Consider the following 144179-nt stretch of genomic DNA (forward strand, 5'->3'; position numbering starts at 1 on the left):
GGACTACGCGTTAATGAATTACAACTCAGTATACATTTTAACTTTCATCCCCTCTCCTACGGGAACCATGCTGAATTTCGGGATAAAAAGTATCCTATATTCTTCCTCATAGTATGACCTCAAATCGTACCAAGTTTCATTGGAATCCATTCAGTAGTTTCAGCGTGATGCGCGGCCGTGATACAGACAGACAGACAGACAGACAGACAGACAGACAGATAGACAGACAGACAGACAAAAATGAAAAAAATTACAGTTTTGTGTTCAGTATCGATTATAGAGTGCCCTCGAAAAAAAATTTTCATTGTAAAATATTAAATAAAAATAATGACGTATGCTGAAAAAAATATTAAAATCCAACAAAGATGTACAAAGTTACAGGCATTTTAATTTTGGAGTGGGAGGTTCTTCTATTCCTTTCTTGCAAAACGAAAATTTATATGAAACCGCACGAAACTACTATGGGATTAGTAAGGTGTGACGTCAAAATGCTATATCGCTATCTTTGTCTAATCAGAAATATCTAAATGCTTACAACTTTTTTGTTACTTGATCGATTTAATTAGTTTTTTCAATTTACGTCATTATTTTTATCCTAGTTTATAATAAAGTAATAAAAAAATTGGAGTCAAATACCCAATTCTTCAAAGTTATTTATTATATTACAATTTACAATATGATACAGGCGTATTGATGTGATGCAGTAATAAAAAAGTACTCGATGGAGACGGACGTGCTCATCAAACTCCCGTGTCCAGCTGACAGCTGCAGCAACTGGGTATTCGGAAGAACCTCTGGACCATTTGTCGGTCGTTCAAAGCAAACATATTTCTTAATATAAATTTTTGTTCACATTTCGCCGTGTGTCCACCTTGGAAGTACAACAGCGATGAACACGGATCTGATTCAGCACTAAAAATAAATCATAATAAGTATTTTATTGTACAGTAGGTATCAGTGGCGTGCACAGGAGTTCAAGCCAGGGTATGCATTTAGGTCTGAACTTATTACACGGCAGGTTAAAATGAAAAATAAGCATTGATTTCTTACAATGAGGGTAAGTAGTGCGTTTATGCCTCTATGAGCTGCACGCCACTGGTAGGTATCTATCACATCGCACTAATATTATAAAGACACAAGTTTGTGTGTATGTGTTAATCCTAATCCTAATAATAATATTATTAATGTGAAAGTGATGATGTTTGGATGTTTGTTACTCAATCACGCAATAACGGCTGAACGGAATTGGATGAAATTTGAAATGGAGATAGATTATACCCTGGATTAAGACATAGGCTACTTTTTATTCCTTTTATTCCGGAAAATCAAAGAGTTCCCGCGGGATTTTGCAAAATGTAAATCCACGCGGACGAAGTCGCGGGCATCGCAATACCGCGAAATCTACATATTTTCTTTAAACTAAAATAACAACTGTCTCGGATTAGTCGGACGTGGCACGGCTCGGGCCCGGCACGGTCTAGCATAAATCATCCCTTAACTTACTTGCACGTTTCAACCCGAAATGTTTGCAGAGGCTTGTCTTTGTCGTTAAGTATCACATGCCACTCCATATTAGTGTCTTGGGCTGCCATCGGGACGAATAACTGAAATAGAGACCAAACGAATTCTTTAAACCTAAATCTAATCTAAATATTATTATATAATATCTAAATATATAAAAGAGAAATACCACTCACTCACTGACTGACTGACTGACTGACTGACTGACTGACTGACTGACTGACTGACTGACTAATCACGAAATCTCAGAAACTATAAAGCCTACAAACTTGAAATTTGGAAGGTAGGTTTTTTCTTGGACGTAGGTGTCAGCTAAGAAACGGTTTTGAAAAATTCCCCCCTTAAGGTTGTGAAAGGGGGGTCGAAGGTTGTATGAAAGTCCTATGTTTTTGGAGTTAGAGACGTGAAAATCGACATTTAGGTTATTAGGTTTAAATAATAAAAATCTGTATAATTCAATTTGGGAAATTCCCCCCCCCTGGGTGGTAAAATAGGGGGTGAAAGTTTTTATAGAAAAGTTTTAACTATTGTTATTTTTACTTGTAATTTGGAAGATAGGTTCTTTCTAGGGGGTAGGTATCAGATAAGAAAGGATATACCTAAATTCCCCCCCCCTAAGGGGGTGCAAGGGGTGTCGAAGGTTGTATGGAAGTCCTATGTTTTTAAAGTTAGAGACGTGAAGAAATGTCGATTACATTTAGTTTGAGTTTCTGAAAATCGGTAGGGTGCAAAATCTTAAGAAGTAAATTGATGTTAGGTCAGGTGCTATTTGCAAAAGAAGTAAAAAAGTGTATCCTGTGTTTGTTGAGTGAAAAAAGTTTTATTACCCTCTCGGACGATTCACAAAGGTCAATATTATCTTCATTAGCTCGCCTTTGAGGAGTTTCCAGCACATCCTGGTTGAACGTTACGTTGTGGCTTTGGAGCTGCAATATTCAAAATAAAAAAATAAGTATTAAGTAGGTACTAGATGCTGCCCGCGACTTGGTCAGCGTGGATTTAGATTGTATAAAAATACTGTGGGAACTCTTTAATTTCTCGGGATAATCTAAGGCTGATTTTAGTCTCACGCTCACCGTCAGCAGTGCGTACTGCGTAATTCGTCAGCGCTGAGGCTCAGCGTGGCTCGTTTCAGTATCGTACTGAACGCCTTACTGTACAGACGACGACCAAAATGCGGAGTGTATTAATTATTGCTGCTTTATACTACCTATCCCAAAGAAATAGGAACCGGCGACGACGAAGGCTACATGTTCTTCCATTGATTGAGCGATTCGAATAATGTGTCGACAATATCCTCCCAGGCTTTGTTTCTTGCATCTTTATTTTTGTACAGTGGATCGGATGCATCCCACAATTTCTTCCTCAGGCGTACCTCATCGATAACTCGACCTGTATCCACTTCGCGATTCGCCATGACTGTACACGCTGACTACGTCCGTTCCGCTCGACACTAGAACCTTAGTATATTATCTATGACTAGAACGCTCACTTAAGGCAGAGGCGCTCGTGCAATGGTCAGCGCCGACCACGCGTGCGGCCGCGTAGCTGACCACGGTGCGCGCTGATAGCTACGCGTCTTTCAAAAACGCTTCCTAGAAGTTTGTATATCTCGGCCATCAGCGCCGACGACGGTGCGCGTGCGATCAGCGTGAGACTAAAATCAGCCTAACTCTGTACCTGTGTGAAGTCCACGCGGACGAAGTCGCGGGCATTATCTAGTAAAATATATAGTGATGTTGTATAGAAGCAGGCGTTACTTTGCGGAACTCCATGATATTATAAGTACAATGAACCAAAAGCTTAATTTGCTACAATCCGCAGGTCAAATCTTACATTATAAGGTCTACATCTCCTGAGGATGGTCCGGTGTCGGGGCGAAACGTGCGTCGAGTGTGTTTTGGGATCTGTGTGGTGCTGCGTGGTAGTGCGTATTGCTTGCCTGGTGGCTGCTTTTTCCTGCATGGTTAGCAGTGGGAGGGCGGGCGGTGTATTTCGCATGCTGCATGTTGCATCATACAGATTCGACCTGTTTCAGCGGATTGTAGCAAATTAAGCTTTTGCGGTTCATTGTGTATTATAGTGATTTTTAGGGTTCCGTACCTCAAAAGGAAAAACGGAACCCTTATAGGATCACTTTGTTGTCTGTCTGTCTGTCTGTCCGTCTGTCTGTCAAGAAACCTACAGGGTACTTCCCGTTGACCTAGAATCATGAAATTTGGCAGGTAGGTAGATCTTATAGCTGACATTTGGGGAAAAATCTGAAAACCGTGAATTTAGGGTTAGAAGATCACACAAAAAAAAATTGTGGTCATGAACTAATAATTAGTAGTTTCAACTTTCGAAGTGAGTGACTATATCAAGTGGGGTATCATATGAAAGGTCTTCACCTGTACATTCTAAAACAGATTTTTATTTATTTTTATGCATCATAGTTTTTGAATTATCGTGCAAAATGTCGAAAAAATACGACTAGTACGGAAACCTCATTGTTCGAGCCTGACTCGCACTTGGCCGGTTTTTTTTAGCCAGTAGGAGTCCAGCACTATCCGATTCGGATGTCTATGATGACATTCCCCTCCTACGCGAAGGATAAGTACCTACCTACTCACCTCAGTAATCATCTGTTTAACGAATGCTTCCGGATAATTGGGAATTTCTTCGCAAACCCCGATTTCCATGCATTCTTCAGGAATTATCAGGTTCTCCTGGTTGTCGCCGCGATGCAAGACAGCTGTATGTGTATAATAATATGTATATTTTTTTAACATCTACGTTTAAGTTTATTGTGAAAGTTTAATGAGAGGAAGTTTCAGAGCGAACGTTCCTTAAAAATTTTATAAATGGCTCTGTATACTGCACCCACTAAAAACAAAAAATAATACCTATATCTATATGATTTAGCCAAAATGTCAGCATTTTCGTTGCCAACTATTCCAGCATGCTCTGGTACCTAGCGTAGAACCACCCGGTATTGGGCCAGGGTGTCTCTGCAGTTTTCAACCAGTCTTGAGTTAACAACCTCAGAGGACAGAGCTGAAAGAGCTGCCTGGCTGTCCGTATGTTTTATTGACGTTGTTGTCTTGCAGGATGTTTTACGTACCAATTATTATAGCGTACCTATACCTTCGCTCGGAAATTATTTTTCGTTTTTAATGGGTGCAGTAAACAGCGCCATGTATGAAAATTTTATGGAACGAAGTTAATTGGTAAACTTAAGATCTATGAGGAGGGCAGCACTGTTGTAACGTGCTGCCCCCCCATTTGTCCCCACCAAAATTAGTGTAGGTTGTTTGTCACCAAAAAGCGATAGTGGCGCAGGCCGAGACGATATAATAACTTTTAGAAGTCAGCTAGTCAGTGATCCCCGTGCTCGGCTTCCGCCCCGTGCGGACGTTTGCTGATGCGCTCCGTTTCTCGGTACCGGTTTGAACTCTCTCGCGCGAGTTCGCCAGTGTCAGTGCAAGTGCCCTGGATTGCCAGTGCTTCGATTGTTCCTGCGTTGTGTATAGTGTAGTGTAGTTCTAGAGCCTAGGTTCCGTGAGTACACTAGTCTAAGCGCAGCATAGGTTCACACCCCCGTCACCCAAGGGCGGGGACACATATCAGGGCCACACCGTAGGTACTCACCCCCCTGTCTAGGCAGGGGGGACCTATTCGAGCCACCGGGTCCACTATGGGCCCTCAACAACCCGACCAACCTACTTCCGGGCCCCATCAGGGCCCGGAGCTGCCCCAAACCATTTGGCAAGACCTGGACATGACTGCACTAATCGCCGACCTCAAAAACCGAAACCCCATCTACCTTAATAAATTTAAGGTAGACCCCACTAGACAGCCTGCGCGCTTTGACCAACCCCCGGCATCTCCTCCCTCGGCCATGGCCATGGAGGACGATACCCCGTTAGTGACACCGACAGACAATAGGGAGCCTCACTCCAAAACCCCAGCTGGGCCCTCAGCCCAAACACCGATCCCGCCTAAGGAGCCACACTCCGAGACGTCCCCAGCCTCCTCTGAAACAGAGGAATTTACGACTGTACAGACGAAGGCCCAGAAGCGAAAGCTGAAGGCCTCCAAGTCCCACGCAAACCCACCTAAAAAGGTGGGCGTTGCAGCCCCTTCAGGGCCCGGTACTCAACCCACAACCTCCCAGGCAACCCCCGAGGAGGAGTCGGAAGACTCCCCCATGGAGGATTCGCCAAGGGAAAAGGTCCCTCCCCTTTTTATTAGGGAAAAACTCAGCTGGCAGCGCATCTTGCCACTGTTAGACCAGCGGGGCATCTCGTTCACGAGTGCCCGCTCGACCGCCATTGGAATCAAAGTCCAATGTCCGACTTCAGGCGACCATCGCCTCCTCACCAAGACTCTCCGTCAAGAGAATGTAGGGTTCCATACCTACGCTCTTCCCGACGAACGCGTTCTACGCGTAGTCATTCGCGGCCTTCCGAAGGAGCTGAACACCGACCACATAAAGACAGACCTCCTTTCCCAGGAGCTGCCAGTACTAGAGGTTCACAGGATGTACCATCCTAGAACCAAAGCCCCCTACGAGATGGTGCTCGTAACCCTCGAACTTACCCCCGCGGGTAAGAAAATCAATAACATCACATCGGTGTGTCGCCTCACGGGTCTTAAAATAGAGCCCCCCCGTAACCGCGGCAGGATGGGCCAGTGCCATCGCTGCCAGATGTACGGCCATTCCGCAAGGAATTGTTTCGCCCACCCCAGGTGCGTTAAGTGCCTAGGGGACCACGGCACCTCCGACTGCCCCAGGAAGCAACCTACCGAGGAACCCCCGAGCTGTGTTCTTTGCAGGTCTCAAGGGCACACCGCGAATTATCGCGGATGCCCTAAAGCCCCCAAGGAGCAAAAGCGAAGGGTCAAACCGGCCGGCCGCAAACCTGCTGCAGCTCCCCAACCCGCCCAGAAATTCGTCCCTGCGCCGGCTCCGGCCACCAACGCATGGGAAAAACCCCTTCCCAGGGCTAACCCCCCTGCGCCAAAGCCCGCCCAACCAGCCCCGGCCAAGCCCGCCCAATCAGCCCCGGTAAAGGCTTCCGCGCCTACGCCCCAGCCCCAAGCAGAGCCTTCTCTCCATTCATCCGCGGCGACTAACGCTGCGGATAATCTCCACTTAATCGAAACTGTCCTCGCCTCTATTGATATAGTGGAGATGGAAGTTTTCGCCCGGACCTTCAGGAAGGATCCCAAATTAGCTATTACCCAACACTTGGGTCTGCTCATCTCCATTAATAACCTTAAAGCAACCCATAATGGATAGTACGACCAAAGGTAGATTAAAACCCCACTCCTTAGTAGTCGCGTTCTACAACGCGAACGGCCTTATCGACCAAATGGACGAAGTCCGCGAATTTGTATGTGCACATCAAACCGACATTCTTCTAGTGCAAGAGACCTTCTTGAAACCTAGTAGAAGTAATCCCAGAATTGCTAATTTTAATATAGTCAGAAACGACAGGGCCACTGCTAAGGGTGGCACTGCCATATACTACAGAAGGGCTCTTCACTGCACTCCTCTCGATCCTCCACAACTAACCAACATGGAAGCTTCCATATGTCAGGTGAGTATGACTGGCCATCCGTCGGTCATACTAGCATCCGTTTATCTCTCTCCCTCGAAAGATCTGTTAGAAAGTGACATCCGCGCACTTCTCTCATTAGGAGACTCCGTTATCGTGGCCGGAGACCTTAACGCCAAACATCAAAGTTGGAATTGCCGCTCCCCGAACTCACGAGGACGCCAACTCGAAAGACTGACGCACCGCCCCGATCTTAACTTCATAGTTATAGCCCCTGACACACCGACTCGTTATCCAATGACCGACAATTCAACAGACAGACCGGACATACTCGATATAGCTCTTCTAAAGAACATCGCCCTTCAGGTGAGTCCTTTGGAGGTGCTGTCCGAGCTAGGCTCAGACCACCGTCCCGTCCTATTGCGGCTAGGACCCCCGCCCACCGCGGCCCCCCCGACCAAAACAGTCATTGACTTCAAGAAGCTCTCAGAGCATCTTAAGTCTATAGACTCAGTGCACATCTCTCAAATTCCTGACATTATAGGTAGTCTAGATGAAGCGCATGCAGCCTCACTGCACCTTACTAATCATATCCGCGATGCTCTAAGCGCCTGCTCCCGACAGATGCCGAACGGTTTCACCCGTCGACAGTTGCCGGACGACGCCAGAGAACTCATCACCATCAAAAACGCTAAACGTAGAGCCCATGACGCATGTCCAAACGCCGACAACCGGAGAGAACTCTGGAGAGCCCAGAGGGAGTTAAAGGCTCGCCTTGCCGAACTCCGCGACGAACAATGGGACAGGAAGCTGAGTGAGCTCAAGCCATCGCATGTAGCCTACTACAGCCTGGCGAGAGCTCTCAAAGCCGACCCTGTCTCGGCCACTCCTCCGCTTTTACGTCCCAATCAACCGCCCGCCTTTGAAGATGTCGATAAGGCCGAATGCTTGGCCGATAGCTTAGAAGCCCAATGCTCCCCGAGCACCATCTCTGTAGACAAGTCCCACATAGAACTAGTTGAAAACAAACTAGCATCTATCTTCTCTTCCGCCCCAGGTGGCGATCCAATCCTCCCGACAAATAGCGGCGAAGTTCGTCAAATTATCAAAGAATTTCACGCCAAAAAAGCCCCAGGCCCCGACTCTATTAATAACAAAACTCTAAAGTTACTCCCTGACGTATTAATCAACCTCCTGGTTGTAATTTTTAACACCCTCATGGCAGGATGCTCCTTCCCCGACAGGTGGAAAGAAGCTACCGTTATAGGCATCCCCAAGCCAGGGAAACCTAGGAACCTCCCTACTAGCTACCGCCCCATTAGTTTGCTCAACACCCTTGGCAAGGTGTATGAGAAAGTTATCCTTAATCGACTTAGGTCCGTCGTAGAGGAGAAAAACCTCCTCAACGACGAGCAATTTGGCTTTCGAACCAGACACTCATGTGTTCATCAAGTGCACCGCCTCACGGAGCACATCCTTCTCGGCTTCAACCGATTCAAAACGAGAGGTATCCCAACGGGAGCCCTCTTCTTCGATGTAGCCAAAGCCTTCGACAAGGTGTGGCACGCCGGCTTGATCTACAAGCTTTACCATCTAGGCGTGCCCGAAAGACTCGTACGTTTACTACGAGAATTTCTCACCAATCGAACTTTTCGCTACCGTCTGGATGGGACCCTATCCTCCCCAAGACCTCTCCGAGCAGGAGTCCCTCAGGGCTCCCTGCTCTCGCCACTTTTGTACGCGCTGTACACCAGCGACATTCCCAGATCCCCTCATGTTCATATAGCCCAGTTCGCGGATGACACCGCTCTATATAACTCCGACTTAAACTACCGGAACGTTAAAGCTCGACTCCAAAAGGCAGTCAGTAGCCTAGGCCACTGGTTCCGCCTTTGGAGGATAGAGGTTAACCCGGAGAAAAGCGCAGCAGTGCTCTTTCAAAAGTCCAAAAGGAAATCACAATACAAACTTCGACAGACTGAAATAACTCTTTACGACCGCCCCATTCCCTGGCAAACTAATACCAAGTACTTGGGTGTAACCTTTGATGACAAGATGAGCTTCGCCGCGCACATTCGTAGAGTCCGCAAGAACGCAGCGTATGTGCTCTCCCGTCTTTACCCCATGATTTGCGCAAAGAGCAAAATGTCACTTCGACACAAAGTCACGCTATACAAAACGTGCATCCGCCCAATAATGTCTTATGCCTGTGTTGCATTTGCACACCTGCCGCCCTCCTCTCTCAAACCTCTCCAAGTCCTACAGAATAAGTTTATGCGTACGGCCACTGGCTCCCCGTGGTACATGCGCAACGTGGACCTCCACAGAGACCTCCAACTCCCGACAATAGCTCATTACTTTAAACAGCTTTCCAAAATTATTTTGAGAAAGCCATTAGACACCCCAACCCCCTAATAGTTGAGGCAGCGACTTACACCCCTGACCGAAACGACCCCCCAGATAAAAGACGCCCTAAGCACGTCCTTAATGACCCCGACGATCAAATCATGACCGACAATGCACCCTATCTCGTAGGGCTACACAATTCAACCTCATCACAGCGTCTTCGCCGGCGAAGACGAGGTCCCCGATTTCTAACGTCACCCGGACGTGGGCTCACGCCACGGCCTCGGGGGCGTACGGACTAACCAACAAAACCGACAACTCAACCCATCCCAACGTCATCCTAAGCCGTGGTCCGAGCCTCACAGGAGGCGCCCTTAGGAGGACGTTGCCCCCCGACCTCTCGTATTATTTCTTCGAGCCCTAGGGCTCACCCCCAGGCGGAGCTTCGCGCTCGCCAACCCCCCCGGTGACGCTGTAGCGGCCAGTAGGGCCTACGCAGCATAGTCAATCCGAAACAACACACACAAAAAAAAAAAACAGCTAGTCAGTGATTGTTAATCCGGATTCTGATACTCTTGGGGGAACACGAACCTGTCCTCAACTGAAATATAATAAACTAGATGATGATGATTCATCCACGTGGATTTAGGTTTTTTTTTAAATACTGCGGGAGCTCTTTGATTTTCCGGGATGTAAGCTAACTCTGTGCCAAATTTCGTCAAAATCGGTTTAACTATTGGGCTGTGAAAAGCTAGCAGACATACAGACAGACACACTTTTGCATTTATAATATTAGTATGGATATTATAATAAAGCTTTGAGCAACCACAACAAATGAACTAAATAATTATTTTAAGCTTATGTCGTGGTTTAATGACATATTTTCATATTTTAATGTAGATAACGGGACTCCGAGTGGACTACGTACGCAACGTTCGTTGACCTCTAACGTCAGTCAGATGTATTTGCAATATAATGTGAACTTTTACAAAATATAGGATATTTTATCGTACTTTTAGCGAACTTCGTACCGCCTAACAGTCGATTGTTTGTCAGGCAATTTTTTAAATTTTTCTCTCCGTAAGAACCATCCTCGTACTTCAAGGAATATTATAAACAGCAACACATTTAGCGACTCATTTTTATATAATAGAAAAGAAATCACGTTTATTTTGTGGTAGCATATATATCAGTAATCATCACTACTATCACATGTCTTCGTTTTTGCTAGCGTTCTGGTTACACCCTGTATTTTATCGCCTACATTATAAACAACTTACTTACACATAAAAATCAAAACTAATATCAAAATTGAGGAATACATCTTCTAACACGTCTTTCTTATTCTAATGTCACTTATAATATTATTATGAAAAGAAAATTATCGCTTTGGTACTTTATAAATAGGTACCTAGTTCCGATCAAATTCCGTTTTATACAACTTTGGACTTTATGATGATGAAGGGAAGGTATGAAATTACTTCTTATTGAATAAAAAGTTTTTAATGCTTATAAAACGGTTGATTACACATTTAAAAAACCGGCCAAGTGAGTATTGGGCCACGCGCAGTGTAGGGTTCCGTAGTCACAATCCTCGAAAAACAGACGTAACTCCTTAACCTGTGAACCCTACTTAGCCGTAAGCCATGATAGTTTTCCTTTAAAATTGATTATAATATACTACTTCTGTGAATTATTTCACGTTTCTATATACTACCATTTGGCTGATAGAGGGTGGGGGGGGGACACTTGACTCTAATAAAAATTAGCACTTTAAAACATCATATTTTACAAACGAATCTAGAAATCGAAAAATGATGTTTACACACCCACAGTATTTTTAAAAGACCTATTCCTACTATTATATATACCTAGAAAAAAAAATTCATCCCCACTTTACATGTAGGGGAGGTACCCTAAAAAAATATATATCAAAATTTTATTTCACCACTTTGTCGGCGTGATTAATATTTATACCCATGCCAAATTACAGATTTCTAGCACTAATAGTCTCCGAGATTAACCGAGGACGGACGGACAGACAGACAGACAGACGGACGGACATGGCGAAACTATAAGGGTTCCTTGTTTACTACGGAACCCTAAAAACCATGTTTGCCATAATAATTTAATAATTTTTACTTTTTTTGTAAGTAGTAGAGAAAGAGACCGTGAGAGCCTGACCTTCGTTATTTTGTAAAAGCTGAAAGTTTATCTGCGCATTGTCCCCAACACAGGGAGGAACGGTTAGGGTGGTTTATATGACATTTTTGATTTGTAATTTTCATATTTAAGTATCTATATAAAATTAAAAAAAAAAAAAAACTAATATTACCTACTTAGTAAGTAGAGTATTACGTTATATACTTATATAAAACATAATATTATTGCTATTTTTTTTTTTAAATATCCATTTTATTCTATGACCAATCATTCAATTTATTTTGCCATACAAACCATTTAAAATATAATAATATATCAAAATTGATTTTGTCTAACCTTTAGCCACTATAGTACGCGACAGGTCGAGATAACAATCGGGGTGAAGATGCCCCACACACCCACACAGCCTCCACGGTAACCCGGTGCGGGATAACGCGGGTGACGTGCAGGTGTGCGGGGCGTCCCGCCGCCTCATACCCCGATTGCCATCTCGACCTGTCACGTACTTGGCAAATAATTTCGAAAAACGTTTAAAAATTATGTACCCGAAGGGTGCCGATGGGACCCGATTACTAGATGTGCCTAAATTAGCCTATGTCGGTCTCGGGATACAGGTTATCTAGGTAACTGACAGAATATAGACTGACAGACACATTTCACATTTATAATATTAGTATGGATGAATTATAATGCAGTCGGTCCTTCGAACCGGATCCCGCAACTTGTTGCCAACGTCACAACTGTGTAGCAAATGAGTTATAGTCCGCGACAGGTTGAGATGGCAATCAGGGTATGTGGTGGGGGGAAGTCCCGCACACCCACACGTTAGCCGCGCTCGCCTGCACCGGGTTAGCGCGAGAGCTGTACCCGTAGTACAAGATTTTACGTCTCACCAAACCAAACCAAATTCGAGAGTCGAAAAATTTCCGCGTTACAGTAAACTGGATCTTAAATGCCTTGTTTTAAAGCTCAAGTTTGTTTACACTTCTACAGCCAGCGCTCCAAGCGGAAACATTGCGAAATTAAAATCAGTGGCATTGAATATTTGACTTCAATTCAAGGCTGTTTAGGTCCATTTTACTGTAAAGCGGTAGTATTTCGACTCTCGAATTTGGTTTGGTTTGGTGAGACGTAAAATCTTGTACTACGGGTACTGTACGGGTGTGCGGAGTGTTCCCTCCCCGATTGATCTCGACTTGTCGCGTACTATACAAACTTGAGGCGCTTTCAATTCTTTTTAGATTTTTTAATGAAATATTTTTTAGCCTCATTTGTTAACAGAAGGACTGGCTCATTTTTTGCGCAACGCATCAGCCTGGCTGCCCAGCGCGGAAATGTCCACGTCCATGATTTGTACAGTAATTAGATAAGGCTAGCTGTAGCTTAAAGTTTTATTGTAATACTAGCTGATGCCCACGACTTCATCCGCGAGGACTTCATCCGCGAGGACTTCATCCGCGAGGACTTCATCCGCGAGGACTTCATCCGCGAGGACTTCATCCGCGAGGACTTCAACCCGCGAGGAATTAGGTTTTTAAAAATCCCATGGGAATTCTTTGATTTTCTGGAATAAAGAGTAGCCTATGTCAGTCTCCATGTCTTTATTTACACCCATGCAAAAAAAATCACGTCAATCCGTTGCACCGTTGCGACGTGATTGAAGGACAAACCAACAAACAAACACACTTTCGCATTTATAATAAGGGTACTGATTTTTATAAAAAAAAGTATAATAACGTTATTTATTATATTACAAATACAATATGATACAGAGTTGGTTGTTGCCCCGTCACGTCTGTCTGGCGATGCAGGAACAGCAGCTGGGCACTTGGAACGCCTTCTCCACCACTGTTTGCTGGTCGTTAATAGCTAACATATTTCTTAACATAAATTTTTGGACGCATCTCGCCTTGTATCCATTCTGGAAGTACGCTATTGATGAGCACGCTGATTCTTTGGCCCTGAAAATAAAATATAATCATTTGTTAAGAATTTTATCCCTCAGGGAAACTCCTAACTCTAGGTAGCTCTTTAACCGACTTCAAAAAAAGGAGGAGGTTCTCAATTCGTCGGAATCTTTTTTTTTTTTTTTTTTTTATTTTTTTTTTTTATGTATGTTCCCCGATTACTCGAAAACGCCTGGACCGATTTTGAAAAATTTTTTTTTGTTTGAAAGGGTATACTTCAAAGTTGGTCCCATTTCAATTTGGTGAAGATCTGATGAACATCTTCGAAGATAGATACTGGAACTCCTCAACGGATAAGAGTAAATTGCTCGCGATCAGTGTAATAGCTTAGTAAACAGTAGATTTTTAACCAGTCATAGCATAATTCCATGGGGCCACTAAAAATTGTGAAATAAAAATTTTTTACAAAAAAAATAAAAACCGACTTCGTTACACAAACACTAAAAATTGAAAAATAATTTAATTTATTACCGAATATATTCTGTATACAAGAGTTAATATAGTTCCATAATAATATTTTTTGGGGTCGGTGCCAATGAGGTGCCATTGTGGAGTCCCATAAAAATATGAAGTCTAGACGATTCGCGCAGCTAAAGCTAATTGGCACCGGCACCAAAAAGTATTATTATGGAACTATATTAACTCTTGTATACAGAATATATTCGGTAGTAAATTAAATTATTTTTCAATTTTTAGTGTTTGTGTAACGAAGTCGGTTTTTATTTTTTTTTAGCGTTTAAACTACCGTGAGTGATTTCCATTCTAAATAATATATGTCCCGGCTGTACTCACGTGTTTAGTCAACGTTAGCCCGACTAGTTTCGAACCCATCCGGGGTCCTTTTTCAAGGGAGTCCGTTCGCGCGTTCGTCGACTAAACACGTGAGTACAGCCGGGACAGATATTATTTAGAATAGGTAGCTCTCTCCATATTACCATATAATATTATTATTTATTACTATTAACAAGCTGAAGTGTCAGTGGGCAGGTCATGCCTGTCGTAAAGGCGATGGCCACTGGAGCCAGGAGACCGCGTTTAAGCAAGCGTAGTGTGGGACGCCCTCCAGTACGATGGACCGACCATATTATAAAGAGGCTAGCGGGAAGTGGCTGGAGGAGGAAGGCTGAGGACCGGGTGTGGTGGCGCTCTTTAGGAAAGGCCTATGTCCAACAGTGGACATTCACAGGCTGATGATGATGATGATGATGATGATGATGATGATGATGATGATGATGATGATGATGATGATGATGGTGATGATGATGATTTGTGAAGAGCTTCTGGGACGGTCCAGCGGTTTCACGTCAAGCACGTAGATATTTTTTGTTTGAGTCAAGCATTATGATTTATGACCATTTACAAAGTTTACTTGATGTTGAGTCAAGCATTTACGTGCTTGACGCGTGATTGATGTGATTTTATATTTTTGCTTGACGCGACGACGCGGTTCGGACAGGGAATGTGTATGAGAAAAGTGTATGTATGTGTATGATGTATGAGAAAAGTGCCGTTTGCTTGATCAAGCCGCTTGACGAGCTCATGTAATGTGCCGGCGATTTATTGATCACGATAATGATGACTGAAATTTAACTTACTTGCATATTTCAACTCGAAACGTTTGCTGAGGCTTCTTCTTGTCATTGACTATGACATGCCACTCCATGTTACTGTCTTGCGCTGCCCGCGGGGCATACAACTGGATCAAGAACAAATTAATTCTTTAAATTATAATAATATGGTCACGTATAATAACTCCAAGCATCTAGCTCTCTCCAGGGGAGTCAGGTCATAGAGGCATAAATGCACTGCTTACCCCAGTACTGTTGTAATAGCTGAATGCATATTTTCATTATGACCTGCCAATAAACAGGTTCCTAGCTAAATAATGCCTACCCTAGCTTCAAACCTGTGCATGCCACTAGCTCTCTCCATCGCTCGCTAAGTGACTCGGAGCTTTATGATTCTTTCTTATTTCTTGTTTTTTAGGGTTCCGTACCTCAAAAGGAAAAACGGAACCCTTATAGGATCACATTGTTTGTCTGTCTGTCTGTCGGTCTGTCAAGAAACCTCCAGGATACTTCCCGTTGACCTAGAATCATGAAGGCAGGTAGGTAGGTCTTATAGCAGACATTCGGGGAAAAATCAATAAATTTGTGGTTACATCACACAAAAAAAAATTGTTGTCATGAACTAATAATTAGTAAGTTTTCAATTTTCGAAGTAAGATAACTAAATCAAGTAGGGTATCATATGAAAGGTCTTCACCTGTGCATTCTAAAATAGATTTTTATTTATTTTTATGAATCATAGTTTGGAATTATCGTGCAAAATGTCGAAAAAATACGACTGTAGTAGGTACGGAACCCTCGTTGCGCGAGCCTGACTCGCACATGGCCAGTTTTTTTACCATAGGTGTATAATATTATGTAGTGACATACACGGTTTTTTATCCCAGAAAAATAGTGTAGGTATGTCACTCGGGGCCAATATATTTTGCTCTCGGGCTGCATGATATATTAAATTCCTCGCTACGCTCAGGATTCCAATGAAATAAAAATAAAAATAAAAATAAAATATCACTTTGACCCCTTGTAAGATAAATAACTATTATTACCTTCTCCACCGTGTCACAAAGTTCAATGTTATCATCCTCGGGTCCTATCCGTTGAGCGATTTGAGGAACTTCCAACATGTCCTTGTTGAACCTCGTCCTGTTCTGCCTCATGAGCTGCAATGTTACAATAAAAAACATTCATTATTGACTAGATGATGATGATGATGATGATGATGATGGATGATGATGATGATTGATTGATGATGATGCGGATGATGGATGCTTCGTCCGCGTGGATTTAGGTTTTTCAAAAGTCCCATGGGAACTCTTTAACTTTCCGGGATTAAAAGAAGCATATGTCCTTCCCCGAGATGTAAGGTGACTCTGTACCAAATTTCATCAAAATCGGTTAAACTGTTGGGCCGTGAAAAGCTAGCAGACAGACAGACAGACACACTTTCGAATTTATAATATTAGTATGGATTATGGTCTTCCAAAATACGTAAATACACGTCTTTTGCTAGTTTTATATGTGATAACCATTTTAAATTATCGATTAAACTAAAAAAAACCGGCCAGACAGACTCGCGCACCTAGGGTTTCGTAGTAACGTATTTTCTTCGACATTTTGCACGATAAATTAAAAACTATTATGCATAAAAATAAATAAAAATCTGTTGTACTTACAATGTTTAGGTAAAGCCCTTTCATATGATACCCCACGTGGTATAGTAATCTTACTTTGAAAGTTGAAAATAGCAATATTTGTTCATGACCACAATTTAATTTTTTTTTTCTGTGATGTACCTAACCACAAATTCACGGTTTTCAGATTTTTCCCCGAATGTCTGCTATAAGACCTACCTACCTGCCAAATTTCATGATTCTAGGTCAACGGGAAGTACCCTGTAGGTTTCTTGACAGACCGACAGACAGACAGACAACAAAGTGATCCCATAAGGGTTCCGTTTTTCTTTTTGAGGTACGGAACCCTAAAAACTCCGAAAGACGTATCAGTACACCAGAGAGGTTTTTAAACTGTGGTAGCAGACATTCCTTACCTCATGAATCAAGTTATCAACGAGTTCTTCGGGATAGTTGGGGATGTCTTCGCAAATGCCGATTTCCTTGCATTCGTCAGGAATCACTGGCTTCTCGAACACCTCAGGTTTCTGGTACTCCCCTGGAAACACGAACCTGTCCTCCACTGAAAAAAAATTAATAAAACTTTGAGCAGTCACAACAAAATGAAGATGTTTAAACTGTCGTGAGTGATTTCAATTATACATAACTAGCTGATGCCCGCAACTTCGTCCGCGTGGATTTAGGCTTTAAAAAGTGGTGTGTATTGCTTGCTTTTTGTACTACTTTAGTAATAGGGGAGAATAGGGGGTTCACGTTGTACCTACCATAAACAGATTTGTCTGTTTTGGCGGATTATAACAAATTAAGCTTGTGATTCTTTAAAAGGTAACTTTTAGTCATCAGTTCGTGTCTAGAACGTCCGGGTTGATATGACTGGAGTCATTGTTTCGAGCGAGCTCAGAAAATTTATGTTTACATTAATTGCTCATGCCAGATCATAATAACCAAGATAAGTTTAAAATAGCAATGAAGTAACAATGGAACATAAAGAACTCCGGTAAACTATGAACTTTTGGTTGGACAAATTATTTATTTAGTTGGTTGCTCATAATTTTATGACGACTACGGTAATCATAATATTATTGTCGGCAGTTAGACATTTGCGAAGGAGGTCCTGAATGAAGCGAGTGAAGCTGAATGAAGGAACAATGAAGTGACTCTTCTGGTGTAGTCCATACAGAAAATAATGTCTAAACAAATTATCTTAGTTACTACCAAAAAAAATAAAAATAAAAAAAATTGATTTGCTTAGGGAAATGATCATCTTGAATTGTCATAATAGCATGAATTGATCAAATCACTTCTTCTTCTTCTTATTTTGCTTTATGGCTTTCAGTATCAAATCACACAACTACGGTGCGACAAGGCTCTTTTGGCACTTGAATGACATTGACAGGGGGGGGGGGCGCTGTTGGAGAACAAAGGCAGACTATGCAAACAAGAACCAAAGGGGACACTTGACGGCAACGTTTAGTTCCGATTTTCGCCACGCGCCAAGATAGCCTTGTCGCACTGTAGCTCACGTTCTTTTTGTCTGTTTGTAATTTAAGGTAACTAAGTATAGGTGTTAGATAAATAGCCGAGATATACTGCCATAGTCATAATAAACCTACCTACTGCGCATGCGAGTTAAAATATTCTGTTCCCACGTCATTATCGGCAGGTACCTATTACAACTCAGTATATAACTGCCCAGTACAAATTGGTCTTTGAGCAATTTAAATCAAATCATAAATTTTATTGCCTTTAAGTTGCTGAGTGCTGACATAAATTATATAAGGAACACAGAAAAATATTAATAATACAGATTAATAACAATTAAGTAGACCTAGGTCTAGGTCTAGGACTAGGACTAGGCCTGACTTGTTAGTCATCACCTGACTAGGCTTGTTTAAACTATTTCAACTATTTCTTGTTTAACTTATTTAAACGTTTTTATGTTGTGCAGGGGTTTCACGAGCTGGAATTGTTCTGAATGGTTCTGGTTTATAAAAATCCAGCACTTGTATCTGTTTTCGATAGTTTATGCCCGAAATGCCTGATTTCTTAGGGTGCATCATCATCACTGGTTTCTTGCTGGTTCTTCTCGGTAGGAACGGCATTCCGAACCAGTGGTAAATTAAACTACCTGACGACTCAAAAGCACTTGTAAAAGTTTACTTGAGTAAAAATATATTCTATTCTATTCTATTCATCATCATCATGATCGACCCATCGCCGACTCACTACAAAGCACATGTCTCATTTCATTTATGATGATTTAACAATTTGGAACTCGATTTTGAGAATGAAAGGACCAACATTCGCTTTTAAATAACACTTCTATAACAGCATTCACTGAATGCGAGCATATTTAGGTATTATAGTTTGTTACCGCTTGTACTTAATTTATAAATTACTAGCTCATGCCCGCGAATTCGTTCGCGTGGAATTAGGTTTTTAAAAAACCCGTGGGAACTCTTTGATTTTCCGGGATAAAAAGTAGCCTATGTCACTCTCCAGGTCTTTATCTACACCCATTCATAAAAATCACGTCAATCCGTTGCATCGTTGCGACGTGATTAAAGGAACAAACCAACAAACCAATAAACCAACAAACCAACAAACAAACACACTTACGCATTTATAATAAGGGTACTGATTTAAGGTATTACTAGAGTGCGCAATGTATGACGTAGGTACCTACTCTCCGATTTAACGCATGAATTCCAGCTGTTACAAGAGAATGCACCTGGTGCAGGTAGTAGGTACGCACCCTTAACTTCTGAATTGAGCCTCAATAGCTCAACCGCTAAAGGAGTGGACTGAAAACCGAAAGGTCGACGGTTTAAACCCTAGCCCGTTGCACTATTGTCGTACCTACTCCTAGCACAAGCCTGACACTTAGTTGGAGAGGAAAGGGGAATATTAGTCATTTAACATGGCAAATATTCTTTAAAAAAAAAATTAATAAAATTTAATAGCCTTTATAGCCTCTGTATATAGGACTGAATTCCGAACTGTCAGCGGTTCAAACCCCACCCGTTGCACTATTGTCCTACCTACTATTAGCATAAGCTTTATGCTTAGACTAGCTTATGCTCGTGACTTCGTCCGCGTGGACCACACGAATTTCAAACCCCTATTTCACCCCCTTAGGGGTTGAATGTTCAAAAATCCTTTCTTAGCGGATGCCTACCTCATTATATAGCTATCTGCATGCCAAATTTCAGCCCGATCCGTTCAGTAGTTTAAGCTGTGCGTTGATAGATCAGTCAGTCAGTCAGTCAGTCAGTCACCTTTTCCTTTTATATATTTAGATGGAGGGGAAAGGGGAATATTAGGTATGATAAAATAAAATAAATGAACAAAATCTTTAAAGTCGATCCCAAATATTATAACTAATCTTTGTCAAAGCTTCAGATTTTGCGGTAAGCAGTTTTTATCGCGGAACTCTAATGGTAAAGAAAAACGTTTTACAAAATACGTTATAAAAACAAAAACCGGACAGTTATATACCGGTGAAACGACATAATTGTAGGTTAGTTATTATTTTGTTATTTTACGGTTAATTTTTATATTTAAGTATTATAATAGGTTATTGCGTATTATTAGGTTAATATTAATAATGTTAGTGAACATTTTGGCCCCGTTGGCAGGGTTCTCGTCCAATACGAACCTCGTTTACTGACAAAAGGCTTCACAAGTCTATTCAGGATTTTGTACGAACCGTTGGACTTCTGGTTGGCGGCCCTCTCGCCCTCCCGCACCGACCTGCCCTCCGGTATCTCAGTCGCATGTATCGATAACTGAAACTGAGAATAAAGGTAATCAGTACCCTTATTATAAACTAGCTGATGCCCGCGACTTCGTACGCGTGGATTTAGGTTTTTAAAAATCCCGTGGGAACTTTTTGATTTCCTGGGATAAAAAGTAGCCTATGTCCTATGTTCTTCGGCCGTGGCTAGTTACCACCCTACCGGCAAAGCCGTGCCGCCAAGCAATTTAGCGTTCCGGTAAACCAAAGGTATGGGTTTAATAAAAAACCGGCCAAGTGCGAGTCAGGCTCGCGCAATGAGGGCTCCGTACTACAGTCGTATTTTTTCGACATTTTGCACGATAATTCAAAAACTATGATGCATAAAAATAAATAAAAATCTGTTTTAGAATATACAGGTGAAGACCTTTCATATGATACCCCATTTGATATAGTCACTCACTTCGAAAGTTGAAAATACTAATTATTAGTTCATGACCACAATTTAATTTTTTTTGTGTGATATAACCCTAAATTCACGGTTTTCAGATTTTTCCCCAAATGTCAGCTATAAGATCGACCTACCTGCCAAATTTCATGATTCTAGGTCAACGGGAAGTACCCTGTAGGTTTCTTGACAGACAGACAGACAGACAGACAACAAAGTGATCCTATAAGGGTTTCGTTTTTCCTTTTGAGGTACGGAACCCTAAAAACTGCCATACTCCTTCCAGGTTAGCCCGCTCCCACCTTAGAATGCATCGTCACTTACTATCAGGTGAGATTGCAGTCAAGGGCTAACTTGTATCTGAATAAAATAATAATAAATGAATAGAAATAAGTTTACTTGTTTATTTGACCTTAGTCGTTATTCTTACTGCGAGTGACTCATTAGCGCTGGCTGGTTTTAAATCGGCGCGCGATAAGAGCCATGGCAGCCGTTAACAATTATAAGATTTACGACTTGCGGACATATACTGCGTCCAGAAATAATGTTTAAAGATAACAGTTGTTTGCGTACAGTTAAATACAAGTTTATAGTAGTAAAAAAACCGGCCAAGTGCGAGTCAGGCTCGCGCAACGAGGGTTCCGTAGTACAATCGTATTTTTTCGACATTTTGCGCGATAGTTCAAAAACTATGATGCATAAAAATAATTAAAAATCAGTTTTAGAATGCACAGGTAAAGCCCTTTTATAATATGATACCCAACTTGATATCGTTATCTTACTTAGAAAATTGAATATACTAATTATTAGTTCATGACCAGAATTAATTTTTTTTTGTGTGATGTAACCCTAAATTCGCGGTTTTCAGATTTTTCCCGAATGTCTGCTATAAGACCTACCTACCTGCGAAATTTCATGATTCTAGGTCAACAGGAGGTACCCTGTAGGTTTCTTGACAGACCGACAGACAGACAACAAAGTGATTCTATAAGGGTTCCGTTTTTCCATTTGACGTACGGAACCCTAAAAACCGGTCAAGTGCGTGTTGGACTCACACACTGTAGGTTCCGTACCTTATTTTTTTTTATTTACATGGCGGCCATTTATAATTTGTTGTGATACAGGAATAGAAATACACACTTTGTGAAAATTTCAATTCTCTACCTATTATGCGGACAGATGGACGGACAGACGAACAGACAGCGAAGGTTTAGTTATTACTCCTCGTTGGCACCATTCGGGTACGGAACCTTAAAAAATACCTAGAATAATAATATGACATATTATGTATAATAAAACGGTTTCACTATCAGTGTTGTTCGAACGATAAAAGTAAAAGTAACGAATAACTTTCTTCCTTCAAATAAGTTACGTGATCGTACCATATTGTGTGGAATCGTTAGCCGATTCATTATAATAAGTAATAATTAATTAGTAAAGCATTTTTAATTGAATAATTGTTCACAATAAACTAATAACTTTAATTAGTTGGGTACCTAGGTAGTTAGGTACCTATATATAATTTTGGTTTTGAAATTAATTAATTTATACCCAATAGGTACTCGCCTTTTTAAAAAGTACATTTGATTTTGCATTACATACCTAAGCGTTCCCTAAATACGATTTACGACGGCTCCGCCGTCCGTCTATCTGTCAGTGTGAATATAATAGAATAGAATATATTTTTATTCAAGTAGATTTATTACAAGTGCTTTTGAATCGTTAACTAGGTAGTTTAATTTACCACTGGTTCGGAATGTCATTCCTACCGAGAAGAATCAGCAAGAAACTCGGCGGTTGCTCTTTTCAAGAGATCAATTTACAATATAAATGATGTATCTCATGAGCCATAATAGAGAGTAGGTAGAGCGTTAAAATTTTCACGATAAATGAAGCTCGTGTCATAATAATACAGTGTTATCTTGGGTGAAAACCTGGTGAAAACCCGTCAACAACAAAAAAAAATATCACTACATAAATTTGTACGACCCATTGTTTTTCTGCGGTTTGATGATAATTTTATTACTCAACTCTACATTTTTTGCCGACTCTTAAGTCTTGACCGACAAAGATTCAAGATAAAAACTCTTGTTTACAAACGTAACTTGGAAAACTGACTGTAGGTATACCTAGTGCATTCAAAATAAACTGGCGTGATTCCACTTGAGACCGTCATTAGTAATAACAATAGGATTACATTCGACATGCCACGTAAACAATAGGTGTAATAAACCAAACACTCATTGAGCCCATTCATTTTTAAAGGAGCCGGTTCAACCTCATAGTGTTGATGCTTTTGAATTCACCGCCACGACTTAATCCTATTGTTACTGTTAATGACGGTCTCAAGTGGAAACACGCCAGTTTATTTTGAATGCACTATACCTACTACCTGAAGAACCTACACTATTCTATGTTTTTTTACCTACTTTTTTACTACTACTAGGTTTGCCAATATATGTAGTATTACTGTCTAAACTCTAAATTTCGTGTTTTATTAAATTCAATTTTTGTATTTTGCAGTGAACTAAAAATCAAAATTTAAAAAGTGAATACTAAAACATCATTTTAACTGACTTCAAAAAAAGAGGAGGTTCTGAATTCGACTGTAGGTATGTTTTTTTGTATGTTTATTAGGCGATTACCTACTCCGCCATTATTATGAATTGACTATAGCTTATCCCCGCGACTTCGTCTGCGTGGGCTACACAATTTTCAAACCCGTGTTTTACCCCTTTAGGGATCGAATTTTCAAAAATCCTTTCTTAACAGACGTTTACGTCACAATAGCTATCTGCATGCCAAATAGCCCGATCCTCCAGTAGTTTGAGCTGTGCATTGATAGGTCAGTCAGTCAGTCAGTCAGTCAGACAGTCAGTCAGCTTTTGCTCTTATATTACTCTTTTTTTTTTTGTTTGTAGGTCATACTTCAGAGGTGGTCTCATATAAAAAAAACCGGCCAAGTGCGAGTCAGGCTCGCGCAATGAGGGTTCCGTACTACAGTCGTATTTTTTAGACATTTTGCACGATAATTCAAAAACTATGATGCATAAAAATGAATTAAAATCTGTTTTAGAATATACAGGTGAAGACCTTTCATATGATACCCCACTTGAAATAGTAACTCACTTCGAAAGTTGAAAATACTAATTATTAGTTCATGACCACAATTTAATTTTTTTTGTATGATCTAACCCTAAATTCACGGTTTTCAGATTTTTCCCCAAATGTCAGCTATAAGATCTACCTACCTGCCAAATTTCATGATTCTAGGTCAACGGGAAGTACCCTCTAGGTTTCTTGACAGACAGCTGTCTGTCGTCTGTACGACAAAGTGATCCTATAAGGGTTCCGTTTTTCCTTTTGAGGTACGGAACCCTAGTGATGAATATCTTCGAAGATAGCTGATAACGGAACTCCTCAACAGATAAGAGTAAATTGCTCGCGATCAGTGTAATAACTTGTAAACAGTAAGTTTTTAATCAAGCATAGCATATTTTTAAATTATAATACCTTGCAATAAGTATTATTTCAAGGTTATAACTTATAACGAAATAATAAGCACCAGTCAATATAATTTTAATTAGGTAGGTTTGCTTAATCAATATGTAGAGTCATTAAAAACCACTTTTAATAAAAAGTATTTACTGTGTAACGGCTTAGAGTAGGTACCTAATTTGTACCTACGCGCGGCACATTAATATTTTATTGAACACTGATATTAATTATTAATAATTAACACGTATTTTATAAATAAATCGTAGTAATTAATAGGTATTTATCCTTGCAGAAAGCGGTCTTGCTAAAATTACTCTACTAAAAGGTACTCGTAGGTACGGTCGGCCACAGAATTTGAGTAGCAATTCCGCAACTGCATGAAAAAGCAATCGCACTTATGACCTTTTTCCATAAACACGCCTCACAGATGTGTGCACAACCGTTCCGTGCAGTGCAGATTTTGATCATTAAGGTGCTAAACGAGTTTTAGACTTTGACTGTACCTAAGTCAAAAATTGAACATTTTCGGAATTTTATTTTCAGTCTAAAATATTATTATCAGCCTAATTATAATACTTACATAATTATTGTACCAAGGTAAAGTAACTACTTATTAGTATTTTTTTCCGATTCTTAAGTGAAACTGCAAGGTTATGTCTGCTTAATTATACACTTTTCCTTTCTTACCTTAATGATCTCTATAGGTAGGTACGTACCCGATATATTAGTTCTTAATATAACGCTGGCCATACACGATCAAGTTTGCAGCGGCTGTCAGTGGTGCATGGCATCAATTTTCAATGCACACTGACATCCATACACCGCCAAGTTGAGGCATTAAGTGCCCCGTAAACGGTCAAACATATTTGTCAAATACACCGTATGTCAAAGAAAATAAACTGGAGTTCAAAAACTCGTACAGATGGAGCAGCGACTCTACTGGTGTGCATTGCTCCTAAGATTTTCCAACCCTATCGACCTTGCGTTTTCCCGGTGTGTCGGAATCAAACCAATGTCTATTAGAATAGTTATGCCAATATTTCAAAGTCATGATCATATAGAGGCTTTACACGTTCAATATTATTAACAGTCTATTAGATAATAAGTATATTGTAATATCTTTAGTGTAGACTTACAAACAAACAGGTAATAGGTACTTACCAGTGAAACCCAGAGAATGCAACGAAGAATGCAGGCCATATCTTATTGGTTTATTACCATATTCCGTCCATGTACACTTGAGTACTTCACTAATTATATTAAAATCATTATAACACTCCACTTTTGTAACTATTTACATGCTTGAGACGTAAAATGGCGTAAGTGAGACTTCAAACGACACATGCGTTTAGTACTGCCGCAATATGACAACTGGTGAAGTCGATAGCGACTATAGGTACCAAGCTGGTATAAAGGCTAAATTGTATGTCATTAAAACTGACCAGTTTACCTAGACCTGTTCTTTTGATTATGATATATCCTTCAACGTCTTCGATGGAAGGGGTTAAAAGGGGCGGGGAGGATCATTTTGTTTTGGATGTTGACATTATAATACGATTGTTTCCCGATTCTCAAGTCAATTCGGTTGGGCAATTAAAATCGATAGTTCCTTATTATTGAAACCGAATATATAGAGTTCATTAAAAAGTGCTATATTATATACTGTACTTCTGTAAGATCATAACGTGACATACATAAATATGTCGGGCCGTGATAGGTCAAAGAGCGTTCACTTTATACCTAGTATATATTGCAACCGCGTCGAAGCCTTGAGTTTTGAGTAAACAAAACTTGTTAGCTGAGGTTTTATATTGTCTCTTTTTAAATTAACGTGATTACCCATAAAATATTACTAATAACCGACTCACAGGATTAGTCAAAGGCCTGACTCTTTCGCGCCGATTCATGAGGCAGGCCCTTTGAAAAAGGACCCCGGAAGGATTCGAAAACTAGTCAGGCTTACTTCGACTAATCACGTGACTCGTGAGTCTAGTTCGTTATTAGTTATTACATAGGTATACGAATGAATTTTACCTCTAAGTAGGTAGGTACCTACCTTCTTATGATAGGTACTTGATGACAGATACTTCGACCGTCCGCTGTGCCAGATCCTTCTTTCCACGCACATGCAAACTGTGGAACCAACTCCCATCGGCGGTGTTCCCAGTAGATTACAACATGGGGTTATTCAAGGGGCGGACCAACAAATTCCTAAAAGGCCGGCAACGCATCGGCGGTTCCTCTGGTGCTGCAAATGTTCATGGGCGGCGGTAATTACTAAACATCAGGTGACCCGCCCGCTCGTTTGCTCGCTATCTCTATTTAAAAAAAAAGGTGTAATAAAGTTTAAATAGTGGTTCACCCCGTAGGTACTGACACCTCGCGGTATCCCATAATTCCCATACGATAAAACTTTTAACATTAGACGCAAAAAGACCTAAAGAGTTATTGGAGACCGGAGACGTTCGCCTGTTAAAGTGCTGAGAGCAATAACGCAAGAAGTTCTAACAGGATCTAACTGAAATTATACATAAGTTTCAGTTTATAATTTGTAAGTAGCCGTTTTTGACAAAATTTAGCGTTGAATTCAACCTCCACTATAAAACCCCCCATGTCGTACGGGGCCCCCCTCAAATAAAGCTTTTTTTATATTTTTTATGCAATATTCAGATGAAGGCCATCAGTTTACATAATATTAAATTTGGAGTAATTACGTTAAGTAATTCAGAAGTTATAAAACTCCGACAGACGGACAGACGGACAAGTGCAATTTCAGTCAAGTAGCCTCAGCGACCTCGCTTCGCTCTCGGTCAACTACTTCGTTCAGTACATTAATTACCTATATAAATTTTAAAAATTATTTAGTAATTTCCTAGATGTGTAGGTAGTTAGGTAAAACACTATCATAAAAATTATAAAAATAATTACCTATAATTGAAATTATTTATCGTACATATTAATGGATACTTAGCTAATCAATTACAGGAAAAACACAATAATTTGGTAATTATGAGGCATGTCGTAGCTCTCTACAATTTATGAAATTGAAATATTTCATCAAAACTAAAATGAAACTTTGTTAGTTTCCATTCATAGATCAAGTAGCCTCCAAACATAGTTACTTATTTGTTGAACAAGATAACAAAGTTTTTTGTTTCTCATGCTTTTGAATCCCTCACTTCACTTGTATCTTTTTTACTTATGTAATCATTCGCTCGCTCGGATTAAAAAAAAAACAGCGTTAGACACATTTTTTAATTCTGGTGGTGTTAAATTATTCACTAGATTCACTCTGTTACTTTTTGAACTTTTGCAACAATTTTCTACAAATAAAGGTACTTACTTACATATTATTATATCCACCTACTTAATCTCATCATATCGCCGACGGAACCCTGCTACACTGCGCGTTTTTTTAAATAATGACGTAGGTAAATGATGACGTACATACGTTGTACGAGTCGAATTAAAATTGTAGGTTTCAACGCTTTGGTATTTTTGCATCGTTTCGAATGTAAAGCCTTTGACGTCACCCCTACCTACTGTGGTTATTTGCTGCATTTTGCTCCTGTTTGAACTTTAAACCAATGCAACGTAGAGAAAGAGACGTGAAGGTAGGTAGGTAGGTACGTACTTATACCCATACAGGGTGTAATTAGAACAGCAAAAATTAGCACTGATAATTATGTTACCCAAACACAATCCAACACCAATAAACCTTTTACTTGTAGGTTTAGTTATTTAGTATTTTTCAAACCCGCATCCGCATCTAAAACTTGGGGTCAATTCCCCGCCTACGACGCGGCATTGACCCCGGAGCACCTATTTACCTACGCAACGTTCGTTGACCTTTAGCGTCAGTGAGGTTTTATTTGGAATACATTGCGAGCTTTTAAAAAATACAGGATATAATTTTTTCACGCTGAATTTGTGGTGAGTAGGTACCTATACCTACCTATCTATTAATCTACTTAACTAATTAGTTTAGTAATCTACTTGCTTGAACTTACTGTTTGGTACTTTATACCTACCTCATTTGTTATTATTTGGGTTCTATAAAAAATCACGTAGGAACTCTTTAATTTTCCGGGATAAAAGTAGCATATGTCCTTCCCCGGAATGTAAGCTAACTTTGTACCAAATTTCATCAAAATCGGTTGAACTGCTGGGCCGTGAAAAGCTAGCAGACAGACAGACATACTTTCGCATTTATAATATTAGTATGGATATCATAATATCCACTGTCCAGTAGCAATAGATAGTGAGAGTCAAACAGGTCGCGGACAAAGATAACATTTCGCACTTTCACGCCACGAGCGGCGCGGCGGCGAGAATAGCTCCCTGGGCACTGGTAACTTGTTTAGTTGGTGTAACTTGGCAGTTAGTAAGCCGCAATCGTTCCCACCACTACCAAAATATGATTGCCCAGCGATGGGGCCGGGGATTCATCATGCGACAAAAATATTAAAAAAAACCAACTTTACTTAAAATTAAAATTAAAATTAAAAAACCTACTTCCAAAACCACTACAAAGTAAAAAATAACTTTTATTTACTACACGTGTACGGTGTATGTACCTTTGTTGAAGTCCGGCCAGCTTCGCGATTTGATTTCAAGTTTCGTTTATTATGCGCGCCCGACTTCATACATAGGTACATACACGTGTAGAAACAAAAGTAATTTTTTACTTTTTAGTGGTTTTGGAAGTTTTTCTTTTTTTTTAGCTTTTTACCTAACCTTTGTACCTAAAATATCAATTCACCAGCAATACGCTTTATTGTTTTATTCCGATTGACTATTTCTTCTACAGATTTACATAGAATGCCAGCTGCCTGGTTTGTATCAGGAGTGTGGCGGATGCTGATATTTTGACATCCTCGGATGTCGAATGATGACGGATGCAGATGTCTGAATTAAAGCAAATGTTCCGCATTTGCGGATGTGGATATCCGTAACACCCCTGGTTTGTATCGTCAATGCGAAAGTGTGTTTGTTTGTTGGATTTTATTGATTTGTTGGTTTATCCTTTAGTAATGTCGCAACGGAGCAACGGACTGACGTGATTCTTTGCACAAGTATAGTTATAGACGTGAAGAGGGACGGTACTTATTATCCCTGGAACTCAAGAAGTTCCCACGGGATTCTAGATCCATGCGGACGAAGTCGCAAGCATGACCTAGTCAGCTCCAATCCAATCCAATCCAATCCATCAGCCTGTTTGTTAGTCAGCTCCTTCACCTATTAAGTAGTTAAATGTAAATCATACTAAATGTATCTATAACTATATAGCATATGCATGCGACTTCGTCCGCCTGGACTACACACATTTTAAATCCCTATTTTACCCCCTTAGGGGTAGAGTTTTCAAAAATCCTTTCTTAGCGGATGTCTACGTTATAATAGCAATCTGCATGCCAAACAGCTTCAAGCTGCTAAGCAGTCAGTCAGCTTTTTTTTTAACCTATTTTAGATCTTTTAGAGTAGATAGATAGTGAAACTAAAAATGATCAGGTCTACAATGGGTTTACTAATAATATGATTAATCTAGTAAGTACTTAAATCTAATCAATTTTGATTATTTAGTCAAAAATAATACAACTATTTATAGAAAATATAAAAATTCGTTTAATATAATAAACAGATGAAAATGTCTATCAGTAAGCTGGTTCCGAAATTATTTATTTTCAAAAAAACAATGACACAATAAATTATTAATTATTATTATTAAATAAATAACTTATTAACTAAATAAAACTAAGTACAAAAAGACATAATATGCAGAATAATTTAAAGGTTTTTTGTATGCGCATTTTTCGCGGCCAAAACATAACCTGTTAGGCACGTATTATATAAATTAGTGGTTTGCGTGATATTGCAGACTATTGTCCGTTCACCGTAACTTGACGCGTGAGTAATGTTGGCAGCATTGCAAATCACACAATAATAAACCCTAAGTTCTAGGGAATAAAGAAACCAAGCAATGCTGTCAACATATTATTACTCACGTGTCTACGATGAATGGACAATAGTGACCCGACCAACATCGACATCAGAAAGGAATGCTTTGAGGAAAGTATAGTACGGAAAGCATAGGCTCGTATGTGATTTGGTCAATCAAAATGGTTAATTAACACTAACTGTCATTTTTTCTTTGTCGTTTGTATGGGAGTGCGTAACAGAGAGAGCCCTATATTTAACATCTCTCCGTGGATAGAGTATAACGCGTAAAATTTAACTACTCACGCGCCATTTTAACTTTTTGTGTCAATTTTCATGACAAAAGTAACTATAATTTTAGTCCTTGTTTTAAAGGTGGCGTTCTTTTGACATGACAATTGACCCATAGAGTTAAGATGGCGCGTGAGCAGTCATTTTGTACGGACTATTTATACCTAAAGGAAGTGATTGGAATTCACAATGTGGCTATCAAAGTACGGCCGATAGGTACAATAGGTACCTACCGGCCGTACTTTGATAATTATTATGATTATGTAGGTATAGCAATAGGATAGGAATAGGATAAAATACATTCAGCAGTCTTTCTGTACGTACAAGTGTTCTTAAGTTAAGCGTTCTTAATTTAAAATCTTAAGCGATCAGTCTGAGTGACACGAAATACACAGTAGCAGTTAAACTAAATTTATAAGTCCCGCAAATTGCTAATGCGCGTGGCCGCCATTTGAATGATCTCAACACTGGACTGAAGTTTCGAGCTGATGGTATATTTTTATTTCGGCTGACGTCCAAATGACGTCATTTCGATGTTAATAAGACATGGTTCCAGCGCAATAGCAATTTGCGAGACTAAGAGCTAGCGCGCACCACGGTAAATTTCCGTACGTTTTTTCCCCCGCAAAATCTGTGAACTATAAAACTATATGAAAGCGCGCGCACTGCGGAATTAATTCCGCACCGGATTTCGATACATTTAAATTCAAATTTACGGATTTTAAAGCGCATCGCAACTCACTGCACCGTGGTGCGCGCTAGCTCTTATACTTAATACCTATAAATATAAAGCCTCTTTAGCTTACCTACATGAAATCACAGTTACAATAAGTATTTAGTTTTTATATAAGTAACGAATTGTAAAATTCGATTGTAAACTGAAACAGAATACTCAACACGCTATAATATAATCTCGAATTTATATTTGCCCACTCCACTTAAGCTTCATTTACGCCAGAGCAATATAGTGCGACATTGCAGCATGCCTTATGGCTGCATTGTACAATAATTATTTAAATAGCCAAAATCCTCAGCAGACTATATCGTTCCGTATGGTTCCGTGTAAAATCGCCCACAAGCATACGATTGCAGGATCCGGCAAAAAACGGATGCTGCTAAATTTGTTATCCGATTTTTCTACGACAAATCGATCCGGTTGTACTAAAAAATGCAGGATCCAATTTAGTGGTATGAGTCCCGCAAATGGCAATGCGCGTGGCCGCCATTTTAGTGACGTCAGCACTAGACTGAAGTTTCGAGCTGATGGTATATTTTTATTTCGGCTGACGACAAAAAGACGTCATTTCGATGTGTTCACACAAGTTCAGACGTGCGATTGCGTAAGGTTTAACTATGATGGCTATTCTAAGCCATTGGCCATAAATAGTTAAAGCGGATTCGAATTGTATAAATTATACCATCAGATGAAGACCTAATGACCTAATACCGCAAAAACCAGAACTCGTAAGTCGGACGGGTGGCATGGACGGTCGGGGAGATCACCGACACGCGCTGGATGGCCGTGTGCTTACTATCCGATTTTGCAGGATCCGATAAAAAATAAATCCGTTAAAACTTGATGCCGTGTGAGGGGGGGGGGGGGGAATACCATAGACAAAGGAATTATAAATGGTGGTACTAGGTGGCTTGGTCGGTCAGTGGTTACTGGTTACCCTTTCACGGCTGTGCAGGAGCAAGAGACGGGCAATGTCGCTTCGATGGTCTCAGTTCCGTTATCGCCCTTGTCCACGACCACTTTCCATGTGTTATAGTTCTGCTTACAGACTGCCTTGTATTCTGACGCCATGCAGAAAGACTCGAAGCAGGGTGCGTTGACATTGCTGAATAAAATTAAATAAATAGGTAAATAAACAATTTGCTTGCAATTAAACTGTAAACTAGCAATTAAACTTGTAGAAGTTAGTTATCTTCGTTTGCAATGTTTGTAAGATTTTTAATTTTCATGGCGGTTATTTTTATATTTTCTAAAATATATTTTCTAAATTCCTATAGTATGGGACAGGTCGAGATGTCAATCGGGGAGGGAACGCCCGGCACACCCGCACAGCTCCCACGGGCGAGCGCGGGTGACGTGGGCTGTGCGGGCCCGCCTCATGCCATCTCGACCTATCGCGGACTATATATAAAGTGTTGGTAGACCCCGCACTAGGTGGACAGATTACATCAAACGAGTCGCAGGATTGAGGAGGTGCAAACCGTGGCGTGTGGAAATCCCAACCATGGACCTATAATAATAATAATAATTTATTTATATATTTATTTATTTTATTTATTTTATATCTAATTAGAACGGCAGTGCCACTTACACTAACTAGATGATTAATAATAAATTTAAATACAAATAAAGGTACAAGAAAAAAGACATAAAATACAAAACGATAAAAGATCAAAGAATTTTGAATATGTACGCTGAGAACATTGAATGACATATTCATGCAATGCTCTCAGCGTACTTCAGTAACTCCCGAACCAGATTGTCGTCTTCAATTTGTAAGATAATGATTCTTCACTGCAGTTTTAAAGGAGTCTAGTGACTTTGATTTCCGTATGGTCAATGGTAGTGCATTCCAAAGTTCAACAGCTCGCACAGTGAATGAGTTGCCATAGAACTTCGTTTTTTCGTTCGTTTACCTATGTCCAACTGTGGACGTCAATCAGTTGACAATGATGACATTACCTGCAGGTTTCTAGCCGGACGCGTTGCACGTAGTCATGGCCTGGAGCCTGCACCACCGTACGCCATATCTTATCCCTCTTTTGCCTTACTTGGTACAGTGGTTCAAACTGAAAATTAAATAATGTTTATATTTGAGTTGCACTGAAAAGTGGTGATAGCCTAGTAAGTAGTTAAGATATTGGTCTCGTATTCTTTTTTTCTTAAATAAAAATAGCGAGCAAACGAGCAGGCGGATAACCTGATGTTAAGATGATTACCGCCGCCCATGAACATTTGCAGTACCAGAGGAATCACCACACCAATGCGTTGCCGGCCTTTCAGGAATTTGTTGGTCCGCCCCTTGAATAACCACATGTTGTAATCTAATGGGAACACCGCGAGAGAGAAGTATTCGAGGGGTCTGAGGTTCGATCCTGGGCACAAACCTCTAACTTTTTATAGAATATGTGCGTCACTTGCTTTTACGGTGAAGGATAACATCGTGAGGAAACCTGCATGTCTGAGAGTTCTCCATAATTTTCTCAAAGTTTAACCGTAACTATAAAGTAACTCTAACTGCCCGTTATGGAGCTGTACCTTATTTGCCTTCCTACATATAACAAAAGTTATAAGATGGTTATAAGTAGAAATGCGCGCGTCACTGTGGCAAGACGGGTGGCACGTACGAGACATCCGATCGTAAAAATGGGCATACAAGTCATCGGAAAAGAACAAATTATTCAACTTACGGTCTCTTCCGACTTGCAGTTGTCATCGTCGTCATCGCCTGCCTTGTTGGTAAATTCCACCACCAGTTCAGGTAGTTGCACGGGTTTCTAGAAAATTAAAAGCTTTTTTTTAGTCAGATGATTTAGTATGGTAAGTGATAATAATAATTATTATGAGCTGTGCAGCCCACTTAAAGCGGTGAACTTGCCGGTGTATGGCCAGAGTTAACTAGAGTGAAAGAACTCTCAGTTTAACCTGAATCGCCGATATGTAAAATATCAGGTTATAGGATTGACGCTGGTTTCCTAGGAACGGAGACGGGCGCTAATGTGGGACGCAACTTGCGTTGACACATTGGCCCCGTGTCATATCAGGGAGACAGCATCAAGACTGGGAGCCGCAGCAGAAACAGCTTAAAACGGCAAGCGGCGCAAGTATGCCTCTCTTATCGAGAGTTACATTTTTGTTCCGTTTGCCGTGGAGACCCTGAGGCCATGGAGTCTTAGTGCTAAAAAAAAAAATTACGAGACATTTCAAAGCGATTAATAACCACATCTGGTGACAGAAGGGCTGGCTCATTTTTTGCGCAACGGATCAGCCGGGCTGTCCAGCGCGGAAATGCAGCCAGTATTCTTGGCACCATTCCACGCGGGCATGATTTGTATAGTATTTTTTTTAAATTAAGAATATAGCCATGTTAAATGACTAATATTCCCCTTTCCTCTCCGACTAAGCGTGAAGCTTGTGCTAGGAGTAAGTAGTAGGTACGAAATTGGAAAAGGCTATCCAATCCATCAGCCTGTTTGTGTCCACTGCTGGACATAGGCCTTTCCAAGAGTGCGCCACCAAACACGGTCCTCAGCCTTACTCATACACCCGCTCCCCACCACCTTCTTCGGGTCATCGGTCCAGCGGGCTGGAGGTCGTCCCACAAATAAGGCTAGCTTTAAGCTTTTTTGGCTATAGGCATAGAGTTATGATAGGAGACGTCAAATCAAAGCACTGCCAAGGGTCACTGATAGAGATTTCTCATAGGGATAAATGATTCCCTGTGAACTTTTACTCTCTTTTTCTATTTACTGTAAATGTTTTTGGTACAAATAAAAAAAACAGATCTTACATGGTCTTTGAACATCTGGTTAAACTTCTCCTCAGGATAATTGGCAGGCTTGACTGTGCAGTACGTCAGGGAGCGGCAGGATGCCGGCACATGGTCGTCGTCAGCCACTTGACGCACTGGCTCCGGGAACTGGATTGGCAGGTCACCTAGAGGAATGAAGAAAGACATTATGATATTTGTCATCATCATTGCCGGTCGACTGCTGAGCACGGGGGTCCTCTTAAAATGAGAATGTTTAAGGCCATAGTCTGCCACACTGGCCCAGTGCGGATTGACAAACTTCACACACCTTTAAGAACAATATTATGATGAAATCTAGACAGACAGGTTTCTTCAAGATGTTCACCCTTAAAGCAAGTGATATTTGAGTCATGTTTAGAACGCATAAATGTAAATTAAGTGTTTTTTTTTACTTTTTATTGTTAACTAAGTTTAGCTGAAGCCTATGGCTAGTACGTAATATTAGTTTTCGTTAAAATTGGTTAAACGTATTAGCAGTAATAAAAAAGAAAACTTTTGCATTTACATGGATTATGACTTGTTTTTAGAGTTCCGTACCCGACGGGACCCTATTAGGTACTAAGTCACCCCTCATACCCGTCCGTCCGTCTGTCTGTCTGTCAGCGGGCTCTACTTCATGAACCGTAATAGGTAGTTCACATACTATGTATTTTTATTGTCGCTTTAACAACAAATAATAAAAATTTCAAAAGGGCCACTTTTATTAGTTGTACGATGGTACATAACCTTTCCTGTGCGAGTCTGACTCCCACTCGATATTTTTTTCTAAACAACAAGTAAAATAAGTAACTTACTCATCTTAGCAACGTTTGCGGCCGTGATGTTGTTGAGGTTGAGGACGATGACCTGAGAACAATAATTACCCATATTAGGTTTTCTTTTAAATTGTTAAGTAAGTAGGTACCTTACATACCCACATATGAAAAATGAATACAATAAAGGCAAGTTTAATAATTTATATGCTTACATAGCTGAATAGATCTGTCAGCTAGGGTAAGCAGTGCATTTATGCCTTTATAACCTGCACGCTACTGAGCAACACTACCACGTGATCCATTATGAAAAAGAAAAAGAAAAACGTATATAACAATCCTGTATACATATACATCTAAGTTATACTCTCGTATAAATTACATAGATAATATCACAAAACGTGACAGTTAATGATGTAGATTCCTAGGGTTGCTACCAAGTTACTATAGTCGACGTATTTTAAACTGAGTCGTCGAGTTTTCTGTCTGTTTTGCTCGCACTTACCAACGACCTGTAAGTGCGAGCGAAATAGAAAGATAACTCGACGACTCAGTTTGAAATGCGTCGACTATACCTATACACAAAGTAAAACTAACCACAGAACAGTAAAATAAACCCGGCCAGTTTTGCTGATCGGATGAGCTGTATAAGTCGAACATAAATTTAGTATAGTCCACGAGGACGAAGTCGCGAGCATAAGCTAGTCTAAATATATAAAAGGAAAAGGTGACTGACTGACTGACTGACTGATCTATCAACGCACAGCTCAAACTACTGGACGGATCGGGCTGAAATTTGGCATGCAGATAGCTATTATGACGTAGGCATCCACTAAGAAAGGATTTTTTAAAATTCAACCTCTAGGGGGGTGAAATAGGGGTTTGAAATTCGTGTAGTCCACGCGGACGAAGTCGCGAGCATACGCTAGTTTAATAATAATTTGTCATCGTTATTAATCACATTCTTAGTTTATTATAGTATGTGAGGCCTTATGAATACATAAATAAGCTATAAATTTTATTAAGATGGTATTGAATATAATACCTACCACTTAGAACTTAGAAAGATACTATATCTTTAGTGTCTTATAGGTAAACTAGCTTATGCTTGCGACTTCGTCCGCGTAAATAACACGAGCGCAGGGTCTTTGAGAGCGCCGCAGGCATCGACGCATCTTTGGAGGTGTCTCATTAGAGGGCGCTCGGCGCCCCCTTAGACCCGGCGCCCGTGTGCGCCGCACACCCTGCACCATAGGTAAAGACGCCTCTGTTAACCTACTATACTAGAAATAAGCCTAGGCTATACCTACTAGGATTATATTATTATCATCTAGTACTAGCAGGTAGTAGGTACAAATTCAGGTTAAACTAACGAGGGGACAACTTCGCTCTCCCTTTTGAGAGAAATCGCTTGCAGTATTGAGAAAGTAGATGGACATAGGTACTCTAACTTAAGGCGCATACAGAGCTGTATTGCCTTTAATTCACTTTCTAATGCATTTCCCCAATCTCTCTGGCACAGGTGAGGACTGTGGTCTTATAGTGGGAGGTACATTTGGTTTTTGATAGGGTCAATTATTTGAGAATCACGACCCATATATTTTTAAATGCGAAAGCGTGTTTGTTTGTTGATTTGTTGGTTTGTCCTTAAATCACGTCGCAATGGAGCAACGCATCGACGTGATTTTTTGCATGGTTATAGTCAAAGACCTGGAGAGTGACATAGGCTACATTTTATTCCGGAAAATTAAAGAGTTGTCACGGGATTTTCGGGTTTTTTTTAAACTCTTTTTAATATTAGTACCTACCTAAAGGCGGTATGAGTAATGAGCTGTTTTGTTAAGGTACCATAGCATAGCCCACATCACATATAGTGCATTCAAAATAAACTGGCGTGTTTCCACTTGAGACCGTCATTAGTAATAACAATAGGATTACATTCGACATGCCACGTAAACAATAGGGCTAATAAACCAAACACTCATAGAGCCCATTCATTTTTAAAGGAGCCGGTTCAACCTCATAGTGTTGATGCTTTTGAATTCACCCGCCACGACTTAATCCTATTGTTACTGTTAATGACGGTCTCAAGTGGAAACACACCAGTTTATTTTGAATGCACTATACCTACTTCGAAGTTATACTTTCATTGACAGAAAAAGCTGCCTCAACTTTCAAACAAAGGAAGTGAAAGGAAGGGAAGAAAAATAAAAATACTTACGAAGACAATAAGGCACGTCACAGGCAACATTTTGATCACTTTATTCCTTTGTTCACTTCCAAATAAAAAAAATTAATACCTAGGTAGTATTAAAATAGTTTGTATCTCTTGAATTACGAACAGAAAACTTGTTCTTAGTTGCAAATGACGCGAAAATAAAATAAATACTTGTATGCACAGCTAACTAGCTACTTGTTTATAATGTGTAGTTGTTTATACTTGATAATAATTGTTTTAATACTGGTTCTAAGTTGCGTGCGGTTGCGTTGAGACTAAAACACGAATTGTGCCGGTGAATGAAGAGCTGGCAGTATATAAATAACGCGACGCTACAATGACGAAGGAATCGCCGTTGTTATTGGCAACTACCAGTGCGCTGAAAAAACGCCGCACAACCGCCGCGCAGCCGCAGCGGCTGCCGCAGTCTGAACGCTCGGAAAATTAGTAAAATTCAGTAAGCGACCTTGAGAGTTCATGAGACGAAGTTATGATGTTATTTATTTATTGAACGCATAACAGCATAAGCGCGCTCAAAGGTTTTATTTTAACAAACCTGGTAACGATCAGGCGGGTGATTCGCTAACTCAGTGTTTGACACTGAATGATAACCACCATATTTTGACATAGAAGGAAAGAAAGAAAACTAGTTTATTCATCTTGTGCCAAAGGTACAAACAAACTTAAAATTGATGGTTAGTAAGTGGGTTATACATTGCTGCTTCATTGAAAACCTTCAATGGATTAAAAATAAATGTCAAATAAGATTGTTGGCTATGATTCAGTGTAAGACACTGAGCTAGCGAATTAGTAGGCTGATTTGGTTACAATCAACAAATCTAACGAATGTCTGAGCTATTTTACCTAAACTTAAAACATATAAAGGACTCAGCTGGCGCCATGTCCTTTTAAAATCACTTAAGAAGTCCTCAGCTCCGCCTCAGCCTTCCAATAATACTCGCTTTATTTCAGGCCTGGAATGTAATGTACTATTTTTAAGTCTTTTTTTCCAACCTTGCTTTCTTGTTTGAGTATGTTGCAGTGCGGTAAAGTAGCGCAGTGTACGTTTTCCCAACATGCCCATTTACAGTCAAACCGTGCAACGTCGTTACTTGTGACGTTGTTTCTGCTTTGGATATCGGGAGGAAAACCCTAAGCTGAATCTTAGTATGACATCTAGTAACAGTAGACTCTATGACACCCACCAGGCCTCTTTGTTTTGCAAACGTAATAGGATAATTCACAATTGCATAATTTTTTCAAATTACGAGATCCATGGGAAACCCACTCGCGGTTTCCCTAACGCATTGTAATTTATAATTTTTCCCATAATTTAATTATTGTTATTGTCTTAATTAATTAAATAAACGATAGATTAGAAAGCTTCATTCATGACATTGTACAAAATAAAATCAGAATTTCATATTTACAGGGCTCGGTACCCGAAGGGTGTCTACGGGACCTTATTACTAAGCAGTCTTCCGTCCGTCCGTCCGTCTGTCTGTCTGTAAGCGGGTTGTATCTCGTGAAGCGTAACACTTAGGTAGAGAGTTGAAATTTTCACAGAAAGTGTATTTTTATTGCCGCTAAATACCTAACAACAAATAAATTCAAATAATTTGTTCATAGTAGGTACTCTTTTTGATAGTCGGGTTATAGATGATAGTGTTGATAATTTTAATTGAGTAAACTTAAAACTAAAACTAAGAAGGTTCTAAATGCGCCCAGGTCTGAGAAGAGCCCACAGCAAACTCAGTAAATTAAAAATAATAAAAGTTTCAAAATGCCGCCAGGACAATTTTAATAATTAAAAAGTCCTATTTATTTCTTCGTATTCATTCGTATTTATTCGTATTCTTCGTACGGAACCCTTCATGTGCGAGTCCGACTCGCACTTGACCGGTTATTTTCTATTAAAAGTTAAGGCCTGCGATCTTACCTCGTGGTAAGTGACGATGCCAGTGTGGTATTTATGGTTACCCGATATATGGTAGTAGATATGGCTGAAGCCAAATCAAAGAATTTCAAATTAGAAATTACAAATTGCAAGTTAGGGGTTGAGTTTAAAAAAAACATTTCTTAATTCTTAGCGAATGTCTACGTCATAAATAATAGTTATCTGCATAGCAAACAGACCGATCCAACCAGTTGTTTGAGCTGTGCGTGATAGATCAGTCAGCCAGTCAGTCACCTTTTCCCTCCTATATTCCTATATTTCCTATGTAGAACAAAATCATTATATTCTACGCGTACCTAAATACCCGTAAATATATTTTAATATCCGTATAACATTTTTACCGGTGTAAGAACGCACTGTTTATTTATGTTCCATAAAAGGATATTTTGTAGTCAAAATTTCGTTTCAATTTTATGTTCATAGTATTTTCCCTGTCAATAAGCATGTTGTAAATATTTTCATACCTTATTTGGTCAAATTAATTCGATACTTAGTGTATAATTATTCCTTCGTAATGACATAGGTACTTAGTATAATATGAAATATTGAATTATGTGGTAAATAGTAATAATTACATTGCAAAATATTCATTAATTAGTGGGAACTCAGTGGTTTAGTAACATAGATTTTTTTATTCTATAAAAGGCACACGCCTAACCACAATTTCGCCATGATAAATCTTCTCTATATGTAAAAATTAAACGCAATCTCTATACGCAAATCTCGAGAACAGCTGAACCGATTTCGCTAATTCTTTTTTTATAATATTCCTTGAAGTACGAGGATGGTTCTTACGGAAACAAAAATTTCAAAAATATGAATCGACTGTTAGGCGGTACAAAGTTCGCCGGGGCAGCTAGTAATGAATAAATTATTCAATATAGTAATCACTCGATCATCAATCAATCGATTGATGTTGGAATCCCCCTCTTGGTACGCTTAACTATGCGTCTCCATTCCTCTCTGATGACTGCCTTCCTTGTGTGTGTGTGCTCGTGTGTGTGTTGTGTAAGGGGACTTCCTTCGCAGTCCTCAGTTAGTCTGTCCCAAAAAAGGTCCCAGCTGAGCATAAATCTGAATGCCTGTTACATACACAAGAGCATAATTTAATACCGATTTTTTAGCAATTTTTTTAAGGAAACCTAATTTTTATACTGTCCTTACCATTCAGCTAACAATTACTTACTGGTTACGCCATCCTTTAATTCTGTTTAAGGAAGGAAAACTAAGATCTTACATCACAGTTATCACAACTATAAATAGAATATAAATTTTATCCATACTAATATTATAAATGCGAAAGTGTGTCTGTCGGTCTGTCTGTCCGTTTGTCTCCTGTCTGTCTGTCTGCTAGCCTTTCGCGGCCCATCCGTTCAACTGATTTTGAGGAAATTTGGTACAGCAATAGCTTGCATTCCAGGGAAGGACCTATAGACTATTTTTTATCCCGGAAAATCAAAGAGTTCCCCCGGGGTATTTAAAAACCCAAATCCACGCGGACGAAGTTACGCTAAGTTTTTGCATGCGTTCTGGTTACACCCTGTATAGAAGACTTAACTGAAGAGAATGCCCAACATTTTGCTTTTGCGTTTGTGGACTATGATAAAGCAATAGCAAAATTGCAATCCACCTAAATACGATAGACTGCAAGTTTGCTATTGTAATAAACTATTCAACTTCTCTAAAAGTTGCCGGCCTATCGGTGTTCTACAGGATATATTTCGGAGAGTGTGCTCAGGAGCTGCTCGATCTTGTCCCTCCCTCACCTTTCTACCACCGTACCGCAAGACACCGGGCGAGTTTCCACCCCTATGTCGTCAACATTCCATCTTCGCGTATGAAACGCTTTGCGTCATCATTCCTTATACGCATGGCTAGGGTCTGGAATACTCTTCCTAGATCAGTGTTTCCTGTCAATTATCATCCGGGTATCTTTAAAACAAGAGTGAATAGGCACCTTCTAGGCAAACGCGTCCCATCTTAGGCCACATCATCACTTCCCATCAGGTGTGATCGTGGTCAAGCGAGCGCCTATAATGAATTAAAAAAAAATATATACACGGCAACTCGCCAGCTAACTATTTATAATAATCAACAAAGTTTTCTACCAACAGTTTCTAGCACGAAATTTATAATTAGAATTCATAGAGCATCTTCCGGCATAACACTAGTAGGTATATTTTATAAGTAGCTAGGTACCTATATGAAATTTCAAAATCACTTTTCTTTTTTCATTGCAACAAATTAATAAATTAATTTTTTTTTATCTTTTCCTTAAATTATTAGACGCACTTTTGTTTATTTTTAATATTACATGATGCCAGAGGTTAATTATTATAAATTAACCTCTGACCTCGTTATATCTTAGTTTATATAAAGATTAAAGAATGTAGTAGATATTTAAGATGCTTAGAGATATAGTATTTTAAGTAAGTAACTACCTATAGATTAGTCTATAATTTATTAATTGTATGTACCACAAGCGGTTAATATTATATCCATGATTTTCCTTACAATTCTGTAATGTTTACCTACATATCTACCTATATCATTCACTACATACATAATATAAGTAATCAAGCTTATCTTCTCTCAGACCTGTATAAATTATTCTTCATATTAGGTATACTGTATATCTACTAGGTACCTAACTATCAAAAACTTACCTTCTTTACGACGCTCTAATTAAATAGAGTTTCATACATATAGTATAACCTGCGTAGAATTTGTTTTCCCATCAAAAACAAAACAATTATACTTTAGTCTCCTTCGTTCATAAATAGAGTTTTAAGCGGGTTTCAATATAATAGATGAATCAGTTTTCATGGTTTTCAGTTTTTACAAAAGCAGAGCGAACTAACAAAAGACTGCTAAGACAAAAGGCATTTTCTGACAAGTTTGATTGTCAGTACCTGAACCATTGTACGGTGGACGTGCTGACTAATCAGGCATGTCATAAGAGCTTTCAAGACAGTCAAGCAGCTTGTCGTAAAGCACGTAGATTTTTGTTTGAGTCAAGCATTTTGACCGTTAAAAACTTTTCTTGATGCTCGAGTCAAGCATTTACGTGCTTGACGCGTGATTGATGCGATTTTATGTTTTTGCTTGATGCGACGTTCGGAGTGTTCGATGTATGAGAAAAGTGCCGTTGGCTTGATCAAGCCGCTTGACGGGCGCATCAAGCAGTTTGATCAAGCAAAACGAATCTACGTGCTTGATGTCAATGCCACTTGACCGTGTCGGAAGCCCTTTAGATAAGTAGCTTTATGATTCGGTAAATAGTTTTAAGCATAGATTAAATATTATTGATCTCGCTGCGTTCTGTTTTAAGATTACTAAGTATATAGATAAAAAAAAGAAAAAGTAAGTTTATTTGAATAAAAATATTTCTAATCTATCTATTTTGCATAACATATACTTTGGTATTCTTCTTTCTTAAAATTACCTATTATATTATAGATGATTCAGATTTAATAGCCTCAGCCCCCAATAGCTCAACAGTTACAGGGGTGACTATATACTAAAAGGTCAGCGGTTTAAACCCCACCCGTTGCGCTATTGTCGTACCTACTCCTAGCTCAAGTTTTACGCTTAGTATGAGGGGAAAAAGGAATTATATTGGTCATTTTTAACGTGGCGATTTTTTTTTAAAGTAAAACTTTTCACAAAAGATGACAAAAGAAAAAATTAAGATATTTGTTTTAAAATATTTTCAATTGATTATTCTATTCTAAATATTATACTTTGGTCTTCTTCATAGTTTCAAGCTGTTTTCAATATAGATGATTCAGTTTTCAAACAATGACGTCTTCCCAAGAAAAATAAGCATCATCATCCACACCAGTTAATCTAATTTATTTATTTTTAGGGTTCCGTACCTCAAAAGGAAAAAAGGAACCCTTGTAGGATCTCTTTGTTGTCTGTCTGTCTGTCTGTCTGTCAAGAAACCTACAGGGTACTTCCCGTTGACCTAGAATCATGAAATTAGGCAGGTAGGTAGGTCTTATAGCAGATATTAGGGGAAAAATCTGAAAACCGTGAATTTAGGGTTACATCACACAAAAAAATTTAACTGTGGTCCTGAACTAAAAATTAGTATACTCAATTTTCGAAATAAGATAACTATATCAAGTGGGGTATCATATGAAAGGGCTTGACCTGTGCATTCTAAAACAGATTTTTATTTATTTTTAGGCATAATAGTTTTTGATTTGAAGACATATTGGAGATGTCTCTCAACAAGTTCAAAGTTTTCATAAAACGTAAACTAATTGAAAAATCCTATTACAATGTAAAGGATTATTTAAATGATAAGCAAGCTTGGGAATGAGTTGCTTGACGACTTTGTGATAGTTCTAATAAGTTTCAATAATTTTGTAAAGTGGTGATAATAAAAAGAATACCCGGCTGAGTTTGTTGTGGGCTCTTCTCAGACCTGGAACCATCGTAGCTTTAGTTTTAAGTTTGCGTAATAATTATCACCACTATATCTTACAAATCTAACACCATACCAGACAATCAATACGAGTAATTTATTACCTATTTTGAATAAATCATTTGACTTTGACTTTGACTTTGACTTTGACTTTGATTTATCGTGCAAAATGTCGATAAAATACGATTGTAGTACGGAAGCCTCAGTGCGCGAGCCTGACTCGCACTTGGCCGGTTTTTATATAATACACCTAGGTAAATATGAGATGAATTTCCGCCATAGCCCTCTTACGCACATAAATGTGATAAATGCAATTCCCCTTTGCATAATATTTGCGCTCTGAGTTTTTATACGTAATGTTTTATTCTAATTAATAGCTAGTTTACAGGACAATAGGTATTTGTAAACAAAAACAACGTAATCAATAATGTACCTACATAACTTAGAAAAAGTGCTAGGTACCTGGTACAAAAATTAGTATGATATAAACCCGGCCACGATTTGCAATTGACTTGAATTTTGTATAATACTAGCTTATGCCCGCAGACTTCGTCCGCGTGGACTACACAAATTTTAAACCCCTATTTCACACCCTTTGGGGTTGAATTTTCAAAAATCCTTTCTTAGCGGATGCCTACGTCATATTAGCTATCAGCATGCCAAATCTCAGCCCGATACGTCCAATAGTTCGAGCTGTGCGTTGATAGAGCAGTCAGTCAGTCACTCAGTCAGTCAGTCAGTAACCTTTTCCTTTTAAGTGTATATTTAGATTATCGTGGAAAAGTCAGAAATAAGTTTTTTTAGTATGTAGGTACAGCGTACAGCGAACAAGCGATAGATAGGTATTATTAGTCTTCAAAATTACTTTATTCTGAGTTAGGTAAACTAAAAAGATAACAGGAGGTAATTCTTGGTAGACTCCCGGGACGGTAAGAATGTAAGATTGCACTATGACCCAGAAACACGTTTATCGTGCGTACAAGCGGTTTTATTGACGTAAAGCCTGTGACGTCACAGGAGGTATTGACGTCATCTACGCAACGATATCTTAAATAGACGCCTTTGCAACAATAGGGAAATCACCCTAAGAATTTACCAACAAGGTGATACTACTTAATATGTAGTTTTTAGGGTTCCGTACCTCAAAAGGGAAAACGGATCCCTTATTTATAGGATCACATTGTTGTCTGTCTGTCTCTCTGTCTTTCAAGAAACCTATAGGGTATTTTCCGTTGACCTATAATCATGAAATTTGGCAGGAAGGTAGGTCTTATAGCAGACATGAAGGGAAAAATCTGAAAACCCTGAATTTGTGGTTACATCACAAGAAAAAAATTAAAATGTGTTCATGAACAAATATTGTTATTTTCAACCTTCAAAGTAAGATTACTATACCAAGTAGGGTATTATATGAAAGGTCTTCACCTGTACATTCTAAAACAGATTTTTATTTATTTTTATGCATCATAGTTTTTGAATTATCGTGCAAAATGTCGAAAAAATACGACTGTAGAACGGAACCCTCATTGCGCGAGCCTGACTCGCACTTGGTCGGTTTTTTTTTAATTAATAGGCTTCCATAAATACTCCCACTATAGAGATTCGCAATTTGAAACACTAAAATACTTCCTTTGTTAAATAGATAGTTTTAGTACATAGCGCCTATGTAGACACTTGCTGCAAAAGATTTGGTGCCCGTTTTGAAAGGAGATTCATTTTCTCGTATTTTTTCTCCTTTCAATAATTGATTCATAAATTATATTTTGTAGGTATACATACTTGCAAGGATTCATCAATCCATGTAACATGTAAAATTCAACTGCTCACACGCTATTTAAACTTTTTGTGTTAAATTTCATTCCGAAAGTACGATTTAGGCATTATTTTAAAGGTGAACGGCTTTTTAAAATTATTATCTAATTCTAGCCCCATAAACTACCGCTATATAAAAAAATCACTTTTATTTTATTACTAGCTGACGCCCGCGACCTCATCCGCGTGGAATTAAGTTTTTAAAAATCGCGTGGGAGCGCTTTGATTTTCCGGGATAAATAAAGTAGCCTATGTCACTCTCGGTCTTATCTATGCAAAAAATCACGTCAATCCGTTCCACCGTTGTGACGCGATTGAAGGACAAACCAACAAACAAACACACTTTCGCATTTATAATAAGGGTAGGTACTGACTACCGACCAAGACCCTAATGAAGATATTAATGTAACTGCTCTACCATAACTCTATTTTTTTTACAAGGTGTATATTTCACAAATACTGCTCTTCTTCATAGTTAGTTACGTAACTAACCTACTTCTAAAACATTGGTAGTGTCGAGTGGACAATAGGAGGTTGTGACAAACTAACAATCATAAGTGGATGGATCAACGTCTTTACGTAAAGTCGTTATTACCGAATTACTTTTTCGAGTAAGTATCGGTTGAAGAGACTTTATTTTTGTCATGGCTTTTGTTCTTATTGAGTAAAATCGTTGGGGTCCCAAGGTGCTGGAATGGCGATCTCACACCGGAAGACGCAGCGTTGGAAGATCCCCCCACTAGGTGGACAGACGACATCAGACGAGTCGCAGGGAGCCGCTGGATTCAGGTGGCGCAAGAAGCGTGTGGAAGTACCTACAAGAGACCTATGTCCAGCAGTGGACGTCTATCGGTTGATAATGATGATGATGAAGAAGTAAAATCAAGCAATGATAGCCAAGCCAAAAAAACTGTGATAGCCAAGTGGTTAGGACGTCCGCCTCCTAATTGGAGGTCGGGGGTTTGATCCTGGGCATGCAACTCTTACTTTTCGGTGTTATATGTGCGTTTTAAGTACGATGATGATGATGATGATAGCAAGTGGTGATGGTGACATCGTACATCGGCATTCGAGGGATTCAGGGTTCGATCTCGGCGATGGCGTGATGAATTAGTTTTTACAAGGATTTTACAAGAAGAGGCACAGAATAGGAAATTGTGGAAAAATCGGAATGAGGCTTTTATTACAGGCAAATTTAGATTAGACTAGAATCTCGATGATACCCGCGACTTCGTTGCGTGTATTTAGGTATAAAAATCCTTTGATTTTCCGGGATAAAAAGTAGCATAATAAATGTCCTTCCCCGGGATGTAAACTAACTCTATACCAAATTTCATCAAAACGGTTCGGTTGAACGGATGGGCCGTGAAAGGCCAGCAGACAGACAGAGAGATAGAGAGACAGACAGACAGACACACTTTCGCAATAATAATATTAGTATGGATTAGATGATGTATATAGCTAATTGACCAAATAAGTAGGTACTTGGTTACAATAATTAACTAACTACGATAATAATTAACTGCCACTAATAGGAATATCAATGGCATAACACCAACACTCGTTATATGCCTGAAAATTACCCGTCGAATGCCTTAAATGCTGTCATTATGTCAAAATAAAGGCGTGTAAAGAAACAAGACGCAAAACTTCAATCATTGTTGCAAAATGTATGATGAATACAATGGAATTTCAACTTAAAAATATTTAGATAAAGTACAACTTTGAATAAATGTCGTTTGAAGAAATTTTCCGCATACGCCACGCACTGTTTCCATTAAAAATTGTCGCCATCAACACAATTGAATGTGTTATGTTTAGTAGGGGTCTCGAAGACAAAATAAAATTAAAACTTATATAATACATATCATAATCATCATCATGATCAACCCATCGCCGGCTCACTACAGAGCACAGGTCTCCTCTCCGAGAGCAGGGTTTTTGGCCATAGTCTACCATGTGCGGATTGGTAGACTTCAAACACCTTTGAGAACATTATGGAGAACTCTCAGGCATGCAGGTTTCCTCACGATGTTTTTCTTCACCGTTAGAGCAAGTGATATTTAAATACTTAAAACGCACATAACTCCGAAAAGTGCGTGCCCGAGATCGAATCTCCGACCTCCAATAAGAAGGCGGACGTTCTAACCACTAGGCTATCACAGCTTATTACATAATATATACCTACCTAAAAGCTCTTAATTCATATTAACTTAAAATTAAGTTTTATAATCATCGTCAACTCATTGCCGGCTCACTGTAACTGACCACGGGATCGGGTCGCTTCTCAGAACGAGAATGGTTTTACTAATAGTCTACCACGCTGGCCAAGTGGGGATTTGCAGACTTCACACACCAGGACATTATGAACGACTCTCTGGCATGCAGGTTTCCTCACGATGTTTGCCGACGAAGTCGTGAAAAGCTAGCAGACAGACAAACACATTTTCGCATAATATAATAAGTAAAATTAAGTATGGACGATACATAGACAAAATAATATAATATAGCATGGTGCTGATTTTCGTTTACCTTCTATCAACATCTATACCTACCTAATAATAATTATTATAAATGCAAAAGTGTGTTTGTTTGTTTGTCCTTCCTTCACGCCGTAACTATAAGCAGCCAATCGACTTGATTTTTGGCATAGAGAATAGAGATAGTTGAAAGGACGGCTACTTTTTATCCCGGAAAGTTGAAGAGTTCCCGCGGGATTTCAAAAACCTAAATCCACGCGGAAGAAATCTAGTAATGCATAAAACTTAAATACTGAACCTGCGGAACCATCCATAAGCTACCAATTTACGCACATTCTCCGGTTGACAGTCACATAATAACAATTTCATCAAAGATATTATACTCGTACGTGTTATTAAAACATTTCAAATGGGTAAGTAGGCACACATTGTGAAAAGCGCTGAAAATATGGCATTTAATGTTTGTAATAGAACGGAATTTTCATTCCTGCGGTTACTTCATCATCTCATAAAATTAAAATAAAAGTCCTGACTCACTCACTGTTTTTTAGGGTTCCGTACCTCAAAAGGAAAAAAAGGAACCCTTATAGAATCACTTCGTTATTTGTCTGTTTGTCTGTCCATCTCTCCGTATGTCCGCTTTCCGTCTGTCTGTCGTGGCTGTCAAGAAACATATAGGCATTTAGTATGCGATAGGTATTCTATGAAATAGGGTACTTCCCGTTGTCCTAGAATGGCAGGTAGGTAGGTCTTATAGTATACGAGTAAAGGAATAAATCCGAAAACAGTGGATTTGTGGTTAGATCACACCAAAATGTTAATGAAAAAATTATTAGTACTTTCAATGAGGAGGTTGCCAGGTTACGTTCGAGTATTTTTTTTATAGATGGCGCTGAAAACTTCCGCCACTAAAGATGAAAAATAATACCTATATCTATATCATCCATGCTTTAAATTTTTAAATTTAAATCGGATGCGAAATTAATTAATTACTTCTATTATAGTTCGCAGATTTTGTGGGGAAGAAACGTAAGGAAAATTGCAGTGCACGCTAGCTCTTACTCTTCATCTATGTCATTGATTGACATGACCTAAACATTAAAGCATAGATCATATAAATATAGGTATTATTTTTCATCTTTAGTGGTTGTAAAATTCAGCGCCATCCATGAAAATTTTCTCGAACGTTGCACCTCCTCATTTTCAAAGTAAGATACCTACTGGTTTTGAAAATGCTAATTTTTTTTTATTAACATTTTTTGGTGTGATGTAACCACAAATCCACAGTTTTCATCATAATATGAAAGGGCTTTACCTATATACAGGATCTTTAATTACTTAAAACGCGCATGACTCCGAAAAGTTAGAGGTGCGGAACCCCGGACCTCCGATTAGGAGGCAGACGTCCTAACCACTAGGCTATCACAGCTTATTATATTGCTATTATAGCTTAACAAGGAAATGCATATTCTAAATTTTGTTCTAGTTATTCTTAATTCTCGATAATATTGTAGTTATTTAATCAAATTTATTACTTTATGATAGTAATTTCAAAATGTTAATGCTCTTTTTCTCAAGTTGTTACGTAAATAGGTATCCTACCTACTTAATAGTAGAAAGGTTAATATAAACCTCTGAAGGAGGTCGAGGGTTCGATCCCGGGCACGTACCTCTAACTTTTCGGAGTGCGTTGTAATGAATGTGCATTTTAAGTAAATAAATATTACTTGCTTTGACAGTGAAGGAAAACATCGCGAGTAAACCTGCACACTTGAGAGTTCTCCATAATGTTCTCAAAGGTGTGTGAAGTCTGCCAATCCGCAGTTATGGTCAAACTCTTCTCATACTGAGAGGAGACCCGTGTTCAGTATTGAGTCGGCGATGGGATGATCATGATGATGATAATGATGATGATGATATTCAGACAACCACAAAACTTCACTTTTGTTGTGCAAAAGTAAATCTTTATACAAGTTAATCATACAAGTTTCCTCAGCCCCAATAATAACTGTTACAGTGAAAACACATCATCAACTCTTGCGCAGTCGGATGTAGTGAAGGATGTGGTTAGATAACCAATTCGTTTTAATGCTCCACATTTATTCAGTTAACCTAGTGATTAAATATTATTATGGTATGGTAATTACATGCACAGAAGCAAAATTGGCCAACAGAAAAAATTTAAACTAGGTATAATGTTTTCTTACCTGGAAATATTCGTTTATTATATTAAAAAACTTAAATCTAAATTAAAAGTATAATAAAACTAATTGATCAAGGTAGCTGCCAGCTCTCGGGTCCCCGGTTGACTCTTATGGTATATTTTTACTTAAATATACGTCAAAATGACGTCATTTCGATGTTAATGAGACATGGTTCCAGCGCAATAGCAATTTGATGGACTTATACCACCGAGTAGCCTACCTAACCCAGTTAAAAAATAAAAGGTTATTCAACTATTCCGATTTGACCTGTGATTTTGTTTCCGTTCTCGATTATTACCATATTTGTTGCTAAATAATTATGTAATATTCTTTCTCTCGCTATGATTCCACTCCACTATACCGTGGGATGAAATGTATAATAATATGTTTTTATAAATTACCTACCTACTGAATAGATTGACATAGATATTCGTAAGTTTTTTGATGAGAGAGGCCACACGCCAAGGTCTTGCGCCGCCTTAATCCAGCGTCTCCCTGTGACTCGTCTGATTTCATCCATCCTCCTAGTGAGGGGTGTTCCAATGCTGCGTCTTTCGGTGCGAGGTCGCCATTCCAGCACCTTGGGATTCCAACGCCTATCGGTTTTCCGAACTATGTGCCCTGCCCATTGCCACTTCAGCTTTGCAACCCGTTGAGCTACGTCGGTTACTCTAGTTCTCCTACAGATCTCCTCATTTCTGATTTGATCACGTAGAAAAACTCCAAGCATACTCTCCGTCGCCCGCTGAGTGACTCTGAGCGTTCATATAACATGTCTTGGACATACCGGTAGTCGATCCGGCATCTCTGTAAAGACCTCAACCACAGAATATATAATAGTACACAACATAGCCCAAGTTTTCACCGAATCGAAGGTTTCTCATAGTCCACAAACGCCAAGCAAAGTAGCCGATTATACTCTTCAGTCTTCTGTATAACCTGCCGCAGCGTTTGGATGTGATCTATGGTACTGAAGCCTTTTCGGAATCCGGCTTGTTCGGGAGGCTGGAAGTCGTCAAACCTACGAGCGAGATGATTCGCAATGACTCTCGAATATTATAAATAATACAAATATAAAAATTGATACAACAATAATAGCAGAGCTTTTTAGTTCCTCATTGGCCTATCGGAAACCGCTAAAGCTGGAAACGATGAAATTGAGATGGAAATTCCGTTTACCTATGATGTAAGCCATCGAAACATAATACAGTATCAAAAGACGTAAGCATTCACTGTGAGGATATTACATACTTATGCCAGCGACTTCGTCCGCGTGGTTTACACAAATATATCAACCCCCTATTTTACCCCCTAGGGAGTTGAATTTTCAAAAATCGTTTATCAGCAGATATCTACATCATATTACTCGTATCATAGCTATCAGCAGGCCGTCAGTCAGTCAGGTTTTCTTATTATGTACCTATTTAGAAGATTACCTATAGATTGTGTAAAATATTTTTTTATAATTCTGAAAAAATATCTTACTTACTAATTATTTTTTGTCGGATTAATACTTTTAAAAATAGTTTTTCTTATTCCTAAAATATATAAAATAATGAAAAAAATGTTTCTATGAGGAAGAATTGGAATATACTTACATCCTATTATTTCTAGACAGTCCCAAATGGGTAAGTGACCTACATTACAAATCCTATTATTGACCTAAATTGCATTGTTAATACGAAGCTTGAGTTTGTTAGATCGACTTGTCGGTCGTTTTTAGTTCAAAAATCAATGCCCGAAGCTATCAGATGCCCCAAATAAAGTTTGATAACAGTATTATGAGATAATGCACAATTGCAACAAGAGCGGGGATCGCTATAAATAATAAAAAGAAAAACGTTTCCAACGACCGGTGAGAGTGACTGCGACTGAGTGACGACTTACGCGTATTGCGCGCGCGAGAAAGTTCGAAATTCGAATCGAAAATTCGGCGGCAACGTACGCCATTTTGAAAAATTCGTGACCAACATTTTTAGACCGTGTATATTCGATTTTATTGATTTTTTTTAATTAATAAATAATCTGTGTGTGGATTGTGTGAATCGCTAGTGACTTTCTCGTTTAACACATGTTTTGCAGGATGACTAACACACGTAATATCAAGGTAAGGGGAAAATGCAAGTTATTATTCTGTTCACGTTTGATTGTTTATCTACGTCTCATTAAAAAAGTTAACTGTCAATGTCAATTCATGATTATTAGTCTTAGTAAAAGAGCATAACAAAATCCATCTTTACACAAATTAGAATAGATAGAATACGATTGGTTTTTAATTTTTTCATCTAGCTCCTCCTTTGGTATTAAATCTACGTATCTACCTATCATTCTAACGTATCCGACCAAAATTTTAACAGTATATACCTACATCATAATACTATTTCAACTTGTTAAGAAGTCTAATTATTTCATAGGTCTTTAACCTCAGAATAAACTAGTTCTTATTACTTACACGATCTAGAAAAACTTTCTATATCTACGGACACATTAAAAATATCCCATACCTCACTTTCTCGGGCGATTTATAGTCAAATTAAATCAATTCTAATCCGATTCAGATTTTTGTTGACATATCTAATATTCTCGATGATTGGTCGTTTGAAACGAGAAAGTGTTTTCGACACCACATCAGCTGTTAGGTTGTATATAGCTATATATATATATATATATATATATATATATATATATATATATATATATAGCTATACATACCTAGGTACTCAGGTTATGAATAGATGAGTATAAAATGATAAATCAATTTGTCGTTGCAAAAAGTTCTAATGAACAAGCTGCGTATAATGGAAATTGAATATTTAATTTTTGGCGATTAAAAAGCTGTTTTTTGGCGCGGCCAATAAAAAAGAGTAAGTAAGTAATAAGCTGTGATAGCCTAGTGGTTAGGACGCACCTCTAAATTTTACACATAGGTACATAAATATTACGCAGTAATATTTAATTAATCAAAACGCACATAAATAACTCCGAAAAGTTAGAGGTGCGTGCCCGGGATCGAACCCGCGACCTCCGATTAGAAGGTGGACGTAATAACCACTAGGCTAAGGTGATGGGTTAATTATGAGGTACCTGAAGAAGAGAAGTCAATAACTTAATTTTTTGTTGGGTATTGAAATCTCTATTTCAAAATGCATACACCTATTGCCAAACCGAAGGATTGACTAGTCAAACTTTGAAACGATGAAGTTTTATCTTTTTAGGGCTGGGTATCCAAACGAGATACCTCTGTCTCTGTCTGTCGGTCTGTCTGTCTGTCTGCTAGCTTTTTACGGCCTTTTCGTTTTTAAAAACCCAAATCCACGCGGATAAAATCACGGGCATTATTTGAAGAAAAAAACCCGGCCAAGTGCGAGTCAGACTCGCACACCAAGGGTTCCGTTCTACAGTCGTATTTTTTCGACATAAATTAAAAACTATTTGTGCATAAAAGTAAATAAAAATCTGTTTTAGAATGTACAGGTAAAGTCCTTTTATATTATGAAACCCCACTTGGTATATTATACATTTTATTATTCTTACTTTGAAAGTGTAAATACTAATTAATTGTTCATGAACAAATTTTAATTTTTTTTGTGATATAATCACAAATTCAGTGTTTTCGGATGACATTCCTTTACGTGTGCTATAAGACCTACCTACCTACCAAATTTCATGATTCTAAGTCAACGGGAAGTACCCTATAGGTTTTTTGTCAGGCACGACGAACAGACGGTCAGACAGGCAGACAACAAAGTGATCCTAAAAGGGTCCCTTTTTCGTTTTGAGGTACGGAACCCTAAAAGTAGGAAAGTTTAAGGTTTAGAACATCATAGAGACAAAAAAGAGGATTCAGAAGTCAATAAAACCTTATGGTAAGGTTTTTAATAATTATGTAGAACTTAGAAGTCATGATAATATGATAGTATGTCGTTTTCACTGCCACTAACAATAGTTCTAAAAAGATCTAAGTAAAAAGAGTGTTCTATAGTGGAGGCATTGTTGTAAACAGTTGTAGGCAGGTACACTTTTCCTAACAGTGAGAAATTGCTGAATTTCATTTATTTTATGCTCGTAGCTATATCAATAGCTAGTACTTCATAAGCGCCCAGGAACCCCTACCCATTTATAATTTAGAGCTAATAATATTCATCATCATCATGATCAACCCATCACCGGCTCACTACAGAGCACGGGTCTCCTCTCAGAGTGAGAAGGGTTCTGGCCATATAATATTATTTTGTGCAAAAAAACTTGGCTCTATTTGAAACTTTTGGTTTCTTGAAGAATTTTGATTGTAAAAAGTTTAGCATCTATTAATTCTAAACTTGGTGTGAATAGTTGGTAAATGTTGGATTGAACATTGGATTTTACGTAAGATTACCTATACATCTCCTAGATAGGTAGCAGGTATATTATGAGGTATTCTTATGTTCGCACATTACTGTTACTTTCACATATTTGACTCATCTTACATAGACTCGACTTCCGGCCCGTTCACACTGCCATATCCGATTCTTTGCGGGAACGGTTTTTTGTAGGATCCGGTTTAGTAGCAACAGTATTCCAATGCACGCGTTCACACAAGCTTATTGTGAGGATAGGTAAGGAATTCAAACTCAAACTCAAAACTCAAATTATTTATTCAGAATTGGTAAAATTTTACGCTTCCTGATTGTCATAAATTTTTATTTGTAAGATCATAATATGATATAGTGGTGATAATTAATACTAGGTACTTAAAAACTAAAGCTATGAGGGTTCCAAACGCGCCCAGGTCTGACACAGAATTGATATGACAGATGAGTTGTGAAAGTAGAAGAAAGAATAAATCAGTGCCTGATGCTCGTGTTTAATTGTCATCCCTTTACATGGCGTGGTCGTTAAATTAAAAGAAGTGGAAAAGTGGATTGCAGGATCCGGCAAGAAAACGGATCCAGCTAAATTTGTCATCTGATTTTGCGAATCATGAAATTTGGTAAGAAAGTAGGTCTTAAGCTCAAGTAAATGAAAAAATCTGAAAATCGTGAATTTGTGGTTACACCACAGAAAAAGATATTAAAATGTGTTCATAAACAAAATTAGTATTTTTAACTTACAAAGCAATATTGATATACCATAGGGTATCATTGAAAGGGCTTTACTTGTACATTCTAACATAGATTTTTATTTATTTTTATGTATAATAGTTTTGAATTAATCGTGCAAAATGTCGAAATAATACGACTGTAATACGAAAACCTCGATGCGCGAGTCTCACTCGCACTTGGCCGGTTTTTTTGTGCATTCGTGTAGAAATAAGTACAAACAAATATTAAGTGCCTACTTATCAGACCGAAATACATAAAAATAAAGTATAATAACTTACTTAAGTGTATATTTATTAGCAAATAAAGTGCGCCAACCTGATCCTATCCAAGTATCTATACATTCACATCTGACACAGTTTAGTTACACAAGAGTCCATCACGGTGAATGTTTACAGTTTTATAGGATTGCACTATTACCATTAATGGACCAACCTTCACTGATTATATTTCATAATCTAAGTGAATATGAATATTTAATGTACTAAGCTGTAATCGATTCACAAAATGTTGTAACTGAGTAATCTTCTTTCTCTTGGTTAACAAACTCTCAGTTCACGTTTATCTGGAATCTGGATATTCACTTAAAATTACTGTATTCACTTACTAGCTTATGCTCGTGACTTCGTCCACGTGGACTACACAAATTTCAAACCCCTATTTCACCCCCTTAGGGGTTGAATTTTCAAAAATCCTTTCTTAGCGGATGCCTACATCATAATAGCTATCTGCATGCCAAATTTCAGCCCAATCCGTCCAGTAGTTTGAGCTGTGCGTTGATAGATCAGTCAGTCAGTCACCTTTTCCTTTTATCATAACTTCTAAACTACTTCATCATCATCATTATCATTATCTCTGCTTATTGCCAGCCCACTACTAAATACGGGTCTCCTCTCAGAATGAGAAGGGCCACAGTCCAGTTCCACCAGGCTGGCCAAGTGCAGATCAGCAGAATCACAACACAACACAACACAACTCACAACACACAGACTCAACTCAACTTCCTTCACCATTGAACCAAGTAAAATTCATTTCATTTCTTAAAAGTTACAGCGCACATAACACATAACTGCGAAAAGTTACAGATGCGTGTACGGGATAGAACTTTACTCCTAACTAATCAACCATTAGGATATCTCCGCTTTTTTTTTGTTAAAGAATATTAGCCATGTTAATTGACTAATAGTCCCCTTTCCTCTCCAACTAAGCGTGAAGCTTGTGCTAGGAGTAGGTACGACAATAGTGCAACGGGCGGGGTTTGAACCGTCGACCTTTCGGTGTTCAGTCCACTTCTTTACCAGTTGAGCTATTGAGGCTCTATATTAACATAAGTAGGTACATACTCAATTTACTAATTAAGTATATTAAAGCATGCCGAAATAGCACGCAAAACAACACGTAATTTTCGCAAAGATTAATTTTGAACGGTGGCTAGTTAAAATCACTTATCCGACGTATAAAAAAAAATTAAAAAGTAAACCGACAAGTTCCGTTTTAACCTTTTTCGTCTAACGTAACGACTCGTCTCGCTTGTTCACAACTGACACGAGATTACGTAACGCGCTCATTACGTCCGACGAATAGTCAAGTCTCTGAAACGATTTAATCTCGCAAACTATTTTACTATTCATACTTACTTGAAACGTCTTAATCTTCTTGCTTTTCATACTATATGATATACGCAACTTTGTACGCGTGGAATAACGTTTAAAAAATCTCGTGGTGAGAACTTACTGATTTATGTCCTAAGGATGCAAGCCATCCTTGTGCCACATTTCATTAAGATCGGTTCAATGGCTGAGTCGTGAAAATGGAACAAACAGACAGACAAACAGAGTTACATTCGAATTTAGAGTTTTAAATTTATCCTAGTTGTAAATGGATTCCAACTTATTACTATAACTAAATAATTGTTTACTACCTGCTGAAATAGATAATAACGACTGCAATCTGCATCGACAGTTGTCGTTTGCCGCGCCGCTTCACGTTCGCTTCATAATCGCTCACGTTAGGATTTAGGATGTCGCGAAGTATCTAAAGGCAGAATTATTTATCTAAAGATATAAAAGGAAAAGGTGACTGACTGTGTCTGACTCACTGACTGACAGACTGACTGATATATTAACGCACAGCTGAAATTACTTGACGGATCGGACTGAAATCCATACTAATATTATAAATGCGAAAGTGTGTCTGTCTGTCTGTCTGCTAGCTTTTCACGGCTCAACCGCTTAACGGATTTTGACGAAATTTGGTACAGGGGTAGCTTGCATCCCGGGGAAGGACATAGGCTACTTTTTTCCCGGAAAATTGAAGAGTTCCCACAGGATTTTTAAAAACCTAAATCCATGCGTACGAAGTCGCGGGCATCAGCTAGTTTGGAATTAAGATAGATATTATAACGTAGGCATCCGCTAAGAAAGGATTTTTGAATTTTGGAGGGTTTGAAATTTGTGTAGTCCACGCTGGCGAAGTTGCGAGCATAAGCTAGATACTAAACTCAGGACAAATTTCGTAACTACCTTCTTTATATGCCTGTTCTGAAGGCAGAGGTATAATCTAGTCCTTTGGGAGCAGGTTCTTCCGGACAGAAACCGCTAGGACACTCAGCAGTTAGGTACCTACTCTTCGGCGAGCTGTAAAATGCTGAAACTGAGGGTGAGATCTATGAAGCGCAAAGATTCAAAGATTCTTTATTTGCGGAAACGTTTTACACTGAGATGTTATTACATATTGTCCAGTAGAAATGTTTCGCCCTCGGACGGACTTTTCTCAGACTTAAGACAAGGTTAAAACGAGACAGCGCTTATACATCCTATAGCTGGCATAAATCTGTCTCGTTTTAACAGTGACTTAAGTCTAAGCAAAGTCAAAGCACGCTCTATAGATTTCAGCCTGAGCCTTCTGCTAGTGATGGGCGTGATCGCTTTCCATCGATACCTACTAGTCAAACCAAACGTCAAACACAATAAATATGACAAATGCAGATAATTTGTGGCACAGCGGTCGTTCAGAAAGCAAAACGGACTCACTTTCGTTCATACGGTTACGTTATGAGTCGTTGGCCGCAACCTGGCCTGCGACAGGCATAATGTATCTACTTGTACATGTACGTGTTATACAAAAACCCGTTACGCGCGTCGATATCGACGCCTTGCATTTGTTCGTCTTATACAGGCTGTTCCAAATTTTACAAAAAAAAAAAAATTTTGATAGAAAATACAAGGTGTTTAAACGGTACGGTATAGAGTCAACGTATGAACTAAAAATATCGGATAAATGGCCTCCACGGCTTTGCGATGAAAACACGTTGTTCTTTCATGTAGCGCTCCATTTTTAATAACCCTGAACTGTTGTATAGAAGCAGGCGTTACTTTGCGGAAGTCCATGATATACAATGAACCAAAAGCTTAATTTGCTATAATCCGCTGAAACAGGACGAATCTGTATGGTGCAACATCGCATGCTGCATGTTGCACCATACTGATTCGACCTGTTTTTTTTTTTTTTTAATAGATATAGCGAGCAAACTAGCAGGCGGGTCACCTGATGTTAAGTGATTACCGCCGCCCATGAACATTTGCAGCGGATTTGTTTCAGCGGATTATAGCAAATTAAGCTTTTGTTTCATTGTATAACCCTGAACTGTCAGCAGTCTGACACGCAGTTATTTTGTTGGCAACGCAAATGGAGCAAAATGCAAATATTGCCTGAATTCTGGAACACGAGATTTCTGGGATCGCTCACGCACTCATCAGATCCGAATCCGTGAAAATACATAGAAAAAATATCTATATTGTCATTTAGGTACCACACAAATAGTTCTATTAACAACTTCGAAACGTATTTTCACGGACTCGGATCGAATGAGTGCGTAACTCCTGTTAGGATTTTTTTATCCCGGAAACTCATCGGCTACTAATTACAACTCATGAAGATTTGTGCACTTGATAATAATATAAACTCACTAAGTACCTATTCTAATATTACGCTATATCTATAAGCGCCTTCGTCTCGTAGCGTGACGCAGATTTAGTTATTTGTTACAAACACAAATACAAATCATTTATTTGCTGATTGTAGGTAGGTACATAAATAAGTTGTTAATTACAATTGTTTTCGTTTCGTGCTACAATCTGCCATACCATGGCGTGCAAATTTGAAATCTTAATACACAAATCAAAATTATTAATAGGCATCCTTATTATTATTGCAACACAATCATTATTATCTCATTCATCTCTATATATAAAAATGAATCGCTGAATGTGTTGCTGATCGCAAATCTCGAGAACAGCTGAACCGATTTTGCTAATTCTTATTCATAATATTCCTTGAAGTACGAGGATGGTTCTTACGGAGAGAAAATTTAAAGAAAATCCTGGAAAAGAATCGACTGTTAGGCCGTACGAAGTTCGCCGGGGCAGCTAGGTATTATGTAACTTGTATGTCCAGCCTAATATAGCGCTGTGTCCAGCTTTTGTAATTTAGGGAGTGGTAGAGAGACACACCAACCCCTCTTTATGAAAATATGGAAAGGTTAACATACCAACAAGTGACCTCAAAGCGGACTTCCCTTTTCTCGAAGATTTCTACAATACCACGCCTTTTTTCTTAACGTTTACAGTGTCAACTTGATAATCAGCAGACTTTCATTGTTGCTAATTAGGTATCTCAATTTGCAACGCAAAATATCATCGTCATCATGATCAACCCATCGCCGGCTCACTACAGAGCACGGGTCTCCTCTCATCTGTTTTCTATACATAATCTATTTGTAATCTATCGTTACTTAGCAACATTTTTGTTTATTAGAAACTGTATGGACTTTTTTGACCAAATATTATAATCAGCAGATTACAGATAGCCTGACTTTAAACTCTAAACTTAAACTCAAACTCAAATCATTTATTCAGAGTTGGTAAAATTTTACGCTTTCTGATTGTCATAAATTTTTATTTGTAAGATGATATGATATAGTGGTGATAATTAATACGTACTTAAAACTAAAGCTACGAGGGTTCCAAACGCGCCCAGATCTGAGAAGAGCCCACAACAAACTATAAGCCGGACATATTGTGTCAACAAGTTACAAAAAAATTTAATACTCGTAAGACGGTAATGTTGTCGTATTATATGCATAAATAAATAAATAAATAATTTTCTATGTTTAGATTTCTATGTTTTAGTTCTACTTAGGAAACTTTATATTATGTCAACAAACGTTAGCATTAGTAGACTTATACCATGCAATCTGATTGGTCATCCAAGCGTGTGTCACCATAACCATCTATCGTTCATTTCCTTTTAGCCATTTTTTACTCACTTCTATAATATGTAGTTAGAGGACATAAAAATTGATGGTTGTAAATCATGGTGCAATTTTAGGGTTCCGTACCCGAAGGGTGCAAACGGGGCCCTAATACTAAGCCCCCGCTGTCCGTCCGTCCGTCATGAACCGAAATATGTAGAGGGTTAAAATTTCTATTGCCGCTATAACAATAAATTATAAAAATTTCAAACTGGCTGCCATTTTTTTTTAAAGTGTTATTTCTTGTACGATGGTGCGAAACCCTTCGTGTCGGAGTCGAAGTCGGACTACCTAGTTGGTAGACCTATCGACGTGATCATTCTATTGAGCCGACATAATAATTATTGATACTATGAGGGTGCGTTTCCACTGAAGCGGCGCTGTGCGGAGAAATGTTCAATAGACCAATCAAACTATTATTAGGTGAGGGTGACATAATAATTTTACATGTCATACGAGATGATGCCCGCGACTTCGTCCACGTGGATTTACGTTTTTCAAATCCCGCGGGAACTCTTTGATTTTCCGGGATAAAAAGTAACCTTTGTCCTTCCCCGGTATGCAAGCTATCTCTGTACCAAATTTCGTCAAAATCGGTTGAACGGATGAGCCGTGAAAGGCTAGCAGACATACAGACAGACATAGAGGCACACTTTTGCATTTATAATACTAGTATGGATGGATAAAGTTTTTCTGGCGGTTGTGAAACAGGCCCTTAATGAATTACGAAAGATAATACACCTAATACATTTCTAATATCAAGGAAACAAAGGAAAGGAATTCAACGGAAGAATACAACAAAATAATCTAAAACACTGGTCTAATTACTTCTTGAAGCAAAATACAACAACCAACAACAAACCTTACTCAGAGATTCACATAAATTAGCAAGATCTAGACGTTATAGCATAATAGTTGACATTAAGAACAATCATCCTTTCTACATAATTAACCCACAAATTTTATTATTGACAACAGGAAATGATGCTCTTAGCGAATTTAAATGTATACGGCCACGAAACCACGAAATTCAACGTTTTATTTTATTTTGTGTCGCCATTCAATTATTGAAGCCAATGAAAAAAAGTCAATCTCAAAATATTAAACCTACCTTACCTACGCTTTCAATTGGTTATTTGACAACATCAAAAATAAATTATTTCTCAGTGATTATTATACCCAATTTATTTTTTATTTTTTATATATTTTTTTATTTTTTTTTATTAGGAAAAACAACAGCTTTTATTGATCTTAATAATCTTAAAATTAAGTTACTAGAAGCTAATAATAGATTTTCATAGTTTCATAGTAAGGTGAACACAGTGACAAGTAAACTATAACTAGATAAAATGACTCCTCACGCGCCATTTTAACTATATGGGTCAACCATGGACCTAGAATGGGGTCAACTCTCACGTCAAAAGGTTCACCTTTAAAACAAGGACTAAAATCGTACTTTTGACATGAAATTTGACACAAAAAGTTAAAAGGTGCGTGAGGAGTTAAATTTTACGCGTTGCAAATTTTTGACTTATCGAAAAAAAACGGTTTAGGTACCTATTCTATTATTTAAGTCGTACCTAGTTTTAACTTTTAATATGCAATTGTTTACTGGCCCAAATAAAATAAAAATAAAAATAAAATAAAATATTCGTCGCTCGCGTCGTGGCCCCACTAGAACCAGTGCCGTAAGCGGAAGCAGGCCTGTGGTAACGCCGCGCCGCCGCCTCACGTATCACTTTCGCTTTTCACTGCCAAGGCGAGTACTCGCGAGATACTCGCAGAAACCAACTGTTGGGCAAAGAAATAAAATTCATAACTAAATAATATTATGTTTTCCTGACCAAAACCTAAAAAGCAATGATAGTTTAGTGGTTCAGACGGCGACCTACTATTCGGGAGGTCTGGCGTTCGATCGTAGGCACGCACCCTTAACTTTTCAGACCTAGATATTATGATATCACTTGATTTAACGGTGAAGGAAAACCTCGTGAGGAAACCCACATAATGTTGTCAAAGGCGTGTGAAGTCAGCCAATCCATACTTGGCCAGCGTGGCGGACTATGGCCTAAACCCTTCTCATTCTGAGAGGAGATCCGTGCTCAGTAGTGGGCCGGCGATGGGTTGATTATGATAGTGACGACCTTTAGGCTACGGCAAGTTGAGATCTTCCATAAGATAATCATGTTCCATCTTAACCGGTAAAGGAGAGGACTGAAAACCGAAAGGTCGACGGTTCAAACCCCGCCCGTTGCACTATTGTCGTACCTACTCTTAGCACAAGCCTGACGCTTAATTGGAGAGGAAAGAGGAATATAAGTCATTTAACATGGCTAATATTCTTTAAAAAAAAAAAACTTTAACATGATTATCTTATAGGTACATCTTGATCATACCGAAAATTAAAGGTTAAGTTAAGACCTTAAAAGTTCAAAAGTCATTGATGGTCAAGCGCATCAACGTTAAAGAATATTATGTAAACACGTCAGACCAAAGAGTCGCTTAAAAATGATGACTAAATGTGGATAACTCATTTTCTTAACTTTCGTTTTTAGGGTTCCGTACCCGAAGGGTGCCTATTAATAACCCTCCGCTGTCCCTTCATCTGTCTGTCCGTCTATCTGTCAGCGGGCTGTATATCATGAACAGTAATAAGTAGACTGTAGAGAGTTAAAATTTTCACAGCGTATTTCTATTGGCGCTGTAACAACAAACAATAAAAAATCAAAATGGCCGCCATGAAAATTAAAATGAAATTAAATTAAAAGATATTAATTATTTGTTGTATGATGGTACGGAACCCTTCATGTGCGAGTCCGATTCGCACTTAACCAGTTTTTATTTTGTAATCGTGACTGTATGTGCGTTGAACGACTTGCAAACAACCAGAGATTGTGTACCAGAGAATCGGCCCCATTAATGCCTCTTTATTTCTGAATTTGTGGTTACTAAAATAAAAATTCCTTTTGGCTAAGTACTTAATCTATTTTACCTACTTGAAAGAGAACTATTTAGTTTTTATTAGAAAAAGTGAATTGTTAGAAACATCTCAAAGTGGGTCTTGCAGATTTTACTCGAAAATTGAACGTAAACTTATTGAAAATGATCCTATTAGAATGTTAAGGATTATTTGAATAATAAGAAAGCTTGGGAATGAGTTGCTTAACAGCTTTGTGTTAGTTCTAAGTGATTTTGTAAAGTGGTGATAATAAAAAGAATACCCGGCTGAGTTTGTTGTGGGCTCTTCTCAGACCTGGGCGCGTTTGGAACCCTCGTAGCTTTAGTTTTAAGTACGTATTAATTATCACCACTATCATATATACACCAGATATCATATTACAAATAAAAAAATTGACAATCAGGAAGCGTAAAACTTTACTTACTTATTCGGAATAAATAATTTGAGTTGGAGTTTGAGTTTACTAAAAAGGATCTAAAGAAATTCTTCTTTTAATTATTCTTCTGCCCTATCGTAGCCTAAATTACAATGAAACAGATACAACTGAAGAAATATTACTGCTGCAATGCAGAAATATTTAAACTATCGATTTAAGAACCTGTATTTTTGCTTCCCTGTCAAAATACTATATTGATGTATTGTCAATGTTCTTCCCCAGGTCTGGATCTGCATGGTCTGCATGGCTACCTCAATGGCGGCCCCAGCTCAGAGGACTATAGAGCTGGACATCATTGACATGGCCGCAATCAGCAGGATGTCACCGCAGCAGCTGGAAGTACTTGCTGAAGGCTTGGCAGCTGAAGAGATTATGAGGTAGATCATCCACTGTTTTATGATACCTAAATCAAATCAAATAATTTATTCAAACTATAGGTAACTAGCTGATGCCCGCGACTTCGTTCGCGTGGGTTTAGGTTTTTAAAAATCCCGTGGGAACTCTTTATTTTACCGTGATCAAAAGTAGCCTATGCCGTTCCCCGGGATGTAAGCTAACTCTGTACCAAATTTCATCAAAATTAGTTAACTGTTGGGCCGTGAAAAGCTAGCAGACAGACACACAGACGGACAGACAGACACACTTTGGAATTTACAATATTAGTACGGATAAATTACACTTTTTGATTGTCAGTTGTTGGCTTTGTAAGATATAGTGGTGATAATTTTTACGCAAACTTAAAACTAAAGCTACGAGGGTTACAAACGCGCCCAGGTCTGAGAAGAGCCCACAACAAACTCAGCCGGGTATTTTTTTTATCATCACCACTTTACAAAATCACTTAAACTTATTAGAACTATCATAAAGCTGTTAAGCAACTCATTCCCAAGCCTTCTTATCATTTAAATAATCCTTTACTAATAGGATTTTTCAATAAGTTTTCGATAGGTATTATTTCTTGTCCCTTGGCATATTTCTAGCATGTCATCATCTTACATCATCACTTAAACTAACTACATTATTTACTAGATGTTAGCTGATGTCATTAGATACTTAAGGTAGGTACAGCCTTCGTGGAACGGAAAGAAAGTAAACTTCCAAATTAGGAACTAATAAGTTCGTTCCCCCGTCCAGTTATCAAATAGGATTAGCGCTATTGACCTAAACAACTTTTACTAGCATTACAATTCTGCCAAGAAATAAAGAACTATTTATGCCCAGTTTCTGAATATTTTTATCGACGGTTTAACTATTCAATAGCGCTATAACGCAATGCAAGATGAACTCCGTTCATGGCCAATGTGCGCCGTTTATCGGTTCCATAAAATTATTTGACGTTTCATCTGTCAGTAGGTAGGTTTGCGTATTTTTAGATTAAAAAGTATTTTAATAGTAAATTGTTCGTTGTTTTCCAAAAACAGTGTTTAGGCACTTACTTAGCATAGAAAAAAATACTATTATTAATAAAACTAGTGTTGATGGCGAAATAAAAGAATAATATGCAGTTCAAACTCGTTTCTTGTAATAGACCCATCTAGTGACATAATAATGAACTGGTTACCGGTTGCACAGTTATTGTTGTATTCAGAAACGCATGGACAGTTAAACGACGTTTATCCTATACATAACTTTATTGAATCAATAGCTAATGAGAACATAACTGGCGAGTTCAGAAACCGGGCATTAATAATTTAAGTCTTATTTCCAACGCAACAGTGGCATCATTCATTCATTCGTCATCATAATTCATTCATTCATTGATTACCCATTAAATCTTTCATTTTCCTTTCCAACAGACCTAAAAGATCATCAGCTCAAGCGATCTCATCAGCGGTAGTATCCAAAGCATCCTCAGCATTGCAGAGTAAAGTTAGTCTTTTGGGGCAAGCGTCTGCTGGTGCCGCCTCCTTCATAGCATCGGCATCTAGCAAGAATGGTCACTCTGAACACTCTGAACACGAAACTGGATATTCTTATGAGCCGGTAAGTTTTTTTTAAATTTACAGACTAGGGCTTGACTGCAATTAGACCTGGTGGCAAGTGATGATACCGCCTAAGATAGAGCGCGCTTGCCTAGAAGATGCCTATTCACTTTTGACTTGAATGATATTAAAAGTGGAGTCGAAAACGAATGGCGGAAGGGCGTTTCACGTCATAGCGGTTCCAATTAGAAACGAGGAGGCAAATCGCTTAGTACGTGTCCATGGAATTTCAACTACATAGGTACGGGATCAGACCTTGCCGATGTTTTGTTAAAGTAATCGACCTGAACTTTGGTAATTAATAAATCTAAAAAATTCTAAAGAACATCAACTTACACTTTTTTTATTCCATTACAAAACCCCTTGACTGGGATCTCACCTGGTGGTAAGTGACGATGAAGTCTAAGATTGAACCGTGCTTACTTTGAAGGGGTTATGATAAAAATTACCAATTTTTACAGCACAGCGAAAAAGTGGACTACTGGGGTTTAAAGAAATCAATCCTGTACACACTTTTCCAAGCCGTGAAAGCCATTACTGGTGGAGTAACCATCCTGAAGGGCCAGCTCATCAAGGGAGGCGGAGCTCTAGCAGCCACATTGGGCAAGGTTATATCCTCAAAGGGTGATGCTGTCAGCAACATCGGGAAGAAGATCGTCAGCTCAGCTGCTTTGAGTCCGAAGAAACCAATATGTAAGTACCTACCTACCTTTTTTTTCTTTGAAAATCTCTATATATAAAAATGAATCGCTAAATGTGTTGCTGATCGCAAATCTCGAGAACGGCTGAACCGATTTCGCTAATTCTTTTTTTATAATATTCCTTGAAGTATGGGGATGGTTGTTACGGAGAGAAAAATTAAAAAAATTGTAAGCATAAAAAAAATAAAAAAATAAAGAATCGACTGTTAGGCGCTACGAAGTTCGCCGGGTCAGCTAGTGTTACAATAAAACTTAAAGTCAGATTACCTACTGTACAAATCATACCGGCCTGGAATGGTATATCAACAATACTGGCTACATTTTCGCGCTGAACAACCAGGCCAGCCATTGATCCTTTGCACAAGAAATGAGCCAGCCCTTCTGTCACCAGATGAGGCTATTAACCGTGGTGAAAGTATATTCCGTAATTTTTTTGCACACATGGCCCCAGGATCTTCACGGTAAACGGAACAAAAATGAGAGAAAAATTATAGTCTATACGAAATATCCAAATTAGTTTTAATAGTACGGAGATAAGTGGACAAGTCATCATTTTATTGTTTTTTTTTCAAAAAAGTTTCTGGAAACTACCAGAATCATCTACCTTAATTTATTCTGTGCCGTCTTTCTAAACACTGACTTTGACTTTCTAAGACTGCTAGTAGTTAATAATTAAGTTTATTTTTTCTCTATCTATTGGTTAATATTGTATTGAATTAGTTTTATTAGTTTTAAAACCTATTAATTATGTAGGTACCTTTAGAATGTGTAAGATCTTGGTCACCTCTGCCTTAGGAGTTCAGACCTTTAATTACGACAATAGTATTCATACTAGCATCCTTTACAAAATTACTATGACTATGATTTATGCACGCTCATGAATTTACTAAATCTTGTAACAGCCTCTATTTGGCACAGCTTTAAAGTCGTTAAAACTTTGTTACTAATTTATGTTAGAGTAGGTGCTCATCAAAATATATGGTTAAAATTTCATGACACATTTTATGTGTGAAATTTTACATACTTACATAAAATATTACGTATGAGCTCTGTAACCAATACAAATTGTAAGTAGCTGGAATAAAATACTTTAATCGTTTTTTTACAGTAGTATGTTTTATACGGTTACTACATATTTCATTGTAGGGCTCGTCAGGGACATTCATAAAGATTATAATAAGTAGGTAGGTATACTAAATTTCAAAAATATTTAATGAAAATTACGAAGTTGTAAGCTTGTTGTGTTGAGTCGTTGTCAATTCAACTAGGTGTTCAAACTTGCAGGATTTTAAAGTATTTTTTTGGTCAAAATATAACCCGTAGTAAAAAATGATTTGAGCAATTGATTCTGTTACTGATTCCGAATAAACTAGGTACTTTCAGGTTTTGCGTAGGTATACTTACTAAAACTAACGTTGTATTTTTTTTAGTGGTTGTCTTCTTAATAGTTTAATTTTTGAATCTTCCAAGTTTCTATTAACAAAATGATGTACTTAACACAAGATAACTAAACAATAATTGATAGAATTTTTTCCTCTTTCATTAGTATCGGTTTTGCTAACTATTTGCACCATATTATTTTTACGTTGTATAATGCGTTGTAGCATTAATAACTATTTTTTGTCTAATTTTAAAATATTCTCATTATAATTTCCAGCTACAGCGGTTTACGGTCCACCTCCCACACACATCGAGTATGCTCCACCGAGCTCGTACGGTGCTAGTGCGCCCGCGCATTACGGGCAGCTACACACAGGGCCTTCTGCGCCGACGGGATTCGCCGCACACAAATACCCTTCACAGTTAGATGGTATGATACCTTTTTAACATTCCTTAACCTAAATCAAGACACATGGCAATTGTTTCTTATTAGAACTTGGTTTGGACACACTCCAAGCCAAGTTCTTGTAAGAAAAAAAATTTATAAAGAACGGCGACATACGTCTTGTGGTGTGTAGGTATATTTACACGAACCATTTTAAGCTACTTATGACCCCCCGATAACTCAGAAACTATTAAACCTACACATTTACAATTTTGCATATTATCTATTAAGACCCCTTTGTACGCTTAACATTTATTAATTCTTAATTTCATTTTTGTAACTCAAAAAAATAATAAGGTCTTAAAATTAACTATACCCAAAAGGGTGGTATAATATTTTGGAAGCAATTCTATAATGGAATCTTGTGGCCAAAATCTATTTCTGTAAGCTTTAATAAGTTATTTTAAAGTGCAATCTTTTAATTCCATAAAAAATGGTAACAATGTGTATAATTATAATTTAGCTGTGAAAATTAACAGACAGTAAAATTTAAAATATAAATTATCATGATGATGAGTGTACAAGACAAGAAGGTATTTACTTAATTAATTATCACTAAGCATCATCATACAGTGAAAGTCTGAAGAAGAATAAAATTACGAAAAACGAGGTCATAAAACTTAGTGAAAACAATTATAATCTCAAAGATGCTGCAAGATAGATGAGCAACTGTCTACATTCAAAATATTATAAAGCTATTCTACCAAAGGCAAAGCTGTGAAAGCCTAGTGGTTAATACGTCGGCCTTCTAATTGGAGGTCGGGGGTTCGATCCCGGGCACGCACCTCTAACTTTTCGGAGTTATGTGTGTTTTATTTAATTAAATATCACTTGCCTTAACGGTGAAAGAAAAAATCATGAGGAACCCTGCATACCTGAGAGTTCTCCATAATGTTCTCAAAGGTGTGTGAACTCTACCAACCCGCACATAGCCAGCGTGGTAGACTATGGCCAAAACCCTTCTCACTCTGAGAGGAGACCCGTGCTTTGTAGTGAGCCGGTGATGGGTTGATCATGATGATTATGATTATTCTACCAAAATAAATGTAACTTTCACGGATATACACTACACTGCACTAGCATCGTCTTCAAGATATCATATAACATTTTTGATAGTGAATTACACAATATACAATAGATTACATTATGTGTTTCAAATATAGAACAAATTCACACTTGCGTAAGATTAGGTTAAAGTTTAACAATTCACGTAGCCGGTTAAATCAAGTTATGTAACTTTAAGCTAAATGAGACTGACTTGGACGCACTGGACTTAACTGTGGGAAACCCGTAATGTCTGGGAATGTTTGGATTTATGCAGATTCATTCAAAATCAAAATCTAATTTTTTGTTGAAATAGATAGGCAAGTAAGGTGATGGTACAATTTTAGTAAGTTACACTATTTCATGCCGTTACGTAGGTGTATAAGTTTTCGGCTTAAAAACTAGGATAAAACACATTGTTTAAAGTCTTTCTGTTTAAACTCAAGCACCTTATAAGAAATACATAAATATAATGACCTTAAATAAAGCATTAAATGTATGGAGTAATTACAAATGTCTTCATAGTCTAAGCATCATTACAAACTGGTATTTGACATGTTCACTTCGACTCTTGCAATAAACTCAGGTAAAATCTTAGCCGAAAATTGGCAAATATAGTAACTAAGCCATAAGTAATAAGTAATACCTATTAAAATTAAAGAAAAGAAACGGAAATGAAATTTAAATATTTTAACATAATCTCGGATGTTAGTTGCTGATTAGATTTATATAAGAACATTAATTTTAACCACCTTTCACATTCGTTAAACAATAAGATGTCCGAATGATCTAGGAAGTATCATTGTTACGTATACTTTGAATACATTCTTGTTCTTTCAATTATAATTTAGGCATAGACAATTATTTATTTAAAGTAGGTAAGTAATATTTAAACTACTGACCTGGAAATTATTTTAAAATCTATATATTTAAAAGCAATGAACATGAAGTTAAACTTAAAACTCATTTATAATAAAATACAATATTAGGTAGGTATTTAGCAAAATAAAAATATAGCCTATTTTTTAATTTTAGTAATGTGATTAAAGTTAAAAGATTCGTGCACAACTAAATTCAAAGTCTAAGTCAAAATCAAATAATTTATTCAAAATAGGTCATAAATTACACTTTTTGATGGTCGGTTGTTGGATTTGTATATACAATGATATAGTAATGATAATTTTAAAACGAACTTAAAACTAAAGCTACGAGGCGAGGGTTCCAAATGCACCCAGGTCTGAGAAGAGTCCACAACAAACTTAGCCGGGTTTTATAATTAGCAAGGAAGGTCCAGCTTAGTGAAACTTGTAAGTTTAAAGTTATTCAACTCATCGAAATAAACTTTTTAACATAAGTAGCTTCATTTTTGTACTTACTTATGAATGAATGTAAAATGTTATAACAGCTGTTAAAAGAACCAGAAAAAGTGACTGCTGTGAAAGCAAATGCTTATTTATTTATATGTATTGGTCGAATATCTTTACTTTTCAGAGTATATAGTGATGTCATCAGTAGTAGACGAAGACGTCATTTCAGAGCCATTCCTCTCGATACCAGAACCTTCAGCGGAGCTTCTGTATCGATATTACGATTTAGTAGATTATCTGTGGTAAGACCTTTGCTTACGGTCAAAATTTTGTTCTGTGAATTTTGCTTCCCCGGTGCTATAATTACAGAGATCTTCCTTATACATATTTATGTACATAATCATAATTGTTTTCGTCATTTTAGGTATATTGTACATACCTACTTATCTATATTTTTTATTATTCTCAAGTTTTGATCGATTTTATCAATGTATATATTTAAAAAAAGTATGCATAAGATACTTTTTGTTGCTTAGAATTGTTTATGATTAAAATGCCCCTATTTAAGCTATGGATATTTCATCTTCCTGTGAACAAAAGTTTAAGAAAATTATAACAGCCAGTTTTACTTACGTCTTCTCTTCTAAACAAACTAAGCAAAAATCATCGATATAAATGACAAGATATGCCCAAGCGGACAAAAATTTTCACGGTTGTGGAACCAAATAAATCAGCGCCACCTCTTAGATACTAATGAACGACTTGTTTGAAATCCAGACGTCATTGAGGTTGCATTGTTGCTAAAGCACCAATGAGTCGGTGCCATTTTGTTTGTTCAATGGCCCTGTCCATACGAAGTAATATATAAGTCAATGGCAAAAATATATCTCTTTATTTTGTCCAACTATAAAAACTCTCACGAACTTAGATTAGTTACTTAGTTCAATGGTTATTTTGTTTAGGTAGGTAATTAATTAACTAATTAGTTAATAACTCATTAGTAGGAAACATTTTAACCACAAATAGATGGGTTCTATTAAGTGTTGTTTAAATTAGCTTCATAAGTTAAATTAACAGTTCTGAACTTCTTGCTGTTCCAAAAACCTTACCTTATTAACATAATCGTCTACTTTCATTTTTAAACGGAAACTGGTATTCGTTAGCGTAACATTTTGTTTTGCGCCAAGTGACAACTCAAAGAAATGTCTTTAAGTTTGTCAAAATTCTGGCAATACAAATACTTCTTCAATGATGTAAGATTCCTTTGTTTTGTGTTTTGTGATCTGCAATCATTGTACCTACTTACCTATTGATATTTGGGACTAGCAAATTATTTGATTACAGTTACTTACATGTTCTCTTCTTTATACAATGAACAAAAAGCTTAATTTGCTATAATCCGCTGAAACAGGTCGAATCTGTATGTAGCACCACACAAATCCCAAACATGCTACGTGCTACGTGGTCGTGGTGCGTATTGCTTGCCTGGTGGCAGCTTCTTCCTGCATGTTTAGCAGTGGGAGGGCGGGCGGTGCATTTCGCATGCTGCATGTTGCATCATACAGATTCGACCTGTTTCAGCGGATTATAGCAAATTAAGCTTTTGGTTCATTGTATATCATGGACTTCCGCAAAGTAACGCCTGCTTCTATACAACATGTTCTCTTCTTGTAGTGAATGGTTTTAATCGACTTCAAAAAAGGAGAAGGTTTTCATTTCGTCAGAATCTTTTTTTATTTTCATTTTTTATGTATTTTTCTACAAAATTTCATTGAGTTTGTATGGAGCTAGTGACGGAGAGACCGCCTTAACAGTAAAATCAAAAGGAAATATATTCATTTCAAATAATTACAATATTGAGAAAGTTATTCAGTGCAGTTTCAACAGTAAAAAATCGTAGATTTAAAACTATATTATTATGTATTTTTGTAAATTTTATTCCCTTAATTTTAATACGATCAGTACATTTTTTAGTAATTATTGACATCTAATTAGATTGACTATCAAAATGCTCACCTTTTGAATCTAGCATACTTAAATTATTAACATCATATTTATCTAATACATTATTCAATTTATAGATATTAATTATAAGTTGTATTAAGCCATTAGGGTCGATAATTACATCAATAACATTATATAACGCAATGGAACCCAGAGGTCTAACATGACCTAGATTTATATCATTAATTGAACACCTTCCTCCTTTCACGTTAAAACTAATACCCAGGAAGACCCACAATAGTTGTACAGTAACCGAATCACTCGTGAACCCGGTGGTCTCAGTGAAAGTGAATTATGTCACCGGTCCGGTTCACCCACAATCACAACAAAGTGAATCACAAGTTAATACACGCACGCAGAGCCGTCTTTAACCTATTGGAGGCCCTAAGCACATTAGAATAACGGGGCCCCTATGATCTTGACAGAGTACGTAAAAACAAGAAGGCTCGGATATAAGTCAGTCTTGACTGGTTAACAATCTCTATGGTCCTATGTTTGAGAGGGCCTTTTTAACCGACTTCAAAAAAAGGAGGAGGTTCTCAATTCGTCGGAATCTTTTTTTTTTTTTTTTTTTTTTTTTATTTTTTATGTATGTTCCCCGATTACTCAAAAACGCTTGGACCGATTTTGAAAATTCTTTTTTTGTTTGAAAGGGTATACTTCAAAGTTGGTCCCATTTCAATTTGGTGAAGATCTGATGAACATCTTCGAAGATAGATACTGGAACTCCTCAACGGATAAGAGTAAATTGCTCGCGATCAGTGTAATAGCTTAGTAAACAGTAGATTTTTAACCAGTCATAGCATAATTCCATGGGGCCACTAAAAATTGTGAAATAAAAATTTTTTACAAAAAAATAAAAACCGACTTCGTTACATAAACACTAAAAATTGAAAAATAATTTAATTTATTACCGAATATATTATGTATACAAGAGTTAATATAGTTCCATAATAATATTTTTTGGGGTCGGTGCCAATGAGGTGCCATTGTGGAGTCCCATAAAAATATGAAGTCTAGACGATTCGCGCAGCTAAAGCTAATTGGCACCGGCACCAAAAAGTATTATTATGGAACTATAATAACTCTTGTATACATAATATATTCGGTAATAAATTAAATTATTTTTCAATTTTTAGTGTTTATGTAACGAAGTCGGTTTTTATTTTTTTTGTTGACCTTTGATTTTTTTGAAATAAATTTTAAATAGGTTTTTCGGTAATAAAGTTGCGGTCGGTCGTTTATAGTTTGGTGATTTGGTGGCTGCGACTAGTGGGCCCCTATCGATCGTGGGCCCTGGGCAGTGGGCACGTGCCCAGAGTGCCCAGTGGGAAAGAGGGCCCTGCACGCACGTAACTGTTTAAAAGACAATCTAAGTCAAATTCATAAATTTTTAAATCACAAAGTAGGTCGCGACATTTGTATTGCAATTTCAGGAGTCATTTTCAAATACATCGAGATGATTTTTTAAACAGTTTCACGGTTTAGTAAAATGCCTTAACCGCCAATCTGTAAAATCTGGAATATACTTCAATTCCTGTCAAAACATTTCTAGTTAAACGTTTAATAACTTCTAAAAGTTCATCCATCTATGAATTAAAGCTTAGAACATGAATATCATCTTAACAGTGACTAAGTAACTAAATATAAGTATGTATAAAACGAAAAATGACTGACTGACTGACGAATTCATTAACGTACAGCTCAAACTGCTGAAATTACAGCTGAAATTTGGCATGCAGATAGCTATTATGACGTATACATCCGCTAAGAAAGGATTAAAAAAAATTCAAGACCTAACGGGATGAAAATTTAAATAGGGGTATAATATTTAATTGCTTAGGACAATCTTATGAGTTATGAAACTAAAGTTAATTGCCGTGTGCCATCATAGTTAGGTACTAGAGTTACGCGTCTAATGTTAGGACCTATCTGTTTGCCTATCTCTTTAAAGACCTAAGCACCTTCCTTATATTATGATGTAACGCTGTCGTGCCAACAAATATAATGTATAACATATTTCCCTGATTTCAACAATATGGGGAGCGTTATGTCTACTACTGTAACATAATAAACTGGCAAATTAGATAAATCCTTTCACCAAAGGTTGTTCGTAAGAGATTGCTTTAGCAATGTGACTGCCTTTTCAGTTTGGTAAATCAGCGTCTTTTCTTTCTTCTTCTTCTTTCTTTCTTTTCACCCTTTTCCTTCTTATGTATCTGTATCTTGTTTTGTTTTACTATATTATTATTTTGTGTGTAAAGATATGTAAATATGTATTTTAAGTAAAATAAAAGGTTCACCGCTTTCTATAACATGTATCATCATTTTAACTTACATTTAATGATTTTGCACTTGTGGACTAGGTACTTTATTCTTTTATCATCAAAACTATCAATTGTTTTTATGATTTATCGAAAACATTTGTCTTATAAATAAAATAAAATGAAAACCGTTAATTTGGACGTTGTTGGTTCAATTGAGTCCAGACTCCAGAGCTCGTGGTTTCGATCACTAAATACATTAAACTCACTTCCAAGCAAAACAATCTAAAACTGTCCTAAAAGGTATGCAAAGTATTAACGTGATTTCGATCAAAACGGTAAAATTACCTACAGTAAAGTTTCAACAGCTTTCATTCAGTTTCTTACTTTTCCTGTAAAATTTTATTTCGCACAATTATACAGTTTTGTTCGCCAGCTGCTCAATTTTACTCAAGGCATCATGACATTATAAAACATTATAAATAGTAATTCTTTTAAAAATGTCACCACAGTCCACACAGTTTTATCAACAGTTGCGTATTACAAAACCCCATATGGAAATTCTGTTATGCCATAACCTTTTGAGTTTCGCGAATTGATACAGCGTCGAATTTGTACTCGTTTTCACAGGACATTACGTGTGTTAACAACCTGTTATTGTATAACAGGGGTTTTACGTGTTGTAAGTTCAAGTTTCTAGTCAAAAGTACTGGTCAAGTCCGAGTCGGACTCACATACGAAGGGTTCCGTTCCGTACCACTGTAGAAGAAATGACACTTTTTAATTTTTGTGTGTTGGTTGACCATCCAGTAGTTTGAGCTGTGCGTTGATAGGTCAGTCAGTCACCTTTTCGTTTTATATATTTAGATTTAGATACTTTCTCTTAATAGCTTCTTAGCGATTCGTTTCACTAAAAACCCACATTGTAGTGTATTATTTAATCTTCGACAACGATTATGTCACTGATAGCGACTGACATTGCCTATATAAATATTTATATCTGCACCAATAACCCACAAAATTCTGTTACGTATCATAATAGTATAAAATTATAGGTAGGTAGGTATTGAGGTTCGAAATTGTGCCGAGTGACACGGTCCGGTCGGTCGACGGACGCGTGTTTTGAAAAGTAGTACCGCTAGGACCGCCTTGCGTAACACCTTATTGGTCGGAAGAATTTTGTGAAAGGCGCATAAGACATCACTCTTTTATGCCTTAACCATATCTTTACTGCGAAACCATAGCAGCGAAACCGCTGACGTTTCGTCATCACTTGTAATTGAGCCGTTCACAGTAGTGCCACAGTTCATGACAGTTAGGGAACTTGTGACAAAACGCCGAGGCTTTGTTATCACTGGCTAGCTAGGTTGCCTATGAAACGCCTATTTTTAGGGTTCCGTACCTCAAAAGGAAAAAGGAGCCCTTGTAGGATCACTTCGTTGACTGTCTATCTGTCTGTCTGTTTGACTGTCTGTCTGTGGTGTCTGTCTAGTACCTAACCTATAGGGTAATTTCCTAGAATCAACCTAGAATCATGAAATTTGGCAGGTAGGTAGGCCTTATATCACACTTAATTATCGGAAACATCCGAAAAACGTGGGGTTACCTACATCACCAAAAAAACTCATGTTGATCATGATGATGATGATGATGATGATGATGATGTAAAACCTAACCTAACGTAACTGTGATCATATTGTGTCATGATAAGGCTGTGACTCATGAAAACGAGATTTTCTTGAGAAGTGGGAGGAGGAAAATCCATACTAAATACCTACCTATTATCATAAATAAAAAAGTGTGTGTCATGTGCCTGTCTGTAATTTTTCACAGCCCCTCCGCTTAACTAATTTTGACGAAACATACAAAGGTAAGGATTCTGCTTAGGCTACTTTTATCCCGGAAAATCAACGAGTTCCCCCGGGATTTTTAGTAATCATAAATCCACGGGAACGAAGTCACGGGCACCTATAACCTACCTTAGAATAATAGCACCGTCTAGTATACAATAAATATTATGTATGGCCTATTATATCTATGCTTTGGTCATAATAGGGTAGGTAGGTACAGCAATTCATCAATTATTGCACCTACTACATTTTAATTAGGGAAATGCTTAAGCACACTCACAAAAAAACTTTTGACAATGTATATACCTAGTACATATTATAATCATTTGAAATAACTAGATGATGCCCGCGACTTCGTCCGCGTGGATTTAGGTTTTTAAAAATCCCGTGGGAGCTCTTTATTTCTCCGGGATTAAAGGTAGCCTATGTCCTTCCCCGGGATGTAAGCTAACTCTGCACCAAATTTCATCAAAAATGGTGAAAATAAAATAAAATAAAATAAAACTGTTGGGCCGTGAATAGCTAGCAGACAGACAGACAGACCGACAGACACACTTTCGCATTAAAATATTAATATGGATATCATTCCGTTGTTCCACACACACTCCATGCTAATTTCTATGACAAGTTTATTTCAACGATTGACATTATTATTTCCTGTGATTATTACTTACTTCTTCATGGTTCATTAGCACCTATATTATTGTATAAGAGCGCTTTATTATGCACATTGTTACCATTTCAAATTATTGCAATTAAGTTATCTATTTGTGGTTTTTTATCCAAGTTATGTTTTCCATAAAATCATGAATAAGACTATCATGCCTACGACCAATTATTATTCGTTTTTAATGCTTTAGACTTACTCATTTTATAAGTCATCTATCCACACACCTTACGTCAGACTTTTCATAATATTTTGCAAACTTATAAAGCTACCTATATTATTTTGATCAGCCCCCCCAATTGTGTAAGAACAACGTATTCATCGTTATCGTAATCGTCAATAAATTCTGCTCTTTGATTGGTTGATTCACTGTTTACATTTTTTCACAGCCAATCAAAAAGCAGAATTTGTTGACGATTACGATAACGATGAAATCGTTATTCTTACACAATTGGGGGGCAGGATCTGAATGCCAGTAATATAACATAATTACATATAAAATTCAACTCATTAACGTCTTAGCACAGAGACGTTCCTATATTTAATGTTTATAATATAACCATCTTTATTGCATTAGAAAGTTCCTCATTTGGCATCATTATGTAACCTATGTGCCTGTACTGACCGTTGACGCAACTCGTAACGCTGACTGACATTTCTCTGAGACAGGAAGGGGCAAACTGAACGGCTTGCACGCTGGTCTGGTGATACTAACGCCTGTGGGAGACGTGGCACCCAGCGAGAGTCACCAACATTCAACGCATCAAGGATACACGCCATTAGAACCACCACCGTCAATACTAAATACAGTATTTACTGCAGTCAAAGACGTATTTTCTTCCGCCGCACCAATCCATGCAGATGAAACAACTTTGTACGACCAAATGCCTCCCCCACCGCAACCGTTCCCACCTTTCAAGCCTATGTCCTGGGGAGCTGTAAACTCTTACGGAGAACCAGCTATGGCAGATAGTTACTCAGATTACAATCCGAGAAACACGTATGATTATGCGTCGTCCAAACATTCCGTCGTCCCAACATCTCACAAACGTGAAGGCCTAACGTCAGCTAAAATCCAAAAAATTCACGCTAACATAGCAAAAGTTAACGCATATTTAAACGAAAACCAGAGGTCATCAGAAGAACATCCGAGATTCAATAACCAATATGCAGAAATGCTGAAGAAAGGCGTTATACCTTTCCTACCAACACCAGTGGTCAGTGATAATGAGATTGGCGTACTTCCCGCTGAACTACTACCAGATCCATTAACGACTACAAGCACGACTACAATTAGAACGTCTTCGACGACGACTACAATAGCCACACCAAAGAATACGACGGAAAACACAGAAAACAGTAGGCGAAAAAAGGAAGTCAAATTCATTCTTCGAGGCAACAGAATTGTTCAAGTTTGACTTTGACTGTTGACTGACTAAAGAGGTATGTTGACTTGAGACTTGACAGACTCAGCCAGAAATTAAGTAGGTACTAATAACAATGAATTAATTGAAACCGATAAATTGTACATAATTGACTGTATATAATTTAATGTGACATAACTGCATATTAACACGACAGTTAAATGACTATTAAAAACGACTTATTACAAATTACAATTACGTAGGTACTTTAAAAAACTAACAATTATTTATTGTACTGAATTTGGAATTATATATGTCACTGATATCAACTTAGCGTTAGCTAAACTCGAGATCAATAATTAATCTATGCTGTGCTAATTATATTATTACTTTAAATCTATTTAACATTTCATGTTGACACTAAACTTGTTGTTACAAAATGTTAATATCGATGTATAATTATTATCGATCGACGAATAGAAATAATATATTGCACAAAGGAAGTTCTTTCACATTCACTATACTTAGTATGTATTTATTGATAATGTTATAGGTAGGTCATACGTCAGCTTATATATTTCTAAAAATACTATATTATAGCTAATTGTAAATTTTATAAATATTTTATGAATTCGCTATTGTAACTTCTTAATAGTTGTTATGAAAAAGAAATCACTGTTAGTAATTATTGTTATAAATATTCTAAAAAAGAACTACCTAAGTATGGATAAGATTGAAAGAAACATAAATCTGAAACTGTACAACTGAACAGAAATTTGTTAATCTTTGAAAATACGTCTATTTATATTACAATAAACTAGCTAAATTTAGAAATAGATATTTGTGACAAACTCACGCTATTTTACCATTCCTGTATTATTTGTTCTGAATTTTGTGACTGCTATACCTATTAAGGTAATAAAAAGGTAATATAAGATGCTAATAGTCATTATTTCTGTTTCCAGAGGTTCCTTTCTACGGCGCCGCGATCCACGCTGAACAACTGCAACACTACCCCGTGTAGTCGTGTAAATAGGCTTTAATTTATTACTTATAGGACTCCCACAGACTACAGATTAGCTTTAGTTTGTTAGAATACCGTTGCCGTCTAATAGCGGCTGCTAAATAATGTCGATTGACGTCGTTGAAACTTCTATGACATTACAAAATAATTTTAAATACATATCAAAAATTACGTGACCGGCAGGAATCGAACCTGCATCTTCTGGGTTTTTGATATGTATTTAAAATTATTTAGAAATTTCCTTGAAGTGTAGATAAACACTAAAAAATTATAAAAAATATTCTATGACATTGTCTATTGGAACAATACGAGCTTTTAGGTTTTATGACACCGATGCTTCACGACACACCGTCCTTTGACGGCAAAGCTATCCTACGAAACGAGCATTAACGATCGGCTGATAGATAGGCAGACTTAATCTGTGTTGCAATCAGACTTCTTCGGCTTCTAACGCAGCGCTTTCCGATGCGAGATTGCCATTCCAACACTCTGGTAGTGGGACCCCAAAGTCTATCGGTTTTTCGAACTATAATTTATGCCCTGCCCGTTGCCACTTCAGCTTCGCAACCCGCTGAGCTACGAGGTTACGGATCTCCTCATTTCTGATTTGAGCACGTAGAGCAACTCCAAACATAGCTCTCCATCGCCCGCTGAGTGTCTCTGAGCTTTTTTATGAGGCCCATAAAAAACTTACTACTGTCTCGGCTCCATAATGTCATCATCGGCTTTAGAACATTGAATTTCTTAGTGTTTAACAACTTCTCAAGTAGGTATTTAGATTTCAGAAACTGTTGTACAACAAACGTCAAAATTGTAGACTCTCTAACTTATTAACAACTAGCTTATGCTTGCTTCGTCTGCGTGGACTACACAACTTTCAAACCCCTATTTCACCCCCTTAGGGGTTGAATTTTCAAAAATCCTTTCTTAGCGGATGCCTACGTCATAATAGCTATCTGCATGCCAAACAGCGCGATGCGTCTAGTAGTTTGAGCTGTGCGTTGATAGATCAGTCAGTCAGTCAATCCTTAAGAAGATTTTCAAGAGACCCGTAGACCAAGGTGTTCTTTCTACGGTTTGAGATACCATACATATTTAAAGAATATATACCTACCTAACTATTGGCCGATACTTAGTAATTTGTGGGAGCCTTAATTTGTGACCATACAGGAATGTTACTTTAGCATTCACTGTTGGTCTTTTGTAGTGTATAATAATAATTATAAATTTTAGTGTGTTCATCGATATGAAACGAAATCAGAACCAAAAATATGATAAGAACTTCGTGTTTATTAGAGAGAAAAAAATTGTGTCCACTAGTAACAAAACGTTTTGTTTAATTTTTTTACAGGATAGGTTTGCGCTTGACGAAGATCATGCCTTAAAGAAAACAATGAAATTGCGGTCTAAGTTGGAGCGCGCTTGCCTAGAAGATGCCTAAGTATTAACTCTTGCCTTGAAGGTATTTAAGTAATACCTACTAATAATACTTTCTATATACTTACTATATCTCCTACGATTTAGTTTCTAATAACTATGATCACGGTAATGTTATATGCAGTATTCCAACTTCATACAAACGGGCGAAACGCGAGCTATACCTACGCGCCTTGATCTCGCGGTGCGCTCGTGGTGCAGCCAGTCGCGACTGTGCCGCAGTGACGAACGGACGGTGTTTTGTTTTTTTAATAACCGCGCGATTTTTTTACTAAAAATAAGTTCAAGTACATATTTAATATGACTGGTACATATTTAAACACAAAGTAAGCAAATGTAATTAAAATGCCGGAGGGGGGCAGCCTTATCGCATGTTTACGTACCGCGCTGCTGTAGGTATTTATTTCAAAGATACGGCCGAGTTACAATACTGTATAGATAACATTACCGTGCTATGATGTTTGTAAAATTTGTCTTCAATCTTAAATCGAAATAAGATTGGTAAAAATAGTAATAATTAGAGTAAAATATTAACCGCATTGATTTGAATTTGACATTTAAATTATTATTTTTTAACTATTTGTTTGGCATCGTGAAAAGCCTTGACGTTATTAAATTTTAATTTTTTTTCAACTTTTAAATTTATTTTAGTAAGTATAACTGTGGTGTCTGAAAGGACTTTTACATTTATAAAAAAATGCAATAGGTGTTTAATTATTATCTACAGTCTTTAAAGGTCTAGGGTCAACAGTATTAACTACTCGTTAACCCATCATGTTAATTGTTAATCAGTTTTTAAAATTGTATAATAATAATAATTCTTACTGAAGTACCTACCTACCTATACCTACTTATCTATTATTTTTAATTACTTAGATAAATTTTAAATTTGTAAAGATTGTTCTTGTGTTGTACATAAAAATTATGCTCAGGTATTATAATTAAGTAATTGTTATTTATATTCTAACATAATAATAAATTTTACTATTTTTGTAAATAAATTAAAATTAATAAATAATGTGGGACTTGTTTTTTTTAAATCGTACCTACTAATAACTCCTAATTCTCAAATCCAAATATTTTTTCACCTTTAGCAGAGTGAACTAGAGTGAGAAAACTGGACTTCATGCTGAAATTGACATCTGACAAATAACGTTATTACAAGTTCCATCACTGTCGTGAACTGTGGCATCCTGTGGGGTCTGATGAAATTAATATGAAAACTCGAGTACCTACTTATCCTGTCATACGGACGGACACAATATACCTACCTAATATTTCATTTTCCCAGTATTTAGGTATATTCACCCTAGGATAGCTGTTTTAGGGTGGATTAACCGAAAAAGCTTATATTTCCACGTTTCCCACGGTCACGACGAGACTGGGCGTCCCGTCGTGACGACCCGTGCAATAGGGTTCAAATATCGACAAATTAAAACATCTAGGTAATTAATTGTGGTACCTATGTACCCGTTTTTTTGCATGAGTTATAGTTAAAGACCTGGAGAGTGACATAGGTAGGCTACTTTTTATCCCGGAAAATCATAGAATTCCCACAGGATTTTAAAAACCTAAATCCACGCGGATGAAGTTGCGGGCTACATCTAGTTATTCCTATAACGCCATCTATTGGTATACTTTGATACTACTTGGTAAGATGCTGTGCTGACAATATTTTGTAGACAATGAGTATGTTTAGGTACCTACTAGTACTTATAGGAGAGCAGAGATGGTAGTATCATCGTTGGCTCACTGCTGATTGGGCATGGGTCTCCCAGAATGAGAATAGTTTAGACCCTATTAGGTTCATAGCCCACCCCGCTGGCTAAGTGCGGATATGCAGACTTCACTTGTAATAATAGTTAATCAATTATGAGCGCAAACTCGCCAATAAACTGATGTGCAGTTTGGCGAGATAAAAATTGTTAAAATATTCCATAGGTACTAATATTATAAATGTAAAAGTGTGTCTGTCTGTCTGTCTGTCCGTCCGCCTGTCTGTCTGTCTGCTAGTTTTTCACGGCCCATCCGTTTAACCGATTTTGCCGAAATTTGGTACAGTGATATTAGCTTGCATCCAGGCGCCTTAAGGACATAGGCTACTTTTTATCCTGGAAAATGAAAATCATTCCCACGGGATTTTTAAAAACCTAAATCCACCCGGACGTAGTTGCGGGCATCATCTAGTATTAAATAAATAAATAAATAAAAAAACTTCACACACCGTTTTGAGATCATTATGGACTCTCAGGCATGCAAGTTTCCTCACAATGCTTTCCTTCACCGTTAAAGCAATGGACATTATTATTTAATGAGCTAAGTATTTAAAGGGTTTAGTAAAATTCCTTTTCTAAAATAGCCCGATTCCATCATAGACTGCGTGGTGGTGGTGCGTATTGCTTGCTTCGCGGCTGACTTTTCCTGCATGTTTAGCAGTGGGAGGGCGGACGGTGCATATCGCATGCTGCATGTTGCACCACAGATTTGACCTGTTTCATCGGATTATAGCACATTAAGCTCAGGTTTATTAGGTTCATTGTATAACATCATGGATTTCCGCAAAATAACGCCTGCTTCTATAAAAGACGTATCATTTATCCAAATCAGTTGAGCCGTTGACGACGACGAGCGGACGTAGAAACTGAAATACATACCTACATAAAGGCCAAACACATAACACTCTTTTTGGGCTTCGCCGCAGTTGGGTAAAAAAAGGTAGGTACCTATAGATATCGAGATCGATAATTCCGGAAGTTAAGCTCAATAAAACCTAACCGTACCCACCTGTATTACACAACCGGGCAATGGTCTGCGATATAGCCAGCTTCCTGATAGTTGGGGCCATTATACCACAGATTACACCCATTTTCCAGCATGGGGTGTAATCATGTAGCGAGCAATTGATATCGTAAGTACCTAAGTAACTGTTGCCCGACATTGAATAATATCCACGATTAGTTGACCCGCCTCGGCTTGGCCCGGACGAGCTTACCTATTCCATGTCATAATCAACAAAGAGAGCGACAAAAAAACTAACAAACAGACACAAGAAAGCAAATTAATGTTGCATTGTCATACATTTCTAATCTATATTTAAAATTTCAAGCCTCCTAGCTTATCGGCGAGAAGTCGAACAGGCAAACAAACAAAAACAGATCGACAAAAAAGCGAGTTTTATACCAATGTCCACATTAGAGGTAAAAAATCAAGTTAAAAAATGGGAACGTCTATTAGCTTGCTACATAAACTGTTCAAATAAACATGTGAAAGCAATTTCAATCAAGCATAACATTTTATTGACAAAAATACTTTGATGGCGTCTGAAAAACCATCGCTATAGTACCAACGTAACCTAAAATGAAAATAAGTAGTTTTTAGGATTCCGTACCTCAAAACGAAAAACGGAACCATTATAGAGGATCACTTTGTTGTCTGTCTGTCATGAAATCTATAGGGTACTTCCCGTTGACCTAGAATCATGAAATTTTGGCAGGAAGGTAGGTCTTATAGCAGAAATGAGGGGAAAATCTGAAAACCGTGAATTTGTGGTTACATCACAAGAAAAAAATTAAAATGTGTTCATGAACAAATATTGTTATTTTCAACTTTCAAAGTAAGATTACTATACCAAGTAGGGTATCATATGAAAGGGCTTTACTTGTAAATTCTAAAACAGAATTTTATTTATTTTTAGGCGTAATAGTTTTTGATTTATCGTGCAAAATGTCGATAAAATACGATTGTAGTAGGTACGGTACCCTCAGTGCGCGAGTCTGACTCGCACTTGGCCAGTTTTTTACTAGTTGGTACGGAAAGAAAAGTCTAAGAGTTTCAAACTTGATGTAACAACGATCGTAACCGTGCAATGAGAAAAATCAGTTAAAGTTGTTAACCGTGTGTTGTTAACAAGTTTAATGTTATCGAAGCCAACCAAGTTACCAAGTGGAGGGGTGGCATAAAATCAAATGATGACCTATTTCAGCCCACAGACCAGCTCGACTGTCCTTGAATAGTGACGTTTATGCTTGATAAAATACTTTTTTATTCTAATTTTAATTCCTTTACATAATAAAATAACTTTTTATTTAAAAAAATTGCTGGTATTTAAATAGAAACAGTTTTGTGCTCAAGTGTTCGCATTTTAACTTTTGAGAAGTGTAATTTTTTTTAATTAAAAAGCTGTGAATAATGATCATGCGGTAATCGCACGTTACATTTGAATTTTCTGGCGCCAACTGATCGCAATCAAAATGATTAAGGTAAGTTTTGGTTTTGTTAACTTAAAAATAAAACTAAGATTAGGAATGATAACAATAAGAATCGACAGAATATCTCTGATGAAGCAGTATAATGTTATACAATCTACAAAGGGACCATGAGTGGGTATTGTCACAAAGTTCAAACCTGAAATTATTAGCATTTCAAGCTTAAATTTAATTAGAAATTAAAATTTAACTACGTTTTAAATGGTTGAATTTGTTTTAGGTGTTTTTATATTTTACTTTAGGAGTAACGTAGTACGGGAAGGAGCCATTATTTAAACCACAACTCCAAAAATTTAAGGGTGCGCGCCTGGGCAAATTCTGGCCCCCGCGAGTATGGCTGACGCGACTTTTTATAAGCTTTCAACGCTCTGTGGTCTGAAATATATATATGTTTGGAATTTTATAATTTCTAAATTTCTGGTCTGGTCTGGTGGGAGGCTTTGGCAGTGGCTAGTTAGCACCCTACCGGCAAAGCTGTGCCAAACGGCACACGGCACGCCCAAACAGGTTTAATAAAAAAACTGCCATACCCTTCCAGGTTAGCCCACTTTCATCTTAGACTGCATCATCACTTACTACCAGGTGAGATTGCAATCAAGGGCTAACTTGTATCTGAGTTTAAAAAAAAGTTACGGTTGGGCGCACATTAAGTACCTGTTCAGTGTATAACGCATCTAAGTGACTACACTACACGCTTCGCGTGGTTACGGGTCAGGTCGCGTGTAAAGTGTGTTTCCGCCACCGCAATAGTTACTCTTACGGAAAAACTGTGCTATTATCTACCTATACCTAATGTAATTATATGCATAAGCTACCTACGTTATGTCATAGCTCAAGTGAAAATATTAAGTACAGAAATAGGCAGTTTTATAACGAGCAATAAAAAGTTCTAATGTAGTAATGTTATATCCACTTACGTATGTTATATAAATAGTAGGTATATATATCCGCCACTTGTCTACTACAGTATGCGGCCGAAAGTAATGTACATCGACCTTTAGAAGGAGATAGCAGATTTGTAGAACGCTGTCCCTGTCGTTGAGACCGACAAAACGTCATATAGGTATAAGTGACATAAACAATGCTCTATAAAGCCGAAATGACATTCTAAAGGCCGACGTACATGACTTTCGGCCCCGTACTGTAATTACTGTTTAATTGCTTAAAATGGACATAACTCAGAAAAGTTAAAGGTGCGTGCCCAGGATCGAGTCTCCGACCCTCTGAATATGAGAACGACGTTTTAACTACTAGGCTTTCACCGTCCCGCAGTATCTAATTAAATGAGGTCAATCTCAAGTACATCACGAGGAAATGCATTTTCTTTTAATACGGATCGTGTGTGGAGAGAAATATCATACAAACCGGTCCAGCTAGGTTTCACATCGCATTTACACTTGTCCACGCATTTATATCGTTAACTGCTAATCGACTTTAACAGTAAGCAGTACGCTAATACTTTAATACTAGTATTTATCTTACCTAGGTACAGAGTACCTTTTGGTACGTATTGCATCTACTTTAGCTGAACTAGCTTCAAAAAACCTCGGGGTGCTTAACGGTAGTTTTTCTCCAAAATCTGTCTAAGGAACCTCATATTTAATTACCACGCTTTTCATGTATCTATAGGACATTCCTCCTATCCGCACATGGCCAGCGTGGTAGACGCTGCTACTTTTTATCCCGGATAATCAATGAGTTCCCACGGGATTTTTAAAAACCTAAATCCACGCGGACGAAGTCGCCGGCGACGACGGCTAGTATACATAATATATATTGCAAGTTGCAACCCTACAGCAGCATATTTACCTAAGTATTTTGCGTGCCAACTTACGTAAATTCATATGTTTAAATGACGTAGCTAGCCTTTAGCTAGCACGTATAAAAATGGCACTTTATGGTCCATAATCACCGCAGCCAGCGCTTAGTGTGCAGAAAATTCATCTAGTCAGTAGTTTCTCTAGCGGGCCGGCAATTAGACTGAAGAAAACCGTTAGCGTTCTGCCCACAGACTATTTAGTTCTGCCTTATTTGTTGCACGTACAGAATACTGACTTGGGCTGAGCGTAAATTGACTTCCATAGCCTAACGTTTTAACGTTACATCAAAAAAGTCTGTACACGTAAGAAAGGCTACTAGGTACAAGTTAGACGATTATAACGGACGAGCTAATGCCCGCGACTTCGTCCGCGTAGATTTGATTTTCCGGTATACAAGTAGCCTATGTCGCTCTGTCGATCTCCAGAAAGTCAAGTCTTCGACGAGAATTTTGTCTCTCGTGCTGACCATGTTAGTGTAAACGAGAAAACAGTAGACATCGACAAGTTGTCTCTCTCTCTTCGCGAGATATGTCATGCGGCACATGTTAGCCCTACAGGTCTTCAACTATATCCACGCAAAAATCACGTCGATCCGTTGCGCCCCTCGCGCCTCTCTACCCGCCTTCTACACTCCTGCCCCTGCCGGACTGCCGCGGCCGTCGCCATTATTTTAATTTCATTATATTATCTCCTACGATATTATTCTAAACTAGCTGATGCCCGCGACTTCGTCCGCGTGGATTTACATCTTTCAAAATCCCGTGGGAACTCTTTGATTTTCCGAGATTAAAAGTAGCCTATGTGTTAATCCAGGGTATAATCTATCTCCATTCCAAATTTCATCCAAATCCATTCAGCCGTATTTGCGTGATTGAGTAACAAACATCCAAACATCCACATTTATAATATTAGTAGGATGAAATGATATAAAGGGCAATTATGGTCTAAATTCAATACTTGAGATGATGAACAATTTTATTTTGATACTAGCTTGTGCTCGCGACTTTGTGTCCGCGTGGACTACACAAACAAACCCCTATTTCACCCCCTTGGGGGTTGAATTTTCAAAAATCCTTTCTTAGCGGATGCCTACGTCATAATAGCTATCTGCATGCCAAATTTCAGCCCGATACGTCCAGTAGTTTGAGCTGTGCGTTGATAGATCAGTCAGTCAGTCACCTTGTCCTTTTATATATTTAGATTAGATAAGGATTAATACTATGACTACGAAAGTAAAGCTTTGTTTTCGACCACATTTCAAAATCATTGACTTAGAGCTTTTTAAGGGAAACGATTCCACCGAACATTGTTTTCATGTTGAGCGCACGCCAAAAGCTCACGGATGAGACGATTTTTTTCATATTATTGTTTTTTGATATTGATAGCGGCAACAGGTAGACGCTTGAAATATTCACAGAATATTTTGTTATAAGTATATTCAGTTTAAAATAAATAACTTAAATAAAACAAATATTTAAGGGGGCTCCCATACAAGAACGTGATTTTTTCCCAATTATTTTTAAAGTAAGTTTACTATGCCAAGTGGGGTATCATATGAAAGGGCTTTACCTGTAAACTCTAAAACAGATTTTTATTTATTTTTATACATATCTACTCGTAATACTCGATTTCAGTACGGATCCCTCGGTGCGCGAGTCTGGTTTGCACATGGCCGGTTCGTTTAAAAACCTAAAGTCTCGCGGACGACGACGATCAGCATAATTTTTAATATTTTTTTTATTCTTAGTACTGTAGTACAGCTTTAACGTAGTTAGAATATTATAAAAACATGCAATAATTTAATTAATTTAAAATTTAATTTAAAACATAATAACAAAACTGTGTATAATGGTAGGAAGTCATCGTACCTACCAGTGAAAGTAATAAGACGTTAGATAGGAACATAAATCAATTTCTAACACAAAAAGGTGAATTATATAAAATCCGAGATATGATGTTGGTACACGCTACACTAGGTAGGTACATTGCATGTTCATGAGACGTGTTTTTCAGCGTTTTACACATTTTTTCAGTATAACATACTTTTGTTACGTGATGATCAGCGTATTTTTTTTAATATTAATGAAGTTAGGTAATAGAACATTGACATAAACTTATACTTTGTTACGATCGCGTTCATACTTAGTAGGTACAGATAGGTCAGGATAGGTTTAATAATTGTTCTTGTTGTCTTTCTGCGAGCAAGTGCTCGCATTAAAGGAGGCGGCTGAACTAGAAAGAGAGCTGGATCCCAACACTCATCCCAAATCGCCGTAAACGCCAAGGGCAAAGGAGGCGCCGATATGCTCACTACCTCGGGCCGTAAACCCGAGGAGGAAGGCAGGGGCATCCTGTAGGGAAGCCCTGTGAGGTACTTATCTGTACCGCTGAGACGGCATAGTAGTATGCAAACTGCGTTCCTGTGCCACCTCATCATGGCGCTGACGGGTCCGCTGGGTTTTAGTGGGTATTCTGGGTTACAGTGAGTCCCACATACCTCCCCGGAAGAAACGTGGTTCAGCTGCGTTTCTTCCGGGGAGGATGAGTAAAAGCATTTCCCAGCGAAAAAAAAGGTTTAATAATTGTTCAGTCTCTACATACTATTTAATTGAATCCTAAATTAGGTAACTAATGAAAGCGAACATGAAACCATTAGTAGGTACTTAGGTATATGTGTGTAGTGGTGTAGTTGCGATGTACCTAGGGTACTTTATTTTTTCTCAATTTGTTTGAAGTTATGTACCTACGTGTGTTTTATGCAATTAAAAGGGAAACATCGTGAGGAAACTTCCATGCCTGAGAGTTCTTCCTAATGTTCTCACTTGTGTGTGAAGTCTGCCAATCCGCGCTTGGCCAGCATGGTAATAAGCTCTTTGCATTCTAAGAAGAGATCTTTGTTCAGTGGGGTGATCATGATGATGATGATTTTTTATTGTAGAGTACCTACAAGTGATATGTACCCTACTATAATAAGTCAATGACCTAACGTATAAGGAATTCCATCCAAGTGAAGCCGAGCGTCAATCTCCAATTTAATTTAACAGCAAAATTGATATTTTTTATTAGCAAGGAGCTGAAAATGCCACATAATAATATCTCAATCCAACCACCGTGACTCGTTTCACTGTTGTCACTAGTCTCGCATGATACAAGTCATTATCATCCGAACGGTTGGCTGCGAAAGTGAAATGGAGTGGTAATGACCTTGGACAGAATTTAAGACATTGTGATCAGATCCGTGATATCGAGAGTGATTTGGTCAACGCACCGATCTACCGAGCTGAAGTGGCAATGGGCAGGGCACATAGTTCGTACAACCGATAGAGGTTAGGGTCCCAAGGTGCTGGAATGGCGACCTCGCACCGGAAGACGCAGCGTTGGAAGACCCCCCACTAGGAGGATGGATGAAATCAGACGAGTCACAGGGAGACGCTGGATCCAGGCGGCGCAAGACCGTGGCGTGTTGAAGTCCCTACAAGAGACCTATGTCCAGCAGTGGACGTCTATTGGTTGATGATGATGACGATGACCGATCTACTTTTCGGCACCGTCGTCATATCATCACTACCCATACAGTGCGACAAGGCTCTTTTGGCACTTGAATGACATTGACAGGGGGGCGCTGTTGGCGAACAAAGGCTTAGACTTTTCAAACAATAAGAACAAAGGGGACACATTGAAGGCAACGTTAGTTCCGATTTTCGCCACGCGCCAAAAGAGCCTTTGCATTGTATTATAAATGAGAAAGTATGTTTGTTTGTTGGTTTAACGACTCATATTATAAATGCGAGTCTGTTTGTTTGTTGGTTCGTCCTTCAATCACGTCGCAACGGAGCAACGGATCGGCATGATTTTTTGCATGGGTATAGTTAAAGACTTGGAGAGTGACATAGGCTACTTTTTATCCCGGAAAATCCAAGTTGCCTCGGGAATTTTAAAAACCTATAGTATCTAGGTACGTGAACGAAGTCGCGGGCATCAGCTAGTATTAAAATAAAAGCGCGGGCGAAGCGAGCGCGAAATTTTGATATACCTACGTATCTATTTACAAAAAATTGGAAAATTTAAGAATGTGCTGATGAACAACAGTCAGTTTTTCAAAGTTAAGCTACTTATCGCTGTGCCAAATTTTAAGATCGGGGTCAGGCAGCGGTTAGACCATGAAAGGTTTTGATTGAAGATTTTTGTTTAAATCACACATTCAGGAATAGGACATAGACTGGGTTATAGCTAGACAATTCTATCATTAGAAACGAAGAATGTTCTATAAAAGTAAGGCGGTCAACAGACACCTTTTTACGCGATGCCAAGCCGGTTGTGATGTCTCCACTCGAAGTGAGAACACATTCCCGGAATCGACGCAAAAGGCTGGTTGAATCATCGGTAGTAGACATCAATGTGCATTTAAATTCAGTATTCTTGGGTATAAATCTAGGTACATATATCTGTCCATACTAATACATATATTAAATGCAAAAGTGTCGGTAGGTAAGTACTTAAATCTGTTTCATTGTGACCTTTTCACGCCCCACCCGTTTAACCGATTTTGACGAAATTTGGTACAGAGGTAGCTTGCATCGAGGTGAGGGGACTCCCCGATTATCCCATATTAACCTGTCGCGTACTATACATACCTATATATTGAAAATTCTTTTATTTATAGTTAAATAAATAAAAACTGGTATATTTTAACAATAAGTTAACTATTCGCTCTATTGATTTATTGAATAATATTATCTGTTTAGGTAAGTAGGTACCTAAGTAGGTAGGTAGATATTTTGTAAGTATTATTTTCTTCAGAAACGCAATTTTACTACCGCATTTCACTGCCACTCCATTTCCTATTAAATAAATATTACCTATAATAAATATTTTAGCATAAATGGTTAAACCAATTTATTATTCCATAGTTAAATCGTACTCAAAGGGTAAAAACGGAGCCCTATTAATGTTATTGTGCTACCTGTCCGTCCGTCCATAATTCCGTTTGTCTGTCTGTCCGCTGCCGTCATGTTATGTTGTTCATAATAATATGTACGGACTACGGAAACCTAAAAGAGAGAGGCCCGACTTGCACTTGGCCGGTTTTCTTTTTAAATAGATACTTACTTAGGTACTTAATTTCCCCCCAGATACTACTAGTTATGACAATATGGACGTTCTCCGAAGCGTCGTACCCCAGTCGGATGGCGATGAAGTTGCGAAGTCCGGTCGCGTTCCGGCCCGGCGTGATGCTGCAACGGCCATACCCGCAACGTATAGTGCCGACCGCGTCGAGGCGGGCGCCGTACATTTTATACAGAAATTTTCCCCATCATAGGTTTGTTTTATGACTTTTTTCTAATCAATTAAGTACCTACTTGAACCTACCCTCAAGAGTAAGTACCAAGTGAGAGTATGTACTACTCGGTGGCAGTGGTGTGGTCTTAGAAGACAGAGGTCTGTTTCTGGTAAGTGTGTTCCACTTTGTTCACCTGGGTGATATTACCTGGTGATTATCCTAGAAGGATAAAAAGTGGAATTATATATTACACCTGAAGATTACCTACCGAAATAGTGGAGCGACCACTATTTAATTTTTTTACAAATGGTTGGGTCTCTTAAATTTTAACGGTTTCAAGTTTCCAAATTTTGAATTTTTAGGGTTTCTCAGAACTTAAGAGCTTCTTAACATTTAAGAAACCCATACAATGACAATATAGACGTTTTCCGAAGCATCGTACCCCAGTCGGATGGCGATGAAGTTGCGGAGTCCGGTCGCGTTCCGGCCTGGCGTGATGCTGCAACGGCCGTAACCGCAACGTGTCGTGCCGGCCGCGTCCAGGCGGGCGCCATACATTTTATTGAGGAATTTTCCCCATCAGAGGTTTGGTTAACCAATTTTTTCTGATAAATTCCTTGAACTAGTGCCTACCCTTAAGGGTACCAAGAGGTTAGCTGTACTACTCGGTGGCAACGCTGTGGTCTTATAAGTTTGAGGTCCGTTTTATCGCTTTTACGGTGAACGAAAAACATCGAGAGGAAACCCACATGTCTGAGAGTTGTCTATGTTCTCAAAGGTGTATGAAGACTGCCAATCCGCACTAGGTACAACCAGCATGGTCTGTGGCTTAAATCTTTCTCATTCTGAGGGGATCCGTGCTCAGTAGTGGGCCGGCGATGGGTTGAGATGGACTGAAGTACCTACATATTATCTTGTCATCATAAAAGACTAACCATCGTTTCCAGATATGCCATGAAGCACATCAACCCTCTTCCAACGCGCAATCACATCTTCAGCCCATGGAAGACCACCAGGCTGCCGATTGCAGTAGCGACGCCAGACTACGACTTCGTACGGGCCGCATCCTCTCCGGTCATACAGGCAGATGGTACAGGTTGACTAGCTGAGATGCACTTAAGCACCTTTTATAGCACCCCTTCATCTATTTCTGTATAAGCTCAACACCAGAAAACTTTACAGTTCCTTCCAGAGAACCACTTCGTAAAGACGTTTCAATAAATAGCGACTCTTATTACGACGCAATAGAGTGCAATTCAGCATACACAAATAGAAATGAAGCATGTCTGTAAGAAAATCTACTTTTGTCCGCGAGGGACAAAAGTCGCCGAAGCGCAGTGCTCGCCGGAAACTTGCGAACTTGAAAGTTAGTTCTATTTTTCGAGGACTCCACCGTACTTTTGTGCGGCCGCGGGGTGATTACGTATCTTGCAATAGGCTTAGTAAGCCTATGGTATCTCGCGACAGGCGTAAATCTCGCGATCATTGCTGTCAAACGTCACACGTAACAGCGGCTAGAGAGAGACAGCAATAGCCACAAAGCAAAATAAGAAGAGAGACAGCAAATGAACTGTCGCATTGCTACTGCTGTCGCGTTGCTGTCGCGTTGCTGTCGCTACTGCAACGTTTTACGTAATCATCACCCCGCCCGGCGGTCTGTCGATGTCCTCGGCTAGCCCGAGGACCGTCCCTCGTCCAAGGATTACTGGAAGGCTGTTGACAAATACATGCCCTTTTATTTTTCCAAGCCAACTTACCTATTAGGTACAATTTTTTCTTCGTGCACATTGGCACTGTTGTAAAATATTGTGTTGTCCACAGCAATATTTACATCACTCGTGTTTTACAAATGATATAACATACACAAACTACACAACTACCTACGAATTCAAATAATTATTGCGCGACCACCATTAAAAATAAAGAAATTGGCGGATTAGTAGCTGGATACCTACTATAAGTTTTTGATTTTAAATTTCACTTTAAATATTTGCACACTGTCGGTGACGGCCGATTGTGACGAATTGTAGGTACACCTACTGACTTATTGTTAACTTGTTATAATATTATGTACCCACAATTTGGCAAATAAAAATTTTTATTAATTATTTAGGCCAAAATCTTAAAAGCCTTTTTATAATAACCGAGTGATGTTTTCATGCTGTGGGCAAAGACAATTCGGTTCAGGTGTTTGTGACCGCAGGTGCCATCCACACCATCCCAGCGCCCAACCTCAGCCTGTCCGAGAAGCCGATCGTCGTCATGGATTCTTCCGAAACTAGCAGCGAGAGCGAGTCTTCTGAGGCTGTGAGTTTACAGTTTTTATTAAACCCTGTGTTCTTTCTTTCGTTTGTCTACTTTCTTTTGTTTAGGAATAAAAAACCTTTTAGGATAAATGCAATACCTAGCAAATTTTGGAACCAACTCCCTTTGGCCGTGTTGCCATTGTGCTATTCAAGATTATTCATTCATTATAATTATTCAAGCAGATTCATTAACAAATACCTACCTGAAAAGCCGGCAACACATAGGCGTTCCTCTAGGGCTGCATTTGCAACCATGAACCACCGCTCATGAACATATTATTTTGTTCATGGGCGGTGGTTATTAAATTCCTACGACACCAATAGTGGTAATCAAAAACATAAAAGAAACAGGCAGATTTGTATCACCCATTACGATTAGATAGCAACCAACTAAGTATAGATTTTGACTTGTAAACTTAGTCCCAAATTATTATCAACTGGACCATCACCAAATCTTCAATTTCCAAATTAAATTATACCTAACATTTCAGCCACGACCAATGTATGAAGTATCGGAGAAATATGCAGACCAGCCGATTTATCAACCAAATCCAAAAATAGAACAACCCATCGGATTTTCAAAAGCATCCGTAAGTAACCCCATAAGTTTCACGCTAGACATACCTAGTTGGTTTCACGCAAAAAAGAGCTTTGTACGATTGTTAGATCCGATATCGACCAAAATGGAAATTTATTTAATAATAGGTATATCTACCAATCACCACCACAACCACGCACCTCTAACTTTTCGTAGTTATGTGCGTTTTAAGTAATTATCACTTGCGTTAACGGTGAAGGAAAACATCGTGAGGAAACCTGCATGCCTGAGAGTTCTCCATAATGTTCTCAAAGGTGTGTGAAGTCTACCAATCCGCACATGGCCAGCGTGGTAGACTATGGCCAAAACCTTTCTCACCTCTTCTCTGTAATGAGCCGGTGATGGTTTGATTATGATGAATATACCAATCACATTATTGATAGCTGACGTATAAAAACTAAAGTCATAAAATTAAGAACCAATAAATATACCTGCTCACACATAACCTTTTGCAGACAATATCAACAGCAGAACTGCAGGATATAATGAGGAACAACGCAGCCTTACATATAGCCTCCGAGTATGGTCTACCTATACATCTAGGAGCTCAACCCGTGTCAGAGACCTCAGTGATACCACATCAATTCTCAATGCAGGTTCGTACTTCAACTTTTATGAAAAGTTGAAGTCTCAAAATTCGAATAATGACTGATGTAGATGTATACAGGCGCGCTTGCACCCCATATAAACCCCTTCTGATATATCATAATTAAAAACAAGGTGTAAGAAAATGCTCATAATTTGTAACTAAAGAAATGACTCCTTGACGATGACTGATTGATATAATAACGACTTCCTTTATGTTCTAGGGTTTCCATGGAACTCCTCAGGACTTCAAAGCGGCGGAAGGGTTAATAATGCCACCCAACGGAATATACCAACAGTTCCCAACAATCTTCCAGCAATTCCCACCAGTTAACTTCCTCCCGTTCACACAAGACTTCTCATCACAAATCCAAGTACAAACACAAGCCCCAGATACTGAACCTCCTTTATACTTGCTACAGAACGAACAGATTACTAAACAAGCACCATCATCATTCGTTCCCAGTGATGAAAAGAATCTAGTACAAAGGGAAACACAAGAAAGCTCTGTAATAGCTTTAGCACCTCAAGCTTTTAGTGTCAAAAACGTTTCAGAAAATATCATCGATGTAGACGCTACTACAGCATCCATACCACCAAATCCAACTTCAGATTCGGTTACCACTGAAACTCAGACAACTACAGCTAAACAAGCAGAGGTGAGTACAGAAAATCAAGATGCAGCACCTGTGTATTACGCACAAATCGGTCAAAGCGTTGGTAATGTTATAGCAAATGGTTTCTACACAGCATTAAATGATGTCAGAGCCACTATGGCAAGTGAATTCGATAAAATAGGAAGCAATATTGATGCACCAAAAGATACAAAGGCTAATATAACTACGGACATTCCACCAACGACTACTCAACGGGAAACAAAAGCTTTATACAAACAAAACCAAAACGATGGTAAAAAAGACAAAGTTGATAAACTAAAAAATCTAAGAGCATCACCATTTGTAAAGGCAGCTGAATCAGTTAACGTAGCTTATACTTTACTAAGAGCAAATGAAAAACAAGCCAAAATGAATCAAGATGGAGAAGTATTTGCAGGACAACTTGTTGAAGCTAAAATAAGCGAGGATCAAGATTTTAATAAAGAAAAGGCCAATTTGGCCAGTCGTCCCCCAGTTCGCATGTTTTCCGTAACAGAGAAAAGGGTTTCGGAATCAACTCCGCAGAGATCTGTGGTCAAGGCTAAGATACCTCCGAAAAGTAAACTGACGTTTGATGATAAAACTGGCGAACCGGTTCTGAGAGTTTACGCAAGTTATGTTGATAATCCTGCACAGGTAAGCTTTTAGATAATAAATTTAATATCGTACTTAGATAAAAAATATATACTTCCTTATTGCACATAACACAAGGTAGTAAAACAACAATTGCTCTAAAATAAACATATAAATCATGACAAAATAGATTAAAAATTAGTGCTTTGTATTAGACTAGCTTATGCTCGCGACTTCATCCGCGTGGACTACAAAATTTCAATACCCTATTTCACCCCCTTAGGAGTTGAATTTTCAAAAATCCTTTCTTAGCGGATGCCTACGTCATAATAGCTATCTGCATGCCAAATTTCAGCCCAGTCGTCCAGTTGTTTGAGCTGTGCGTTGATAGATCAGTCAGTCAGTCAGTCAGTCAGTCAGTCAGTCACCTTTTCCTTTTATATATTTAGATTAAATACCTCTTGTCGTTATCAGTCCTTTAAAACAATATTATGAAAGAAAAAGTGAAAATAACAGATCTAAACACTGTCCAATTAATCGTAAAACACCATTTGGTAATAACACCTTAAATGTCGAAAAGAACATTGTAACTGTATTAATAAAAAGTTAATGAACAACGAAATATCAATGTGAATTTTAACTGTAATAAATGTTCATTTACAGAAAGAACAAGTAACAACAAAACTAGCGAACATGAAACGCAAGGACATAACAAGGAAGCAAGACACCGTTGACTGGAAAACTGACGCCGTTAAGAACCTGGACCAAGAAACTGCGAATGTCAACCACATGGCTCAATTTGGATTGAAAATCAAGTCTAGGAGTGATGACTATATGCCAATATTTGATGATTATGAGTAGGACAAAAACAGGGGGGTTACCATGAACTTAGTAATCAGAATAATTCAAGTCTTATACACCGCACCGCACGCCACCGCTAACAATTTCACCCTTACCACCTGGGTGTCTGGTGCACTTCGACCGCCCGTAGTGCCAGATCCTTTTTTTACACGCACATGCAAACTGTGGAATCAACTCCCTTCAGCGGTGTTCCCATTAGATTACAACATGGGGTTATTCAAGGGGCGGACCCACAAATTCCTGAAAGGCCGGCAACGCATTGGTGGTTCCTCTGGTAGGTACTGCAAATGTTCATGAGCGGCGGTAATCACTTAACATCAGGTGACTCGTCTGCTCGTTTGCTCGCCATTTTTAAAAATAACATTGGACTAAAACTCTCGGCGAACGCGTACCTACAGGGTTACTAAGGCTAGCCTGTGCGCTAGCCTCACTTAGGATCAGTTTTCATACAAAGGTTCGTGCGAACACGTACGAACACGCACGAACAATCCACAATCGACAGATTACAAAGACGACAGACTTTTGTCTTTCGCCGACAATAGTACCTCGTCTGTGCAGGTTCTACACTGGCTGTCCAGTTTTGATACCAACGGGAACTCTTTGAAAGATTATGGTGATCTCCTAATTGTCCAAAAAATGTGTTTCAGTTTACTTTTTCTCACGAAGTTGTGAATTTCTTGTGTTCATGTTTTTATCTCCGAGTTAAGATTTTTTAAGACAGCTATTCGTACTGATTCTGAGCACAACTAAATTTTAGAGTATTCGCATCCTTTTCTTACTAATGTAATATGAAAACGACAGACACAGTTTGACAGTTTTAAATTTAATTCAATGCTGTCAAACTGCGTGATTTTAGCGCACAGTCGCGAGCGTATTGTTTAAATTTGTAGCGTGCACTAAAATTTAGTCTTTAAGTGTAAAATTCATGTTCCGTCCCGTTTTAGCAATATTAGAAAGAAAAAGATGCAGACACTCTAAATTTAGTTTAGAGGAAGACAACAGAATCGGCTCCAATAATTAATTATTTTATCTAGTGCCTAACAATTTAAATTAAGATTATTTATGTGTAAATATATTTAAAAACTTACTAAATTATTTTTAAGTCACTTAATTATTATTTTTATTTTAAGATTCTAATTATGCATTTAGAAATGTTATTACAGTACCTACCTACCTACAATAATAATAATGTATAAAAAGCCAAATTATTTATTAATAAATAAATAAACTAACGAAATTAAATGGGAATTCATTTCAGAAAAAACTCATTTCTATTAAACTTAAATTAATTAGACTTAAAGAAACCTTTTCATAATAAAAATAAAAATTATATTGGTTAGATCCACTATAGTACAGTTTCGAATGGAGTAATTTAAAAAAAAAAACTACTTCATTCAGAGCACACAAGTGATACTTTTCTGATCCATACAAATATTATATAAATAATCCATACAATAATATTATAAATGCGAAAGTGTGTGACTGTCTGTCTGCTAGCCTTTCACGGCCTATGACGTCACAACCATATGAAGCATTTTTTTTAAAATAGGGATAACGAGCAATTTTCTGCAATACCTAACCATACCTAAAATTTCAGCAATGTTAAGCAAAAGAATTGCTCTAGATAGATCCATACGTGTTGCCGTGCAACAATTTCTTTAAAAAAAATCCATGTAAACGCGTCATAACGCTAAGTAAAACAGCGTTTTGTACTAACACGTTTAATAATATTAATGACGATTTACTAATATTAAACAAGTTCAGTATTTTCATTTTTGTATATCATAGTCTAACCGTCCTCTGAGATATTTTACAACTTTACTCATAAGTCATAACCTAGCTTTTGTCCGCGACTTGTGGAATTTTGTGGAACAAGCTTGTGGAAGGAACAGCTTGTGATAGCCTAGTGGTTAGGACGTCCACCTTCTAATCGGAGGTCGGGGTTTCCATCCCGGGCACGCACCTCTAACTTTTCGGAGTTATGTGCGTTTTTAAGTAATTAAAATATCACTTGCTTTAACGGTGAAGGAAAACATCGTGAGGAAACCTGCATGCCTGAGAGTTCTCCATAATGATCTCAAAGGTGTGTGAAGTCTACCAATCCGCACATGGCCAGCGTGGTAGACTATGGCCAAAACCTTTCTCACTCTGAGAGGAGACCCGTGCTCTGTAGTGAGCCGGCGATGGGTTGATCATGATGAAAGGAATCTTTTGTTAAAAGTAAAACAAAAGGTGGTAAAGGTGGCTGTTTTATACCATGGTACTAATTCTGATGGACACTTAATTTAAGTGTATTCGCATCTCTTTCTTACCAATGTAATAAGAAAAGGACAAACTTAATCTAAATATATAAAAGGAATAGGTGACTGACTGACTGATCTATCAACGCACAGCTCAAACTACTGGACGGATCGACCTGAAATTTGGCATGCAGATAGCCTATTATGACGTAAGCATCCGCTAAGAAAGGATTTTTGAAAATTGTACCCCTAAGGGGGTGAAATAGGGGTTTGAAATTTATGTAGTCCACGCGGACGAAGTCGCGAGCATAAGCTAGTTAAATTTAAAACTATCAATCCTCATGACTTGTCTTAGGCATAGTGTTTGTAGAGTAGCACTAAAATTTAGAAATTTAAATTTAAATTTCATCCTTATTTATTTTAGCAATACTCATCAGCGAATCGATATACACCTTACTGAAGGTTGGGATACTAAAGGTTAGAAATAATACAAAGCTGTGGAAAACATAGTGGACGTCTATCGGTTGATGATGATGATGATAATGATGATGATGATGATGATGATGAAGATGAGGATGATGACCTTTGTAAAGTATCTCAGTGGACGTAGTGTTGTATAAAAGTCTAAGCTAGCACTATTGTAGCGTTTCGAGTTGGTCCATGAACCAAGGCCGGCCGGACCCGCGCTTTGTGAGTATGTCGCAACCAGTCTCCGTTACGAGAAGAGTTTGTTCGAACTGAAACAAAAATATAAGGCTGAGTTGAGAGAATTTAATATAGGACAGTTATTAAACGTGTCTCTTATTTTATGTCTGGAACTCTACCACTGTTACGGAAAGCAGATTCTACCAAGAAGAGCCACTCACCAATAAGAAGGTCTTTCTCCATAGTCTGGAGAAAGATCTTATTGATACGGTTGGTCCCAAATCACCAGCTCCTGTACAGCAGTACTCACCTGTGCAGATCTGGAGCCGTCAGCGGTGACGGCGGTCCAGTGGTCAGGCCACTGCTCGTCGCGCCAGCCACCCTCGTTGATCATTGGCTCTATGGTGAAGCAATGGCCAGGCTTCATCACTCCTACAGCTTTATTCTCTGTGAAAATGGTTAAAATATTAGTGAAATCTCCACCATCTTGACATTTAGGCTGAGATCTATAGAGCGCACTTGACTTTGCTCAGACTTAAGATTGAGATAAAACGAGACAGATTTATGTGAAAGATATACATCTGTCTCGTTTTATATCTGTCTTAAGTCTAAGCAAAGTCGGAGTGCGCTCTTTAGATTTCACCCTGAAAGTAGCCATTATTTTTGTAATCAACACTCCAAAAACCTCAGACACCCCATATCAATAATTTAATTAATGTGATTTAACGGCCGGCGGTTTTCCTGCAACGTTATTAAAAGATTCTTTCATTAAAAAGTTTTCAAGTTACAATATTGATATTTGATAGCTGTATAGCTAAAAACTTTACCTACTTAGTTTCTTAATACACAAAATGGTAAAATTTTTATTTGAGAAAACAAACTGGTAAATACGCTTCGATAAGAAGCATCAACTGTATAACAACAATAACAGTATGCAGCAGAAAGTAATGCACATCGACCTTTAAAAGGAGATAGCAGATTTGTAGAGCATTGTCTGTCGTTGAGACAAAATGTCATATAGGTATGAGTGACAGAGACAATGCTCTACAAAGCTGAAATGTAATACTGCCAAAATTTCTACTCGGATAGCCTGTGGGTCAACTATTCGAAAAAGGCCATAGACACCTTAAGGGTGCAGTATAATAATGGGTTCAGGATGCTGTTGGGCTTGCCGCGGTTGCTGCTAACAAGGCTACGCTCAAGTACCAACCGCATCCTGAACATGTTTGCAAGCAAGATGGACTCACCAATGCTTGAACACTTTGTTCAAGTGTTGGTGAGGCCACATTTGTAAATTAAAAAACCGGCCATGTGCGAGTCAGGCTCGCACACTGAGGGTTCCGTACTACAGTCGTATTTTTTCGACATTTTGCACGATAATTCAAAAACTATGATGCATAAAAATAAATAAAAATCTGTTTTAGAATGCACAAGTAAAGCCCTTTCATATGATACCCCACTTGATATAGTTATCTTACTTCGAATATTGAAAATACTAATTATTAATTCACGGTTTTCTAAAGCCAGCTATAAGACCCACCTACCCGCCAAATTTCATGATTCTAGGTCAACGGGAAGTACCCTGTAGGTTTCTTGACAGACAGACAGACAGACAGACAACAAAGTGATCCTATAAGGGTTCCGCTTTTCCTTTCGAGGAACCCTAAAAAAAATTAAACTGTCTTTTTGCCACAATTATAGTAGTAGTTACTAACATTAGTTTTTAAATGAGTATGTCTACTAACAAATTGAGCCATAGTTGCTTGGATAAAAAATTTTTTTTTTAATTTTTTTTTAAAGGCCGATGTACATTACTTTGTGCCGCGTAATGTACTTACTTGCATAATGCGGTACATTAGGCGCCGTATGGAACAGCCTGTGTATTCCATGTCCACAATACGACCGCACCACACTCAACCCATTCGCCTGCGCGTGTTTCTGTATGACATTCCCAATTTCCCTGTACTTCTCCCCAGGTTTAACGATCTCTATAGCTTTCTGTAAGCACTCGTATGTGACTTGCACCAGTTTCCTCGAAGACTCCGGAACGTTGCCAACAAAGAAAGTCTCGTTCAAATCGCCGTGGAACTCTCTGTGGTATACCGTCACATCTACGTTGCATATGTCACCATCCTGCATAGAACAAAACAATAGTCTTGGACTGAGGTAATAAAATGAAGTGATATTTTGTATAGCGGTAATTTATGTGGCTAGAATTCAGTATAAAAGATAAGTTTAAAAAAAATCATGATTTTTATTTATTTTTACCATGAGCGTCCCACTGTACGGAAGGTGAATAATGACGTCACAATCCGTAAATGACCATTTTATTTTAAATTTTTTAACATTAAAAAAAAAAACAAAAAAAAAAACTTTTTTATTCATATAAACTTTTACAAGTACTTACGAATAGTCGGATGCATCTACTCCTGGTATAACCAATAGAGTAATTTCTGCTGGAAAATATTTTTTGTTAAGAAATTGAAAAATAATCGTCGTTTACGCCATATTATGAATCATGATATCGATATATGATTCATAATTTTTTAAATTATTCTCTTTAATAATGAATTCTAGTCCCATATACAAAAAATAAATCACTTCATTTTATTACTAGAGTCCAAGACCCTATTAATAGGTTGAGGATCGGGGATTTAGCTTTGCGAAAATACAATCCTTTTATTCCCTATCCCTTGGAAATTTCCAAAAATCTGGCCTTATTTCTTGTCGACATCATAAAGGAAACCTCTGTACAAAATTTCAACATTCTAGGTCCAAGGTCAAGGTATTGATGAGTCAGTAAATTATTGCATGGGTATAGTTAACAACCTGGAGAGTGCCATAAGTGGCCATATTTTTTGATTGTGTTGACTTAAGTTTGATTTTTTCACAGCGCCAAGGGATTGTAGACCAGAGTATTTCATATTAATTTTTATTAAATTTGATACCTTCACATGTTCCTCAGAAAAAGGATCTTGACAGACTTTGAAGTGAAGCTATGGGTTCCTTTATTCCTTTTGAGGTAAGCAACCCTAAAAGTACATAATTAAACAAGGTGTCAATTTTATAAACTTATGTGTACCTGCAGTGGACGTGAGTCAGGTATCCCGTGGCAGATGACCTCATTGACTGAAGTACAGCAGCTGTTGGGGAAGTTGTGATAGTTCAGAGGACTCGGGTAGCACTCCCGCTCAATGCAAGCTTCGTGCACCACTCGGTCTATCTCATCCGTTGTTACTCCTACGTCGCATACTCTGAAAATATAATAAACAGAATACTAAGATAAATCTATACTAATAAACGTGTAATATTATAAAGAGGTAAAGTTTATAAGTTTGTTTGTAGGAAGTAATCTCTGGAACAACTGAACCGATTTTGATAATTCTTTCACCAGTAGAAGCTACATTATTCCTGAGTGACATAGACTACATTTTATTTCCAAAAAAAAATTAGCGATCCCTACGAAATGGTAATAAGCTACTCGGGCGACGCCGGGGCAGGTCCCTAGTCTTTTTATAATATACAAGCTGATCCCCGCGGCTTCGCCCGTTTAGGTTTTAAAAGATCTCGTATAGCCTATGTCACTCAGGAATAATGTAGCTTTCTACTGGTGAAAGAATTTTTAAAATCGGTTCAGTAGTTCCAAAGATTACCCCCTACAAACAAACTTAACGACATTACCTCTTTATAATATTAGTATAGATAACACACAAAAAATATTTCTATTTGTATCTGTTATTGACTTTGCAACCATCCAACTGATGTGCCCCAAAGCAGTTTCATTAGAAAGGTAATTTTTAAAAGGTTTTAGAGCAATAAAAAATTGCATTAGGCCAATTTTCTTAGTGCTAAAAAACAATGCCCTTACTTGGCAGCTTCATCCAAAACTTCCCTCCCAAGTCTACAAGCAACTCGCATTCCTTCTATCTCTTCATCATCCAAGACCTTGATCTGTCCGGAGCCCTTAGCCGCATTCTCCGAAGCTGGGAATCCGGTCGGATGATCAGCATAGTCCGGGCGGCCTATATGTGGTGGACAACTACGCTTGGCACCTGGTGGGAAAGGTCTCAGCTTTCCCGTGAAGTTGTATGATGGCCATGGGTTGTATTCCACACCTGTTCCATCTGCGCTTTCACCTTCTACAACAAGAATTAAAATTATGGAAAATTGGTACCCGGTACTGGAAAGCTGGTACTTCAAATTGAAACAGTTAAATTTGCCATATCAAACGAGGCGGTAAAGTAGGCATAATTACACACTAATTGTATTAAAACACTAATTGTATACGTTTTTAAGCTGGTCGAAAACTTTCTGTTAGTATTTTTATAGGATTAGATCTAACGAAATACATAGAATTTAGTGTTCGCCCTCTAACTGAAACATAACCTAAAAATCACTCACTCGCTAGAGAATGGATGATTTTATGTGATTTCCACGACTTCTTGAAGCAGTCCTGGTTGCAGAAGAATGAACCTTGAATCCCGAGTTTGATACATGTCGGGCATTGGAGCTGTGCGATAGATTTACAGCCGGGAGTTTCACACATTCCAATTCCGGCCATTTTTACAATTTACTATTATTAAAAAATTCGAATTGGCCATGAATTGACAGTTTGACATTGACGTCTCATAACAGTTCTTACGGTTTTGGTTCTACGATTTACCCTGGTATTTGCAAGATTTCGCCCTAAACTACCCTAAATTTTTCTTCAAAATGTATCCTGATGTCAGATAACAATTTTATTATTTTACGTAAATATTTTTTTATTTTCCACAATACATAATGTTTTTTTTTAATTCTGCCCTTTTGAACTTAATATCTTCTTTAATAATTAATTTCAAATCTAAAAACATGTGGCTATGAAAAATAGGGTTACCACCTCACATCTGATTTTACCTCAAATCGCCCTAAATCTCAGTCAACATAAAAACTAAACTAAGTCGTACCTAATATTGGTAGTTTCACCCTAAAATAGGGTGAAATCACTAAAAGTGGAAACACTGACTGACAGTGATATAAATGCCATTTGACAGCTGGCAGTGCTAGTGATTCACAGAAAATTAAAAAAGCCATAGACAAAATATACAACAATATCGATATTACGAATTTATTAGGAAATCGATTTTAATTTTATAGATGTGATGTAATGTGATGATGCCCACGCCCGATGATGAACTAAGTACGTATTGATTACCTACTGCTTGTCAGTCCGATGGGATGGCAAACCGCCATGTATATTGTATGAAATGTATTCTGAGATGAGAGTGAAATACCGCCAACTATTCCGAGCTACTAGATAGGCAGGTACAATAGGTACAATAGATATAGCGAGCCTCAAGAGCTCGTTGGTTCAGGAGCGGACTGCATTCCGAAAGGTTGGCGGTTCGAACCCCACCCGTTGCACTAAATTGTCGTACAGACCTACACCTAGCAGAATAACGCTTGGTAGGAGGGGTAAGGGGAATATTAGTCATGATTTACAAGACTCTAAAAAAATCTTGCAATAAAATCATAGCAAATTGTCTACTTACAAAATATGATAAAATCTTGTAGGTCTACCCCTTATTACTCTGTCACGCTAACTCTATACAAATTACACGATGCCCAGCCAAAGAGCTGGTGTGTTTCAGTGCAGCGTTCGTTTGTTAATTATTAATTACGACTTAGGCCCCAAATCTCACGCTTCAAGAGCAACATAATTTTTTACTTACTGAATATGATCTGACGAAGCTGGAAGATCCATCCTTCCGAAAGATCACCGGAACGTATTAGAGAGTTTCGTGTTCTCACGTACAAAAAATTCAAAGCCGTTATCAGTTCACTGGCATTCATCGCAAAAATAACACGAAAATTGATATACCTAATAAAATAGTTAATATTTTCTGATTTAGAAATAATGTCCTTGAAACATTGGAAATAAAAATTTCAACGCGTGTTTATTGACGATTGACTTCGCGCGTTCTATTTTTGCCGCGTTTATAAGTAATTTTATTTCTTCCAGCCAATCTTGTGTTTGTGTAATTGTCCAGCTGAACTCTGGAGTGGTAGAACGTCCACTACCGACAGCGTTTGTAAGAACTTTTATTTTTCACTAAATTATGCCCGCGACTTCGTCTGCGTGGATTACATAATTAAAATCCCATGGGAACTTTTTGATTTTCCGGGATAAAAAGTAGCCTATGTCACTCTCCAGGTCTTAAATAATAGGTACCTATGACAAAATCCCGTCGATTCGTTGCTTCGTCGCGACGTGATTGAAGGACAAACCAACAAACAAAAACATTTTCGCATTAGAACCAGATGATGCCTGCGACTTCAATCGAGTGGATATAGCTTTTTTATTAATCCTATGGGAACTCTGATTTTCTGGGGTAAAATTTACCCTACCTCCGAGACACAGAATATATTATAATAGTAGGTACCTACTACGTGTATCCGAATTCCGAGATGTGATCTCATGTAGGTACTTACCCCCAATTTTATTTCTAGTGTACAGTGTAATTCTAAGTTTTTAACTGGTCAATGGGCGTGGCTATCTACACCTACTAAGCTATTTTATTTTATTACTAGATATTATGATACCCGCGATTTCATCGCCGTTGATAGGTTTCCCACGGGAACTCTTTGATCTTCCGAGATAAAACACACAAACACAAACTTTCGCCTTTCGCCGCGTATAGTGCGCATTCTTCGCAGTTCAGCTAGATGCTATTTGGTTACCATTTCTACTTTTACTAAGGAAAACTTAAGTATACCTACGCACCCCCACCACTATCATCCAGATTCCAGAGGCGTGATACGTGACAACAACTGTACCAGCACAAGCTGCGTAACTACAATGTGTTTGCACCTTTAGGCGGCTAATTATACCGACACAACCTCATATCCCGCCCAAGACAAACATCCCTGATGCTTAACAACTCGTTACGGCCGCAACACGGCAAATATTTTCTTGTAAGTCCCGCAAATTACTATTGCGCTGGAACCATGTCTCATGAACATCGAAATGACGTCATTTTGACGTCAGCCTAAATAAAAATATACCATCAGCTCGAAACTTCAGTCTAGTGCTGACATCACTAAAATGGCGGTCACGCGCATGAGCAATTTGCGGGACTTATACTACGCTGGAGTTATGTTCTTGTGCAACAAGGCATGTACAGCATAATGCTGAGCTGGGACCCGTTTTCTGGTTGTGCCACACATGACAGTTTTTCCGGCGCTTCTTTTGCTTGTTCTCGGATGGAAGAAGCGCCGGAATAACCAGCTCTTAGTTTTAAGATGTGATGTGTGGCAGAGTTTTGTAAATAAACGTCTTTTCTTTCTTTTTTTCTTTCTTTCTATAAACAATCCCGTTTGGACAACCCTCAGTTATTAATGTAGATAATATAGTACGCGACAGGTCGAGATGGCAATCGGGATATGAGGCGGGGGACGCCTCGCACAACCGCATGTCAGCCGCTCTATCCCGCACGGGTCAGCGCTGGGGCATGTGCGGGCGTGCGGTGCGTCCCGACCCTAATTACCTATTATATCAGACGTCGCGAACATCATTTGTACTAACTTAGTTTTTTAAATAAATAATAAATAAATAAATAAAAATCTTTTTTATTCAAGTAAACTTTCACAAGTGCTTTCGAATCGTCGGATGCATCTACCACTGGTTCGGAATGAATTTCCTACCGAGAAGAACCAGCAAGAAACTCGGCGGTTGCTCCTTAGGGTTCCATACCTCAAAAGGACAAACGGAACCCTTATAGGATCACTTTGTTGTCTGTCTGTCTGTCTGTCTGTCTGCCTGCCTGTCTGTTGGTCTGTCAAGAAACCTACAGTGTACCTACTTCCCGTTGACTTAGAATCATGAAATTTGGCAGGTAAGTAGGTCTTATACCAGACATAAGGGGAAAAATCTGAAAACCGTGAATTTAGGGTTACATCACACAAAAAAATTAAATTGTGGTCATGAACTAATAATTAGTATTTTCAATTAAGTAAGATGACTATATCTAGTGGGGTATCATTTATGAAAGGTGTTTACCTGTGCATTCTTAAATAGATTTTTATTTATTTTTATGCATCATAGTTTTTGAATTATCGTACAAAATGTCGAAAAAATGCGACTGTAGTACGGAATTCTCGGTGCGCGAGTCTGACTCGCACTTTGCCGGTTTTTTCCATTAATAAGTAGGTATTTAGAGAGACGGGCAACATAAAGCGAGGCTTAGACTAGCAAGAACTTCTTGCAAGTTATTCCGCAAGTACTTGCAGAATTGTTTACACTGCGAGCAATATTGTACAAGTAGACCGTACATACATTTGTGACTTGCGGCAAGTCCAGCAAGTTACAAAACTTGCGGAAGTGAGCTTGACGTAATTGTATACACGGTAGAAATAGCTTGCGGAAGTCAACTTCTGCAAGTTTTGTTGCTAATCTAAACCTCACTAAAAGGTTTCCAATGAGAGATACGGCGCTTCCTGCGCGGCGACGAGCCCACTTGGCGTCCGCAAACGGCCGCACCACTAATTTTCCGGTCTCCACCCCGATAGGGGAAATGCAAAGGCTCGTATAAAATTTTACGACATTTTAAGCTTATGAGAATGAATATCTCTACATAGTATAATATAAAGTCGCTTCCCGCTGTCTGTATGTATGAACGCGTAGATCTTTTAAACTACGCAACGGATTTTAATGCGGTTTTCATTAATAGATAGAGTGATTCAAGAGGAAGGTTTATAATAGTTTTATATTGGTTTGTGTTAATTTATTGAAATATGACGATATTTTTAAAACGCACATAACTCCGAAAAGTTAGAGGTGCGTCACGTGCTATCACGGCTTGTATAATTGCCTTAATTAGTGTGTTTTTATACAATGTTTAAAGTGATAATTATGTCATCATCATCATCATCATCAACCGATAGACGTCCACTGCTAGACATATAGGTCTCTTGTAGGGACTTCCACACGCCACGGTCTTGCGCCGCCTGAATCCAGCGCTCCCTGCGGCTCGTCTGATGTCGTCCGTCCAACTAATGGGGGGTCATCCAACGTTGCGTCTTCCGGTGCGAGGTCGCCATTCCAGCACCTTGCGACCCCAACGTTTTTACGAACTATGTGCCCTGCCTATTGCCACTTCAGCTTCGCAACCCGTTGAGCTATGTCAGTTACTCTAGTTCTCCTACGGATCTCCTCATTTCTGATTTGATCACGTAGAGAAACTCCAAGCATAGCTCTCTCTATCGCCGGCTGAGTGACTCTGAGCTTTCTTATGAGACCCATAGTTAGCGACCATGTCTAGGATCCATTATGTCATCACTGGCAACACTTTGATCTTCAAGTACTGAGGAATTTTGGTCAAGAAGAATAGAATAGAATATGTTTTTATTCAAGTAGACTTTTTACAAGCGCTTTTGAATAGTCGGGTAGTTTTAATTTACCACTGGTTCGGAGTGCCGTTCCTACCGAGAAGAACCAGCAAGAAACTCGGCGGTTGCTCTTTTTAATTTTACAATTTACAATGTTATTATACCATACTATACAAGCCATTGCAGCCCCGTGCATTGCTGAAGCGAGTCAAGACATCTCGAAGTGATAATTATGTGATAGTAGGTACCTAAAGAGGCTGCATAACCGTTCGACGTTGGATTAACTTTGACACGCAGAGCCAACGAAGGCGTGACACAATGACAGATATCTTGTTCCGAGCGACTGACCACAGCTGTTCAGGCTTTACCTCTAATCCACGTTCAAGGTACTATTTGCTTTAAACCAACTTTAAGCTCAACAAATCCTTTTTGGATGGAAGCAAAGTTTGATCAACTCTTTTGTTCGCTGTTTTAATCTTTTTAACCGATTTTAGTGCACGGAGGCTCTTTTTTAGGGTTCCGTAACAAAACAAGGAATCCATTATTATATTCGTCTAGTCTGTCTCTTAATCTGTCTGTGTGTCACAGTCATTATTATAAAACACAACCATCATAAAAACCTGTTACCGGAAGCATTAAATATTTTTTTTGAAAAAATAAATTAGGGTACCTCTACCTTATTAGTTCTCACTTATTTGAGGTAGACCTCGTGAAAATAAGTGAGAACTAAAAAAATAATTTACCATTTTGGTACGGAATCCTGAAAACAAGTAGAAAATCCCTAAATTTTGAAACGTGCTTACCTGAAATCTGAATACGCTCTGAATCGCGCAATAGATACTTACATAGGTACTTATTTCAAGGGAACCCTATTATTTGTAGAGATGGCCATTATAATTCTACTTTCAAATTATTTTGATTTGGTGAAATTATTATTTTTCAACACGGTGATTTTCACAGGTGATTTTTCGCAGAAAGTGATTTTTCACTTTTCCCACTTATCTACATTGATTTAACTAGGAAATTATGACCAAAATTGATAGCGCTGACACACGAGCGCTGATATTTCACTGAATATGACTATTCGCACTTATGATTGTTTGCGAAAATTCACTTTCCGTGAAACATATTATAGCAAACAATAATAAGATGTTCCCTTTTCTCAAACGCTATACGAGTGTTCTCGCTCGCGCGCTCTTGAGCGCGGGTCGACGACCGTGCGCGCGCGAAATTTAAGCAATAAAGCGGCATTAAATTTAAATATTATAATTTTGAAACTTTGTGAGATTTGGCTTCGTGATTTTTCACAAGCTAAGTGTTAATAAGAAGGAAGTCGGTTAAAAAAAAAGATGATACCTCTGAAATGGTCCATCTCTAATGCTAACACGTCATTTTCACTTTTCCGTATGATAATCTGATCCCCCAGTTTTCACCCCTCGGGGATGCGTCAGATCGTCCCGGGCAGCCGTGGTGAGTGGACACTTTCCACCCCGGCTTGGCTAGACGAGCTGTGGTCGCGAACTTCTATACGTACGAGTGGTGTTCGTGAAATTTTACGAATCACTGTAAGTATTAGTTATTATTATCTAACATTTTTTATCTTAGATTTTTATCACAGTTAAAAGCTTATTAGTAATAAGTTATTACTTATATAATGTTTATGTATTTTAGCTTGGTATAAATTATATTATTCTTATTGAATTTTTACAAAAAGTGAAACAAAATCGGTGTAATTTTAATAAGCATATAGGTACTATAAATCGCTGTGTAAAAATCTCACAAGTTACTTATTAAGTATTTTGTTTTTCATTGTAATTACCGACTTTGTTCTTGCCTGTAAAAGTTTGATTTATTTTAGGGTTAAAAAAGCGTTAGTTAGATCAAAAGGAAAAATATTGCATTTATGCAATATATATGCAAGATTAATATGCATTTTTAGATCGCAGTATCATCAAGAAGCGAAAAAAGCAATTAGAGAATGTCGATTGATATTTGCAATACTGTAACAAAAATCTGATACATATCCAAAAAGTACTAAAAGTTACCTATAACACCAGTAGGCCTACCTAGCGAAATAAAACCAGTCAAGTGCGAGTCGGGCCTTGCTCTTTTAGGGTTCCGTACATAATTATGAACATCATATTTTGGGTGTATGAAATGGCCTACTTCTTTTCGGAGCTCGAACATCGTAATAAACCGTGAAAGAAAAGTCCAAAAAACGTTCGTTTGTTTTGGTCACAGTTTACAAACCATATTTTTATAAATTGTTGTTTTCAGTATTTGTTGTTTAAATACAGTATGATACATAACAATATACCAAAAGTTACATATTCCTGTTATTCCTTTGTTTAGTTTTTGAAATAGCACCCGTCACAAAAATTGTCTAAAACCGACAACTTTGACGGCCCCCAGCCCGTTATTTTTAAGGTTAAAAAATCTATAAAATATCTTCGTACTCTACTCAATGATATCCCACATGCTAGGGTAAGAATTTTTTCTTTCCGCCTCCTTTTTCATGTATAAAAGGTCCCTAAAAATTATTTAATTGAATTTCCAATTCAATATTTTGGTTTTGGGTTCTACACTAAATACCAGAATTTCAGGTTTGTAACTTATTTCTTCTACGAGCTAGAGTCCTGTGACACGCGCACAGTCAGACAGCAGAGTGACATTAATAGGGCTCCGTTTTTATCCTTTGGATACGGAATCCTAAAAAAAGCACAACCAAAACGTATGTAAAACGGAATTTGTTCTAAACAGAGAGGAAAATAACTTTGGGAAAATTGTAGCTACGATCCGCCGGCATAGTTTCGTACAGCAAAATGGATTTTCCCTCAGTTTTTTACTAGGCAATTTGTTAGATTTTAGTACGTTGGTATGTTTCGAAAAGGCGACCAAGTGCGAACTCTACGTAAGATAAAGGGTTCTGTATCTTATTTAATTAAGTATTTACAAGAAATTTTTGGTGAACCATTATTATCGAAAGAAAATCTTTGGTTTTCTCCAGATATAGTATCTAGTACCTACCTATAATTATATTGTGAAAATTCATGCTGAACATGGGTTTTCTCTCAGAATGAGAAGTGTTTAGGCCATAATCTATCACGCTAGCTCAGTGCGGATTGGTAGATTTCATCCACCTTTGAGAACATTATGGAGAACTCTCGAGGATGCAGATTTGCTCACGATGTTTTCTTTCACTGTTAACAATAAGTATAGCTCCGAAAACTCAGAGGTTATCCCGGGATCGAACCCCCGACCCCCTTATTAGGAGGCCGACGTCTAAATCTAGGCTATCACCGCAGTCTGACATAGTGGGTAGGTAAATCTCTAATCAGTATAAAACATAGTTGCTATTCGTGTTTGTCTATTTATGTGCGTAAAACTACTCGACTGCGTAGCGCGCTTTTCACCATTGTTTAGAACATTTTGTGATCAAAATAATTCAAAAATATATTTACAAAAAATCGTTAAGTACAAAAAAGATCCGAGATTAAGAGTTCCTACCCTCATTTCCCATTTTCCTAGATACCTTTAAATGTATACAGATATAATATCACACAGAGCCTATATAGCCATTTTCTTTTTTCATTTTGCTCCCCGGGCCCCTAAAAGCACTTGGGACGGAAAGAAAAGTTCTGGGCAGGCTAATGCAAGAGTTTTCTGTCCATTTGAACGCACTTCAATATGTCGACAAGTGCCTTTAGGGGAGTCTAGCGTCTCGGGCCCTCAGACGTCTGCGAGTCAATATTCGATGACTCAGTATATCTCATAAAATGCTTTCTGACTGCTTTTTCGTAACGCAATTCTTGTGAGAAAATTGTATGTTTTAGTTAGAAACTAAAAAGGGGGGTTCGCAATGTTTTAGATAAATCAGAGGATCTATTTTTAGATCATATCATGTTGTTATGTAAGTTTAGATTAAAATACCTGCTGGCACGCACCTCTAATTTTTCGGAGCTAAAATATCACTTGTTTTAGTCGTAAGAATTAGGTAGGCCTATATTACCTATGTAGCTATATATAAGAGTCAAAAATAATATTCATTATGATTATGCTTACATAAATTCACGAGTTCGCGAGATAACAGATCTTTCATTTATTAGCTTTTCCACAAAGCGGTTGCCACTCCTTTTAACGCGCCGTACAATTCTCCATTTTCCTTTTGAAGAAAATTGTAACAATTAAATGGTGCCTATTTCGTACGAGACAATGCCTGCGTCTTCGTCTACGTGAACTCCTTGACTTTCGGGGATAAAAAGTAGCCTAAGTCCGTTTCCGGGATGCAAGCTATTAAGGTGGGCCGTGAAAAGGTAAAAGAGTGGCAGACAGACACACACGCAACACGACAGACAGACAGACAGGCTAGGCATTTAGAATAATATAAATTAAGTACATCTTAGTATAGATTTGGTAATTGGTATGGATTAATAAAGTTCTGTTAGTTAGAAAAAAAGTTTTAGATTTGGAAATGAATAAAGAATCTGCCAACGATCATCATCATCATCAACCAATAGACGTCCACTGCTGGACATAGGTCTCTTGTAGGGACGTCCACACGCCACAGTCTTGCGCCGCCTGCATCCAGCGGCTCCTTGCGACTCGTCTGATGTCGTCCGTCCACCTAGTGGGGGGGGTCTTCCAACGCTGCGTCTTCAGGTGCGAGGTCGCCAACGATGCTGCCAACATAATAGCACACGAGTAGATATATAATAGTATACCAACTCGTCTCTACCTACCTCAATAATTAAGCAAAAATCAACGTAGTTTTCAACGTAGTCGTTAAACACCCCCCGATGATTACCGGACTGCATTAATTTCCATTCCCAACAATTCCTGCTGCCAATTTAATCAGAGATGGGATGGCCTTTTTCTATCGCCGAGTCTACGTCTTTCTTCGAAATGCAATCTCTGTACCAAACTTCGTCAAATCGGTTGAGCTGATGGGCCGTGACAAGGTAACAGAGAGATAGACATATGCATTTATAATATAACTTATTAGTCCATCGTAGTATGTATTTAATAAATTACATTCATGTGCTGTTAATTGCAAAAAAAAAAAGTTTTAGGTATAAAAGAAAAGAATCTGCCTATACTAACTCATTTCTGCGTACCTACCTTATTTAAGCAAAAATCACCTTCAAACGATTCCCTCGATCGTTTTTAACGAAGTCGTTAAACACCCCCCGATGATTACCGGACTGTATTAATTTCCATTCCCAACAACTCCTGCTGCATATTGAATCAGAGAGCATCATCATGTTCAACCCATCGCCGGCTCACCTCTGGGTCTCCTCTCAGAATAGGTAGAGTACCCACCAAGCTGGCCAAGTGCAGATTGGTAGACTTCATACACCTTTGAGACCACTATGGAGAACTCTCAGGCAAGTAAGTCATCAACATCTCACGATGTTTTCCTTCACCGTTAAAGCATTAAGCATAAGCTCATCATCATCATCATCATCATCATGATCAACCCAGCACCGGCTCACTACAGAGCGCGGGTCTCCTCTCAGAGTGAGAAGGGTTTTGGCCATAGTCTACCACGCTGGCCATGTGCGGATTGGTAGACTTCACACACCTTTGAGAACATTATGGAGAACTCTCAGGCATGTAGATTTCCTCACGATGTTTTCCTTCACCGTTAGAGCAAGTGATATTTAATTAATTAAAACGCACATAACTCCGAAAAGTTAGAGGTGCGTGCCCGGGATCGAATCCCCGACCTCCGATTAGAAAGCGGACGTCCTAACCACTAGGCTATCACAGCCACTAGGCTATCACATCCTACACGATCTGTGAAACCCTAGTGGCATAAGCTCAATACGCTCATCATTCTGGAAAACCTTAGAAAGAAACCTATACCAACTTATGTCCAATATATCTACCTATCTCATTGAGGCAAAAAATCACCTTCAAACGATTCCCTCGATCGTTTTTAACGAAGTCGTTAAACACCCCCCGATGATTACCGGATTGTATTAATTTCCATTCCCAGCAACTCCTGCTGCAAATTGAATCAGAGATGGGATCGTCTTTTTCCATCGCTGAGTTGGTCAGACTCTGCGAGGCGGGGGATTACAATTTAATGGGAATCTTGGATTCATTTTTGTGACAGACTGAAATTTGTTAGTCCCAAGTTTATTGCTAGTTCTCCTCGTGCGTATGCCGTATGTAAATGCTGATTTAAAAAAATGGCAGTCAGTAATTTGTGTAGTCCACGCGGACGAATTCGCGAACACAAGCTAGTAAAGTAATATGCCTCCATTCCATACAATACCTTTAGGTACTCAATCCGCGTAAAGAAGTTAGTATGGCGCTCTCTCTGTTACGTAATCCCGTTCAAATGATAGAGACAAAAATCTCAGTGGGCGTGAACCATTTTGAACCACCAACCAATCACAAACATGTTTTCAAAAAACATTCGAAATTTCGCTTATATAAATGCGAAAGTGTGTTTGTTTGTTGGTTTGTCCTTCAATCACGTCGCAACCACCAACCAATCACAATCATGTTTTCAAAAAACATTTGAAATTTCGAAATTCTATTAAAAAACTTAATTTCGTTTGTAGTGGGGTTATGTATTAGTATTGAGTAGCAGTAATAAACGGGACATAGAACAACTCACAACGTGTGAGTTGTTCTATGTCCCGTTTATTACTGCTACTCAATACTAATACATAACCCCACTACACGTTTGTGATTGGTTGGTGCCTCCAAATGGTTAGCGCCCACTGAGATTTTTGTCTCTATCATTTGTATGGGGTGACGTAACAAAGAGAGCGCTATACTAACTTCTTTCCGTGGATAGTGTTGATGTTACACCCACTCTACATAAATGAAGCAATTCTGGATTAGGTTCAGTTTATAAGTGGATTTAGTGAATTCCAGGGAAAATACTAGGACGAATTTATACTGTTAACTGCAAAGAGAATTCGTTTTAGTGCCCTAACGAGGCTGTCAATTTAGCAAATGGCTGATAATTTCGAGTTTGTAAATGTCACAGAATGCTGAAGTGCCATCACACAAGCAGAGATAAATCTATAATAAAAAGACTTGTTCTGACTGACTAACTGATCTATCAACTCACAACCTTAACCACAGTTCACGACACTTAGTTAATAGTCCAGTCAATTTAGACATCCAAGGTTACAAAAAAACTTTTTCAACTTTTTGAATCGTTATAAAACTCAAATTATTTATTCAGAATAGGTTAATTATTACGCTATAGTGTTGATAATTAATAAGTACGTACTTACCTACCTAAAACTAAAGCTGCCAAACTCGCCCAGGTCTGAGAAGAGCCTACAACAAACTCAGCTATCTGACTATATCTTAAAAACGGTAGCTCTTAGGAAAAAAGTGTTTTGACTATAAGGAACTTGAAACAAAACGAGGCTTCGACGTCAATGGCAGGCGTCAAAGGTACATTTTAACGCTAGATAGGCTATGAAACAACTAAGTAATTATTCTTTGATTTTACGTCAGCACTAGTTTCTCACCTCGTTCACTCTGCCCCAACTGCTGGGATTTAGAAACTTGAAGTTTTGACTTAGGTTCTTGTTTTAGGTTCCTATAATGACGTAAGCAATCACTAAGAAACGATTTTTAATAACTCCACTTCTATAAGTGGTTAAAATAAGGGAGGAAAAATATTATATGAAGTCGGTTATATTTTTTCAAGTTATATCTATAATATAATATAGCAACGAATATTTTGTAACATAAAATATCAATTTAAAAAACGTAAACGTATATCTTCAGAAATCTGCTCTAAAATGTAGAGTTATCTATTAAATTGCCGAAAAGAGTCAGTAACTGAATTAAAAAATTGAAATGCAAAAATGTAGATTTTTTACTAAACGAAGTCAATTTGTTTAACAAGGCGCTGAAAATTAATGTGGCATACAAAAGCGAGCTTAAAATATACTGTAGAAAATTATTTTCACGCTAAGGCCGGCCGCACATGCTATGAATTTATATCGCACGTAAGATGTGAACACGATGTGAATGACTTGATTGTATTTGCGCTTGGTGCGAATGCGAATTGAATGAAAAAGCGGGTTTGGGTTGCATTTTTATTTGTTTTACTGTTTTTTAATTAAATAACTCAGACGTAGAAGTGATAAAGGAGCGTTTAGCTTTCCGGTACGATGCACCGTATAAACCGATCAGGGGTATGGGGTTGTTAAAACTGCCACACTCCTTCCAAGTTAGCCTACTTTCATCTTAGACTGCATCTTCACTTGTCATCAGATGAGATCGCACTCAAGGGCCAACTTGTATCGAAATTTAAAAAAGAGCTAATCTCCGCGTCGATGATTAGCGTGTTATTGTAAAAACTGTCGTATTTGCATATGATTATAGCTTCATTTACATTGCTTTGAATGCTACAAGGCCTAGTATCAGAAAAAGTTTGACAGTTAGTATGACAGATACAGTGTGACGATCATAGTTACCTCTGATTCACAGTTAGCTGAAACTCTCTTACTTATTGCCTGAAATGCACAGTATCCGTAAGCACCTAAAAATAAATCAACCATTTACCTACAATGATGGCGATTGCTATTGCAACTCCCGTGTTAGCCTCCCTGGTCTGAGAAGAAGCCAACAATAAAGCTTGATAGTTAGGTAGTCGACTATTGTATACCGTGGACTATTGTATATAGCTCCGCTTGCCTGGATTACGCGATGAAGATCAACAAGAACTGTCGGGAGACGATCGGCAGCTGTCACACAACGGGCTCTACGAGCAGCGGCACGCGCGGCCCGCAGTCAAAACCACGGCGCGTGCGCCAACTGACTCCCTTGAAAAAGGACCCCGGATGGGTTCGAAACTAGTCGGGCTAACGTCAACTAAACACGTGAGTACAGCCGGGACAGATATTATTTATATTGTATACCGTTTTATGCGTTTACGTAAGACTTCTACAAAAGCCCATAGCATGTGCGGCCGGCCTTATTTCACTCTAAATTCGAGAAGACTCACTCAATAAAGAGTGCTCGATCCGAAATTGAGTGTTTTGTTCTGTAAGCGAGGTCTGGGAAGCATTGCGTAGGTTCTTTTAGAGATTTCACTTTTTTTAAAGCGTTGATGTAATTGGATTTCGGTACCTAGTGGTTCACATTTCACGATGTGCAAACTTTTTATCGATTAAATCTCGTATTTAGTGATGATTGTGAACTGCTTTTAATCTAAGTATAGAAAAGGGAAAGGTGACTGACTGAATGACGACTGACTGACTGACTGATCTATCAACGCATAGCTTGAACTACTGGACGGATCGGGCTGAAATTTGGCATGCAGATAGCTATTACGACGTAGGCATCCGCTAAGAAGAATTCAACCCTTAAGGGGGTGAAATAGGCCTTTGAAATCTGTGTAAGCCACGCGTACGAAGTCACGAGTATAAGCTAGTTGAATATAAGAGCGGAACTACACTCGTTCGTTTTTTTCCTGAATGGACCTTCGTCACAGAGGATCAAGATAAACCCCAACAGTTTTTCATTTCACCAAATCGGTAGACCCTTATCAATTGTGGTTATCAATTTTGATAATTTAATTTAGTAGGTATTTTTCCGATAATGTGCCCATACACGTGTACAATGGTACCCAATTTGAATAAAACACTTTGACGATTTTAATAAAAATAAAAAATAAAAAAATAAAAATCTTTTTTATTCGAATAAACTTTTACAAGTACTTACGAATAGTCGGATGCATCTACCACTGGTTCGGAATGCCTTTCCTACCGAGAAGAACCAGCAAGAAACTCGGCGGTTGCTCTTTTCAAATATTTGATATAGGTACAAGAATGGTAATGATGTCCCTTGGCATTAAGTATTGGGTTTCAAATATTCGGACACCCGACAGGTTCTATCCGGATTCGGGCTAGACTGAACAAAAGAACAGCTAATCCGTACGATATTTACTACGAAACTCTAAAAAGCACAATATGCACGGTTTGTGAAGATTAGCCCTAAAATGACATCAAACAGTCCATTGGAGTAAAGTAATGTCCACTAATAGCAGGTCGGGGCAGGCTAGGCGTAGTTGTACCCAAATTAATGGCACGTCACTAGCACGCCGGTGCAGGGGCCAAGCTATAGCTCACGAGCTATTGACACACAAGTGATAAGCGATTTAAAAAAAACTACAGTTTTTTCACGTGCAATATGACGGAAGTATCAGATTCACTTTACACTATATAACGCCTGCGACTTCGTCCACGCTAACTTCTTTCGGCGGTGCACCGCGTTCCCACTAGAATTCAATATGGGGATATTCAAGATCAACAAATTCCTGAAAATTCGACAACGCTTTGATGGTTGTTCTGTCGCTGCAAATGTTCATGGGTGGCGGTAATCACTTAACATCAGTTAACTCACTTGCTCATTTGGGCGCTATTTATATTAAAAAGAAACATAAAGAATATGCGACTAAGTAAATAACTAAGATAATATAATAACCATGATCTGTAAACACACGTTATGTCGAAAGAAGCACTTTGTGAAGCTTAACCCTAAAATGTCATCAAACAGTCCATTGGAGTGAAGTAATATGCCCACTAATAGCAGGTCGGGGCAGGCTAGGCGTAGTTGTACCCAAATTAATGGCACGTCACTAGCACGCCGGTGCAGGGGCCATACTATAGCTCACGAGCTATTACTACACAAGTGATAAGCGATAAAATAAAATAAAACAGTTTTGCGCGTGCAATATGAAGGAAGTAAAGCAGTGATAGCAGTTAAGACCACGCAGGCCTTTTATTCGGTCGGTGGTTCGACTTTTTGGAGTTATGGGCGATTAAAGCAATTAAATATCTCTTTCTTTAACGGTGAAGGGAATATCGTGAGAAAACCTGCATGTCTAAGTGTTCTCCATAATGTTCTCAAAGGTGTATGAAGTCTGATAATCTTTACTGGCCCAGCGTGACAGACTATGGCCAAACCCCTTCTCATTCTGAGAGGAGATCCTTGCTCAGTATTGGGCTGGCCCCCCATACATCCAAATCTGTTCAGGCATTCAGAAGTTATGGTGGAATAATGAGACTCAGATACTTTACCTGAAAACATTATATTTTGGGCAGTCGTGTAAAAATTTTAAGAAAGAAGAAAGAAAGAAAAAAAATGTTTATTTTAGAAAGCTGTACCACACATTAGGTTAGGTTATTCCGGTGCCTCTAATACTTGAACATTAAAACCAAAAGACCTCAAGCAGAAGAAGCGCCGGAATAAACTGAGTCCTTGCTTTGCTTCCTTCCTTTGTACCACACGTCATCCAAAGGGTGGGCAGTGAAATATTATTGGAATTCCTCTACCAAGATAATCCGAGCCCAGTTTGTCGCGATCGAGTCGTCTGACAAATTCCGACCTTTATCCCACTCATCTGTTAGTGTAATAATAGATTGCGAATGTTATTTTACTAGACTTAGGCACGGTAATGTTATCTATACAGTAATGTAACTCGGCCGTATCTTTGAAATAAATACCTACAGCAGCGCGGTACGTAAACATGCGATAGGGCTGCCCCCCTCCGGCATTTTAATTACATTTGCTTACTTTGTGTTTAAATATGTACTTCTCATTTGCCTACTTTGTGTTTAAATATGTACTTGTCATATTAAATATGTACTTGAACTTATTTTTAGTGAAAAAATCGCGCGGTTATTAAAAAAACAAAACACCGTTTGTCACTGCGGCACAGTCGCGACTGGCTGCACCACGAGCGCACCGCGAGATCGAGGCGCGTAGGTTTAGCTCGCATTTCGCCCGTTTGTATGAAGTTGGAATACTGCATATAACATTACCGTGACTTAGGTAGGTAGTTCCAACTCGAATCATATTTTATTGAGTTAGGTTTTTCATCCGTATTTTTGTAGGATCAAAGGCTTTTCTTTTAACCAAAACATCTTACATTAGTATAAAATGGCCTATGAAATCCGTTTTCACTCATCACTACCCATAATATAAAATATAAATGCGATACTGGGGCTGATTCTGTTGTACACAATATCTAAATTTTAAACTAAATTAACAGGTCTAAATCCAGTGCTATCCTATTCCGCAAGCAACATTACGACAGGGATAGCAATAAGTAAAATAAGTAAAAAAAAATATCACGTAGGTATTGGTACGTTAGTATACTATTATATCTTCTGTGGTATTGGACAGACCGTTAAAGGTGGTTAAAGTCAAACTCGGCTATAAATAGGTAAGCACATAAATAGACCAGTTGATACTTGGTACTTGGTAGGTATTGCAGTAGGTACACTCCGCACATAAGGTAGGTAGGTATTCTTTTGTTGGCTTTCTTTTTGTTCGAGATGAATGGCATACCTCTTCGTCGGCCTACTTTTCAGCCGATAGTGCCATTTTGTCTTAGCTTAGACTGCTTTAAGACTTTTTAAAATTCAATTTTCACTTTACTTCAAAAAGTTACCGACAGGTCGACATGGCAATCCTAACCTAACCCGGTGCGGGTGTTTCTTATAAGTACGTTGGTACGGATCCTTCGTATGCGATTCCAACTCGCACTGGGCCAATTTATCTTTCTTCTTCTTTCTATATTATTTAGAGTGTAAATCTGAGCAGCAATTTACTTAACTTGTCAACAATGCAAATCAGTCAACGAACACCCTATTTTCCTTACATTTTCCTTATAATAAATTGGGCGCCAACACCTTGGCCTGACGACTTAGATTTATCAGTAAAGTAGAAAATTGCTCATTAAATATAATATTTCAATTTACTTGAGACGCGAATGCGTGAGAAGAATGATAAAGTGGCGAGGGACACAGGGACGCCGAAAATGTTTTTTTTGCAAAGGAATTTTCTTGATTTGATATTAAGGTAACAAGATACCTGAGGGAATATAAATTGTAGGTACATCTCCCTCAAGACGTCGACCTCCTATTCGGGCGGTGCGTTTTAAGAAATTTAAATATCAGTTGTAGAGAGAGAGTCAGCGTGTGCAGGACCTTCCTTATTTTATAAAAGCTCAAAGTTTCCCCAACACTGCGAGGAACGTTTGTTTGGATGTTTGTTTGGATCATGTTGGCTTTGGGAGATAAAGGTTTAAAAAATGTTACGTTAAACTCTAAAGTTTTTTTTTAAAATATTTCCTTCAAAATAGTGTTAGAAATCACGTGATGCATAACAACACTTTTTTTCATGTTGTAACCATAAATTCATGGTTTTTGGATTTTTTCCTTTTTTTGTGCTATAAGACATTGCTACCTGCCCATGATTCTAGGACAACGAGAAGTACCCTATAGGTTTTAATTCCCTTGACGGCTCTTTACAGATACGACAGACAGACAGAAAACAACGGTTCCTTTTGTCATTTGAGGCACGGAACCCATACCAAAATGTCTTTAAACTGCTGTTTCTCATAAACTAATATGAAGGGAAAAGGAAATCGATCATTGAGACATCAACTGAGACGGGAACGCTCAGTCCATTTGCTCGCGGCCCTCGAAGGGTTCAAAAGGGCCGCTGAAGGGAATTCATCATACGGGAATAATAATGTTTACTATTCGGAAAAGATTTGTTTTGTTACCTTACAAACACTAGAGGCTTTTTACTAGGGTTGCGAAGTCCAAAAAAAATTCTGAACTCTGGTGATGTAGGGTTGCAGCACTCCTAAACCATAGCTTAAAAAAAAAATAAAAAAAAAAAGGTTGATGGTGAATTGATAAATAAATAAATATTTTTTAATAGCTGATGCCCGCGACTTCGTCTGCGGGAAATTAGTTTTTTTTAAATCCCGTGGGAAATCTCCAGGTCTTTATGCAATGCACCCATGCAAAAAATCACGTCAATCCATTGCACCGTTGCGACGTGATTGAAGGACAAACCAACAAACCAACAAACAAACATACTTTCGCATTTATAATAAGGGTACCTACCCTTATTATAAATGCGAAAGTATGTTTATTCAATTAAACTTTTGAATCGTCAAATGCATCAACCAGTGGTAACTGGTTCGGAATGCCCTTCCTACCGAGAAGAACCAACAAAAAGCTCGGCGGTTGCTCTTTTCAAAAATTTGATATACAATTTATTATGCCATGTATAAAAAAATATTTGCTGTCGCGCGTTGCTGGAACGAGCTGCAGATCAAATCTACGCTCTTTTATCATTTAGATAATCATCAATTGTGTAAGATGTTTTTTCGGGAGCATTCTTTTAACAGATTTTTTGAACGTATGTAAAGGCAAGTCAGAAATAGATTGCGGAATTTTGTTATAAAAGTTTATCCATTCCCACAAATGACCTGACAATGATATTACAGGTACCAAGCAACGACTTCACTTTTAAACATCAAATCCCAACTCTTCCTTGTTTCTTTTGAACTACAGACCCCTATAAATAATAAATAAAAACTTTTTTCAGTCTTACAATCAACTCTGTCAGTGTAACCACTTGAAAGTAAATGTGAGAACGTAAATAAAACGCCGTCTCTCTCAGATAACGTTCAAGAGTCTCATTTTAACAATGCTCTCTCTTGGACGTAAAAATGTTTCATTGAGCACCCCCTATTTTATTCTTTCATAAATAAAACGTTATTCTGTGGGCACACCGGTTCTTTTTTCTAAGAAGTCGCACAATACCTGTAACCTGGCAAAATTATATTGTACTTGAGCTTTAGATTTCGTAGAGCGTTGTATCTATTAGACTTACTTTAGATTGCAATTGTGCATTGTAAGGTCTACATCTTCTGAGGATGCTCCGGTGTCGGGGCGAAACGTGCGTCGATTGTGTTTGGGATTTGTGTGGTGCTGCGTGGTGGTGGTGCGTATTGCTTGCCTGGTGGCTGCTTCTTCCTGCATGTTTAGCAATGGGAGGGTGGGCGGTGCATTTCGCATGCTGCATGTTGCACCATACAGATTCGGCCTGTTTCAGCGGATTACAGCAAATTAAGCTTTTGGTTCATTGCATATCATGGACTTCCGCAAAGTAACGCCTGCTTTTATACATAATTCAAAAGGTAACTTTTGATGTAGTGAATGTCAAAGATTGCACGAAATCGAAAATTGAATAATAGTCTTTTGATATTTTAGGCAATATGAAACAAACTATCAATAAATTGGAAAATGTTGCCTTACTTGGTAATAAAACAGAAAATTTCCTACAATGTAGTACAAATAAGTTTTTAAGTAAATGCAGGGATTTACAAAATTTAAGGGGTCAAAAATGGGCTAAAACTCCTTGTACGCTACATAACCCTATTTTACGCTCTTAAGACCGACAAAACATAAGTATGATTGACAGAGGCAAACAGTCAAACAGTTAAAAAGAGATATCACATACATAAATGTGTCCTGTTTTAACTCTAAGTAAATTCTGATCAAAACCAAACTACCGCTCTATAGATTTCGGACTCCGTGTGTCACCAACTTAACACTTAAGAGTGAAGGTCTTAGCGAAATAGCGTTAATTAAGATTTCTTTCGCTATCATTCATTTCCAGCTTAGCGCGAAACTTTACAGCGCTGTAAGGGATAAGAAGATAAGTTATACCTACTTTTACCTTAGTGGGTGAAGTATATAGCTTATTAGTCAATGACTTTATGTCTACCATAGACATGTTAGGTACGTTCATATTATATTTGACACCACCTTTGGGCTGGAGCACCCCAGTACCAACTCCTTCCATTTGATCGGATCCAAAGGCGGGCTGTTCGACTTGTGGACGATCCCAAACTAACCGGCTAGTTGGAAAGCCTGGGAGCACCGCAGAGACGTTAGCTCTCTATGCGTGTTCTATCGCCTGTATAATGGGGAGTGCTCTGAAGAGCTTTTTGACCTCATTCCACCCCCTTTTTTCTACAACCGCACCGTGCGCCACCGTAAGGAATTTCACCCTCACCATCTGGGTGTCTGGTGCACTTCGACCGTCCGCTGCGCCAGATCCTTCTTTCCACGCACGTGCAAACTGTGGAACCAACTCCCATCGGCGGTGTTCCCACTAGATTATAACATGGGGTTATTCAAGGGGCGGACCAACAAATTCCTAAAAGGCCGGCAACGCATCGGCGGCTCCTCTGGTGCTGCAAATGTTCATGGGCGGCGGAGGTGACCCGCCTGCTCGTTTGCTCGCTATATCTATTAAAAAAAAAAAAAATTACTAGCTGATGCCCGCGACTTCGTTCGCTTGGAATTAAGTTTTTAAAAGGCCGTTGGAACTCTTTGATTTTCCGGGATAAAAAGTAGCCTATGTCCTTCCCCGGGATGCAAGCTATCTCTGTACTAAATTTCGTCAAAATCGGTAGAACGGTTGAGTCGTGAAAATCTAGCAGACAGACAGACTACTATAATATTAGTATAGAAGTATGGATGGCGTACCTATAAACGTTGATAATGGTTTTAGAGCAGTGGATAAGTAGTACTATTATCCATAATTTCAATCATTTACTTTGACCCTAGTTTTAAAATAAAAAAACTGAGTCGAGAAATGATTTTTTAGGAAAATTCGCGAACCAGTAGTAGAACCCCGATTTTTTTTTAATCCAAAAAAGTTCCAAGTTTTCCAAGACAAACAATTAGAGTATTCGATAGTACCAACTTCTGTTTAAGGCGATTCGAATTTCACCATGTACTTGGGCAGTCGTATAAAAATGGCAGCCCGTTACCAGGATCGTGTTAAATAACTTTAACACTATTCTATTAGGGCTCTAGTAACCTAGAACCATAATAGAATAGAGTTTAAGATTTTTTTTTTAATTCAGATAAAAGTTAGCCCTTGACTGCAGTGTGCAACCTAACCTAGACTTGGCAGTTTTTATTAAATCCTTCGGTTTCTACATGGCATCGTACTGGAACGCTAAATCGCTTGGCAGCACGGCTTCGCCAGTAGGGTGGTAACTAACAGCCAAAGCCTCCCACCAGAGAAAATGTATAAATTACAAAATTCCAAACTTCGCCTGCCAGGAATCGAATCCGGGACCTCCCACTGAAGACCACATCGCTCACCACTGCGTTAAGCAGGTCGTCATAGTTACTAGAACCGCGAGAGGTGACCTGACGTATCTCCATTTCAGTACGAGAATGGAAACAAAACAATGAGCTGGCAATGGCTCAAACTAGTTACTTAGCTGACCTTCACCTGGCACAAAGAAACACTAAATTACGCTGCGTAATTCGCATTGATTTTTAAGTAAACTAATACAGTATTATAGTTGCTAATTTCATTACAAACGTAGACTTCGCCCCGCACAATAGGGTTGATGACTATAAGTCCCGCAAATTGCTATTGCGCTGGAACCATGTCTCATTGACATCGAAATGACGTCATTTTGACGTCAGCCGAAATAAAAACATACCATCAGCTCGAAACTTCAGTCTAGTGCTTACGTCACTAAAATGTCGGCCATGCGATTTAGCAATTTGCGGGACTTATACTAGTCAAACCAGCAACTTTTTATCAAACGTCAAAACGCTCGCTTAGTATGGGAGAGCTTGTATGAAATACATAGATGTGACGTCATAAAATTTGATGTAATTGTACTTTTTTAGTTAGATCGATAATTTAAAATGGTTAGCAAACTTAAAACTAACAGCTGAACAAGAGTTTCCTTGGAATTTTTAAAACACTCACGCGGATGAAATCGTGTGCGTCATCTAGATTCTAGATCGTTTTGCTGTCTATATAACTTCAGACAGCTCCATAAAACAGCTATTGCTACTTAAAGTTCTACTCTAAGTAGTCTTCATCGTAAAACGATTTAACTAATTCGTCATATTGATACCGTACCCGTAGTATAAGATTTTACGTCACACCAAACGTTGCTAGAATTCGAGAGTCGAAACACTTCTGCGTTATAGTAAACTGGATCTTAATGGCCTTGTTTTAAAGCTCAAGTTTGTCTACATATCTACAGCCAGTAATCCAAGCGGAAACTGCGAAATTAAAATCAGTGGCGTTGAATTTTTGACTTCAATTCAAGGCTCTTTAGGTCCATTTTACTTTGATGTTATTGTGTTTCGATACTCGAATTCTAGCAACGTTTGGTGAGACGTAAAATCTTTTACTACGGGTACTGATCCGTTTATCGCATTGGAAATTGAATTTTCCGACCGCTGTGTTCCGGTAACGGTAACTTATTATATTATCTGCTGACAATCCACACTCCGGAGAGATTTCTAGACCCTCGTCACAGAAACGAGACATGACGACTTGATGCTAACGTATTTTATAGATTTTATCCATCGATTTTATTAAATTCTGTTGAACTGGAACTGGCGTCAATTTGAATCACACCTGAAAATTCATTTTTATTTTTCTCTTTTGACTCATTTTTCATCATCATCATCATCATGATCAACCCATCGCTGGCTTACTGAAGAGCACGGAGTATCCTCTCAGAGTGAGAAGGGTTTTGATACCACGCTGGTCATGTGCGGATTGGTCGACTTCACACACCTTTAAGAACATTATGGAGAACTCTCAAGCATGCAGGTTTCCTCTCGATGTTTTCCTTCACCGTTAAAGCAAGTGATACTTAATTACTTATAAGGCACATAATTAACTGCGAAAAGTTAGAGGTGCGTGCCCGGGATCGAACCCCCGACCTCCGATTATAAGGTGGACGTCCTAGCCACTAGGGCTATCACAGAGAGAGAGAGAGATGTCTCATCTTTAGAGAGACATAATTAATAATAATTATTGAACTTTATGTCTAGAAATATCTAGAAATTTAAAGATCCCTCATCATCATCAACCCTTCCCTGGCTCACCAATGAGTACGGGTCTCCTCTCAGAATGAGAATGGATTGGCCATAGTCTACCACGGTGGCCAAGTGTGGATTGGCTGACTTCACAGTTCACACACCTTGAACATTATGGAGAATTCTCAGGAATGCTGGTTTCCTCACGATTAAAGCAAGAGATATTTATTTTCTTAAAACACTTACTTTAGGTACTTAATTTTGAAAAAATAGAGGTACGTGCGTGTGCCCGGAATTGAACTCTAGATCCTCCGAATAGGAGGCCAACATCTATGACCAAGGCTATGACCGCTGGTAATTAAAATAATTAATTATTAACGTCGTGAACGCTGTACGGAAAGCAATTAATGACGTCACATGGCGTAAATATTTTTAAATTTTTTAACATAAAAAATATTTTCCCGCAGAAACTTTATATTTATATATTTTTTAAATTGTCGTTTACGGATTGTGACGTCATTATTCACTGTCTTTACAGCGTGAAGTTCATGTTAAAAATAGATAAATAAAAAACATGATTTTTAAATCTACCGCTATACAAAAAATCACTTCATTTTATTAATACAGTCCAAGACCCTATTTAAGATGCAATTAAAATGAAGCGCGATTTTTAATTACTCAACTTTCAAAAGTTAAACTTTAGTTCCCGTCAGATATAAAAATACAGGGTCTATCCTCTAACAAGAACATAATTCTGTGAAACTTTAAAAGCAGTTGGTTTTCTTCATTTTCTTCGGAAACAACTACCGGCTCTTGGGATTAAAACTTTACGACACAAAAATGCAATTTGCTAAACCAATCATTGTGGGTTTACTTATGGACTAAGAGCCAGCGCGTGCCAGACCTTCGTTATTTTATAAATGCTGAAAGTTTCTCCGCGTATTGTCCCTAACACATGGAACGATCAGCTAATATGAAGTCTGGATCATGGTGGCTAGGGGAGATAATAGGTAATAAAGGTGTGTAAAAAAATCTTACGTCAAAGTATAGGTAAAGTCTTAAAGTCTGGTGTCTGGCAAGGGGTGACATGATACTTAAGTGTCTGGCAATGTATGACGTGATGTAATACTATTCCGAAGAAAATATAAAAAAATAGACCGGAGACCTTGGGGCCGTGGGGCCCGGGGGCTCGAGCTCTTTTTGAGGAAATTTCGAAAAGCGTTATCGAGTCAACCGGGGACTGGAGAGCTGGCAGCTGGCAGCACCTTGGTCAAAGAATTAGTTTGGCCATCCAAAGGGGTAATGTTGCCAGCATCTTGGGTACAATGCCTCGCTGCGGTGGTCTCGGTGAGGTTTTAGATTTATGTAATTCAATTTATTTTTATTTTAATTTAATGTTGTTTTTTTTAGATTAAAGTTTATAAATAAATTATCGTTTTAGTTAAAAATTTGACTTTATACTTTGATGTAAGATTTTTTACATCACTATTATCTACCTGTTATCTCCCAAAGCCACCATGATCTAAACTTCATAGTCGCGGGTCGACTCTCGTTGTCTCTGTCTTTGACACCGACAACACATCACATAGGTATGAGTAACAGAGACAGTGCTCTACAAAGCTGAAAAGTACATTATTTTTTGCCGCCATCTAATGGCGTTGTAATGTAACTTTTTGAATAAGGTAGGTACTGGTAACATAAACATGAGTAAATTTTTCAACAGCCTTCTCCTCTTAGTTGCGACGCACGTGAAATGCCATCAATGTGGAAATTTTTAATTAATACCCACACGTACACGATTAAAATACCCGCGACAGTCAACACTGTGTGTCAGTAAAGCCCAGAATACACCACACGGTTAACCGACATAGTTCAACGGGTTGCGAAACTGAAGTGGCAACGGGAAGAATACATAGTTCGATAAACCGATAGAGTCCCAAGATACTAATATGGCAACCTCGCAGCGTTGACAGATGCCCACTAGGTGGAAAAACGACGTCAAACGAGTCGCAGTGAGCCATTGGATTCAGGCGATGCAAGACCACGTTGTATGGAAGAAGTCCTTACAAGAGACCTATGCCCTACAGTGGACGTCTATCGGTTGGCGACGATGATGAACCACGTATACTCCGTATCATCATCATCATGAGCAACCCATCGCCGGCTCACTATATAGCACGGGTCTCCTCTCAGAGTGAGAAGGGGTTTGGTCATAGTCTACCACGCTGGCCAAGTGCGGATTCGCAGACTTCACACACCGTTGAGAACATTATGGAGAACTCTCAAGCATGCAGATTTCCTCACGATGTTTTCCTTCACCGTTATATTTATTTATTTAAAACGCACATAATTCCGAAAAGTTGCGTGCTAGGGATTGAACCTCCGATCAGGAGGCGGATGTCCTAACCACTAGGCTATCACAGCCTCCGCATAGTTCCGTGCAATGTCCATTCCAGTGCCCAGAGGTGATTGCGATCGTCACATGGTAGCTGACAAACTACGGCCGCAGTGTAGTTCTAATTGTGATTTACGAAGATTTGAAATGAAATACAGGACGGCGCGGCGTAAAATGTTGCAGTAGCGAAAGCAACGCGACACTTTATTTGCTGTCTCTCTTCTTCTTCTTCTTTTGCTTTATGGACATTTTGTATGATAAATCAAAAACTATTATGCATAAAAATAAATAAAAATCTGTTTTAGAATGTACAGATGAAGCCCTTACATATGATACCCCACTTGATATAGTTATCTTACTTTGAGTTTTTTTTATGATGCAACCACAAAGGTACACGACAGACGGACAGTCAGACAGACAGACAACGAAGTGATCCTATAAGCGTTCCTTTTTTCCTTTCGAGGTACGGAACCCTAAAAAAAATGTGAGTGTCGATCCAAGGATTTAGCTAGACCTAGAGTTCAGAGTTCTACGGTCGGAGACGGTCAAAACTAATTATTTATTCGGGCGCTTACAATAATCTTTGATTGGTTACAAAAGTGCAAAAATTTGATCTCAGATCTCCAAACCGTTACGTACTTAGGTACCTACTGGGATCGAGACATCTTAATTCTACTGAGTACTGACTAGGTACTCGTATCCGTTGACAAATTGAAAATTCCCTGGAACGCAGGGAAAGGAGAGGCAGACATATTTCTTACTCATCCACAGAATTCAATTGTGGCTAATGCAGCAATGATCGCGAGAATTACGCCTGTCGCGAGATACGTAATCACCCCGCCGGTGTCCGATTGCAATAACCGGACTCCAGTTGGTCCGGAGCGTGTAAGCAGAGCCTTTTGCAATGCGTAATGGGTTCTATAGCAGCTCTTATATTGCTCGTGTGGTACTATCTGCACTTGACATGGCTATATTCACTAACATGTTGTGCAAGCATTGGCGCATTATTGGATGTCGATGTCCATACATTGGAATAATTGCTTAGTCGGTGCGAAACTATTACATGAATTTAACTCACATAATATATTCATTTCATCTATACATATTAAAATTGGGGGTCCCAAGGTGCTGGAATGGCGACCTCGCACCGGAAGTCGCAGCGTTGGAAGACCCCCCACTAGGTGGACGGACGACATCAGACGAGTCGCAGGAAGCCGCTGGATCCAGGCGGCACAATACCGTGGTGTGTGGAAGTCCCAACAAGAGACCTATGTCCAGCAGTGGACGTCTATTGGTTGATGATGATGATGATGATGATGATACATATTAAAAGGATGTACTGACTGACAGTATGAATGTATAAGTAAGACCACTACGTATAGAAAATTGAAATTTTGCATAAGTCTCTGAAGAAAATTACAAATTACCTACTGTACAAATTACTCTGAAGAAACGAGTTAGTATGAAAATCACATTTAGGTACCTACTTAGATATTAACTATTAAACCCACACCTCTTTGGTTTCTAAACGGCATCGTACCAGAACGCTAATTCGCTTGGCGGCACGGTTTTGCCGGTAGGCAGTGGCGTGCAGGTAATAGAGGCATAAATGCACTGCTTACCCCAGTTGTAATATGTAGCTCAATGCATATTTTTCATTACGACCTGCCAGTAAACAGGTTCCTACCTAACTAATGCCTACCCTGGCTTCAAACACTGTGCACGCCACTGCCGGTAGGGTGATAACTAGTCACGGCCAAAGCCTCCCACCAGACTAGACCACAAATTAAGAAATTATAAAATTCCAAACCCCTGCCGGGAATCGAACCCAGCGCCTACCACTGCGCCAGGGAGGTCGTCAATAAAGGTTCCACAAGTAAACAAAACAACAAATTTTGACCTTTATCCCGTTAAAAACGGTGTACAATTAATCCATCACTGTCACCTGCACGAGACGCTGAATAAAACGCTAAATTCGTCTATTCTGGGGTTACGCACGATTTGCGGTGTGGGACGCCATTAATTTGCCTCCGACAATCGGTATTGTTGATGGCAATAGACAACCCTGTGGCCTGTGGGCGTATCTAATACAAAGTTAAATAAAAAAATATATAAAATTCAAAGTCCTGACTGACTGACTGACTGACTGACATAGATATCAACGCACAGCCTAAACCGCTGGTCCTAAAGACATGAAATTTGGAGGGTCTATTCTTTGTACAGAGTAGGTATCCACTAAGAAAGGATTTTTCGAAATTCCACCCCTAAGTGGGTTAAATGGGGGATGGAAGTTTGTATGAAAGTCGGTCATTTTTCAAGTTATTTGCATGAAAATTGGTATTTGGGTTTTCGGTCACAAATGAAGAACTACGTGTTTCAGGATTTTTGGAAAATTTGCCCATAAGGGTGGTAAAATAGGGGATGTAAGTTTGTATGTGAAATCAACGCACAGCCTAAACCGCTGGTCCTAAAGACATGAAATTTGGAGGGTCTATTCTTTGTACAGAGTAGGTGTCCACTAAGAAAGGTTTTTTCTAAATTCCACCCCTAAGTGGGTTAAATGGGGGATGGAAGTTTGTATGAAAGTCGGTCATTTTTCAAGTTATTTGCATGAAAATTGGTATTTGTGTTTTCGATTACAAATGAAGAAATACGTGTTTCAGGATTTTTGGAAAATTTGCCTATAAGGGTGGTAAAATAGGGGATGAAAGATTGTATGGGAAAGCTTTAATAAAAAATATCAGAAAGCTCTCGGCACCTAATTTTTATCATTAAAACTAACAACTTTCATTCTAAGACTTTTTTAACTTGATACTTTGTGAAATATCAAATCCATAATGCAAAAGTGTTGATTGTGAAGATTGAGTTAAAACGAGACAGATTTATGTGAGACATATACCTCTGTCTCGTTTTAACTCTGTCTTAAGTCTAAGCAAAGTCAGAGTGTGCTCTATAGATCTCACCCTGACGGCGGTTACGCACTCATCCGTCCGTGTAAATACTACATACGTTCCTTTTTGTTTTGTATGGGAGCTCATAATATCCTAGATAATCTCTGGTATTCTCACGGATAGAACTCGGATGACGGAAGTGCAGTGCGTAATCGTCGTAAGGGTACTATTTATTTTATTTTTAGACCAAGGCATTAAAGCAAATGGTATAGATTAGATAGAGTATTGATTTGTAAAAACAGTCTCCAACACTGGAATGCCCCTTGTTTGCGAGACGTGCTCGAGTGCGGCGCAACCCGCGGAGGAAACCTTTCACGTTGTTGATAATGCCGTAATGGCGCGCTTTCTGAACGATGTCACACCTTTTCTAAAGGCTCCGTATTGTGCCCAAGTGATTTTCAATAATAAGGGAACTAGGGCCAAAAGCTTTTTAAAGTTGTTCATTCTGCAAACATTTTCAATATGAACTAGCTAAAATTATTCAAGTACTTACCTATGGAAATTGTCGACAGACGACAGCAAACATTTTCGAAAAGTGTAAAAAAATCATAATACATATGTAAATAGGTTAGGTATATATTGTGAAAAATTGGGATTATTTCACTAATTCCGGTACACTGCTGACACAATATTATTACTTAAGCTGTGACTCAAGTAGGAAACTAAATAAAAGAAAACAAAAATATTTATTTCGGTAATACCATTTCTAAATAAGAAAGCTAAATATACAGACAAAAAATATATACCCTCCTAATAGAAACAACGCAACCGTTATCTCTAACTCCATAAATCTTTAATATGGATTGAACCAGCCATAAAAGCCAATTCAACCTTTTTTCGCCTGAAAATAAACATAGAAACAGAGATATTTAAATGCCCCTTTAGTTACAGATAGGACAAAACGACAACATTTATAAGCCAGGGAAAATTAGCCATAGTTGGCATCTTTTTCCTCTTGCAATACGATTATCAACTAGCCACAACTAGCATAAAAAGCTCAAAAGACAGAGCCTTGAGTCTACCTAGATAAGTTTTAAGTAAACGCTCACTTCTCATAAGTGTATGGATGCTGAAATATTACTACCCTTATTATAAATGCGAAAGTGGGTTTGCTTATTCGTTTGTCCTTCAATCACGCTGCAATGGATCAATGTGATTTTTAGCATGGATATAGTTAAAAACCTGTAAATTGACAAAAGCTAATTATTATCCCGGAAAATGTAAAAGGTCCCACGGGATTTTTAAACATGACTCCACGCGTACGTAGTCATCGAGGGTTTATTTAAAACTAGGCATCACTACGTCGTAGTTTGACAGCTACGCTGAAGATTGTAATCATGATTTTATTATGAGATCGTCACACCGTAGCTGTCAGCCTACGCCGTAGACGACCGTCACACCGTAATATTGACTTTGGTTTATTGTCCAAAATCTCTCACTGTTGGCTAAAATGCAAAGTTGCAGCTGTATCATAGGTTGTGCCCATCACAACAATAATAATTGTGTTTGTAGAAATGTGATTACTACCGATTGACTGACATATAACCGAACATTTTGGGTCTACAGAGTGTAACCAGAACGCTGGCAAAAACTTAGCGTTATTGTTATACTAAACACAATCCAATACCAATAACCATTTTGTAGTTTTAGTGATTTAGTATTTTTCAAACCAGCAATGTATAGCGTGCAAAAGCCGGGTCATTGTCCCACCTATGACGCGGCATTGACTCCAAGTGGCCTACTTACGCAAAGTTCGTTAACCTCTAGCGTCAGTCAGATGTTTTATTTGCGTATCGTAAACTTTTACGAAATATAGGATTATTTTTTCTCGAGTTTCTTTTGTGGTATCATATCAGTAATCATCAGCACTATGACCTGTCTTCGTTTTTGCCAGCGTTCTGGTTACACCCTGTGTAATCTGGGTTTATTGTTTCAATTTTTCTCAATAACGTAGACTAATTATGAGTTTTTCACCCGAGCTAAAATAGGGTACCTAGTCAGCAAGTCTTTAAATATGATATATCTACGGTCAGAACAAATAACAATGAATAAATCGCTTTTATTCCATCAAACATTTACTCTGAAAACATTGGGCTTGGAGTGACAGAATGAGAAATAGTTTAGGCTCCTCTTTTAGGGTTCCTTACCCGAAGGGTGCCAACGGGATTATAATAATATTATACCTCCGCTGTAGTCCGTCTGTGTGTCTGTCAGTGGGCTGTACTCAGTGGCGTGCACAGTGTTTGAAGTCAGGGTAAGCATTAGTTAGGCAGGAACCTATTTACTGGCAGGTCATAATGAAAAATATGCATTGAGCCATTACAACTGGGGTAAGCAGTGCATTTATGCCTCTATGCCCTGCACGCCACTGGCTGTACTCATGAACTGTAATAGGTATAGAGCTGAAATTTTCACAGATTGTGTATTTCTATTGCCGCTGTAACAACAAATAATAATAAAAATTTCAAAATGGCTGCCATGTAAATTTAATCTTGTACAGTGGTACGGAACCCTACGTGAGCGAATCCGACTCGCACTTGACCAGTTTGTTCACGTTTGGGTCCTTGGCGCGTTCAATACCTACTAATCGAATGAAGTAATAAATTGAATAAAAGCTTTCTGTTTACTTTGTTAGCTTTTGTTAATAGTGTTAGGTTAGGTTAGCGGTGATAGCTTAGTGGTTAACACGTCGGCCTGCTAGTCGGAGGGTCCATGGTTCGATTTCCGGCATGCACCTGGCTCTAACTTTATATCACTTGCTTTGACGTCTATTGGTTGATGATGATGATGATGATGATAAATGACAAGATATGGTCAAGCGAACAAAATTTTTCATGGTTTTGGAACCAAATAAATCAGCGCTAGGTACCTCTTAGATACTAATGAACGACCCGTTTAAAATCCAGACGTCACTGAGGTTGCATTGGTGCTAAAGCACCACTGAGTCGGTGCCATTTTGTTTGTCCAATAGCCCTGTCCATTTAGGACTGGAAAGAATACTAAACAGAGACGTTCAATGAAACATTTTTACGTCCAAGAAAAAGCATTGTCAAATGTAACTCTTGAACGTTATCTGGGAGAGACGCGGCGTTTTATTTTATACATTTCGTTAGCAGTGAAGTGGTTTTGACTCCAGTGATTACAGGACAAAGCGGGCTTTTTGCTATCGCCAACTTTACGACTCATTTCAGCGGGACTTTCAAAGTATTCAAATTTCATCGTTGTACCTACTTATAGTCCGCGACAGGTCCAGATCGCAATCGGGGTATGAGGCGGAGGGACGCCTCGCACATCCTTTTAAATAATATATAGATAGACTACATCGTCATTAACCTACTGCCTGGAATCGCAGTCAAGTATTATGCGAAAGTGTGTTTGTTTGTCTTTCAATCATGCCGCAATGGAGACGTGATTTTTGCATGGATATACTTAATGACCCGGATAGAGTGATATAGGCTAATTTTTTTAGTCTGCAAAATCAAAGAGTTCCCACGATTTATAAAAACACAAATCCACGGACGAAGTCGCGGGCATCAGCTAGTCTATATATATAAAAGGAAAAGGTGATTGACTGACCGACTGACTGATCTATCAACGCACAGCTCAAACTACTGGACGGATCGCGCTGAAATTCGGTATGCAGATAGCTATTATAACGTAGGCATTCGCTAAGAAAGGATTTTTCAAAATTCAACCCCTAAAGGAGTAAAATAGGGGTTTGAAGTTTGTATGAAAGTCTGTCAGTTTTGAAGTGTCTATAAAGAAGTTTTGTAGTTAATGTTTTTGCAATAATTAGCAGTATGACATATTTTATTAAGCTCATATTATGTTAAAACCTCATAGTTTAAGATCAACCCTCTAGGGTTTAAAAGAGGGGTTTAAAATTTGTGAAGTCCACGCGGACGAAGTCGCGGGCATAAGCTAGTAAAAAATAAAGTAAGAAATAGCTCAGTAAATACGAAAGTGAAGCAAATGTCAACCCTATAAAAACAACCCTTGTAATTTTAAAGAGAACTGCCAAACAAATAAGTGGCTATCAACACAAAGTGGCAGGGCTTATTGAATTCCTAAAATAGATTCCAATACCTACTCACCCTACCTACAGAATTACTCTAAGACGTGACTGAGTGCCAAACAGCCTATATCTACTCTACAATCTACACTGTTGTACAGAGGGTATTAGATGGACACAATATACAAGTGCGCTAGAAGAGGTGTGCCCACAGAAATCATTTGATATATTGTGGGTGTACCATACAAAATAGACTATGTATTGTGCCGATTCAAAAAATGTTGACAAAAACTTACTTACTGGAATATTTGAATTAATACTTAGTTTGGTTTTGGTTTTCAGAAATACAGTAATCTTTACATCTATAAGTTTCTTGTTCGGGTATTTTGAAATCATGATGGAATAAAGTATACACATACTTTTATATACCAGTGGTAGACTCAAATGTTCATGATATCCGTACAAAAATACATCTTCATGCTAGCAATTTTTGCTCTAGGATGAGTAAGGAATACATTTGGTTAAGAAAAAAATATATTTTGATCGGTTAAGATAAGAATATTAGTTTGGGATGAGTAAAGAACATGATAAATAATAAGATGAGACGTCATAGGATGAATACGGAACAACCCAGATGCATTTGACGATTCAAAAGTAATTGTAAAAGTTTCATTGGATAATTTTTATTTTTTTATTTTGGTACTTTCCTATTCATTTATATGCTTACCTAAATACATACAATATAATTGTACACGAACCCTAAAACATTACACTCCATTTTTTGGGCAGTAGTGTGATAAAAACGGATGATGTTTTCTTGTTTAACTGCTTTTGAAACATGATGTTTGTTCGGAATACCCATTCTCAGTGGCCTAATTAGGCAGTGTCCTTAATTTAAGATCCTTTATTAACAAAGCAACAATATTATTACGAACAAAACAATACTTAATAGTAATTAGATGTTTCTATGCGAGCAATTAAGACTGTTTACGAAACATGATAAACTTTAACATAATAACTACACAGTTTTGACAGACGCGTAAATGCAAGTACTGTCAGCATACAAACATAGAATAACATTCTTATTTATGACGAAAATAATAATAAACTAACTTATGCCCGCGACTTCGTCCGCGTGGACTCCTAAATTTCAAACCCCTATTTTACTCTTTTAAGGGTTGACTTTGGAAATATCCTTTCTTAGCGGATGCCTATACATACGTCATAATACCTACCTGCATGCCAAATTTCAGCCCGATCCGTCCAGTGGTTTGAGCTGTACGTTGATAGATCAGTCAGCTTTTCCTTTTGCACATATAGATTACGAACTTATGCTCGCGACACCGTCCGCGTGGACTACATAAATTTCATCCCCCTATTTTACTCCCTTAGGGGTTAAATTTTCAAAAATCCTAAATTACGTATGCCTACGTCAGAATAGCTATCTGCATGTCAAATTTCAGCCCGATCCGTCCAGTGGTTTGAGCTGTGTGTTGATAGATCAGTTAGTCAGCCAGTCAGTAACTTTTACACAGATTATTATGGATTTTTCTGTCAGCAGTACCGGGATGCTCCCGAGTGTGACACGAGGGTATCAGTTGTCATCAAGAGGCCGTGACGAGTGGCTGTCATTTGTGCGTGTACCGCTCCGACGCGAGTTACAGTGACAGTGTCATTATATTATACGCTTATTGTACAGTGACAGTGTTGTAATATACGCTTATTGAACAATACATGTTATTTAGTGGTTCGGAATTTGAATTTGTAAGTGACAACCTTATTCATGTTTGCTACGAATTTAAGACATAGAAAACTAAAGAGTAGCTTTCTTTGTTAAAAAATGCGCGCCAAACAGAGCCTCAATAGCTCAACTGGTAAAGGAGTGGACTGAAAACCGAAAGGTCGACGGTTCAAACCCCGCCCGTTGCACTATTGTCGTACCTACTCCTAGCACAAGCTTGACGCTTAGTTGGAGAGGAAAAAGGGGAATATTAGTCATTTAACATGGCTAATGTTCTTTTAAAAAATTAAAAAAAAAATTGATAACCGAAAAACCGAATAATTGAAATCTTTTTTAGAAAATAAAAAGTAGTTTTCTTTAATGTTTAAAAAATTGGGTTGGTAGGTTGTAGGTAGGTACTCTGATTTACGGGAATAAAAAATAGTCTATGTCAGTCTACAAGTCTTTAACATTTAACTATATCCACGCAAAACAATCACGTCGATCGGTTGCTCAATTGCGACGTCAATGAAGTATAAACCAACAAACAAACACGCTTTTGCATAATTATAATAGGTAGGTATTATGGGTAGTGATTTATAAAAAAAATTACTTATTTTTTTATTGAACCACCACCAGAATCATGCAAAAAATACATTATTTAATTACTAGGTGCTAAGTTGTTATACAATTCAAATTACAGGTGGCTACAGCATGCTTTAGACGGAACTTTTTCGTAAAGAATAGGTTTAAAAGTTCGCTTTGATTCCCGATTGTAGGTAGGTACCTACTAATTTTTTTTAAATGAACTTAAGTAGAATTTTCTTAACTTTGTGAGTTTAAAAATGTATGTATTGTGTTATCTAAGCCCAGTACCCTAAGCTTTACAGTAGTAACCCAATTACAAACTTCAAAATCAAATTAAGTTCTTAGGCGTAATGCACACCGACAGTGTTGAGTGGAACTGCGACGTGGCTTTCTTGATAACAACTCAAATTAATCTTTATTTACTTTGTCATAAAGGTTGCCAATGACGCGCGTTTCGCATCTTCTTTAAATTTTCGTGTTTTTGTTTTCAGCATAACAAACGTAGCCAAAGAATATAAATGAAGTCGAGTTTCAGTTTTTATTATATTGCATATCTGGTAACTCACCGTATTACAATCCCGAAAAAACTTTGATTAATAAGGAAACGACTCTCAGAAATAGGGAATACGACGTATGGAGAGAGAGAGAGAAATATTGTTATCAAAAAGACGGCTCTACTCCGTCTCCGTCAGTATGCGCTGACCCTTACATGGACCCTATAATTGTATTGACATAATAGGTATAGTATCAATAGACTTTTGACTAGCTCTATAGGTTTATTGTGCTCTATTATGAGATTTCAATAGAGTTCAAAAGATAGTTCAACTCCTTTATTCATAGCTTTATTGGGACACGGATGTACAGCAACATACACGAACATCACAACTCAACTTTTAAAAGTGATCTACTATATAGTACTATATATATATATATATTGTATGGTATGGTATATATATATATATAGTACTATATATATATATATATATATAGTGATATACTTACCTTCTTACTAGATACATTTCTTTATATCAGAAATTTTGAAATAACTAGGTACTAGGTCGGTATCTCATATTAAGCTCATCTGTTTTGTGTTCTTGTTGATACCTAATACCGTTTCATCCAATAAAATATTAAAATGTCCTTCAGTTGTAACTTGTACGTTATCTACTAAATATCCTAGCAAAAAAGTTTTTTTTTTCTTATATTCAGATGTATCTGATCTGGATGTGTCCGCTCCCTTCTTAGATTGAAAATCTAACTTGTAAGTTAGATTTTCAATCTAAGAAGGGAGCGGACTAACCTGGAAAGGGCATGGTAGTTTTTATTAAACCCATGCCCCTTTGGTTTCTACACGGCATCGTACCGGAACGCTATCGCACGGCTTTGCCGGTAGGGTGGTAACTAGCCACGTCCGAAGCTGCCCACCAGAAACGTACTTAGGAAGAAAACTTATTGTAGCTACTAAACTATCTAATGTCAACAATATCACAATTTTCCTCGTGGGAAAGGAGTCGACATGATTTCCTCCTATTGAATCAGGCAACCTTTCATAACTAATAAAAGCACTATTCTTTACCTTTCTAACTTTGTCCCAAAAGTTCAGAGAGTTCTTACATAGCCACAATAAGACATGTAAAAAGCTAAAAATATGCAAAAAAAAACCGACTTCAGTACGAACCACTAACACTAAAAAATAAAAAAATATTTAATTTATTACCCAAATATAATATTATGTAGATTTTTTTTTTTAATAAAAAATATTAGCCATGTTAAATGACAAATATTCCCCTTTCCTCTCCAATTAAGCGTCAGGCTTGTGCTAAGAGCAGGTACGAAAATAGTGCAACGGGCGGGATTTGAACCGTCGACCTTTCGGTTTTCAGTCCACTCCTATACCGGTTGAGCTATTGAGGCTCATATACAAGAGTTATTGTAGTTCTATAGTAATATTTTTTGGAGCCGGTGCCAATTAGCCGCACGAACCGTCTATCTACTCTTTATATTGTTTTGTGACTCCACATTGGCACCTCATTGGCATTGATCTTTACCAAATTAAAATGGGACCACCTCGGAAGTATATTCTACAAAACAAAAAAATAATCATCAAAATCGGTTCATATAATTGACGGAGTAATCGCGTAACAAACATACAAAAAAATAAATTAAAAAAACATACAGTCAAATTGAGAACCTCCTCCTTATTTTGAAGTCGGTTAAAAAGTGACTGTCTGTCCTACTACTGTACAACCTAAATACTTGAGATTTTTCATGTAGGATCTCTTGAACATAACTAGGATTTTCTCCGACACTCTGACCACTATAAGCTACGGTTCACTTAC

General features: G+C 38.2%; 7 protein-coding genes across 11 annotated transcripts in view; 3 read left to right on the forward strand and 4 right to left on the reverse strand.

The window, feature by feature from the left end:
* Window positions 1–450: 450 nt before the first annotated feature.
* Window positions 451–10788, reverse strand: spz (Spaetzle domain-containing protein). The gene is made up of 5 exons (XM_069502345.1): window positions 10695–10788; window positions 4134–4255; window positions 2349–2447; window positions 1504–1604; window positions 451–912 (listed from the first exon to the last, which is right to left on the reverse strand). Exons 1-5 carry the CDS (start codon window positions 10732–10734, stop codon window positions 741–743), a joined length of 534 nt encoding a protein of 177 aa, XP_069358446.1. The 5' UTR covers window positions 10735–10788; the 3' UTR covers window positions 451–740.
* Window positions 10789–13301: 2513 nt separating this feature from the next.
* LOC117986890 (uncharacterized) lies at window positions 13302–25806 on the reverse strand. 2 transcript variants are annotated; one of them, XM_034973855.2, is made up of 6 exons: window positions 25583–25806; window positions 20449–20533; window positions 17156–17301; window positions 16155–16268; window positions 15136–15236; window positions 13302–13534 (listed from the first exon to the last, which is right to left on the reverse strand). In XM_034973855.2, exons 1-6 carry the CDS (start codon window positions 25619–25621, stop codon window positions 13363–13365), a joined length of 657 nt encoding a protein of 218 aa, XP_034829746.1. In that variant the 5' UTR covers window positions 25622–25806; the 3' UTR covers window positions 13302–13362. The 2 variants fall into 2 exon arrangements, with proteins under 2 accessions (XP_034829746.1, XP_034829744.1); XM_034973853.2 differs by having other exon boundaries at window positions 20398–20533.
* Window positions 25807–30028: 4222 nt separating this feature from the next.
* Window positions 30029–38436, reverse strand: LOC117986797 (uncharacterized). The gene is made up of 6 exons (XM_034973667.2): window positions 38170–38436; window positions 35991–36042; window positions 35176–35321; window positions 34076–34162; window positions 33348–33454; window positions 30029–32490 (listed from the first exon to the last, which is right to left on the reverse strand). The coding sequence occupies exons 1-6, from the start codon at window positions 38197–38199 to the stop codon at window positions 32319–32321; spliced, it is 594 nt and encodes a 197-aa protein (XP_034829558.1). The 5' UTR covers window positions 38200–38436; the 3' UTR covers window positions 30029–32318.
* Window positions 38437–52927: 14491 nt separating this feature from the next.
* Window positions 52928–83306, forward strand: LOC117986830 (uncharacterized). Its single transcript, XM_034973751.2, has 6 exons — window positions 52928–53161; window positions 65061–65215; window positions 66635–66821; window positions 67282–67513; window positions 69179–69331; window positions 80812–83306. Exons 1-6 carry the CDS (start codon window positions 53126–53128, stop codon window positions 80868–80870), a joined length of 822 nt encoding a protein of 273 aa, XP_034829642.1. The 5' UTR covers window positions 52928–53125; the 3' UTR covers window positions 80871–83306.
* A 3001-nt stretch (window positions 83307–86307) lies between these two features.
* LOC117987237 (uncharacterized) lies at window positions 86308–100461 on the forward strand. Of its 4 annotated transcripts, none has more exons than XM_069502324.1 (8): window positions 86308–86566; window positions 93525–93712; window positions 94621–94769; window positions 95877–95980; window positions 96471–96569; window positions 97033–97173; window positions 97387–98454; window positions 99055–100461. In XM_069502324.1, exons 1-8 carry the CDS (start codon window positions 86558–86560, stop codon window positions 99250–99252), a joined length of 1956 nt encoding a protein of 651 aa, XP_069358425.1. In that variant the 5' UTR covers window positions 86308–86557; the 3' UTR covers window positions 99253–100461. The 4 variants fall into 4 exon arrangements, with proteins under 4 accessions (XP_069358425.1, XP_069358426.1, XP_034830085.1 ...); XM_069502325.1 differs by having other exon boundaries at window positions 95898–95980; XM_034974194.2 differs by having other exon boundaries at window positions 94621–94763.
* A 502-nt stretch (window positions 100462–100963) lies between these two features.
* Window positions 100964–106736, reverse strand: LOC117986963 (methionine aminopeptidase 1). The gene is made up of 6 exons (XM_034973918.2): window positions 106539–106736; window positions 106006–106276; window positions 105220–105391; window positions 103976–104270; window positions 102448–102584; window positions 100964–102229 (listed from the first exon to the last, which is right to left on the reverse strand). The coding sequence occupies exons 1-6, from the start codon at window positions 106696–106698 to the stop codon at window positions 102128–102130; spliced, it is 1137 nt and encodes a 378-aa protein (XP_034829809.1). The 5' UTR covers window positions 106699–106736; the 3' UTR covers window positions 100964–102127.
* A 34406-nt stretch (window positions 106737–141142) lies between these two features.
* Window positions 141143–144179, forward strand: part of tok (tolkin) — a 66578-nt gene continuing 63541 nt past the window's right edge. Inside the window, exon 1 of the mRNA XM_069502349.1 lies at window positions 141143–141296. The gene's annotated coding sequence lies outside the window, so the exon portion shown is untranslated. The remainder of the gene's footprint in view (window positions 141297–144179) is intronic.

Source organism: Maniola hyperantus, chromosome 12 (genome assembly GCF_902806685.2).
Source record: "Maniola hyperantus chromosome 12, iAphHyp1.2, whole genome shotgun sequence".
Classification (NCBI taxonomy): domain Eukaryota; kingdom Metazoa; phylum Arthropoda; class Insecta; order Lepidoptera; family Nymphalidae; genus Maniola; species Maniola hyperantus.

Excerpts from the sequence above, each read along its gene's own strand:
- LOC117986797 (XM_034973667.2), bottom strand. The coding sequence starts at position 38,199 with ATGTTGCCTGTGACGTGCCTTATTGTCTTC. Across the intron at positions 33,455-34,075 it reads ACTGCAAGTCGGAAGAGACC|TTTGAACCACTGTACCAAGT; the intron begins GTAAGTTGAATA and ends TTTAATTTTCAG. Across the intron at positions 32,491-33,347 it reads GTCCGGCTAGAAACCTGCAG|CAATGTCAACGCACCCTGCT; the intron begins GTAATGTCATCA and ends AATTTTATTCAG.
- LOC117986890 (XM_034973853.2), bottom strand. The coding sequence starts at position 25,621 with ATGGCCTGCATTCTTCGTTGCATTCTCTGGGTTTCACTG. Across the intron at positions 20,534-25,582 it reads GCATTCTCTGGGTTTCACTG|TTTCAGTTATCGATACATGC; the intron begins GTAAGTACCTAT and ends CTTTATTCTCAG. Across the intron at positions 16,269-17,155 it reads TTGATAACTTGATTCATGAG|CTCATGAGGCAGAACAGGAC; the intron begins GTAAGGAATGTC and ends GTAACATTGCAG.
- LOC117986963 (XM_034973918.2), bottom strand. The coding sequence starts at position 106,698 with ATGGCCGGAATTGGAATGTGTGAAACTCCCGGCTGTAAATCTATCGCA. Across the intron at positions 106,277-106,538 it reads AATCATCCATTCTCTAGCGA|AAGGTGAAAGCGCAGATGGA; the intron begins GTGAGTGATTTT and ends TTCTTGTTGTAG. Across the intron at positions 104,271-105,219 it reads CTGACTCACGTCCACTGCAG|GATGGTGACATATGCAACGT; the intron begins GTACACATAAGT and ends TGTTCTATGCAG.
- spz (XM_069502345.1), bottom strand. The coding sequence starts at position 10,734 with ATGTATTCCTCAATTTTGATATTAGTTTTGATTTTTATGT. Across the intron at positions 1,605-2,348 it reads TTTGTGAATCGTCCGAGAGG|TTATTCGTCCCGATGGCAGC; the intron begins GTAATAAAACTT and ends TCTCTATTTCAG. Across the intron at positions 913-1,503 it reads TTTCGGGTTGAAACGTGCAA|TGCTGAATCAGATCCGTGTT; the intron begins GTAAGTTAAGGG and ends ATTTATTTTTAG.
- LOC117986830 (XM_034973751.2), top strand. The coding sequence starts at position 53,126 with ATGTTTTGCAGGATGACTAACACACGTAATATCAAG. Across the intron at positions 65,216-66,634 it reads GCAGCTGAAGAGATTATGAG|ACCTAAAAGATCATCAGCTC; the intron begins GTAGATCATCCA and ends CCTTTCCAACAG. Across the intron at positions 66,822-67,281 it reads CTGGATATTCTTATGAGCCG|CACAGCGAAAAAGTGGACTA; the intron begins GTAAGTTTTTTT and ends CAATTTTTACAG.
- LOC117987237 (XM_069502324.1), top strand. Across the intron at positions 95,981-96,470 it reads AGAGCGAGTCTTCTGAGGCT|CCACGACCAATGTATGAAGT; the intron begins GTGAGTTTACAG and ends CTAACATTTCAG. Across the intron at positions 98,455-99,054 it reads ATGTTGATAATCCTGCACAG|AAAGAACAAGTAACAACAAA; the intron begins GTAAGCTTTTAG and ends GTTCATTTACAG.